This window comes from Coregonus lavaretus (assembly GCF_964263955.1).
Source record: "Coregonus lavaretus genome assembly, chromosome: 14".
NCBI classification, from domain to species: Eukaryota; Metazoa; Chordata; class Actinopteri; order Salmoniformes; family Salmonidae; genus Coregonus; species Coregonus lavaretus.
In genome coordinates this window covers 35,452,436-35,596,614 of record NC_140001.1, presented here as the reverse complement: position 1 = coordinate 35,596,614, position 144,179 = coordinate 35,452,436, and the positions used below count along the sequence as shown (strand labels likewise).

At 44.6% G+C, this 144,179-nt stretch overlaps 2 protein-coding genes and 1 long non-coding RNA gene across 4 annotated transcripts; 2 read left to right on the top strand and 1 right to left on the bottom strand.

Annotated features, from left to right (window-relative positions):
* Nucleotides 1–33,163: 33,163 nt before the first annotated feature.
* Nucleotides 33,164–61,366, bottom strand: LOC311141185 (tetraspanin-15-like). The gene is made up of 8 exons (XM_084176445.1): nucleotides 61,013–61,366; nucleotides 41,959–42,144; nucleotides 41,067–41,141; nucleotides 40,863–40,958; nucleotides 38,650–38,766; nucleotides 37,385–37,435; nucleotides 36,588–36,704; nucleotides 33,164–34,640 (listed from the first exon to the last, which is right to left on the bottom strand). The coding sequence occupies exons 1-8, from the start codon at nucleotides 61,097–61,099 to the stop codon at nucleotides 34,275–34,277; spliced, it is 1,095 nt and encodes a 364-aa protein (XP_084032571.1). The 5' UTR covers nucleotides 61,100–61,366; the 3' UTR covers nucleotides 33,164–34,274.
* Nucleotides 61,367–78,522: 17,156 nt separating this feature from the next.
* On the top strand, nucleotides 78,523–114,476 carry LOC311141184 (substance-P receptor-like; the record flags this gene model as incomplete). Of its 2 annotated transcripts, XM_084176444.1 has the most annotated exons (6): nucleotides 78,523–78,932; nucleotides 88,794–88,988; nucleotides 105,362–105,512; nucleotides 112,970–113,166; nucleotides 114,104–114,310; nucleotides 114,377–114,476. In XM_084176444.1, 6 exons carry the CDS (start codon nucleotides 78,523–78,525, stop codon nucleotides 114,474–114,476), a joined length of 1,260 nt encoding a protein of 419 aa, XP_084032570.1. The 2 variants fall into 2 exon arrangements, with proteins under 2 accessions (XP_084032570.1, XP_084032569.1); XM_084176443.1 differs by having other exon boundaries at nucleotides 114,104–114,476.
* An 18,802-nt stretch (nucleotides 114,477–133,278) lies between these two features.
* On the top strand, nucleotides 133,279–134,865 carry LOC311141210. The gene is made up of 3 exons (XR_014614205.1): nucleotides 133,279–133,351; nucleotides 133,672–133,754; nucleotides 134,145–134,865. It is a non-coding gene; the product is annotated as an uncharacterized lncRNA (long non-coding RNA).
* Nucleotides 134,866–144,179: the final 9,314 nt, after the last annotated feature.

Sequence of the window (144,179 nt, the reverse complement as noted above, 5' to 3'; positions counted from 1 at the left end):
CTGTCCTCCAGGTGAACCCTATAGGAGAAAGGAGAAAGAACTCTAGAGGTGCCTAGAAGATCCGAAAAGGAGGAGTTTCAGCTGATAGCACCGATTAGAGAAGAAGAGAAAAAGATCCAACAATTGAAGTGAAAATAAACAATGGATTATGGGAAGTGATGATGGATAGCAGAAAGGTTTTTATCTGTGTTCAGCCTGAAGAGGTTACACATCTCACTATGTCAAATCAACTAAATTAGGAGAAGGATTTGGAGGAGTGAAGATCACGATTTCTGAAAATGATGATTTTGCCTCAAGGACAAGGAGAGTCATAAGCTGTACGGATAACACACGAATCTATTTGAAGTGTGAAGATGAATTGAGAATCTATGGAAGAAGAGATGTTGCAAAAAGTTCAAGAATGTTTGAGATATCAGAGTAGGACTGATATTGGATTTGTGAAATCAGCTCAATTGAGATGAAAGTTGAGGAGGCAGACCTCCTTGGAAGAATCAGTATCCATTGAAAAAATGAAGCAATCCAAGGGATTGAACCAGAAATTGAAGGACTTTCAAAAGCAAGTGTTTTGAAGACGATAGAAAAATCGTTAGAGTAGCAATCAATTATTGTTTTGGAGAAACCATGATGATTTAGTAAGCTTTGGGATAGCTTATGTTGTAAATGGGAGATTAGGATAAAAATCACAAAGGAGTATAGTTTTTGGGAACTATATTTTCTTGAATAGATTGACTATGTCATAGGTAGGTGCATAATCTGTCTGAAAAATAATGTGTGACTGTTATTCTTGGTTACATTCATATACCAAGAGGTTCATAAGATGTTCAACTAAGCTAAAAGATGCTCAGTCGGTTGCAGAGTTCTTGTGTAAAGAAGTCATAAGCAGGTGGGAATTTCCCGATTTAATATCCTCAGAAAATGGGAAAGAGTTTTGTGAATAAATCAGTGAAATGGGTTTTCGAAAAATTAGAGAAAAATAAAAATTGGAAAAACTTACACTAAAATGTTATGAAAACTAGGGTTGAAATAACTCTAGGAAATTTGGAATATCTGATTGTGGGACGATTATATTATTGTGATGAATCAAAGGGGGGAAATGGAATGTGATTCATTTGATATATAATCTTAAATATACATTCTTATATTATTGCTGATATTGATGTTTTAATTTGCATGTGTTGTTTAGCAAAAGATACTGTTTGGTATTTTCTTTTCTTCCAGAAGCATATGGGGGAATATGTAGAGGGACTCAAATACTCAAACATGGACAATATGAATGGACTGGAGGAAGTGGAACAAGGAAGGAGTGGAAATGTTCCGATTCCATCATCAACGTCGCATTGAAAGACGACACTGTGGAGGAGATGAAGTGTAGTGGACTACATTCCAGTGTTATATTCTTTCTGTATTAATTTTTGAACAATTATGTTTTCTGTGTTGGGTACATGTGGGGACCTCAGATGTTTTTGTTTATTTCGTTGAAGTCTAGGGATATGGGGTCTAGGCAAGGACAGAGAGAATCCACAGGAGGGTCCGATGGGTCGACCAGCCTGAATGTGGACATTTTGATTGTATTTTGTTTGCTGGGGTTTTCATATGTATTCAATTGCATCATAGCTTAAAATGTATCCATGAAGATGTGTGAATTGATCTGGAGTACTTAGGTGGTCGCCTAGGGCAGAGGGGCCGTGAGAGAATTTTCCTGTCTTGACTGACTGATGGATATTTGGAATGAAAGCTGCCAGACAGGTTTTTCGCTCTTACACTCCATGACAATTCACTTACACTCCATGACAATTCACTTACACTCCATGACAATTTATTTACACTCCATTACAATTTATTTACACTCCATGACAATTTATTTACACTCCATGACAATTTATTTACACTCCATAACAATTTATTTACACTCCATAATAATGTATTTACACTACATACAAAAATGTGTCTATATAAACATGTGTTTAATCTCCATTAATTTTGGTTTATTGTTAAAGTTACTCAAGAGCAAGAATTGTTATTTGTCATAATCCTATTCTTTTTGTTTTCGAGACTTAATTAGTCTCGAAGGGGGGAATATGTAGTATCTTAAACAGTCTAGATAAAGTAGGAAACGTGGCCCTAAGATTTTGCTGATGTGGCAAAATGAGGTAACTCTATTCTACAGTGCTGGAAACATCTGGAAATCATTACTTATGGAAATATGATATGAGGAGTAAGGTAGAAAAGACCAGGGATTGGATGTTAGAATCACGCCATGCTCTGGCCATGTATGATATAAATGCCATGTCTTGAACAGAGAAGGGAGAACAGCAAAAACACTGATTGGCTGTGCTGTCTCACAGATATCTGCAGAATCTGTCAAATTCTGATGCTGGAACCTTTGTTATAATAAACCTTTGAAAACAGAGTACAGTGTCGGCGGATTCCTTATCATTACAGCATGGACCAGCAAGGGTGTGTCTTTTAGACACTACACTGCCATAGAGTTACATTAGAAGTGCCCATCCAAGAAGGCTCAAGGTCATTGGCCATAGATAAAATGATGTCAAATCACATTATATCTACAGTAGCTTTGATTGGACTGATCATGTCAACATCATACTTTCAAAATCTTAGCTAGCAGTCATCATAATGAATCAAGTCGATAATCTACTGGCAAATCCTTTTAAATCCTTGTCATATGAAGAGAAATAATAGATCAAATGTATCAGAGCTCATCGGCCATTGGACATAAACATTACACAACAAGTTGGAAATTGCAAATTCAACAATGAGTGGTTTGGAAGGAATCAGTGGCTAATGCAAGCCTTGCAAAGCAATTACTAGCCTGCTATTCAGTGGAGTGGCTGTGTGGTCCCAAGTCTGTGATTAAGGGTCTCTTTTCCAAGCTTAAAATTATAAACATTCAACATTGGCCATGCTGTCAATGAAGCATGCTTTGCATACTTTGTGCTGCGCTCAAAACAACTGTTAACTTGGAACTGTGAAATCTGACTTCAATGAGTTCAAGACAACTGGGAACTCGGGAAAAACTAGCTCAGACTGAGAAAATAAGTTTTCAACGGTCATCCAACTCGGAATTGTAAATCTGGAATGACTCTTTCTAGAGCTACGACCTGAAGATCACTGACGTCATCATGATTCAACCTTGTTTTTTTCAGAGAATTCAAGTGAGCACAGCACAACAAAGTGAGTCCAAAAATGTATTGTATGCTGCTGCATAAATTATGTAATATGCCAGGGAGATATGTATACCGTAGCTAAGAAAGTAATACTAAGTGTATGTTGTGTAGTAAGTTGGTAGTTGCCCATGTAATTTGGTCTATTTTCCCCTCTTAATTTCGCCTACTGACTTGGTGGTGCACATGTAGCCTATAACCTGTTTTAGAGAAATGTAATCATTGAATATTGTAAGAGCTTTCATTGTCTGCTTATATGCCCCCTTTATTTATTATATGGTTCTGACTTGGTGTACAGGGATAACACTGTAAGAGTGGCCCTTGTTCTGAATTCTGTCACTGTACATTTAAAAAGTGCTGAACAAATAGTTATATTGACTACGTTAGTCCTAGCTCGCTCATTAATGTCTTAATCAAAATTACGGATTGCCTCTTATACGCTTGTCATCCCCTTATGCCATAGTTTGTACATCTCAATTGTCAGTAGAATCTACATTTGTTTAAGCAAGTCAGCCATATCAGCTATGTTTTTTAAAAGGCAGTAACTGAAGCTGAATGAACTGTTTCGCTGCCAGACAAGGCTCCACTGATAGCCAAGTGTAGCAGTGGTAAGGTGTTGGGTCTGCTGTTGGGACTGCTTTATGTAGGCCCCAACAGTTTGTGGGCACCGTTTGTCACAGTCATAGTGTAATTAATGTATTGTTTAGTGTTATGTTGTGTAGTGGCTTTGCTGGCATGCATCCCACTTTGTTTGTTTGTTTGCCCTACCAAGATTTACATGCTAAAATCGCCACTGGTTATAGCGTATTAATATGTTTTATGGAAAAAGGGTTGGAAATAGGTGTCCCCATAATAACAATCTAAATAGCCTACCTACAACTGGTAAAAGGTTGTCACAAAGTGCACACGTGCTGCTCTCTCTCCTCTCGCTCACGTGACTCAGCCAATAACTCTCAACACACACACACACACACATACACACACACACACACACACCCTCTGGCCCTCCCCACCACTGACTAACTCAGCAACAGCCTGCCTCACTGCCTGACAGTCAGCAGCAGGTCACAGTGAAATATATTTTTTGAGAAATGCCATGGCGGCCGCGGTACAACTTTGAAAAACCCGCAACCCATATATTTTCAAAGTAGACCAATTTGGCAAGAAAATCGGGGGGGGGGGGGGGGGGGGGTGTGCGGCGCAGACCGCAGCTGTGTCGCAGCAAGGCAAAAAGGGGTGCTGTGACGTCGTTACGGCAACAGCAAAACGTAATCTAGCGACAAATCAAGGAGCCAATAGCGGATCTCACTGAAAAATAGTTGGCAACAGGGGCGCAACTTTGGTTTTAGAAGTGGGGGTGACATATAATGATTGTTTTTTTCCAGTTGGATAAACACTCCAAACAGCCTACCCGACCGCTCGGAGGTGTCCGCATTGTCCTAAAGCACACCTATTTTGTATCACATTCCAATGATAAAATTGGGGGGGGACAAAAATGCAATTTCAGAATGTGGGGGGGACATGTCCCCCCGTCCCCAGTGAAAGTTGCACCCCTTGTTGGCAACAGGATGTTTTCATGAAACAAAGTTGCAATAGTACGATTTGTCAATGTGGACATGCAAGACATGATAAACTAGCTGGGTTACCCCTCCAAAATAGCATCTGGTTAGCATCATGTTAGCTACTGATTTAGCTAGTTAGCTAGCTAACTCCGGTAGTTAGCCTTATTTACTTAGTTCCCGAGTGGCGCAGCGGTCTAAGGCACTGTATCTCAGTGCTAGAGGTGTTACTACAGACCATGGTTTGATCCCGGGCTGCATCACATCCAGCCATGATCGAGAGTCCCAGTGTCCGGGTTAGGGGAGGGTTTGGCCGGCGTAGGCTGTCATTGTAAATAAGAATTTGTTCTTAAATGGCTTGCCTAGTTAAATAAAAACTTTACCACAATTGATCAATGTGGACCATTGACTGGAGGCACTAGTTGAGTTAGCTACCCCTCCAAAAATAGTACATGACTGGCATCACGTTTGCTACCGATTTTAGCTAGGCTAGCTAACTAGATAGCTGGCCCTTAGCTAATCTAGCTAACATTAGCTACAGTTGGTGACGATGTCAATCTGAAATAAGAACTATAACTGCTTTCGGGACTTACATTTTTCAATAGATAACATTAGAAGGAAAGTTTTATATAATAGCCTACACATTCTTACCTTGGAAAGCAGCACTTGCATGTGTGTTGTGGGTCTTTGTGTCTTGTGTCATTGTCTTTTGTGTGTTCCTGTTGGTCGGGAATGGGTGGTGGTGGTTGAGATTGTCTCCGTAGCCACTTGGGAACGTTTTACAATTCATCGTTTTATAAATCATGAGCATGTTTTATATCAATTCATGCACACGTTTTAGTAATTTGAGAGTATGTTTTATAATTTGTGAGTTTATTTTATCAATCATGAGCAAGTTCATATCAGTTCATGTATGTTTCAGTACTTCATAGGCACGTTTTATAATTCATGATTTTGTTTAGGGCAGCAGGTAGCCTTGTGGTTAGAGCATTGGGCCGGTAACTGAAAGCTCGCTGGTTCAAATACCTGAGCCGACAAGGTGAAAAGTCTGTTGATTAACCCTAATTTGTTCCAGGGGTGCTGTACCACTATTGCTGACCCTGTAAAACAACATATTTTGGTGTACGTAACAATAAAAACAGGGCTCTACGCTGACCTTGTGCACCTAAGTAGAAACATTTTGGTGCACACAAAGAAATTTAGGAGCACAATGAAAATGATTGTCACGGTTTCGGCCGAGGCTGCTCCTCTTCCTTGTTCGGGCGGACTTCGGCGGTCGTCGTCTCCGGAGTACTAGCTGCCACCGTTCGATGTTTCTTGTTCTTTTGGTTTTGTCTGTTCATAACACCTGTCCCTTATTTGTGTCTTGATTGTTCCCCTTATTTAGTTTGTGTGTTTGGGTCAGGTGTTATGCGTTATTGTTTTATGTCAGCCTGTGTCAGCTGTATCAGTCTCTCGTGGTTATTTTCGAGAGTTTGCACTGCGTGCGCTTCTTTCTTGTTTTCCGCACAGTGTTTCAGTGCGTATTGGTGCGCCACCCGGTTGGGGAGGCTATTTTGTCCATTTTTGGATTTACTAAAGTGTTTAACGTCATCCTGGTTCCTGCGTTTGATTCCACACACTCACACCACTCTGACAGAATAACGCATCGAAATGGAATCAGCAGGAGCGACCGCGCCGACCGCCGATATGGACGAACGTCTTCGTGGTCAGGAGGACCGAATGAACCAGGTCTGTCACGCCCTGGAGAGGGTGATGACCACTCTACACCGATGGGAGACCAGCGGGGTGCCCACACCTCCAACCACCGACCCAGCTCCAGCGGTCAGCCCTCCGGTGTCATCTCCGGAACCCAGTGGGATTCGGCTCTCGCTCCCGAGGGCGTACGACGGCTCCACCGCCGGGTGTCAAGGGTTCCTGCTGCAGGTGGAGCTCTACCTCGCCACCGTACACCCGGCGCCCTCGGGACACGAGAGCGTCTCAGCCCTCATCTCCTGTCTCACCGGCAAGGCGTTGGAGTGGGCCAACGCCGAGTGGAGGAGAATGGACGCCGCAACCACGAACTATGCGGAGTTCTCCCGCCGCTTCCGTGCTGTATTCGACCATCCACCAGAAGGGAAGGCGGCGGGGGAACGTCTGTTCTACCTCCGACAGGGGATGAGGAGCGCACAGGACTTTGCCTTAGAGTTCCGGACCCTAGCGGCTGATGCAGGGTGGAATGAGCGGGCCCATATTGACCATTTCCGCTGCAGCCTCCGAGAGGACGTCCAGCGAGAGTTGGCGTGCAGGGACACGTCGTTAACTTTCGACCAACTGGTCGACATGGCCATCCGGCTGGATACCCTGCTCGCCACCCGTGGGCGTCCCGGAGGGGGGGGTTCGCCCATTCCACTTTCCAGCGCCTCCGAGCCGAGTCCTATGGAGCTCGGGGGTGCTGGCGCTAGGGAAAGGAGGAGGAGGAGCCCACGGGGACCCGGCCCGTGCACCAACTGTGGTCGTGGAGGGCACACTGCGGCTAGGTGCTGGGGCGGGTCCTCCAGGGGAGGAGATGGCAGGTCTAGCATTGGGGGGTCCCCCCAGGTGAGTAGGCGCCCTGCTTACCCAGAGCTTTCTGTCGTGCACCTAACCTTGCCTGTTTGTTTCCCACAGGTTGCACCTCGTTCCCAGCATAAGGCGCTGGTAGATTCAGGCGCAGCTGGGAATTTTATAGATCGCCAGTTCTGTTTAGAGTTAGGGATTCCCCTTCTTCCAGTGGATAAGCCTTTCCCCGTCCATGCCCTAGATAGCCGTCCGTTAGGGTCTGGGTTGATTAGGGAGGTCACAGCACCACTTCAGATGATGGCGCAGGAGGGTCATGAGGAGAGAATTCAGCTTTATCTGATTGACTCTCCTGCGTATCCGGTGGTGCTGGGTCTTCCCTGGTTGATGACTCATGACCCTATTATTGGGTGGCGAGAGAAAGCTCTTAAAGGGTGGTCTGCTCAATGTGAGGGGCGGTGTCTGGGTGTTTCCATAGGGGCGACCTCGGTGGAGAGTCCGAATCTAATGCCAGCACTGCAGATTCCCCCCGAGTATGAGGATTTGGCATTGGCGTTCAGTAAGACTAGGGCTGCGCAGCTGCCGCCTCATAGACGGGGGGATTGTGCGATAGATCTCCAGTCAGGCGCAGCTCTCCCGCGGAGCCATGTGTATCCCTTGTCTCAGGAGGAGAAGAAATCTATGGAGACATACATCTCTGAGTCTCTTGGACAGGGATACATACGGCCCTCCGTTTCACCCGTTTCCTCAAGTTTCTTTTTTGTGAAGAAGAAGGATGGAGGTCTGCGGCCGTGTATTGATTACCGCGGTCTCAATCAGATCACAGTGAAGTACAGCTATCCACTTCCTCTGATTGCGACTATGACGGAGTCACTGCACGGTGCGCAGTTCTTTACAAAATTGGATCTTAGGAGCGCATATAACTTGGTGCGCATCCGAAAGGGCGATGAATGGAAGACAGCGTTTAGCACGACTTCCGGGCACTACGAGTATCTAGTCATGCCATATGGGTTGATGAATGCTCCCTCAGTCTTCCAATCCTTCGTTGATGAGATTTTCCGGGACATGCAGGGACAGGGAGTGGTTGTGTACATCGACGACATTCTGGTGTATAGTCCTACCCGTGCTGAGCATGTAGCCCTGGTGCGCCGAGTATTGCGGAGGCTGTTGGAGCATGACCTATATGTCAAGGCAGAGAAATGTCTGTTTTTTCAGAAGTCGGTCTCCTTTCTGGGTTACCAGTTATCTGCGTCAGGGGTGAAGATGGAGGTAGACCGGGTGTCAGCTGTGCGTAATTGGCAGACCCCAACCACTGTGAAGGAGGTGCAACGGTTCTTGGGTTTTGCGAATTACTACCGGAGGTTTATCCGGGGTTTTGGACAGGTGGCAGCTCCCATAACGTCTCTGTTAAAGGGGGGTCCGGTGCGCTTGCGGTGGTCAGCTGAGGCGGACAGGGCATTTGGGAGACTGAAGGACCTGTTTACCTCGGCGCCGGTGTTGGCGCATCCGGATCCCTCTTTACCGTTCCAAGTAGAGGTGGACGCGTCAGAGGCCGGGATAGGGGCCGTTCTTTCCCAGCGTTCTGGTACTCCACCTAAACTCCGTCCCTGTGCGTTCTACTCTAAGAAGCTCAGTCCGGCGGAGCGGAATTATGACGTAGGAGACAGGGAGCTGTTAGCCGTGGTACAGGCCCTAAAGGTGTGGCGGCATTGGCTCGAGGGGGCTCAACACCCTTTCCTCATTCAAACTGACCATCGTAACCTGGAGTACATCCGGGCAGCTAGGAGACTGAATCCTCGCCAGGCTCGTTGGACTATGTTCCTGGCCCGGTTTGTGTTTAAGATCACATACATCCCGGGGTCCCAGAACGGGAAGGCAGATGCTCTGTCCCGGCGGTATGACGCAGAGGAGAGGTCAGTTGAGTCCACGCCCATACTACCGGAGTCTTGTCTGGTTGCTCCGGTGGTGTGGGAGGTTGATGGTGAGATCGAGCGGGCGTTACGCACCGACCCGAGTCCTCCTCAGTGTCCTGTGGGTCGGACGTACGTTCCGCTCGAGATACGCGATCGCCTCATTTGTTGGGCTCATACGTCCCCCTCCTCTGGCCATCCGGGTATCGGCCGGACAGTGCACTGCCTTAGCACGAAGTACTGGTGGCCAACGTTAGCTAGGGATGTGAGGATTTATGTCTCCTCCTGTTCGGTGTGTGCCCAGTGTAAGGCGCCCAGACATTTGCCCAGGGGTAAGTTACAACCCCTGCCTATTCCACAACGACCCTGGTCCCACCTCTCGGTGGATTTTGTTACCGACCTTCCCCCCTCACAGGGGAATACTACCATCCTGGTCGTTGTGGATAGGTTCTCGAAGGCCTGTCGTCTCCTTCCCATGCCGGGTCTACCCACTGCCCTACAGACCGCTGAGGCTCTGTTCACCCATGTCTTCCGGCATTACGGGGTACCCGAGGATATAGTGTCTGACCGAGGCCCCCAGTTCACCTCTAGAGTGTGGAGGGCATTTATGGAACGGTTGGGGGTGTCGGTAAGCCTTACCTCGGGTTACCACCCGGAGAGTAATGGGCAGGTTGAACGTGTCAACCAGGATGTGGGTAGGTTTCTGAGGTCATACTGTCAGGGCCGGCCGGAGGAGTGGGCGAGATATGTGCCCTGGGCCGAGATGGCACAGAACTCTCTTCGCCACTCCTCCACCCAACTAACCCCGTTTCAGTGCGTGTTGGGGTACCAGCCGGTGCTGGCACCATGGCATGAGAGCCAGATCGAGGCCCCCGCTGTGGATGAGTGGGTAAGGCGCTCGGAGGAGACGTGGGACGCTGCACACGTCCATCTGCAGCGTGCCATACGTCGACAGAAGACGAGCGCCGACCTACACCGCAGTGAGGGGCCAGTGTACGCACCTGGAGATCGAGTCTGGCTCTCAACCAGAAACCTGCCCCTCCGCCTGCCCTGCCGGAAGCTGGGTCGGCGGTTTGTGGGGCCGTTTAAAGTCCTGAGGAGATTGAACGAGGTGAGTTATAGGTTAGAACTACCTGTTGACTACAAAAATATTAACCCCTCGTTCCATGTGTCTCTCCTCAGGCCGGTGGTAGCTGGTCCACTCCAGGACTTTGAGATTGAGGAGACTCCTCCGCCCCCGTTGGACATCGAGGGGGCTCCGGCGTACACCGTGAGGTCCATACTGGATTCTAGACGCCGGATGGGGGGTCTTCAATATCTCGTGGAGTGGGAGGGGTACGGTCCGGAGGAGCGGTGCTGGGTGCCAAGGAGGGACGTGTTAGACCAGTCCCTACTGACCGATTTCCATCGGGGTCATCCTGCGCGCCCTGCTCCGCGTCGTCCGGGTCGTCCTCGAGCTCCGGGTCGGCGCACGGCTGGAGCCGCGCGTCAAGGGGGGGGTACTGTCACGGTTTCGGCCGAGGCTGCTCCTCTTCCTTGTTCGGGCGGACTTCGGCGGTCGTCGTCTCCGGAGTACTAGCTGCCACCGTTCGATGTTTCTTGTTCTTTTGGTTTTGTCTGTTCATAACACCTGTCCCTTATTTGTGTCTTGATTGTTCCCCTTATTTAGTTTGTGTGTTTGGGTCAGGTGTTATGCGTTATTGTTTTATGTCAGCCTGTGTCAGCTGTATCAGTCTCTCGTGGTTATTTTCGAGAGTTTGCACTGCGTGCGCTTCTTTCTTGTTTTCCGCACAGTGTTTCAGTGCGTATTGGTGCGCCACCCGGTTGGGGAGGCTATTTTGTCCATTTTTGGATTTACTAAAGTGTTTAACGTCATCCTGGTTCCTGCGTTTGATTCCACACACTCACACCACTCTGACAATGATTTGAGATATTAAAGCTAGAATCCTTATTTATTCTAGATGCACTGATGCTCCTAAATAGAAATTCCAGGTCGTACAGCAAAAGATTTACGCGCATATGCGAGTATGTTTAGGCGCAAATGGTCGCACTGTAGAGCCCTGAATTTAATTACATTTTTTATCTCAGTCAATGTCACCTCCATGGCTCTGTACAGAGGCAATTAGCAATATGTATTATTAGCTAAATTAGCAAATGCATCTACTATTTGAGAAACTGCAGAGGAAATGAACTGTAGAGATGACAGTTATGGGCTGCTGTAGCACAACACCTGCTTGGAAATAGGCAACAAATATAACAAAAATGATGTGATAAAGACAAAAGCAAGCTATAGTTTCCTCAATTCACAAAGGTAGCTTCCCGAAAGTTGAAGATACATTGTCACAGTCTAGAAATCCCAAGAGAGCTGCTCTTATCTGCCTTTATGCTTGATAGTAAGAGATGGAATGGAGTTAAGGCTTGAATGATTGAATTGAATTCTCATGTCTTGTCTCAAAGGCTAATAGGGTAAAAAGTTATCTCAACAATTACCTCTGCCTTTGCGTATGCTGTAAAAAATCTGTATGGCAATGCTTCAGTAAGAAATACATTTTTGCTCTTATGGACTGATTCCCTACTTCATCATTGATGTCCACTGAAGAAAACGTTAGATAGCCTAGGCTACATAATGTATATTTCCATACCCTATATTTTGTTTGCCACCTTACAAATTGGTTTATTCTATAGGCCTATATATTATCTTGCAAATTCTGAGGCCATAATTGTCAACACAAGATGATGACAGTCTGTATGTATGCTGAATTGAATAAAAGAGCATAACTAATAATCAAGCTTTGATTATTTGAATCAGCTGTGAAGTGCTAGGGCAAAAAAAAAAGTGCACCCAGGGGCCAGGACCGAGTTTGGAAAACCCTGCTCTAGTCAACAGCTTGCAGATACAGTGTGGGTAGAATAGCCTAGATGAGGAGATTATTATGGACAAAAGAGCAAGATTATTTTTATTTGTCAAAAGGCAGCCAATCATCAAACATCATGTCTTCAGAATAAGACCCTTGATATTTATTGGAAAGGAGCATCAATCACTGTGTGCACTTTCACCACCTTGTGAAGTTCATCATAATTTATTTAATCTGTAGCCTAATAAACTGCATTCTTTCCCGATTCATAGTGGGAGGACCACACAACATATCATCGCGTGACTCCAAGTAATTATTATATTTATATTTACACATAAAGGCATTTCCATCGCCATTTCTTGTATAATTAATTTTACAGAGACAAAAAGATCCCTACGGAATTCCTAGACAAAATATGCACTGGTGGCCAGGGAGGCATTGCTTTGTTTGAATGATGGCCCACGTCAATCTTGGTACCAACCTGGCTGACTTCTTTATGGAACACTATAGTATGGGTTGTTGCCTGGCTGGTTCCTGAGAAGAAGAAAAAAAGAGCAAAAACATGAGTTAATCTGCCAAAATGAAGACCAAAGGCTATGCAGATGTATCATTATTTTTATGTCAGCAGCAGCGAAAGCGAAATCCTCTGTCTCTGATAGTTGGGTTACTGCCAGACTGAGCAAAACATAGAGAGTGTGTTAAAAGTCATTAAAGATTGACTAGGCTATTAAATCACCAATACTTACTATAAATAATTTATCACAAATAATTTAGATACATACAGTGCATTCGGAAAGTATTCAAGACCCATTTACTTTTTCCACATTTTGTTACGTTACAGCCTTCTTCTAAAATGTATCAAATTTGTCACGCCCTGGCTCTGGGGACTCTGAAATGTTGAGCCAGGGTGTGGATTTTCTATGTTTAGTTTCACGGGGTAGCTTCTATGTTGTGTTTTCTATGTTTTGTTCTAGATCATATAGATCTATGTTGGTCAGGGTGGTTCCCAATCAGAGGCAGCTGTTGCTCGTTGTCTCTGATTGGGAGCCATACTTAGGTAGGCTGTTTTCAGCTATTCTTTGTGGGATCTTGTTCTGATTTGGTTTGTGTTATACCGTAGACGTCACGTTATCGTTGTTGTTTTGATCGTGTGATCATTCTAAATAAATAATATGTTCACCTTCAACGCTGCGCCTTGGTCCGCTTCATCATGTGTCAACGATCGTGACAGAAGATCCCACCTTGACTGGATCAAGCAGCGTGACGAGGAGAGAGGATGGACGTGGGAGGAGATGAGTGCGAGTCTGGCAAGAGGGATGGAGGCCTTGGCCACGGGTAGCAGTGAAGCCCATAAATTTTTTAGGGGGGGGCTAACGCCGTGGACGACGGGGCAGCAGGAGGACGCCAGGTTACGGGAGTCACTGGTCACCAGGGGGAAGGAGGTTGTAGAGGCACGGCGAGAGGTACTGGCGTGTGTTGCCAGTCCGGTCCGGCCTGTTCCTGATCCCCACGTAGGGCCAGTGGTGTGTGTTCCCAGTACGGTCCGGCCTGTTCCTGCTCCCCGCACCAAGTCAGGGGTGCGCTTCGACAGCCCGGCTCGGCCCGCTCCTGCTCCCCACACCAAGCCAGTGGTGTGCATCGTCAGTCCGGCTCGGCCCGTTCCTGCTCCCCGCACCAAGTCAGTGGTGCGCTTCGTCAGCCCGGCTCGGCCCGCTCCTGCTCCCCACACCAAGCCAGTGGTGTGCGTCGTCAGTCCGGCTCGGCCCGTTCCTGCTCCCCGCACCAAGTCAGGGGTGCGCTTCGACAGCCCGGCTAGGCCCGCTCCTGCTCCCCACACCAAGCCAGTGGTGTGCGTCGTCAGTCCGGCTCGGCCCGTTCCTGCTCCCCGCACCAAGTCAGGGGTGCGCTTCGACAGCCCGGCTCGGCCCCCCCCCTGCTCCCCATACCAAGCCAGTGGTGTGCGTCGTCAGTCCGGCACGGCCCGTGCCTGTTCCCCGCACCAAGTCAGGGGTGCGCTTCGACAGCCCGGCTCGGCCCGCTCCTGCTCCCCACACCAAGCCAGTGGTGTGCGTCGTCAGTCCGGCACGGCCCGTGCCTGTTCCACCGGTGGCTGGTCCGGCACCGGTCAGATGCTTCACGTCGGAGCTAGAGCAATCCGCTCCACCAGTGTTCAGTCCAGCTCCGGCCAGCAGGGCCAGACCAGACCAGGGGTACTGTGGGGGGTTAGAGAGGGAGTGGGGACCATGCCCAGAGCCGGATCCGCCGCCAAGGCGGAGTGCCCACCCGGTCCCTCCCCTGTGGTGTTCTGTTGGCGCGGTCGGAGTCCGCGCCTTTGAGGGGGGGGTACTGTCACGCCCTGGCTCTGGGGACTCTGAAATGTTGAGCCAGGGTGTGGATTTTCTATGTTTAGTTTCACGGGGTAGCTGCTATGTTGTGTTTTCTATGTTTTGGGTTTTGTTCTAGATCATATAGATATATGTTGGTCAGGGTGGTTCCCAATCAGAGGCAGCTGTTGCTCGTTGTCTCTGATTGGGAGCCATACTTAGGTAGGCTGTTTTCAGCTATTCTTCGTGGGATCTTGTTCTGATTTGGTTTGTGTTATACCGTAGACGTCACGTTATCGTTGTTGTTTTGATCGTGTGATCATTCTAAATAAATAATATGTTCACCTTCAACGCTGCGCCTTGGTCCGCTTCATCATGTGTCAACGATCGTGACAAAATTGTTTTTTTCCTCATAAATCTAGACACAATACCCAATAAAGACAAAGTAAAAACAGGTTTTTGCACATTTTTGCTCCCCCCGGAAATATTACATTTACATAAGTATTCAGACCCTTTACTCAGTACTTTGTTGAAGCACCTTTGGCAGTGATTACAGCCTCAAGTCTTCTTGGGTATGACACTACAAGCTTGGCACACCTGTATTTGGGGAGTTTCTCCCATTCCTCTCTGCAGATCCTCTCAAGCTGTCATGTTGGATGGGGAGCGTTGCTGCACAGCTATTTTCAGGTCTCTCCAGAGATGTTCGATCGGGTTCAAGTCGGGGCTCTGGCTGGGCCTCTCAAGGACATTCAGAGACTTGTCCTGAAGCTATTCATGCGTTGTCTTGGCTGTGTGCTTATGGTCGTTGTCCTGTTGGAAGGTGAACCTTCGCCCCAGTCTGAGGTCCTGAGCGCTCTGGAGCAGGTTTTCATCAAGGATCTCTCTGCACTTTGCTCTGTTCATCTTTGCCTCGATCCTGACTAGTCTCCCAGTCCCTTCCGCTGGAAAACATCCCCACAGCATGATGCTGCCACCACCATACTTCACCGTAGGGATGGTGCCAGGTTTCTTCCAGACGTGACACTTGGCATTCAGGCCAAAGAGTTCAATCTTGGTTTCATTAGACCAGAGAATCTTGTTTCTCATGGTCTTAAGAGTCTTTAGGTGCCTTTTGGCGAACTCCAAGTGGGCTGTCATGTGCCTTTTACTACGGCATGGCTTCCGTCTGGCCACTCTACCATAAAGGCCTGATTGGTGCAGTGCTGCAGAGATGGTTGTTCTTCTGGAAGGTTCTCCCATCTCCACAGAGGAACTCTAGAGCTATGTCAGAGTGACCATCGGGTTCACCTTGCTAACCTCGCTGACAAAGGCCCTTCCCCCCCGATTGCTCAGTTTGGCCGGAAGCCATCTCATGCACTGTCAACTGTGGGGCTTATATAGACAGGTGTGTGCCTTTCCAAATCATGTCCAATCAATTGCATTGACCACAGGTGGACTCCAATGAAGTTGTAGAAACATCTCAAGGATGATCAATGGAAACAGGATGTACCTGAGCTCAATTTCAAGTCTCATAGCAAAGGGTCTGAATACTTATGTAAATAAGGTATTTCTACTTTTTATTTTTAATACATTTGTAAAAATTCTAAAAGACTGTTTTCGCTTTATCATTATAAGGTACTTTGTATAGATTGATTAGTAAAACAATTTATTTTATCAATTTTAGAATAAGGCTGTAAAGTTACAAAATGTTGAAAAAGTCTGAATACTTTCCGAATGCACTGTATATTTGAATTAAACAATCAACTTTGCTCACCTAATAAATTAAAAAATAACCTGCTTATTGGTAGGCTATTTGCTAGTTTAACCACCATCCTTTTGCATCATCATGCTGTAATGGCAGTTTGACCAAAAGGGTTCTATATAGAACCCCTTTTTTAATCTATAGTGTATGCTTTTATTAAGCACATTATTTCCTAGCTTCTGGCTAGCATTTAGTTTGCAACAGCACAGGTTTGTATGAACCTTGCTGTTTGCCACTCCGACCTTTGCAACAATGTTGCAAAATGCTAATTCGATCTCCCCCATGTCATAGAGAGTTAACGGTGTCGGAGGTCAGCTAGAGGTGAAATCATGCAGCAGCATCATTAACATGGATATAAATGTCAATGCAAAATAGCTAAAACAAATGAAAAAGGAGCTAGTTAGCTGTGATTTCAGAGTTTGATGTGTTAGCTTTTGTTAGCTGTTGTTTGCTAAAATCTGGGGTAGGGATAGAACCCTTGTGGAATAATTATAATGTTAAGGAAAGATTTGAATGGAGAAAGCTGATTCGAGAGAAGAGCTCCCATCGTTAAAACACTTGTAAGCCTAAGTTCCATCGCTATTGGGAAATCAGGCCCAGCATGAGGCAGAATGCCATCAATTCTTTCTCACGTTCTCTTATAGTCTTCTCTTCATAACTACCATAGACACAAAACCCTTCTTTCCACCCACCATGTGTGTCTGAACAGGCACTATCTGTACCAGCCATTGATTGTGCATCTGTGTTAATCACAAAGCTCTGTAGACAACTCTGTCCCTGCCTGCCTGTGAGTCTGAGTGGAGAGTGGGGACAGGGGGGTTTGTCCTTGAGAGGCTCCCTGTCTGCTCTTGGTAATTAACAACAACAGCATTCATGTCGATATTATCATAATCATGGCTGTTTGGATGCGTCCCGTTCCTGCACTCAGGCCACCGTGTGTTATTTTGGCGACGCAGTTAATTTCCTCCCGTTGTGCCACTCGCCTCTATGTAATTATTCCATTCCTGCTCTTGATCGCCATCGCAAAGGCAGAAGAGAGGTAAGAAGAGAGAGAGACAGAGAGAGAAAGAGAGAGAGAGAGGGGGGGGGTAGACATAGAGGCAGAGGAAGAGAGACCGTGAGAAAGAGAGATGGGGGGTGTCCAAAAGATGCTTCACCATGTTCTGTTTGTGGAAATGAATTATTGTGTACCTGTATGTGGGTCATTCCACCAATTCGGTGCCTTTTGAGAAGTGTAACTTTCACCTAATTTTAACATGAAAAAAACATGTTTTCCCATCTCAAGAGGTTAAATAAATAAAAACAATACTATAGTAAGTGCCTATTAAGTGCCAAATAAAGTAACAGGGTTGACCATAACAGGGTTGACGATTTCTTCTTAAATCAGCCAAAAATTCCCATGTGACAGGAGGAATGGAAGCTTGTCGTGTGCAACAGGGAGTGGCAATTGAAGGCAACCTTCACAAAAAAAACATCAAATTGTTAAAACATTTCTAGCCTGTCTATCTATGGGTAACAGGGTTGATGTGTTATGCTCGACCCGCTCAGTTTTCCACCAGAAAATGGCCAAAAAGAGTAGAACCAGCTCACCTGCTTTTACACTAAGATTTGACTATTAGATGTTCAATGTTTATTTTGAAAGAAATATTTTAAAATGAATAGTTTTGCATATTAAACAATAGTTCAGTTCATGTTGACCTTAAAATGAGGGACAGAAGTAAATGTATCACTAATCACGTGAAATAAATAATAATCTTCAAAAATGACTGTCAAAGCAACAAAATAACTAGGGCTTTACAATGATGGTGAAACTTGGATAAATGTTTGGATTAAGAGGGATAAACTCTTCCTGGAAATAACACAGGGTTGATGGAGGGACATGTCAAAATGCTGAATTTTGGCACTTTAGGTAGCCTTTATTCATATAAGAAAATCTGATTTATTGAATTCTCCATGTGGTCTATATTAAAGGGCACTTCATTTAATATAACAGGCTTTAAAATGCAATTTTTTTGCACAATTTCTACATAAAGTATCAAAGAAACACAAAAGGCACTCTTTTCGTGGAACGACCCATGTGCAACAGGAGTCTGTTTCTTAGAATTCTATCATGAGAGTAAAGTGTCTCCTTTGATGTGTTAAACAGCAGCTCAGGAGACATTCAGAAATGTCAAAGGGGATACCACACACTATGGCTGAGTCCCAAATGGCATCCCATTCCCAATATACAGATGTAGGATCTTAATTTGATCACTCTTCTGTTACTGAGAATTTTCCTGCACATTAGGCACATAAATAAAAATGTATCAACCCCTACAAAAATAGTATATTAATTATAATCCACATAATAATTCACATTTTCCTTCTGTAACAAACTGGCTCAAATTAAGATCCTACATCTGTAGTGCATTACTTTTGACCAGGGCCCAAAGGCTGTGGTGAAACGTAGTGCACTATGTAGGGCAGGGTTTCTCAAACTGGGGTCCAGCGTCCACGAAGTACGGCAGGCATTCCGCAGGCAGATCTCATATAAACTCAGCAAAAAAATAAACAGCCCTTTTTCAGGACCCTGTCTTTCAAAGATAATTCGTAAAAATCCAAATAACTTCACAGATCTTCATTGTAAAGGGTTTAAACACTGTTTCCCATGCTTGTTCAATGAACCATAAACAATTAATGAACATGCACCTGTGGAACGGCCGTTAAGACACTAACAGCTTACAGACGGTAGGCAATTAAGGTCACAGTTATGAAAACTTAGGACACTAAAGGGGCCTTTCTACTGAATCTGAAAAACACCAAAAGAAAGATGCCCAGGGTCCCTGCTCATCTGCATAAACGTGCCTTTGGCATGCTGCAAGGAGGCATGAGAACTGCAGATGTGGCCACGGCAATAAATTGCATTGTCCGTACTGTGAGACGCCTAAGACAGTGCTACAGGGAGACAGGACGGACAGCTGATCGTCCTCGCAGTGGCAGACCACGTGTAACAACACCTGCACAGGATCGGTACATCCGAACATCACACCTGCGGGACAGGTACAGGATGGCAACAACAACTGCCCGAGTTACACCAGGAACGAACAATCTCTCCATCAGTGCTCAGACTGTCCACAATAGGCTGAGAGAGGCTGGACTGAGGGCTTGTAGGCTTGTTGTAAGGCAGGTCCTCACCAGACATCACCGGCAACCACGTTGCCTATGGGCACAAACCCACCGTCGCTGGACCAAACAGGACTGGCAAAAAGTGCTCTTCACTGACGAGTCGCGGTTTTGTCTCACCAGGGGTGATGGTCGGATTCAAGTTTACCGTCGAATAAATGAGCGTTACACCGAGGCCTGTACTCAGGAGCGGGAACGATTTGGAGGTGGAGGGTGCGTCATGGTCTGGGGCGGTGTGTCACAGCATCATCGGACTGAGCTTGTTGTCATTGCAGGCAATCTCAACGCTGTGCGTTACAGGGAAGACATCCTCCTCCTTCATGTGGTACCCTTCCTGCAGGCTCATCCTGACATGACCCTCCAGCATGACAATGCCACAAGCCATACTGCTCGTTCTGTGTGTGATTTCCTGCAAGACAGTAATGTCAGTGTTCTGCCATGGCCAGCGAAGAGTCCGGATCTCAATCCCATTGAGCACGTCTGGGACCTGTTGGATCGGAGGGTGAGGGCTAGGGCCATTCCCCACAGAAATGTACGGGAACTTGCAGGTGCCTTGGTGGAAGAGTGGGGTAACATCTCACAGCAAGAACTGGCAAATCTGGTGTAGTCCATGAGGAGGAGATGAACTGCAGTACTTAATGCAGCTGGTGGCCACGCCAGATACTGACTGTTACTTTTGATTTTGACCCCCCCTTTTTGATTTTGACCCCCCCCCCCTTTTTGATTTTGACCCCCCCTTTGTTCAGGGACACATTATTCCATTTTTGTTAGTCACATGTCTGTGGAACTTGTCCAGTTTATGTCTCAGTTGTTGAATGTTGTTATGTTCATACAAATATTTACACATGTTAAGTTTGCTGAAAATAAACGCAGTTGACAGTGAGAGGACGTTTCTTTTTTTGCTGAGTTTATATATACACTGCTCAAAAAAATTAAGGGAACACTTAAACGACACAATGTAACTCCAAGTCAATCTGTGAAATCAAACTGTCCACTTAGGAAGCAACACTGATTGACAATACATTTCACATGCTGTTGTGCAAATGGAATAGACAACAGGTGGAAATTATAGGCAAGACACCCCCAATAAAGGACTGGTTTTGCAGGTGGTGACCACAGACCACTTCTCAGTTCCTATGCTTCCTGGCTGATGTTTTGGTCACTTTTGAATGATGGCGGTGCTTTCATTCTAGTGGTAGCATGAGACGGAGTCTACAACCAACACAAGTGGCTCAGGTAGTGCAGCTCATCCAGGGTGGCACATCAATGCGAGCTGTGGCAAGAAGGTTTGCTGTGTCTGTCAGCGTAGTGTCCAGAGCATGGAGGCGCTACCAGGAGACAGGCCAGTACAGCCTGTCAGTCAGCTGTAGGAGGGCAACAACCCAGCAGCAGGACTGCTACCTCCGCCTTTGTGCAAGGAGGAGCAGGAGGAGCACTGCCAGAGCCCTGCAAAATGACCTCCAGCAGGCCACAAATGTGCATGTGTCTACTCAAACGGTCAGAAACAGACTCCATGAGGGTGGTATGAGGGCCCGACGTCCACAGGTGGGGGTTGTGCTTACAGCCCAACACTGTGCAGGATGTTTGGCATTTGCCAGAGAACACCAAGATCGGCAAATTCGCCACTGGCGCCCTGTGCTCTTCACAGATGAAAGCAGGTTCACACTGAGCACATGTGACAGAGTCTGGAGACGCCATGGAGAACGTTCTGCTGCCTGCAACATCCTCCAGCATGACCGGTTTGGCGTGGGTCAGTCATGGTGTGGGTGGTATTTCTTTGGGAGGCCGCACAGCCCTCCATGTGCTCGCCAGAGGTAGCCTGACTGCCATTAGGTACCGAGATGAGATCCTCAGACCCCTTGTGAGATATGCTGGTGCGGTTGGCCCTGGGTTCCTCCGAATGCAAGACAATGCTAGACCTCATGTGGCTGGAGTGTGTCAGTAGTTCCTGCAAGAGGAAGGCATTGATGCTATGGACTGGCCCGCCCGTTTCCCAGACCTGAATCCAATTGAGCACATCTGGGACATCATGTCTCGCTCCATCCACCAACGCCACGTTGCACCACAGACTGTCCAGGAGTTGGCGGATGCTTTAGTCCAGGTCTGGGAGGAGAATCCTCAGGAGACCATCCGCCACCTCATCAGGAGAATGCCCAGGCGTTATAGGGAGGTCATACAGGCACGTTGAGGCCACACACACTACTGAGCCTCATTTTGACTTGTTTTAAGGACATTACATCAAAGTTGGATCAGCCTGTAGTGTGGTTTTCCACTTTAATTTTGAGGGTGACTCCAAATCCAGACCTCCATGGGTTGATAAATTTGATTTCCATTGATAATTTTTGTGTGATTTTGTTGTCAGCACATTCAACTATGTAAAGAAAAAAGTATTTAATAAGATTATTTCATTCATTCAGATCTAGGAAGTGTTATTTTAGTGTTCCCTTTATTTTTTGAGCAGTGTATATATATATACTGTATACAGTGCTGTGAAAAAGTATTTGCCCCTTTTCAAATTTTCTCTACTTTTGCATATTTGTGATACTGGATGTTATCAGATCTTCAACCAAAACCTAATATTAGATAAAGGGAACCTGAGTGAACAAATAACACAACAATTACATACTTATTTCATTTATTTCATAAACAAACGTATGCAACTCCCAATACCCCTGTGTGAAAAAGTAATTGCCCCCTTACACTCAGTAACTGGTTGTGCCATCTTTAGCTGCAATGTCTCGAACCAAACGCTTCCTGTAGTTGTTGATCAGTCTCTCACGTCGCTGTGGAGGCCTACTCTTCCATGCAGAACAGCTTTAACTCAGCGACATTTGTAGGTTTTCAAGCATGAACTGCTCGTTTCAAATCCTGCCACAAAATCTCAATTGGGATTATGTCTGGACTTTGACTAGGCCATTCCAAAACTTCAAATGTGTAGCTTTTTAGCCATTTTCATGTAGACTTGATTGTCTGTTTTGGATAATTGTCTTGCTGCATGACCGAGCTGCGCTTCAACTTTAGCTCACAGGCAGATGGCCTGACATTCTCCTGTAGAATTCTCTGATACAGCGCAGAATTCATGGTTCCTTCTATTAATGCTTGACTGTTGGTATAAGGTTCTTACTGTGGAATGCATTGTTTGGTTTTCTCCTAGCATAATGGGACCCATGTCGTATAAAAACTCAAGTTTGCCAAAAAGCACCTGTTTTAGTTTTAGTTTTTTTTAGCTAGAATCCTTAGTTGCTACATCAATTTTTGAATAACATTATATATTCATGGAAGCTTGAAAGATATCATGGATGGTCAGTCCTTGCATCAATAGCTCTATCTATGAATTTGAGAGCGGTTACATTTCTCCAGGCCCATCCCTCAGTTTTTTACCAAAACAGAGGCATGTAGAATTGCAGATAATTAGTTTGAAAACTGCTAAATGTTCTCTCCGATGGCAAGACGTTGGCTTTTAAAATGTTCCTTCCCAGTGCCCGAGATTTGGTTTGCCCGGCCATGCACTGCCGAAGTCATAGTAAAACTCCTTGTAAACCATTTCTCTCACTTGAGTTATGAGGGGATCCCTGAACCCCTGGAATACGGTGCCATTTCGAAACCTATGACTGAAAGCCTATGACTGACAATTAACACCAACAAACCAGACGCTTATAAGAAATCCCGCTATGCCCTCCGACGAACCACAAAACAGGCAAAGTATCAGTACAGGACTAAGATTGAATCGTACTACACCAGCTCCGACAGGGCTTGCAAACTATTATAGACTACAAAGGGAAGCACAGCCGCGTGCTGCCCAGTGACACGAGCCTACCAGACGAACTAAATTACTTCTATGGTCGCTTCGAGGCAAGCAACACTGAAGCATGCATGAGAGCATCAGCTGTTCCGGAAGACTGTGTGATCACGCTCTCTGTAGCCCATGTAAGTAAGAACTTTAAACAGGTCAACATTCACAAGGCCGCAGGGCCAGACGGATTACCAGGACGTGTACTACAAGCATGCGCTGAACAACTGGCAAGTGTTTTCACTGTCATTTTCAAACTGTCCCTGACTGAGTCTGTAATACCAACATGTTTCAAGCAGACCACCATAGTCCCTGTGCCCAAGAACACTAAGGTAACATGTCTAAATGACTACCGACCCGTAACACTCACGTCTGTAGCCATGAAGTGCTTTGAAAGGCTGGTCATGGCTCACATCAACACCATTATCCCAGAATCCCTAGACCCACTCCAGTTTGCATCCTGCCCCAAAATATCCACAGATTATGCAATCTTTATTGCACTCCACACTGCCCTTTCCCACCTGGACAAGAGGAACACCTATGTGAGAATGCTATTCATTGACTACAGCTCAGCGTTCAACACCATATTGCCCTCAAAGCTCATCACTAAGCTAAGGACCCTGGGACTAAATACCGACCTCTGCAACTGGATCCTGGACTTCCTGACGGGCCGCTCCCAGGTGGTAAGGGTAGGTAACAACACATCTGCCACGCTGATCCTCAACATGAGGGCCCCTCAGGGGTCCGTGCTCAGTCCCCTCCTGTACTCCCTGTTCACCCATGACTGCATGGCCAGGCACGACTCCAACACCATCATTAAGTTTGCCGACAACACAATAGTGGTAGGCCTGATCACCAACAACGATTAGACAGCCTATAGGGAGGAGGTTAGAGACCTGGCCATGTGGTGCCAGGATAACAACCTCTCCCTCAACGTGATCAAGACAAAGGAGATGATTGTATGATTGTGGACTACAGGAAAAAGAGGATCGAGCACACCCCCATTCTCATCGACGGGGCCGTAGTGGAGCAGGTTGAGAGCTTCAAGTTCCTTGGTATCCTCATCACCAACAAACTATCATGGTAAAACACACCAAGACAGTCATGAAGAGAGCACGACAAAGCCTATTCCCCCTCAGGAGATGGAAAATATTTGGCATGGGGTCCTCAAATCCTCAAAAAGTCTACAGCTGCACCATCGAGAGCATCATGACTGGTTGCATCACCGCCTGGTACGGCAACTGCTTGGCCTCCGATAGCAAGGCACTACAGAGGGTAGTAGGTACGGCCCAGTAAATCACTGGGGCCAAGCTTCCTGCCATCCAGGACCTCTATACCAGGCGGTGTCAGAGGAAGGCCCTAAAGATTGTCAAATACTCCCACCACCCTAGCAATAGACTGTTCTCTCTGCTTCCGCACGGCAAGCGGTACCGGAGCGCCAAGTCTAGGTCCAAAAGGCTTCTTAACAGCTTCTACCCCCAAGCTATAAGACTCCTGAACAGCTAATCAAATGGCTACCCGGACTATTTGCATTGTCCCCCCCCACCCCACTTTTTACGCTGCTGCTATTCTCTGTTTATTATCTATGCATAGTCACTTTAATAACGCTACCTACATGTACACTACCAGTCAAAAGTTTGGACACACCTACTCATTCAAGGGTTTATCGTTATTTTTACTATTTTCTACATTGTAGAATAATAGTGAAGACATCAAAACTATGAAATAACACATATGGAATCATGTAGTACCCAAAAAAGTGTATTTTATATTTGAGAATCTTCAAATAGCCACCCTTTGCCTTGATGACAGCTTTGCACACTCTTGGCATTCTCTCAACCAGCTTCACCTGGAATTATTTTCCAACAGTCTTAAAGGAGTTCCCACATGTGCTGAGCACTTGTTGGCTGCTTTTCCTTCACTCTGCGGTCCGACTCATCCCAGACCATCTCAATTGGGATGAGGTCGGGAGATTGTGGAGGCCAGGTCATCTAATGCAGCACTTCATCACTCTCCTTCTTGGTAAAATAGCCTTACACAGCCTGGAGGTGTGTTGGGTCATTGTCCTGTTGAAAAACAAATGATAGTCCCACTAAGCCCAAACCAGATGGGATGGCGTATCGCTGTAGAATGCTGTGGTAGCCATGCTGGTTAAGTGTGCCTTGAATTCTAAATAAATCACAGTGTCACCAGCAAAGCACTCACACACCATAACACCTCCTCCTCCATGCTTTACGGTGGGAAATTCACATGCGGAGAACATCCGTTCACCCACATTGTGTCTTACAAAGACACGGCGGTTGGAACCAAAAATCTCAAATTTGGACTCCAGACCAAAGGACAGATTTCCACCTGTCTAATGTCCATTGCTCGTGTTTCTTGGCCCAAGCAGGTCTCTTCTTCTTATTGGTGTCCTTTAGTAGTGGTTTCTTTGCAGCAATGAAGGCCTGATTCACACAGTCCCCTCTGAACAGTTGATGTTGAGATGTGTCTGTTACTTGAACTCTGTGAAGCATTTATTTGGGCTGCAATTTCTGAGGCTGGTAACTCGAATGAACGTATCCTCTGTAGCATAATTAACTCTGGGTCTTCCATTCCTGTGGCGGTACTCATGAGAGCCAGTTTCATCGTAGCGCTTGATGGTTTTTGCGACTGCACTTGAAGAAACTTTCAAAGTTCTTGAAATGTTCCGTATTGACTGACCTTCATGTCTTAAAGTAATGATGGACTATCGTTTCTCTTTGCTTATTTGAGTTGTTCTTGCCATAATATGGACTTGGTCTTTAACCACATATGGCTATCTTTTGTCACAACACAACTGATTGCCTCAAACGAATTAAGAAGGAAAGAAATCCCACAAATTAACTTTTAAGAAGGCACACCTGTTAATTGAAATGCATTCCAGGTGACTACCTCATTTTATTATTATTTTTTATTTATTTCACCTTTATTTAACCAGGTAAGCCAGTTGAGAACAAGTTCTCATTTGCAACTGCGACCTGGCCATGATAAAGCAAAGCAGTGCGATAAAAACAACAACAACACAGTTACATATGGAATAAACAAAAACGTACAGTCAATAACACAATAGAAAATCTATATACAGTGTGTGCAAATGTAGTAAGTTATGGAGGTAAGGCAATAAATAGGCCATAGTATTAAATAATTACAATTTAATAGTAACACTGGAGTGATAGATGTGCAGAAGATGATGTGCAAATAGAGATTCTGGGGTGCAAATGGGCAAAATAAATAACAATATAAATAACAATATGGGGATGAGGTAGTTGGGTGGGCTAATTACAGATGGGCTGTGTACAGGAAGCTCATGAAGCTGGTTGAGAGAATGCCAAGAGTGTGCAAAGCTGTCATCAAGGCAAAGGATGGCTATTTGAACAATCTCGAATATAAAATATATTTTGATTTGTTTAACACTTTTTTGGTTACTACATGATTCCATATGTGATATTTCATAGTTTTGATGTCATCATTATTATTCTACAATGTATAATAAAAATAAATAATAACCATTGAATGAGTAGGTGTATCCAGATTTTTGACTGGTACTGTACATATTAACTCAATTACCTTGACTAATCTGTGCCCCCGCACATTGACTCTGTACCGGTACCCCCTGTATATAGCCTCGCTACTGTTATTTTACTGCTGCTCTTTAATTATTTGTTATTTTTTAGTTATCAATTTTTTACTGAACACTTATTTTTCTTAAAACTGCATAGTTGGTTAAGGGCTTGTAAGTAAGCATTTCACTGTAAGGTCTACACCTGTTGTATTTGGCGCATGTGACAAATAACATTTGATTTGATTTATAGGATAGGCCATTGGTAGTTCCCCATTTCAGAAATGCATCAGTGAAATTAAATTTCCCTTTTTAGTGAATGCAAAGTGCATAGGCCTTATATTAGCTCAAAGCACAGGCTACTGGCTGTGGTGCTATCAAACCCAACCATGGAAGTGAGACAGAAGCAGCAGTAATCTCTGGCCTGTGCCCAAGCATCTGCTGCAATGTGCCCTGCGTGCCAACCACAAACAGAACGCTGCTTTGCAGACCCAGGGTGTCTAAAATGCCACCCTATTCCATATACAGTGGGGGAAAAAAGTATTTAGTCAGCCACCAATTGTGCAAGTTCTCCCACTTAAAAAGATGGGAGAGGCCTGTGATTTTCATCATAGGTACACGTCAACTATGACAGACAAATTGAGAAAAAGAAATCCAGAAAATCACATTGTAGGATTTTTAATGAATTTATTTGCAAATTATGGTGGAAAATAAGTATTTGGTCACCTACAAACAAGCAAGATTTCTGGCTCTCACAGACCTGTAACTTCTTCTTTAAGAGGCTCCTCTGTCCTCCACTCGTTACCTGTATTAATGGCACCTGTTTGAACTTGTTATCAGTATAAAAGACACCTGTCCACAACCTCAAACAGTCACACTCCAAACTCCACTATGGCCAAGACCAAAGAGCTGTCAAAGGACACCAGAAACAAAATTGTAGACCTGCACCAGGCTGGGAAGACTGAATCTGCAATAGGTAAGCAGCTTGGTTTGAAGAAATCAACTGTGGGAGCAATTATTAGGAAATGGAAGACATACAAGACCACTGATAATCTCCCTCGATCTGGGGCTCCACGCAAGATCTCACCCCGTGGGGTCAAAATGATCACAAGAACGGTGAGCAAAAATCCCAGAACCACACGGGGGGACCTAGTGAATGACCTGCAGAGAGCTGGGACCAAAGTAACAAAGCCTACCATCAGTAACACACTACGCCGCCAGGGACTCAAATCCTGCAGTGCTAGACGTGTCCCCCTGCTTAAGCCAGTACATGTCCAGGCCCGTCTGAAGTTTGCTAGAGTGCATTTGGATGATCCAGAAGAGGATTGGGAGAATGTCGTATGGTCAGATGAAACCAAAATATAACTTTTTGGTAAAAACTCAACTTGTCGTGTTTGGAGGACAAAGAATGCTGAGTTGCATCCAAAGAACACCATAACTACTGTGAAGCATGGGGGTGGAAATATCATGCTTTGGGGCTGTTTTTCTGCAAAAGGACCAGGACGACTGATCCGTGTAAAGGAAAGAATGAATGGGGCCATGCATCGTGAGATTTTGAGTGAAAACCTCCTTCCATCAGCAAGGGCATTGAAGATGAAACGTGGCTGGGTCTTTCAGCATGACAATGATCCCAAACACACCGCCCGGGCAACGAACGAGTGGCTTCGTAAGAAGCATTTCAAGGTCCTGGAGTGGCCTAGCCAGTCTCCAGATCTCAACCCCATAGAAAATCTTTGGAGGGAGTTGAAAGTCTGTGTTGCCCAGCGACAGCCCCAAAACATCACTGCTCTAGAGGAGATCTGCATGGAGGAATGGGCCAAAATACCAGAAACAGTGTGTGAAAACCTTGTGAAGACTTACAGAAAACATTTGACCTGTGTCATTGCCAACAAAGGGTATATAACAAAGTATTGAGAAACTTTTGTTATTGACCAAATACTTATTTTCCACCATAATTTGCAAATAAATTCATTAAAAATCCTACAATGTGTTTTTCTGGATTTTCTTTTCTCATTTTGTCTGTCATAGTTGACGTGTACCTATGATGAAAATTACAGGCCTCTCTCATCTTTTTAAGTGGGAGAACTTGCACAATTGGTGGCTGACTAAATACTTTTTTCCCCCACTGTATACAGTGGGGAGAACAACTATTTGATACACTGCCGATTTTGCAGGTTTTCCTACTTACAAAGCATGTAGAGGTCTGTAATTTTTATCATAGGTACACTTCAACTGTGAGAGACAGAATCTAAAAAAATCCAGAAAAGCACATTGTATGATTTTTAAGTAATTTATTTGCATTTTATTGCATTACATAAGTATTTGATACATCAGAAAAGCAGAACTTAATATTTGGTACAGAAACCTTTTTTTTGCAATTACAGAGATCATACGTTTCCTGTAGGTCTTGACCAGGTTTGTACACACTGCAGCAGGGATTTTGGCCCACTCCTCCATACAGACCTTCACCAGATCCTTCAGTTTTCGGGGCTGTCGCTGGGCAATACGGACTTTCAGCTCCCTCCAAAGATTTTCTATTGGGTTAAGGTCTGGAGACTGGCTAGGCCACTCCAGGACCTTGAGATGCTTCTTACGGAGCCACTCCTAAGTTGCCTTGGCTGTGTGTTTCGGGTCGTTGTCATGCGGGATGACCCAGCCACGACCCATCTTCAATGCTCTTACTGAGGGAAGGAGGTTGTTGGCCAAGATCTCGCGATACATGGCCCCATCCATCCTCCCCTCAATACGGTGCAGTCGTCCTGTCCCTTTTGCAGAAAAGCATCCCCAAAGAATTATGTTTCCACCTCCATGCTTCACGGTTGGGATGGTATTCTTGGGGTTGTACTCATCCTTATTCTTCCTCCAAACACCGCAAGTGGAGTTTAGACCAAAAAGCTCTATTTTTGTCTCCACATGACCTTCTCCCATTCCTCCTCTGGATCATCCAGATGGTCATTGGCAAACTTCAGACAGGCCTGGACATGCGCTGGCTTGAGCAGGGGGACCTTGCGTGCGTTGCAGGTTTTTAATCCATGACGGCGTAGTGTGTTACTAATGGTTTTCTTTGAGACTGTGGTCCCAGCTCTCTTCAGGTCATTGACCAGGTCCTGCCGTGTAGTTCTGGGCTGATCCCTCACCTTCCTCATGATCATTGATGCCCCACGAGGTGAGATCTGGCATGGAGCCCCAGACCGAGGGTGATTGACCGTCATCTTGAACTTCTTCAATTTTCTAATAATTGCGCCAAAAGTTGTTGCCTTCTCACCAAGCTGCTTGCCTATTGTCCTGTAGCCCATCCCAGCCTTGTGCAGGTCTACAATTTTATCCCTGATGTCCTTACACAGCTCTCTGGTCTTGGCCATTGTGGAGAGGTTGGAGTCTGTTTGATTGAGTGTGTGGACAGGTGTCTTTTATACAGGTAACAAGTTCAAACAGGTGCAGTTAATACAGGTAATGAGTGGAGAACAGGAGGGCTTCTTAAAGAAAAATTAACAGGTCTGTGAGAGACGGAATTCTTACTGGTTGGTAGGTGATCAAATACTTATGTCATGCAATAAAATGCAAATTAATTACTTCACATCATACAATGTGATTTTCTGGATTTTTGTTTTAGATTCCATCTCTCACAGTTGAAGTGTACCTATGATAAAAGTTACAGACCTCTACATGCTTTTTAAGTAGGAAAACCTACAAAATCGGCAGTGTATCAAATACTTGTTCTCCCCACTGTAGGTGATTCTACAGAAGTGGTGCAAATTGCAATCCCACTGTATTGTACTACTGTCCTCGAGTTCTCTACTTGGGTTTCTTACAATTGAAGAAACGGCCCATGGCCTCTTGATCTAGTGGTCTTGAGACCACTCAAGACTACATCAATTTGGTCTTTAAATTTGGTCACAACTCACTGGGTCCTCATCTTGGGACCAAAGTCCTAGTATAAATCTTGGTCTTTGCTCTTGGAAATGTACCTTAGCCTTTGCTTTACAAACCATAGGCAACCCAATTTGAAGAAGACTATGCTCTCTAATCATTGGCTGATCACTCCCAACAAAATGGAATCCCCACCCACTTGACTACTTTTAAATGGTGGACGCCCAGCCCTCAATGGTAATGTCTATACTTAAACGAGTTATATCCATCTAGAGTCCTCCATTTATCTCTATGATTGACACTTGACACTGAAATGCCTGGTATTTTCCCAAAATAAAGATAGGTAAAGTGATAATTTAAACATCTAACAACATAATTAATTAGATGCATAAGTAATTCAATCAATACGTTTCAGATTCATTCAATCAACCTTAAACATTTTACAGAGATCAATAGATTACATTTCTCTAAATTCAATTAAGGTTGACAATTTTATTAATTTGGTATGCAAATAAAATTTCAAAAATGTATCTGTAATAGAAGGTTAATCAAAATGATCACTACTGTGCACAGTTCTCCCTTAATTGCAACTTTTTCACTATGTTTTGGTAGTGACAGGTTTGGTGGGGTGGTAAGGACCTCAGGTAAATATTTCAAATATGAAATACAAACAAAGTGTGTGAGTAGTATATACAGTACCAGTCAAAAGTTTGGACACACCTACTCATTCAAGGGTTTTTCTATATTTTTACTATTTTCTACATTGTAGAATAATAGTGAAGACATCAATGTAAATGTAAAACTATTAAATAACACATATGGAATCATGTAGTAACCCAAAAAGATTCAAAGTAGCCACCCTTTGCCTTGATGACAGAAATTCCTTATTTACATAAGTATTCAGACCCTTTGCTATGAGCTCAGGTGCATCCTGTTTCCACTGATCATCTTGAGATGTTTCTTCAACTTGGAGTCCATCTGTGGTATATTTCAATTGATTGGACATGATTTGGAAAGGCACACACCTTTCCACAGTTGACAGTGCATGTCAGAGCAAAAACCAAGCCATGAGTTTGAAGGAATTGTTCGTAGAGCTCCTAAACAGGATTGTGTCGAGGCACAGATCTGGGGCAGGGTACCAAAAAATGTCTGCAGTATTGAAGGTCCCCAAGAACACAGTGGCCTCCATCATTCTTAAATGGAAGAAGTTTGGAACCACCAAGACACTTCCTAGAGCTGGCCTCCCAGCCAAACTGAGCAATCGGGGGAGAAGGGCCTTGGTCAGGGAGGTGACCAAGAACCCGATGGCCACTCTGACAGAGCTCCAGAGTTCCTCTGTGGAGATGGGAGAACCTTCCAAAGGACAACCATCTCAGCAGCACCCCACCAATCAGGCCTTTATGGTAGAGTGGCCAGACGGAAGCCACTCCTCAGTAAAAGGCACATGACAGCCCACTTTGCCAAAAGGCACCTAAAGACACTTAAGACCATGAGAAGGTTCTCTGGTCTGATGTAACCAAGATTGAACTCTTTGGCCGGAATGCCAAGCATCACGTCTGGATGAATCCTGACACCATCCCTACGGTGAAGCATGGTGGTGGCAACATCATGCTGTGGGGGATGTTTTTCAGTGGCAGGGACTGGGAGAATAGTCAGGATTGAGGGAAAGATGAATAGAGCAAAGTACAGAGAGATCCTTGATGAAAACCTGCTCCAGAGCGCTCAGGACCTCAGACTGGGGCAAAGGTTCACCTTCCAACAGGACAACGACCCTAAGCACACAGCCAAGACAACGCATGAATAGCTTCAGGACAAGTCTCTGAATGTCCTTGAGTGGCCCAGCCAGAGCCCCGACTTGAACCCGATCTCTGGAGAGACCTGAAAATAGCTGTGCAGCAACGCTCCCCATTCAACCTGAGAGCTTGAGAGGGAGAGGATCTGCAGAGAATGGGAGAAACCACCCAAATACAGGTGTGCCAAACTTGTAGCGTCATACCCAAGAAGACTCAATGCTGTATTCGCTGCCAAAGGTGCTTCAACTAAGTACTGAGTAAAGGGTCTGAATACTTATGTAAATGTGATATTTCTTTTTTTCTTTATTTTTTTAATTAGCAACAATTTCTAAAAACCTGTTTTTGTTTTGTCATTATGGGGTATTGTGTGTAGATTGAGGGTAAAAAACGATTGAATACATTTTAGAATAAGGCTGTAACGTAACAAAATGTGGAAAAAGTCGAGGGGTCTGAATACTTTCCGAAGGCATAGTATATATAGTATATGTCTACATGACACATGTTGGAATACGTGTGCTGAAAGTTTTGGAAGAATAGGATAGACATTTGCATATTTTTCCAACCCCCAATTTGTACCACTTCTGAGGAATAACCCATTTAGCATGATATAGGGAATAGTGTGTCATTTGGGAAGCAGACCCAGGAAATCCACCACATCAACCATGTGACCATTACAGCATCGTTAAAAGACAGGACGCGTCTGAAATGGCACCCTAATCTCCATATAGTAGTGTACTACTTTTGATCAGAGCCCATAGGGTTATAGTGCCATATCAGACGCAGCCACACTTTACATGGGAGATGTTTGCAGGCATCAAACGTTTAAAGGCAGAATATAAATGACATTACAGCAAAGAAATCAAATTCAAAACAGCTTTATTGACAATGACAGTAGTGTTTATACAAGGCCAGAGCTAAGATGAAGCTCAAAACAGTGCAATAAATCAGATTAGATATGAAAAATATCCTAGCTTAACCTGGATTTGTTGTATCCCTTATAACATTGGTTTTGTTTCAAAAAAGCTAAGTATATAAAAACAAGTCTTTAAAAAATGGAAGAGACTGAAAACCCCCTGATGAGACCCTAAAAGAGCTGTAAAGTTTCCTTTTTTAACTTCATTAAAATACAAAACACACATGCTTTCCACTTTGTTCCTCAATACATACATACATACATACATACATACATACATACATACATACATACATCAAAGAGTTCATACTAAAAAGAAACAGGCTACACATCCTTCACAGACATTGCACGAGATGCAAGACAAGATTAGCTACTCCCATTCCTCTGCTCTGACTAGAATGATCATCTCAAACTAAGAATTTCAAGTCTGTATAGTAAATAAACATCTGAATTGTCTTCTGACTACTGGGTCATTTGAATACAGCCTGAGGTATGCTTCAGCACATGAGACGCAGCTCAAAATAAAATATTTATAAAATACCTGGAACAAATTATAGGAAATTTCAAAATAATGCAGAGACCGCAGCTCCATTTGAAAGCTCTATTTTAAAAAGGTAAAAACAACACTTAAATTAGTGTCTAAAAGCCACTGCAGCACCTTGTTCTTTGAAAGACAAAACAATTATAAAAAACAGGATAACGATTGCTCCAATAATGCCTTTCCAAAGTGCCAAACCTCTGGTCGGGTTCCAGGCCAACTACATGCATTGCATCAACCAATGGTTGTGTGTCACGTCATCAACTGCACAGTCAGGCATCAGATTGCTATATCATATAATGTGGTTAGCTGATATGTTCAACACCTATGCAGGCGTTTTGAGATCTGGCATGCGTCTTCAATGTAGTCAGCTAGGAACGTGGCCATTATAACCTGTAATCCTGTCAGTGAATGACCATTGATTGGTTTGATCACCAAATAGTGCAACAGGTCTAACCTGTCCTTCAACAAACAGAGTGACCGAAACAATAACAAAACAACTCAGAGGAAATTCAAAAATCAATATTCCCTTATTTTCTGCTTATTCTGCTTACGCCCAATGTCTACCTCGTCCAGTCTAAGCCCAGATAGCTGGAGGTCTTGGAGTGATTGGGCCAGGGGCCTATGGACCTGGACGGGCAGGGGCCGCTGGACCCGGATGGGGATGGGCTTTAGGTCAGGGTCAGACAAGATGGGGTTTAAGGCTGGCAGGGGGAGGTAGCCTCCGTCTCTGGGTAGACACAGGCAGCAGCCAGCACCAGCCAGGTCCAGCTCGCTGTAGTCGAAGCCAGCCCTCTTGAGGATCTTGAAGTCCACCATGTCCATGGACTCATTCATCTCCACCAGCAGGTTCCAGAACATACAGCTCAGCACGATGCCCATCAGCTGGAGAGACACACAGCGAACACAGCAGAGAGACCAGTTACATTTAGACTCGGACACTGGGACTAGTACCCACAGCTCTGCAGGCTGGAGAGAGAGACAGGGTACACAGCAGAGATGGAAGTAGCCTTGCAGGAGCCTATCTTCTGGTTCTGTAGCGTGAGGCAGCTTGATGTACAAGTACACCTCCTGGACAGGACCCTAGGCTATCGCATGGCCTTACCCCCAATCTGTCTCCATAATGCTGAGTGCCAAGCAGAGATTCATTGGGTCCCATTTTTACAGTCTTTGGTGTGACTCGGCTGGGGATCGAACTCTGACACCCTATTCCCTATATAGTTTTGACCAGGGCCCATAGGAACTGGTACCCACAGCCAGGGGGAAATATTCCAGATGGATATTCAAGGACCACCGCATAGAAACCAGTTTAGACCATGTAACTATGTATTTAAATAGAATGCACTGTCGTGTGTGTTTAATGTGCTTGTATGTACCTGACACCACAAAAGTTGCAGAGGCATACACACATCCAACTTTTCAATTAAGTAATATCTTACTTTGGTCCCAAGGTGGGCAATGCCTGGGCAAGCCAACTTGAGTGTGCAGCTGTCCATTCCCAAGTGCTTTGAAATTAACTAGTTCCCAGCTGAGCTTGCCTGATAAGAACCCTCAGTTTCCTTTTCAGTATGAGAACGTTTTCTGCAGACAGTTTGTGGTCTAGTGAACCCTGGTGTACTGTCTGTATTGCACCTCATCCCCAAAGATTAGGCTAATCATCTAATAGTGCAGCTGCTGCAGAATCAGTATGGTGTAATTACACATCTCCAAGGGGGCTCGCATAGAAGTCTGGCTGCAAAACTTTCACAGCACAGGAGGCCAGGAATAGAGAGAGGATAAAAGTAAAAAGAAGTGCGATAGGGTGGGGGAGACAAAAGAAGTGCGATAGGGTGGGGGAGACAAAAGAAGTGCGATAGGGTGGGGGAGACAAAAGAAGTGAGATAGGGTGGGGGAGACAAAATAAGTGCGATAGGGTGGGGGAGACAAAAGAAGTGAGATAGGGTGGGGGAGACAAAAGAAGTGCGAGGCAGACAGACGAACGCTCTAAACTAGAACTAAAAATGAATCAAAGTGAATAGATAATAAGAGTAAACAAAAAAACTCTGATTTATTCAAATTGAGTTGAACACAATAAAATCATCCAGCTCCTTGTTGGTTATGAAAGCATTAACGTTAGAGGTACTGTATCATGAAGTGTAAACTGGCTAAGCTACATGTAGGCTAGGCCATGTTGCCAACAGTGCAGGGAGAGGGTTGCCTAGCTAAGCCCAAATGTACATCAGGGGGAGTGCTTACTACAGACACCATTCACATCACATTGTGCGTGTTCCAAATGGCACCCTATTCCCTATGGGCCCTGGTCAAAAGTAGTGCACTATATAGGGGATAGTGTGCCATTTGGAACGCAGACATTGTTTAGTTCTGTGTGTGAGGCAGACAAAATACTAATAAAGCAGTGGACAGAGACACAGACTGGCTAGGAGGCAATCAAAATGCAAATGGGGCTGGGAGAAACCTCCCGGGGATAGTCTCCCGAGTGGCGCAGTAGTCTAAGGCTGTGCCACTAGAGATCCTGGTTCGAATCCAGGCTCTGTCGTAGCCGGCCGCGACCGGGAGACCCATGGGGCGGCGCACAATTGGCCCAGGGTAGGGGAGGGAATGGCCGGCAGAGATGCAGCTCAGTTGGTAGAGCATGGCGTTTGCAACGCCAGGGTTGTGGGTTCGATTCCCACGGGGGGCCAGTATGAAAAATAAAAAAATAATGTAAGTTGCTCTGGATAAGAGCATCTGCTAAATGACTAAAATGTAAAAAATGAAAGACTGAGTGAATAAATACACACGCACACACACTCTCTCACCTGGCGCAAGCGAGTGTGTGAGTCTGTGACTGACCTGTGGCAGACCTATAGCACAGCATAGCCCGATAGTTGCTCCCACGTTGTCACCCATCCACAGGTTGACAGCATGGATACAGCCTCGCACATGGATCACCTCATCCAGGAGCTCACGCTGACAGAGAAAGAAAGGAGACCGGCAGAATGAATGAGAGAGGGAGGAAGAGAGAGAGACTACATGAAATGCATTTGACTGATTGTAATTCAGTTTGTATACATCGCATTAAGGCAAAAACAAAGACAGTCATTTCACAATGATGAGGCACTACAATGCTAACATTAATAGAAAAACAGTGGGAAAATACATTATATTACGACAAACTAATACTTTGCCTTTAAAAATCTGTTAAACTATTCCCCAAAAAAAACTGTATCAAAGAAAATATGTTGAAGAACAGCTCAAAGACAGAAAACAGAGACAGCTGAATCAATATTCCAATACCAGCAGCCATAATACAGTGATACCCAATTAACTTATTTACCGCATGCAGCAGCTAGAGAACAAACATTTTGGGGCCATGAAAGTCAATTCTCCTGCTGCTGCTCTTTTCCGTGTTGCATCCCAAATGGTACCCTATTCCCTATATAGTGCACAACCTATGCAGGCCCTGGTCAAAAGTAGTGCACCATATATGGAATATGGTGCCATTTGAAACATAGCTTCTGTCTCTGTGCAGAATGACAAGCTCCACAGACTAATGAAGGCCAACAAACAAGCAGCACACTGAGGGGAAATGGAGGGGGTAAAGATTTCACAGCCTATTAGGACTGGGATATCACTTATCTTCCCCTTACCTGCTGGCTGAGAGTCTTGTAACCACAAAGAGTGTTGACAACCTCTCCCACCTGGGAAAAACGTGAAAGGAAGAGAATACGATTATGAAGTCATGTGCAAAGAACGGACATTTATTCATTTTGTTTTTTTGAAGTCAAGTAAGTATGCTTGTTGTTAAAAGTACATTTATGCACGCAGGACACCGACACACACACACACGTTGTGGAGTACATGGCAGCGAGCTGGACATTCCCTAATCAGTGTTTATAGCTTGGTGGTGCTGTGGAGTTGCCCTGCGTGGGTACAGACCAGAGGAAGAGGGAAAGACGAGAGACAGAGAGAGCAGAAAGACAAACAGACAAGGCAGAGAGAGAGAGAAAGACGGAGTGAGAGAGAAACAGGGAGAGAGAGAGCAAGAGGGTGAGTTAGACAGGGAGCGAGAAAATGAATCATGAGTTCAGTAAATTGATTTAATTAGCTCCCACTCCCTCAACTGACGCCAAGGCCTCGGGGTCTCTTCCTGTGCCTGAGTGACTCTACACATTTCACTGTAACCAATTCAACCAGCGTTAATTGCCTAGTAATGCAGCATGAGGCAGGTGGAGAAGGGCTGTACTGAGAGCAGAACATGGATCCCTCCAGTCACTCACTCAACTCATGGCTAGAGGTCTGATTGGCTTTCTTTCTTACTCTGTCTCTCACAATATCTGACCTGTGCACGCAAACACCAAAGATGAACAGTAGACGTTGTTGGAGCTAGGACATGGTTAACTTACTCATCAAAGCACAAGGAAAGGTCTCCCTGATGGGTATGTGATTCTGTGTGGCAGAATGACATTCACCCCCATTTCATCTGGGTGTGAAGATCACCTTTACAAATAACAGGGTCTTAGTGTATGATTTAAAGAGTAGAGTATTGATTTGGGGTTTAGAGACTTCTTCAGTTTCCCAGAACTGATCTTCGTTTAAATGAAATGAAGATCCCTTATTGCTACAGGTCACTGATGCTTCTCACTACCCCTGCAAGGCTCAGTGTTTTGTGTGTGTCTGGAGGAGCACTAAATGAGATCCACAGAGACATGTCTCCCCAGAGATGTGAGCAGATGATAGGGAGGGCAGGTATAATATTGGCTAAGGTTGATGTGTTATCAGTTCCTACCTGACACACACACACACACGAGACGGTCTAGGTAACAGGTGACAGGCAGAGGAGCTGGAGCATGGTGCCAGCGGAGCTTTAAAAAATCAACTGAGTGTGTGCGTGCGTGTTGATGATAGCATTCACCTTGCGGCGGACACAACATGTATAAGGAACGCCACAGGCCAGTGGCCCGGTGCCATTGCAGAAATGGTATTGATTGACACCCCAGTCCTTGTACTCGTCCCCACCACAACAAGAGAACTGGGGAGGAAAAGAAACAGAGAGAAAGAGATAGATACAGAAAGAGGGGGAGAGAGAAAGAGAAACCGAGAGAGAGAATGTGAGAGAGATAGAGAGAGAGAGAGAATGTGTGAGAGAGAGAGAGAGAGAGAATGTGTGAGAGAGAGAGAGAGAGAGAGAGAGAGAGAGAGAGAGAGAGAGAGAGAGAGAGAGAGTTAGTTTAAATCAGAGGATAAAGTTAACTGGTACATCAATCTTAAAACAGCACCAAACACAGGCAGCATGTATCTTAATGAAGTCAGAGAAAACAATCCCAGTGAGTGACTGCTTCCCTGCTCAGGTCAGAACCTCCCCGTCACCTTGGACTGGATCCCTGAGGACATTATGTGCTTTCTTGAGCAGGGGGACCTTGCGGGCGCTGCAGGATATCAGTCCTTCACGGCGTAGTGTGTTACCAATTGTTTTCTTGGTGACTATGGTCCCAGCTGCCTTGAGATCATTGACAAGATCCTCCCGTGTAGTTCTGGGCTGATTCCTCACCGTTCTCATGATCATTGCAACTCCACGAGGTGAGATCTTGCATGGAGCCCCAGGCCGAGGGAGATTGACAGTTATTTTGTGTTTCTTCCATTTGCGAGAAATCGCACCAACTGTTGTCACCTTCTCACCAAGCTGCTTGGCGATGGTCTTGTAGCCCATTCCAGCCTTGTGTAGGTCTACAATCTTGTCCCTGACATCATTGGAGAGCTCTTTGGTCTTGGCCATGGTGGAGAGTTTGGAATCTGATTGATTGATTGCTTCTGTGGACAGGTGTCTTTTATACAGGTAACAAGCTGAGATTAGAAGCACTCCCTTTAAGAGTGTGCTCCTAATCTCAGCTCGTTACCTGTATAAAAGACACCTGGGAGCCAGAAATCTTTCTGATTGAGAGGGGGTCAAATACTTATTTCCCTCATTAAAATGCTAATCAATTTATAACATTTCTTACATGCGTTTTTCTGGATTTTTTTGTTGTTATTCTGTCTCTCACTGTTCAAATAAACCTACCATTAAAATTATAGACAGATAATTTCTTTGTCAGTGGGCAAACGTACAAAATCAGCAGGGGATCAAATACTTTTTTCCCCTCACTGTAGATAATAGCCATTTGGGAAGCACCCATTCTTATCCCTTCAACCCAGGGCAGGGCTGGCTTCATTCATTGACTTTAATCTCACACCCATTTCCCCCAGCAAATGGATATCGATGTGGAGATTGCCAGAGAGGGCCCAGGTAAACCAGGACTTTCTGACACTCAAATAAAAACTCCTGGCTGTAGGAAATCAGATGGATAACCTAGCATGTTGATAGCAGCCCTGGGACAACGTAGAGCAACGACAGCAGGTCAACGCTTTTGGTATATTTTGGTATCATTATAGTGGCAGCAGCAGCTTGTTATTCAGTATGAAAAATGCATGCACTCACTAACTGTAAGTCGCTCTGGATAAGAGCGTCTGCTAAATGACTAAAATGTAAATGTTATTGTATTTGTTCTCTTTGTGAAGCTCAACAGCTTGGTACTCCGCTGGTGATTGAGATAGAGGCACCCTAATAGCAGTACAAATGACAACAAATGTTCCCCAAATGGCACCCTATTCCCTATATAGAGTACTACTTTTGACCAGGCCTCATAGGGCTCTGTCAAAAGTAGCAGACTATGTAGGGAATCGTGTGTGCCATTTGTTACAAAGACGGAAATGAAAGCTTTGAGAGGTGTGAACAATGATGGAAAATGAAAGAACTGAATGCCTGCAGCAGTGAGGCTTATAATGTCGTCTGATTAATTAACCAGGATGAATGGCAGAGATAAAATACTAAATTAGCCAACCTCTCAAAAGCTAGCGTGTTTGTGTGTGTGTAGTGGGGGAGGATTTAATAATGACAGGCTTCAGTCTGTTGTTTTTTCAGTCATCAATCATACTCTATCCATCTCAGTGTATCCTACATTCAATACACACACACATCCAGACCCACGTCACTATTTCCTGTCTGTTGCTTCTGTTAATGAAAAGCGAGTCCTCTCTTACATGTACGTCATTTAGCAGACGCTCTTATCCAGAGCGACTTACAAATCTTACCTTCTGTTGCACAAAGTCCAAGATGTTTTTGAAGTCCAGATCATCGTAATAGTGTTTAATTCCCTCTCGTATGCTGCTTTGGAACAAGGCTGATGTCTACAGGGAGAGAGAGAGAGAGGAGGAAGAGTAGAGAGAGAGGGTGTTACATATGAAGTATGTGTGTGTGCATGCATGTGTGTAGGTGCCAGAGATTAGAGAACTGACCTTCTTCTCAAAGATGAGTGCAACGATGAGAGCCACAGTCTGCAGGAACAGTAGGACACACAGAACACACAAGAACTGGTGGAGAGGAGAGAGAGAAAAAGAGATGTTCATTTCCCTTCTTTCATTCCCTTTTGGTTATTGTCTATTCCATTTGCTTTGGCATGTTTCCCATGCCAATAAAGCCCTTTGAATTGAATAGTGAGCGAGAGAGGACGTGAGGGGAAGGGGGGAGAGAGAGCGGAAGAGAGAGGGGGGGGGGGGTACTTAGAATGAACTTAGCATGACACAAACCAGAGAGTATATCCCAGTTTGGAGGGAGAGATAATTGATTGAGAACAAACTGGCCTGCAGGTGGCTTGCTGGGCTGAGATAGGCAACCGTCCTCAGGCTTACTGACGGCTTACTGACATACCCCCAGTCAGTCCCCTCCTCCCTCCCTACCCCCTCAACTTCTCCATCCCTTTCTCCCACCCCGCTCTATGTGAGGGGGTTCTTCTCCTCCCTATGTCTCTATCCCTACTCTTCTCCACCATTTCCTCCCCCTCTCGCCCTCCTTTCCTCCCTTCTCTACCCCTCCATCCCCATCCCTTTACTCTCTCACCATGTGCTTCCTCCTCCATACCTTCCCCCTGCCTCCTTTCCTCCCTCTCTCATCTCCCTCTCCATTCCTCCTCCCGCCCCCCTCTCACCATGTGTAGCAGGGTCTCCTCTCCCCACCGCTCCATCCCTCCCCTCTCTCACCATGTGTAGCAGGGTCTCCTCTCCCCACCGCTCCATCCCTCCCCTCTCTCACCATGTGTAGCAGGGTCTCCTCTCCCCACCGCTCCATCCCTCCCCTCTCTCACCATGTGTAGCAGGGTCTCCCCACCGCTCCATCCCTCCCCACTCTCACCATGTGTAGCAGGGTCTTGTTGTCCCTGAGGGACCCCACCATGCCCACCAGGGAGACGGTGAACATCACCAGGCCCAGCAGGATGAGCACCACAGCAGGGGCCAGGAACACCCCCGCCAGGGTACGGTTATTCTGGCGTTCCACCTCCGCGTACACCCCCACGCACAGCACACACAGGCCCAGGAGCTGGGGGAGAGGGGGTAGGGGAGGCAGGGAGAGAGGGGAAGGAAGAGAGAGAGGGAGGCAGGGAGAGAGGGTGGAGGTAGAAGCGGCGAGACAGTGAGAGGGGAGAGTCAAAAGAGAGGTGGGGGTGGGGTGAAGAGGGGGAGGAAAGAGTAGAGAAGAGAGGAGGAAGACAAGGAGAGAGAGGGAAGTAGGGGAGAGAGGGAGAGTGGGTTGGGGTGAGACGGTCAGAACCCTGCAGCGTGCCATCTTTCTGAATTAGCATCACTGCAAATAACAGGATTTTATGACAGCAGTGTGCATAGAAAGCATAGCCTAACCAAGCGAGCAACGTTAAAAGCTATTGCCATTAGTGCTGAGCGATTAACCGAAATGTCAGTTATTTTTCGTTTTTTAAACAACTCATTGACCGACGTCAGTTCAATTATTTGAATTCCATTTTGTTATTTTTGTTTCTGTGAGCTTGATGAGCAGTTTCTGTAGAGATAAATCAGATCAAGCCCGAACTGTGCGATGTAGTAGTTTCCAACAGGCCAATATTCTACATAGTTTAGCGCCGAAAACATGGTTATCAACTACAATGACCATAATCCATTGTGCGTCTGCCTACTTGTCCGTTCTGTGTGGAGCAGACACGGATACGAAAAGAATAGAGAAGGCACGATGGAGAGGGATAGAGAGCAGTTGCTTCGCGAGGTATCCCTCCCTGAAAATACATAATCTAAGTGATTGATAGTTGTTATTCTGCAGTCATAAAAGTATGCCTTATTTACTTTGAAGAACTACTATATTTTGATTTTGTCAGACAGCATAGCATAGAGATGAGATGATGACTTGTAATGAAATAATAAAGTAATGTGAATAAATCATGGTTAATAAGCAGTAATGGGTAGTCACTACCTTCATGGGACTTTGATTCATTGTTTTATTCTGTTGTTACATCATTCAACCCACATAATGTATGCACTCACTAACTGTAAGTCACTGGATAAGAGCGTGTGCTAAATGATTAAAATGTAAAAATGTAAATGTAAATAATCCATAGTGCATTTAATGTCCCAAAAAAAATTATACTGAAATTGAAAACCGTGATTACTTTTTTTATAATCGAACCAACCTCAAAAAGCACTAATCGCTCAGCACTAACTGCCATGTTCAAAGCTACCGTTTGCCTTGAATGTCAATAAAAAAGCATTTGCCTTGGATATCTTTAAAAGAGTATTGATGAGTCCCAAATGGTACACTATTCCCTATAGTGCACTACTTTTGACCAGATAGGGAATAGGGTACCATTTGGGACTCAACCAATGTCTTCGTCTCTAGTGGTAGCGTAATGCGTAATTTCCCTGTTCCTTGTAGTCAATTAGGAAACACAAAGACAGGCTTTATTGCTAGTGCTCCTGCTCACACCCTGCTGTTGGCAAATAGGGAACAGAAGATGAGGGAGACAGGAGAGGACAGTAAATGGTGGTAAGAGAACTGGGCCTAGATCCTGTCTTGCTGCGACATCACCCTTGTTAGTATAAACGAAACCCACTTGACTAGCTCTTAGTGTGCTATTTGAGAGCTTTCAAAACCAGGGCAGGGTGGGCTGCCAGTTCACTTTGGCTACATCCCAAATGGCACCCTATTCCCTTTATAGTGAATTAAAGGGACCATAAAGGCAACATATAGGGAATAGGGTGCCATTTGGAACACAAGCTTTGACCCAATGAAAAGAAGAGAAAAACAACCAACAATTGCCACCACCTAGGCTTACCTATTGATTCTCAATTAGGGAGAGAACAAGCCTCATCGCTCTTTAACTACTTTCGTCCATTCACTACTGCCAGCCACCACCACCCCGTCCACCATCGGAAAATGTATTAAGGCTCTATTTTCAAAGACGTAGGCCTACTTTAAGTCTCTTACAGCGGAACCTTTGCTCCTTTCTTATTTATTCGGTCACCCACTGTAGTGTAGCCTAAGTGGACTGAAAAGTAGGCTGAATGCACTGAGACAAACATCATCCTAAAATGACCAAACCTAATAAGAAGCAATTCAAATAGGGTACACACTCTTAAATGATTAATTGCCTGACTCTCTCCTTCCCAAAGGAAAACATACACACACTTATGCATGCACGTCATACGGATTCCCGCAAAACTGTGTGTGAAATTACATTAAGCAGATTGAAGAGACAAGGGGAAGAAATAGCATTCATTAACTATGAAAGCTCCTGCATGGCTGGCTGTGGGCCAGGGAACCTCTGGGTACAACACAAGCCAAGGTACTACATCTCAACACGGAAGAGGGGGAGCTGAAAGGAAAGAGAGAGGAAGAAGTGAGAAAGACTGGAAAGAAGGAGAGAAAATAAAAATCCAAGCAAATGAAGTGACTGATGTTGCTTTTCCATTGAGACTTACCCCGACACCAGTGGGCCGCCAGTGTTTTATGTTAATGTCAGCTCTAGTGTTATTGTGTTTCCATCAGGAGTGTGACACTAAAGACTTGTGGCGAGCAGAATCAACAACCTCTGCATCATTCAAGACTGTTGCTTTGTGATAAGGTGTTAAAGTTAGCCATTGGCTCATTACTGTAATGTAACTTGCGCATTTCTCACGTCTTGAACGCTACCTCCTGACTTCCATGTTAAGAATGTCACGTTGTCAGCCACAACGAAAGGTAAAGCAAGGATGTAATGTAAATTGAAAAGTTTATGTACATATTATGTAAATTGCAATCTCGTCACGCTGCCTCTCCTTAAATGTTTGTCAATGAGAATAGCATCCAAGTCAGAGCAGGTCCGCTGGAGCCATGGCCCAGTGAGACATGGGTGCCGGCCTGCGTAGATGGAAACAGAAAAGCCTGAGCCTTTTGGGTAAAACACCTGGGTAAATCCTCAGTGGAAATGCGGCATTACAGTTTCTTGTAGGTCATACTCAGCAGCACTATGGCTGATGTAGAGAGTGAGAGAAAGAGAGAGAACGAGGGTGCAAATTTAACATGAAAATGACTGCAATTTCCTGTGAGGTTAGAGGGAGAGTCATGGAGTGAGAGAGAGCGTGAAAAAGCAGAGAGGGAGAGAGAGAGGGATTCATTATACCCGCTGATTGATTCCAGGAAGACGGACACAAAAAATGGTGGTGGAAAGAGAGAGTGATGGCGGGGCAGGGTTACATTTAACTGATAAAGTAACTGGATGAGTAAAATACTCACTATCAAAATTGGCTGACTCATCCATTAGCGTAGGATAGGGCTTGCAATTCAAATATGACAAATAAAATAAAAAAGTGGCAGAGAGCACTAGCCTATACTAGACATTCTATTCTCAAAACTTTCCAGGCAGCGCAACAACACCTAGGTTAACTATATGAGAACACACAACATTTTTTTTTTTTTTATGGCAGTCAAAGGTTGTCTATGGTGAGACAGATATTGGCGATTTTCCAATAGGCACACATTTAAATGTATAAAGACATCACTACTCAAGGTTAGGCTAAATTTTATTACATAAACGCTGATGTATAGCCAAGAAAACCACTTGAAAGTCATGGCCAAAGTCACCCATCCATCAATATGGCATACTAACTCCCCTAGTTCCCTTCCTCCTCTCTTTCAGCTGCATGCTGGGGAAAACGACTACCCAGGGCCTTGGGTAGACATTGAAGCCATGGAAGTTGAAGGCCGACTGTTGTACTGCAGACATTGTTAGCAGAAAACATGACCCCGCCCCCCCATTATAGTGAATGGAAAAATGGCAATCTTCATGGTCAATTTGAGTAAAGAAATCAACATAAAAATAGACAATCATGTTACCAATAACTTCTTACTTCTAATTACACCAGATGTACAGTGGCTTGCTAAAGTATTCACCCCCTTGGCATTTTTCCTATTTTGTTGCCTTAAACCTGGAATTAAAATAGATTTTGGGGGGGGTTGTATCATTTGATTTACACAACATGCCTACCACTTTGAAGATATAAAATAAGAAAAAATAAGAAATAAGACAAAAAAACAGAAAACTTGAGCGTGCATAATCACCCCCCCCCCCCCAAGCTGTGATGCGTGTGGGTGGGTGGGTTACATGCCCTTCTTGGAATGTCTTAGGACACTGAAAAGGCTTGTGTAAAAACAACACTGGGAGACAGTGACCTTTATAAGAAAGAGGTTTTAAAAATAGGTTATATTTGACAAATTCCATGACGTATAAGGCATTTTTGGCTGAATAGATGGATGCAGTTCAATGCATGATTAATATAATTCACCAATATACAGTATGTCTTGGTAGTTCAACAAATATTGCTATCACGTTGCAGATCCCAGCTGGCCTGGTACATTGTTTTCTTCCTCCAGCCATTCAGGATGCACTGTTTCAGTTTCAATTACTCAATATTTTGGACAAAAACAATTTTGAGATGTGTCTGTTACTTGAACTCTGAAGCATTTATTTGGGCTGCAATTTCTGAGGTGCAGTTAACTCTAATTAACTTATCCTCTGCAGCAGAGGTAACTCTGGGTCTTCCTTTCCTGTGGCGGTCCTCATGAGAGCCAGTTTCATCATAGCACTTGATGGTTTTTGCGACTGCACTTGATTCTTGACATTTTCCGTATTGACGGACCTTCATGTCTTAAAGTAATGATGGACTGTCGTTTCTCTTTCCTTATTTGAGCTGTTCTTGCCATAATATGGACTATCTTCTGTATACCCCCCCTACCTTGTCACAACACAACTGATTGGCTCAAACGCATTAAGTAGGAAAGAAATTCCACAAATTAACTTTTATCAAAGCACACCTGTTAATTTAAATGCATTCCAGGTGATTACCTCATGAAGCTGGTTGAGAGAATGCAAAGAGTGTGCAAAGCTGTCATCAAGGCAAAGGGTGGCTACATTGAAGAATCTAAAATATATTTTGATTTGTTTAACACATTTTTGGTTACTACACGATTCCATGTGTGTTATTTCATAGTCTTGATTTCTTCACTATTATTCTACAATGTAGAAAATAGTAAAAATAAAGAAAAAACCTTGAATGAGTAGGTGTGTCCAAACTTTTGACTGGTACTGTATATATACACACTACCGGTCAAACGTTTTAGAACACCTACTCATTTCAATGAACTAATCAATTGTTGAGGCCTAGACTAAAAGCCAATTAATGCTTGATCCGAAAATGTTGTCGGAGGCTCCATATGGAGGGTGTGTTGCAATTGCGGAGCCTCCAGAGGCATGCAGAGGCCAAATCGAGTTCTGTACCGCATCGCCATGCGCCTCCCAAATGTTGTAACAATGCGAAGGGCTCTGTGTAGCTCCGCATTTACATGATTGGTTGATGGTAGGTGGGGGTGGTACATCGTGTATAAACACAAACTCACTTCCTTAACAACAGCTCTGTGAAGCGCAAGAAGTATGAATGCCCTGACTTCTGCTGAGGCCATGTCCCCATAAATGCTGCATGGCCAATGCAGACATCGGATTGACCATGCGCCCAGATGCACTTCTCTGTCCAGGATGTGCTCTCTACCTCCAATTTGTGCACATTCATTGATTCATAACTAGGGCTGTTACGGTGACCATATTACCGCCACACACCGGTCATGAAGGCAGTCAAATTCCACCTGACTGTTTAGTCGAGGTAATTGGGCTTCTCCAAGCTCTGATGCTGCTGATGGTCATTAGTAGCCTTCCAACCTTGCTAACTGCCTGGTACTCCGCACTCTATTGTCCCTCTAATCACTCTGACATCAATGCAAATATGATCGAAAATCTAATCAAACACTTCATGAGAGCACATGTGCTCATGTTGCGCAACATTTCTACAGGCTATGCATTTGCTTGAGAAAACAGTGGTGGCCTCTATTAAAAGGCTAGGCCTACTATATTTATTTCTTAACTTTCCTAATATTAAGCACATTGCTTCTCTTTACAACAGGAGTATAGCCTACCTGGCTGGCATAAAACAATTAACCACGGGAAAAGCGTCCTCCATTCGTTATTTAAGTGCATAGATGACATGTATTTCTTCCCCTGCCCCTTTTCGAGACAGGTGAATGATAATGGTCCATTTTAAATCAAAACAAATTTCACACATACACTGCTCAAAAAAATAAAAGGGAACACTTAAACAATTTCACATGCTGTTGTGCAAATGGAATAGACAACAGGTGGAAATTATAGGCAACTAGCAAGACACCCCCAATAAAGGACTGGTTTTGCAGGTGGTGACCACAGACCACTTCTCAGTTCCTATGCTTCCTGGCTGATGTTTTGGTCACTTTTGAATGCTGGCGGTGCTTTCACTCTAGTGGTAGCATGAGACGGAGTCTACAACCCACACAAGTGGCTCAGGTAGTGCAGCTCATCCAGGATGGCACATCAATGCGAGCTGTAGCAAGAAGGTTTGCTGTGTCTGTCAGCGTAGTGTCCAGAGCATGGAGGCGCTACCAGGAGACAGGCCAGTACATCAGGAGACGTGGAGGAGGCCGTAGGAGGGCAACAACCCAGCAGCAGGACTGCTACCTCCGCCTTTGTGCAAGGAGGAGCAGGAGGAGCACTGCCAGAGCCCTGCAAAATGACCTCCAGCAGGAAACAAATGTGCATGTGTCTGCGCAAACGGTCAGAAGCAGACTCCATGAGGGTGGTATGAGGGCCCGACGTCCACAGGTGGGGGTTGTACTTACAGCCCAACACCGTGCAGGACGTTTGGAATTTGCCAGAGAACACCAAGATTGGCAAATTCGCCACTGGCACCCTGTGCTCTTCACAGATGAAAGCAGGTTCACACTGAGCACATGTGACAGACGTGACAGAGTCTGGAGATGCCATGGAGAACGTTCTGCTGCCTGCAACATCCTCCAGCATGACCGGTTTGGCGGTGGGTCAGTCATGGTGTGGGGTGGCATTTCTTTGGGGGGCCGCACAGCCCTCCATGTGCTCGCCAGAGGTAGCCTGACTGCCATTAGGTACCGAGATGAGATCCTCAGACCCCTTGTGAGACCATATGCTGGTGCAGTTGGCCCTGGGTTCCTCCTAATGCAAGACAATGCTAGACCTCATGTGGCTGGAGTGTTTCAGCAGTTCCTGCAAGAGGAAGGCATTGATGCTATGGACTGGCCCGCCCGTTCCCCAGACCTGAATCCAATTGAGCACATCTGGGACATCATGTCTCGCTCCATCCACCAACGTCACGTTGCACCACAGACTGTCCAGGAGTTGGCGGATGCTTTAGTCCAGGTCTGGGAGGAGATCCCTCAGGAGACCATCCGCCACCTCATCAGGAGCATGCCCAGGCGTTGTAGGGAGGTCATACAGGCACATGGAGGCCACACACACTACTGAGCCTCATTTTGACTTGTTTTAAGGACATTACATCAAAGTTGGATCAGCCTGTAGTGTGGTTTTCCACTTTAATTTTGAGTGTGACTCCAAATCCAGACCTCCATGGGTTGATACATTTGATTTCCATTGATAATTTTTGTGCGATTTTGTTGTCAGCACATTCAACTATGTAAAGAAAAAAAGTATTTAATAAGATTATTTCATTCATTCAGATCTAGGATGTGTTATTTTAGTGTTCCCTTTATTTTTTTGAGCAGTGTATATTTTTTAGTATATGTAAAGACAAGATTAAATCAAGAATAGTCAGATGGGTGACAATTTTAGCCTATCACTTGTGAATTATATATTATCACTTGTGAATGATGCCCAGCGTAAGGCAAGAAACAATGCCTTTTTTTGCGACTTTTTCTAACCATATTCGCACACCTCATGTAGCCTAGCCCATTGGCCTATATGTTTTGATAAGGTTTGTATCACAACTACAGTTGCCAAATAACTTATTAAAATTAAGCACATTAATCCGCTTTACAAGGGATGTAGAGCCTAACTGGCATACATAAGCAGCGCGTGAGTTTCAAGTTTGGGGAAGATAATTTATCATAAAAATGCACCTTTATAATAAAAGCATTACATGCATAATCGCATTTGCGGTCACTTTTGATAATGGTGTTTTCCCACTAATGGACATTCACGTTTATAGCCTACTGCTGTGTGCGCATTGCTATGCTTATAATTTGAAGAAATAGCCTAATAGTTTATCAACATTTTAAGCTAAACGTTCTGATCTGTTGCGTCAGCCTCATTGCGTAAACAGGTTTTTTGATGCTAGTGGTTGTATTAATTTGAGATCTATCGCATCCCACAACTGTCCCAGACTATGTTTGAAATATTTATTTCTCGCACAGAATAGGTCAACATTTGTACTATGGGGGATAGTAGATTGACATAGGCTAGTGCTTTTGCTGTTTGTTAGGCATACTCATCTTGTTGGCTGACGAAAAGTAAATATGGACAGTTCTTCCAAAATCTTCAATATGCACCTCGGAATTGGATAAGGATGCGCGCAGTTGCTTCCCCGATGTGTTAGTCTTCACTTGTAGCCTGTGAGAATGACCCAATCACGTGATGGAGAGCCATGTGAGTGAGAGGTGCTTCGGAGCACGCAGCACTCAGGGAGAAGGGAATCATAATTATTATATTCAGCCCAAAGGCACAACGGTTACTGACCGCAAAAGGCATGGAATTTTTTTAGGGGGCATTACAGCCACATAAAGGAGATGCCGCCCGGGAAATTTCGAGGCATTATCAAGTGCTTGTCAAATTGTGAATGAGAGACTGATGAAGTGTGTACAGCCTGCGCAAGAAACCAAGCAGAGCTCATGCCTTTCATGCAACTTTTTTCAAAATCATTAGAGTTGCATCACGTTTGTAGAACAACTAAAGTTACATTAACTCTAAATTATGTCATGAGCCCTCTCACTCCACCGGGTTACCACCTTTATTTGTTTCCACTATCTTCCACTCTCTCTACTCAGCCTAACTAGCTCCACCTGTCCCTGCTCTGCTCTGCTCTAATTACTCTGCCAGCTGCGCTGCATTACCCACTAACCTCTCCCAGTATTTAAAGCCCTGTCTTTCAGCTCTCCTTTGTCAGATCGTCTGCAAAGCTCACACCCGGAACCTGTTTGCTCACGCTTCTGGCTCACCCTTGTTTTGTGACCCCGGACCTGCCTGATTCTTGGATACTCTTCTGCCCCAGGAAAACCAGACCTGCTTTCTGCCATAACGACTCCTGACTACTCTTCAATCCCGGTAACTCTGACCAGCCTTCTGCCTTGCTACAACGTATTTGGATTTCCCTTGAACTGTACTGCTGCCTTGTTTCATCCGCCCCGTTGTGTCTGTGTTTCCCCCCCCCAGGACTTCTGGACCACCCACCACCGGCGTCATAGGACGCATCGCTGCCACTGGGGGGGGCACAGACCCAGCACATTGGACGGGATCCCTGTTACCCCTGGAGCCTTCACTCACTCCCTACTTCCCTTTTCCCTTAAGTTTTAATAAACTTTCTGGTGTGACGCAATTGTGGTCCTCTGGTCGTCTGTCTGAAACGTGACAGTACGATCTGACCATCATGGACTCAGCGCACACTTCCCCCGACATGGAAACCGACGAACCTGAGCAACCCACTGCCATGCTACGCCTGGAACACACTGAGAGAGGGCTAGCCCGCATGAGCGGCGACATCACCTCTCTGCTTCAGGTCGGCCACCAACAGCATCAGCAGTTCCAGCAGCACCAGCAGCAGTTCCAGCAGCAGCAACAACAACTCGCCATGGTCATCCAACTCCTCACCAACCTTACCCCAGCCACTCCGCCCACCGGCCCGGTTCCAGGCAGTCTGCCCACCAGCCCTGCCTCCGAGTTACCTGCCCCGGTCATTGCAGCCGCTGCTCCGGAACCCAAGATTGGAAACCCCGAGCGGTTCAACGGCGATTCTACCCAGGTCCGGCCATTCCTGACTAGCTGCCGACTTCAGTTCTCCTTGCAGCCAAGGACCTTCGCCACGGAGGGGGCTAAAGTTGGGTATGCCATCACTCACCTGACGGGCCGAGCTCGACTCTGGGGAACAGCAGAGTTCGAACGTCAAACCCCCGCATGTGCAACCTTCGACCTGTTTGCTGAGGAGATGCTGAAGGTGTTTGACCTGGATTCACCAACCGCAGAGGCGTCTCGTGAACTGTTCAGTATTCGACAAGGCAGACGTACAGTCGCAGACCATTCCATCGACTTCCGAACCCTGGCAAGACGAAGTTCTTGGAACACACCATCGTTGGTGGACGCGTTCTTCCATAGCTTGGCTGACTATATCAAGGACGAGTTGGTCTCCCATGAACTGCCTTCCACTCTTGATGAAGCCATCGCACTGACTGTCCGGATCGACAGAAGGATACAGACCCGTCGTCGTGAGAGGGGGCGCCAAGGTCCACCAACTACCGGCATTCGGAGAGATCCGACTGGGCTCCTGTCATCTACTGCCACTCACCCAAGTCAGCTTGATCAGTCTGAGCCTATGGAGATTGGGCGAGCCTCTCTCACTCCTGCAGAGCGCCAGCGCCGCTTCACCTCAAACCTCTGCCTCTATTGTGGAGGTGATGGACATCGTGTGGTAACCTGCCCTTTAAAAGCCGAAGCTCACCGGGCATAGGGGGAGTCCGGTTGAGCTCAATGACCATCCAGTCCTCCGACCGCAAACCCCTGCTGCAAGTTCACCTCCGCCTCTCTGACTCAACTCACACCCTGGCTGCTCTGGTGGATTCTGGCGCCGAAGCCAACATAATGGACATCAAGCTGGCACGCCAACTGGGACTGGAGAACCTCCGTTTGACACCTCCTATTCCTGCCCGGGCACTGGACGGACACTTACTCGGGTCGGTCACTCATGTCACGGCCCCGGTCTCGATGGGTCTGTCCGGAAACCATCAAGAAACTATCCAGTTTCACCTGCTCCCCTCTCCAGGCCAACCCCTCATCCTGGGTTACCCATGGCTCCGCCGGCACAACCCTCAGCTCGACTGGGTGACCGGGGTGATCAGGGAGTGGGGAGAGGACTGCCACCGAACCTGCCTGCTTGCTGCCGCACTACCCCCTCGGCCAGTACCTACTAACTCCGCTCCTGACCTCTCCAATGTCCCAGAATGCTACCATGGTCTCAGAGAAGTGTTTAACAAAGCAAGAGCCACATCTCTGCCCCCTCATCGACCGTACGACTGTGCCATCGACCTCCTCCCTGGAACAGCCCCTCCAAAGGGCCGTCTTTATTCGTTGTCTGCTCCTGAAAGAAAGTCCATGGAGGACTACATCAATGACTCTCTGTCCGCAGGATTAATCCGTTCATCTTCATCTCCTGCTGGTGCTGGCTTCTTCTTTGTGGGGAAGAGGGACGGATCTCTTCGCCCCTGCATCGACTACAGGGGACTCAACGACATCACAGTGAAAAACCGTTACCCTCTGCCTCTGCTCACCTCTGCTTTTGAGTTGCTCCAGGGAGCCACTGTTTTTACCAAGTTGGATCTCAGAAACGCTTACCACCTAGTGCGGATCCGGGAGGGAGATGAATGGAAAACCGCATTCAATACACCCACAGGCCACTACGAGTATCTGGTTATGCCTTTTGGCCTCACCAATGCTCCTGCTGTGTTCCAGGCTCTAGTGAATGATGTACTGCGGGACATGTTAAACAAGTTTGTCTTCATTTACCTGGATGACATCTTAATCTACTCCAGAAACCTGTCTGAACACACCCGCCATGTCCAGCAAGTCCTTCATCGTCTTCTGGAGAATTCCCTCTACGCCAAGGCAGAGAAATGTGAGTTTCACGTCAAGACAGTGGCCTTCCTGGGGTACATAGTGGCAGAGGGAAGTATCCAAATGGATCCTGCCAAAGTATCAGCAGTCACTTCATGGCCAGTTCCGGAGAACAGAAAGAAGCTGCAACAGTTTCTGGGGTTTGCTAACTTCTATAGAAAGTTTATCCGGAACTACAGTACCGTTGCTGCCCCTCTCACTGCTCTAACCAGCACCAAGCAACCCTTCACCTGGACCCCAGCAGCCGACAAAGCCTTCAGTACCCTCAAGGTAAGGTTCACCTCCGCTCCCATCCTCCAGATGCCTGATGTGGACCGGCAATTCATTGTGGAGGTGGACGCCTCGGATGTGGGAGTTGGTGCTGTGATTTCTCAGTGGGCTGCGGAGGATAGGAAGCTCCATCCTTGTGCCTTTTTCTCACGTCGGTTGTCCCCCTCTGAGTGCAATTACGACATAGGGAACCGAGAGCTGCTGGCTGTGAAGCTTGCCTTGGAGGAGTGGCGTCACTGGCTGGAGGGGTCCACCATTCCATTTCTCGTTTGGACCGATCATAAGAACTTGGAGTACATCCGCACGGCCAAACGGTTGAACTCCAGGCAGTCCCGCTGGGCCCTGTTCTTCACCAGGTTTAATTTCACTCTGTCATACCGGCCTGGATCACGCAACACCAAGCCAGACGCCCTCTCCCGTCAATTCCAGAAGGATGACACCCCCTCCAAGGATCCTGTGTCGATTCTGCCAAGTCCCTGCATCGTAGCAGCTCTGACCTGGGATGTTGAGGAACAGGTGCTGGAAGCTCTCCGTAACCAGCCAGGTCCCAGCACTTGCCCAGCTGACCGCCTTTTTGTCCCCGAAAACCTGAGGTCCCAGGTCGTTCAGTGGGGACATGACTCCCGCCTAGCTTGTCACCCTGGCTCCACCCGCACTTACAACCTGCTCGCCCAGAGGTTCTGGTGGCCCTCTCTGAGAAAGGATGTACGGGAATTCGTCCAAGCCTGCCCCATCTGCAACCAACACAAGTCGTCCTGCCAGCCCCCAGCCGGATTGCTGCAGCCCCTGCCTGTGCCCAGACGTCCCTGGTCTCACATCGCCCTTGACTTTGTCACGGGGCTGCCCCCTTCAAGTGGCATGACCGTCATTCTCACCATAGTTGACCGATTCAGCAAGATGGCACACTTCATTCCCCTCCCCAAGCTCCCAACCGCCAAGGAGACCGCCCAGGTGGTCCTGGAACACGTCTTCCGGATCCACGGACTGCCAAAGGATGTAGTTTCTGACCGTGGTCCACAATTCTACTCCGCTTTTTGGAAGGAGTTCTGTCACCTGCTGGGAGCCACAGTCAGTCTGACTTCCGGATTCCATCCCCAATCCAATGGGCAGTCAGAGCGGGCAAATCAGGAGCTCGAGAAGGCACTGCGATGCATGACTTCACGCAACCCCCACTCCTGGTCGCAGCAATTGACATGGGTGGAGTACGCACACAATTCTCTGACCTGCTCTGCCATCGGTATGTCCCCTTTCCAATGTGTTTATGGATACCAGCCTCCTCTATTTGCCAGCCAGGAAGGGGAGGTTACTTGCCCATCTGCACTTGCTTTTGCCCGTCGATGTCGCCGCACCTGGTCACAAGCCCGAGCCACACTCCTCAGATCCGTTGCCAGCTACACTACCGGGGCCAACCGTCGGAGAATTCCTGCTCCCACCTACCATGTTGGTCAAAGGGTGTGGTTGTCATCGAAGAACCTGCCACTCAGGGTGGAGTCGCAAAAGCTGGCACCTCGGTTCATTGGCCCATTCCCTATTATAAGAGTGATCAGCCCAACTGCTGTCCGGCTCCAACTGCCTAATTCCATGAGGGTGCACCCCACTTTCCATGTGTCTAAGATTAAGCCCATTCATGAGAGTCCGCTGGTCCCTGCTGCGCCTTGTCCTCCTCCTCCACGGCTCGTCGATGGCGGTCTGGTTTACACCGTCCGCCGCCTGCTTCGGTCCAGACGGAGGGGTAGGGGTCTCCAGTACCTCATTGACTGGGAGGGTTATGGACCTGAGGAAAGGACCTGGGTGCCAGCTAGTCGGATTGTGGATAGGACTCTCATCACCGCCTTCCACCAACGGCATCCTGATCAACCTGCAATCCGTAGGGGCCGCCCCAGAGGGGTCCCTAACCGTCCTGCCCGCTCGGCTTCCTGTCCTGTGCCTGATCCTGTCTCGGGACCTGTCCCATCTCCCGACCACGGCCCTCCGGCTTCCTCCGAGGATGAGGACGTTCACTCGGACCGTTCGGAGGAGTTCTAGCCCTCCTCCGGCTCCCCTCCTCCCGCCCGGCGTGGTGTTGCTCTTGGGACTTCTGGGGCCGTCCCTTGGGGGGGGGGGTTCTGTCATGAGCCCTCTCACTCCACCGGGTTACCACCTTTATTTGTTTCCACTATCTTCCACTCTCTCTACTCAGCCTAACTAGCTCCACCTGTCCCTGCTCTGCTCTGCTCTAATTACTCTGCCAGCTGCGCTGCATTACCCACTAACCTCTCCCAGTATTTAAAGCCCTGTCTTTCAGCTCTCCTTTGTCAGATCGTCTGCAAAGCTCACACCCGGAACCTGTTTGCTCACGCTTCTGGCTCACCCTTGTTTTGTGACCCCGGACCTGCCTGATTCTTGGATACTCTTCTGCCCCAGGAAAACCAGACCTGCTTTCTGCCATAACGACTCCTGACTACTCTTCAATCCCGGTAACTCTGACCAGCCTTCTGCCTTGCTACAACGTATTTGGATTTCCCTTGAACTGTACTGCTGCCTTGTTTCATCCGCCCCGTTGTGTCTGTGTTTCCCCCCCCCAGGACTTCTGGACCACCCACCACCGGCGTCATAGGACGCATCGCTGCCACTGGGGGGGGCACAGACCCAGCACATTGGACGGGATCCCTGTTACCCCTGGAGCCTTCACTCACTCCCTACTTCCCTTTTCCCTTAAGTTTTAATAAACTTTCTGGTGTGACGCAATTGTGGTCCTCTGGTCGTCTGTCTGAAACGTGACAAATTAAGCATATAGGAGTACCTATTTCTTTGTTAACCGCTCAACACAGAATAGCCGCGTGTGCGCACTCCCTCAAATGTTTGGAGAAAATATCCTTTCTACTTTATTCAGCTTTGTTCAATTGCATATCTTGTCTGCTAAATGAACTAGTGTAGCCCACAGCCACATGGCACAGCCAGATGAGGACCTAACATGAGGACAACTCAGAGTATGCTATTCTGTTCTTCTGAAATAGACTACATTTTCTTCATATTATGTTTCTTTAGACCGGTCTAAAATAAATAATGGATTTATTAATAGTTAATACAATGTTTCAACTTTGTTGCAGACAGGCCATGTGTAGCCAATTTATTTTTATCAGGATATTTTCTACCTGCAGGCTGCCATGTTTATTTGTTGGCTTTATGTAGGCTATTTTTACATAGATGGCAATGGAAGTTACTTTTTAGGTTTGAGTCATATTAATTTAGATTTGGATAGAATTTTGATTAACTACATGACAATGATTTTGAGATATGAAGATGTTATTATAAATAAAATGAAACAGTTTCACGAAAATGTGCATATGAAAACCATAACTGGCACACAGATCAGTAGAACTGGTAAGATAAATTGGCATTCCACATGAGAAAGGTTGCAGACTCCTCATATAGCCTATTACCGGCAACTTCAGGAGAGTAATGGCAGAATCTGCGAAAGCCAGCAGGAGCGGGAGGAGAATAGTTGGGTCAGGTTAATTTTTTTCTTCTTCTGGTTATCTAGATCTCTGGCACCCTCGAGGCATTTGTCTTATTTCATCAAACCGTAAACTTAAAGCATCAGACAAGCTCAATGTATATAGTTGATTTTGTTAAAACACATAGGGTGAGCCTATATATGGAAAAATACACGTTTAAAAATGTCGACCAACCGATTGGTCGAAAGAACAGACGACTTTCGGTCTACTAAGATTATTATTTTGTCGGGGACAGCCCTACTTGACACAGTTGAAACAAAGTATATTTGTGGTGGCCGCAACCAGACTAGATTGTTAAACATTGCTTGACTGCCGAGTGATACGCACAATATCGTTTGCGAATTGTAGTCCCCCTACATTTACATTTACATTTTAGTCATTTAGCAGACGCTCTTATCCAGAGCGACTTACAGTTAGTGAATACATATTTTTTTTATACTGGCCCCCCGTGGGAATCGAACCCACAACCCTGGCGTTGCAAACGCCATGCTCTATCAACTGAGCTACATCCCTGCCGGCCATTCCCTCCCCTACCCTGGACAACGGTGGGCCAATTGTGCGTCGCCCATGAGTCTCCCGGTCGCGGCCGGCTGCGACAGAGCCTGGATTCGAACCAGGATCTCTAGTGGCACAGTTAGCACTGCGATGCAGTGCCTTAGACCACTGCGCCACTCAGGAGCCCCCAGTTACCTGGCTCTGGGGACTTTTATATGTTGAGCCAGGGTGTTAGTTTCTATGTGTTCGTTTCTGGGTGTTAGGTTTTATGTTCTTGTTCTAGTTTATGTGTTTCTATGTTGGCCGGGGTGGTTCCCAATTAGAGACAGCTGTGGCTCGTTGTCTCTGATTGGGAACCATACTTAGGCAGCCTGTTGTGCACTTGTCTTTTGTGGGATCTTGTTCCGTGTAGGTTTGTGTTTATGACCGAGGACTTCACATTTCGTTTTGTTGTTTTGTTATTGTTAATAGTACTCAATAAAAGATGTACGCATTTCACGCTGCGCCTTGGTCCACTCATTACGACGATCGTGACACCCCCAAATTATTTGTTCTCGAGTTCAAGTTTGTTGAGCAGAGGCTGTGTATGTTTTGGTTCTACAAAGCTTTGTCCATCATAACATTCAATAATCAATTAATAGCATTCATTCTTGCGCCATGTGATCAATGATCAGTTCCAAATATGTATTTTTCTTCTCTATGCTGCCTGCAGCATGATCCATTTTCCCTCGCGCACATGACAGACAGTTGCTGGTCGGAGCACATCTCCGGAGTCGTTGATCCGGAGGAGCGCGTATTAAAGGCTCTGCATGGTCAATCTGGTGTCTGCATTGGCCATTCCTCATTTAAAGCGATACGACCTCTGCAGAAGTCAGGGCATTCATACTTCTTGCGCTTCGCGGAACAGAGCTGTTGTGAAGGAAGTTGTCAAGGGAGTTTGTGTTTATACAGGACCTCCCGCCCCAACCTACCGTCAACCAATGATGTAAATGCGGAGCTATACGGCGCTATACGGAGCCCTCCGCATTGTTACACAATTTGGGAGGGGCACGGCGATACAGAGCTTGATTTGGCCACCACAAGCCTCCACAATTGCATCACACCCTCCGTACTGAGCCTCCGGATCGCATGCGCGGAGCAAGCATAAATTGGCTTTTAATCCGTATGTAGAATTCATTGCGGCCAGTAGGTCAATCAAACGACAAAAATGAACGAGTCACTCTGAAAAAACAAATCATGACTCTCGAGTCAGTAAAAAGGATCGTTCAAAAAGAACGAATCATTTGCAAACTTCACATCACTAGCGGGAAGGCAGGCAGGCAAGTTCCCATTCAGTTGTCAAAACGCGGGTTGGGACAAGCAGGCTACTATTCCCCATCGTTTATCAGTGCAATTTTGCGGACAACCCGAAAAAGTTTGAGAGGGTTTATCTACTGTTCCCTCGATAGATTTTACCTAATCTCGCTCTGGTTAACATTAGTTGTTGATCTTGTTGTTGTTGATGTGCATTGGGAACGGAGGGTGAGAGAGCCTACCTTTTCAGGGTTGTTTGATCAATAGGACTGTAAAGTTCCCAAATGTAAAAGGACTCCCATGGTATTTACATATTTTACAGAAATCCATTCAGGTGTATTTTGTGGCTTTTGGCTAATCTTTCTAATGATCTAAAGTCACGCTGTTGCTACTGCCTGTAAACACACAGTCCAGTTCAAAGTAATTGATGGCAGGCCCGTGTGCCAAATGGCTTATTTGCGTATAGGCCTACTGTAGCTCTGATTGGCTATGGCACACCGGTCTATGTAGACTCCTGTCCTGGACAAGACTGATGTTTTTATTAGGTTTTATTTGCTGCAGTGTCTAATAGTCCAAAGGCACGGCTACTTTCCAACTCTATAGTGCTACAGAATTCCCAAACATTCTATGAATGTATGAAAACGTGAAAATGACCATATCTATGTTCTCATTTGTCAGAACATGTAAAGAAAAAAAGAAAGGTGTCATATTCTTCCTGGGATGTATATGAACAGATTTGAATAAGATTTAATGTTGATAAAACGCTGTCAGTTCCACTTTAAAGCCTACATGACACAGATGTGTAGGTGTGTCATATATGTTAACATGTTATGGATTTTAAGTGAATTAGACTTACCTGTGTAACCCACTCCTGCCCTGAAAAGCTGTAATTACAATGTAATAAATGTCCCACGTCTCAGAACACCTAGAAGAGGCATTAACACCTGGCTGCATTAAATTGTAATTTGAGTTTAATACTGGGACAGAAAACTGATTAGACTCATTAGGCTTAAATCAAATGTAGAGTGATAGGTAGGCTTATGCCTATAGCTAGCTACTCTTTCCCAACATTGCAATATGAAGGCCCTAGAATAGTCTGAAACAATAAAATGTGTTCATGGAATACAGCTATCATCCCATTTCCTTTCGGCAAAAAGAAAATCTCCCAATTCACCCCTTTTAACTGTATTTACATTTACATTTTAGTCATTTAGCAGACGCTCTTAACCAGAGCGACTTACAGGAGCAATTAGGGTTAAGTGCCTTGCTCAAGGGCACAGTATCACAGTAGTCTCACGCCCTACACTATATAGCAGAAAAAGCAGTGTAGCCTTAGTGTAGTAAATTAACGACAATATCAGACGAAGTGTGCACAGCAGTATTTTCATTATTTGTTATTCTTGCAAGCAATTTGACACCCGAGTTAGCTAGCGAGCTAATGTAGCTAGCCAACTAGGAAGATACCGGCAACTACAAGCTAACGTTAGCTGTTACACACTGGCTAGCTAGATAGCTGTAGCAAACAAAGGTGATGATGGTTTTCTGACAGTCACACAAGCCAACATGTATGTGGTCCGGTCCCCAACCCTGTCCCTGAAACCAACAAGTCTATATTAAAAACACTTACCGAGAACAGCATTGAGTAGATATTTAAGGTGAATTTTATGAAATAATAGAAGCGATTGCTGTTTCTCACTTCTTTGTACGAAGGCATGTTGCTTGGCAGCTGAAGTGAAGAAACTAGCTAGCTGAGAACGAAATTTAACTAAGGTTAGATATCTATGCTAGTAGACGCATATCAACACTGACCTGATTAGCTATTTCAGCTAACCACAGTTAGCAAATTATATTATCGGATTGAATTTTCAAAACATCTCGATTTTGCACAAGGATGTCAATGCCTTCATTTAGTTTATTTACTCCCGTTAAATTTACCCTCACAAAAAATAACAATTTCCGGGCCGCGTTCCATGCACCCTGTGTTTTGGCGACGTCATTTAAAGGGCCAGAGAGGTAAAATACGTTCATCGTCTCTTAGAAATATAGCTAGTTTGCAATTGCATAGTGTTGAGCTATTTCATTTATAATTATCGAAGAAAACTCGATTACAGCATCATCGTGTGCGATAGCTGAGACAGTAGACAAATGAGGTCGCTCTCATCATCCAGACTACTGCTTGCTTTCCTTTACCTCTTAAAGGAAATGGGTCACATCTCAGCCCACTGAATAGTGTGTCACTACCCTACAAGTGTCACTATTACTGGACAAAGTGCATTAATGCCTGCTATTGCTCCTCATTGCATTAGTTGTTGGTTGGCTGTTGTTGGTGTATTTTTGGCACACGTGATGTGGATGCTGGATACTAGGCTATTACTAGGTCACTAATCTTTGTTGTAACTTAAACTGTAGAAGCCATGAGGTGTAATTGCTGCCTGCAATTCGGGGCATTCCAGCATGTGGGCATTCCTGAATCTGCAGGAACCCCTCTTTATACTTATATTTGAGCACGCACCCTTGTGGGGCCCCAGTGTTGAGGATCATCAAAGTGGAGATGTTGTTTCCTACCTTCACCACCTGGGGGTGGCCCGTCAGGAAGTCCAGGACCCAGTTCCACAGGGCGGGGTTCAGACCTAGGGCCTCAAGCTTAATGATGAGCTTGGAGGGTACTATGGTGTTGAATGCTGAGCTATAGTCAATGAACAGCATTCTTACATAGGTATTCCTCTTGTCCAAATGGGATAGGGCAGTGTGCAGTGTGATGGCGATTGCATCGTCTGTGGATCTATTGGGGCGGTATGCAAATTGGAGTGGGTCTAGGGTGACAGGTAAGGTAGAGGTGATATGATCCTTGACTAGTCTCTCAAAGAACTTCATGATGACAGAGGTGAGTGCTACAGGGCGATAGTCATTTAGTTCAGTTACCTTTGCTTTCTTGGGTACAGGAACAATGGTGGCCATCTTGAAGCCTATGGGAACAGCAGACTGGGAAAGGGAGAGATTGAATATGTCCGTAAACACACCAGCCAACTGGTCTGCGCATGCTCTGAGGACGCAGCTAGGGATGCCGTCTGGGCCAGCAGCCTTGCGGGGGTTAACATGCTTAAATGTCTTCATCACTATCTATCATGGGTTGCTAATATGACTAGGATAATGCCTTTGGCTGCTAGACAATGAAAGAAAGTTGCTTTGGAAACCAATAGAATATGAGAGCGAATATGAGGAAGTCTATAATAAAAAAAGTAAAAATTGCCTCCACGTTTCTATGGTGGGATTTTGGCTAGGCTAGTTTGAAGCAAGGTAAGAAATGCCGCATAATATGAAGTAAAATGTCCAGGTTTCAAACGATTAAGGAGCAGGAAAAATATAGTGATGCGAATGATAGGTCTAACCGTCTTCTGGTAGATGGAAAGGCTTTGCCAAAAACGAACTACAAAGTAACCTATGCCTACCTGGCAGAATGATAACATGATTATTTGCATCAATCCAGTGGCCATTTGTTATGCAAACTTCATCTAATGTGTGCTACAGAAATATTTACATTACATTTACGTCATTTAGCAGACGCTCTTATCCAGAGCGACTTACAAATTGGGGCATTCACCCTATAGCCAGTGGGATAACCACTTTACACATTTTATGTTTTATTTTATTTTTCTATATATATATTTTTTTATATACATATATATATTATTTTTTTATTTTATTTTATTGGGGGGGGGGGTAGAAGGATTACTTTATCCTATCCCAGGTATTCCTTAAAGAATGGTAGGTGCCTGCTCAATTGAATTAAAGGGTAACCACACAAATAAATATAATCTATCTACGATTTTTCCCAGACCTCAAAAGTGGTCTCCTGGTTTAAGCATTGTTGTGGACTTAGAACATCCAATTTTGTTGTTTTTCTATTCCAAAAGTTTGACTTTGAGAGTGAAGACCTGATCATTTTGGGAAAAATCTGAAACCTGTGAATTTCTGACTCAGTTGACAGTGTCATTTATCTATTTCAATAGCAGTCCTACTATTAGCCTACTTGCACAGTACAGCTTGGAATGGCCTGACTGAAAGACCAATATGGGATCTATCATTTTAGATCATTCAGAGTGTATGTCACTGTTTGTCATAGACCTTTTCAGACAGGGCGCCTTTCATTCCTGTTCAGGAAGGTTTTGGCAAAATTAGAGTATACCCACTTCTCCAGGCACCACTACACCACTGTTTGTTGTGTGTCTTTGTTGTCTGTAATCTAAGAAAATCTTATGATTAATTGACATCCAATTTGACTCAACATTGTAAAACACAACAGGTGTCATTAAAGAACATTTAATTTGCCTCGAAGAGAATTGCACTGCTGGCATCGGAGACCACAGCTCACTTAAAATAATGATGCTGTAACAATTACTGAGTGGAAGATCAACATGGCTTACATCCGAAATGGCACCCTATTCCCTAGTGCATTCCTTATGACCAGGGCCCTAGCGCACCATATAGTGAATAGAGTGCCATTTTGGTCGCAAATATACTCTTTTTGGAATGCAGGTCAGCACCCTCTCCTCCATCGCCTCACCATATTTTAAAAACCCTAGAGTCGATGTCCGCGCCCTCGCGGAAATCTAATTAACATAATACACAAACCCCAATCAAAATCTGTCTGTTTAAACTAGAGATACGTTTTTTTTTTGCATGGGTTGCATCTCAATCCACCACATCCGCCAATGTCGGACTTCCACATCTGGGGTGGAAGGTGGCAGAGTTACAGTGTTTGTCAGACCAGGAGACATCCTGAAAATCGGTTATCTCGCGAAAATGTCTGCAGAGTCCGAACGGTTTGGGCTATATGACCACAACAATTCGTCTCGTCTGAAGAACCTACCGCCGATGTGCCAACTTCTGTCTGTAACATTCGGTCGGTTTGGGCTACAAACGAAAGCTGGGACTTTCACTAACACGTACATGTCTGTTGTTTTGCTCTACTACGCCCACAAGCCTCAAAATACTTGTCTGGAGGCAATCCAGTACCGGGATGAAAAATGAATGGAAGTGAATTGGGCATTTCCATGTCAAACGTATACAGGTCATTCCCCGGTAAAAAACAAATGAACAAATACTAAACAATCCTTAGGTTTCTTATATCTCTCAGATATAGGACAGATACTTCAAAACATACTTCCTTTTGATACATTTTTTGACTATCTCTTTTGCCATGTTTGAATATGTTTGTTATTCAATGCGTTTCTATAGGCTAATAGCGAATTCAATGTTTCATCAAATATTTTTTTATATAAGAAATTTGACTCTAGAGGGATTTATCTCCTCGCTGATACAGGGCCTGACCACCAAACACAGTTCACATTTATTTATTTGAATATTCACTGATATTCATAATTAATTTCCCCCTGTATAGTGAGGCAGTGGCTTGAGAAAGGAGTCAAGTTATCAACTGAGATAAATGGGCTCGTTGTAGAAATAGGATATCCTGTCTTGTGGCATCCTATTCCCTAACGTTATATAGTGCACTACTTCTGACCAGAGCCCTGGTCAAAATTAGTGCACTATAAAGGGAATAGAGTGCAATAGGACGCAATTTAGCTCTTTCCCTCAGGGTAGATATTATTCTTACCATGATTTGGATGGTAGTTGGTGCATGGAATGGATGAGGTTGGAGCTGATTGCAGGATATAGAGGTTTGCCTCGGATTGTACTGTATAGGCCTGACCATGATGAAACAAGAGAGCTGAATATCTATGAGGAATCTAACCTGTCGGTGTCTCACTTAGTTTTTTACTTTTCCAAATGCTCATACTGATTCATTTCAGGATTCAAATTGAGTTTGAAGAATAGGCAAGTAAATCATGGAGCTGACAAGTCTTCACAGGTTGAATATAGCTTCAGGTTGAATAGGTTTTATTTTCTTCTAGAATTACTTTTGGACTACACCCTTGTTGGCTGACCTTCCTGCCTTGTTTCTTACCTGCTCTTACCAATGTTATTCTTCCACTTCTTTCGCCTGCTACATTCTACATTCTACACAAGATAGCAGGAGTTTCATTCTGTTTCAGGAAACTGCTACATTAAACCTTGATTTCCTTCCTCATCCCTAAAACAACAGGATAATCTAGCCTTTTACATTTTTCAGCTTGCCAGTAACATGCCTGTACTGTGCCAAAATGGAATGCCACAGAATCCATGTGAAACAATGTTCTATATGATTCAATCTTCTACCTCCTATAGGAGAAACTAGTAAGAATATTGAATTGCTTACATGTTTTAAGCAGTCACGACCTTGGAGCACAGATTGCTTTTTTTTTTTCATGGAAAAGAGATGTATGCCAAAAATTGAAAGATTAGCCTAATAACTCAAATCAAAATGTATTTGTCACATGCACTGAATACAACAGGTGTAGACCTTACCGTGAAATGCTTACTTACAAGCACTTAACCAACAATGCAGTTTTAAGAATAAAAAGTGTTGAGAAAATATTTACTAAATTAACAAAAGTTTTAAAAAATCAAAGAGTAACAATAAAAGAACAATAACAAGGCTATATACAGGGGTTACCGGTACAGAGTCAATGTGCGGGGGTACAGGTTAGTCAAGGTAATTGAGGTAATATGTACATGTAGATAGGAGTAAAATGACTATGCATCGATAATAAACAGCGAGGAGCAGCAGCGTAAAAAGGGGGGGGTCAATGCAAATAGTCCGGGTAGCCATTTGATTAGCTGTTCAGCAGCTAATGGCTTGGGGGTAGAAGCTGTTAAGAAGCCTTTTGTGTCATGGTTCCACCTGTCACCAGAGGGCGGCAGAGACCATCCTAGAGACTATAATGACACTCAGGTGTGTTCTGTCACTAATTATGAATTCCCTTTTAAGAGAGGTGTGTTTTCTGTTTCCCTTTGCAGAAGCTTGATTCGTTTGCCATGTGCATTTGTCGCCTGAGTGAGTATTCTAGCCCTAGTGTTTGTTGTTTTCCCAGTATTACGTTGATCCTTCCTTCTGTTACCAATTCTCAGTGAAGTATTTACGTTTATCCTAAACCACTGATTCCTCCTCTGGTCTCTTCTCTGCTCCTGGGTCCAACTTCATCATGTCACAGCAAGCTTCTGCCCCTCAAAATGGACCCAGCAGAGATCAACCAGATCAAGAATGTTAGAACCCACCAAGGAGCACTACTGGGGCGGCAGCAAGAACAACTCTCCTAAATATCAGAGACCCTCCGGGCACTTACCGATTCCCTCCAACCACGATCCAACCCCAACCCAGGAGGAGCCAATGCCCAAGTCTCATTGGCCAGTGCTACAGGCGTCGCCGTAGTTATGAGGAGGACTGTAGCTCAAACACCAGAGAGCACTGAGTGAGGAACCCCTTGCATCCTCTCGGGTGGCCATCATACCGCTCGGGGGCGGTCCCGGTCCACACCAATCGGGCCATGATCACATACATCATCTCTCTACCCTCGGGCAAGGCCCTGGCATGGGCAACGGCGGTGTGGAAACAGCAGCCACCATCCTGCAGCTCCATATTAGCATTCACTACCGAGTTGCGACAAGTCTTTGACCACCCAATCGGCGGACGAGAAGCGGCAAGCCGACTGTTCAGACTCCGCCAAGGGGCCAGACCAGTGGCTGACTTCGCCATTGAGTTCTGCACCCTCGCCACCGAGAGCGGGTGGTATACTGAGGCACTGGTTACCGCTTTCCACCAGGGTCGGTCTAACTCCATCAAGGATGAGTTGGCCGCTCGGGAACTGGGAGAGGACCACGAGTCACTGATAATGCTGGCAATCAGGATTGACAACCGCATCCGAGAATGTGTGAGACAGCACATTTTTGACACCATCCCGGTTTCCTGAGCACCCCAAGCCCCCCGAGCCCAGCATTGAAGAGCCCATGCTGCTGGGACGTACACGTCTGAGCCCACAGGAAAGTGACATACTACTGCGGAGGTCTCGGCCATCTCCGTGCTACATGCCCAGAGTTGATGGAAAATGCCGGGACTCGCCAGGAAAAGGGGAGACCCTGACGAGCTGTGCAGTTACACCCCAGCTACCCAGTCACCGTCTGTCACTACCCGCAACCCTCCACTGGGACAACCGTCAGCGCCACATTCAAATCCCCTGTGTGAAGTGTCCCATCCCTCTGCAGATTCAAGTTCTCGATGGACACCCCATCGGCTTCGGCCAGGTGGAGTATTAGACCAAGCCCATTCTACTGCAGGTTGGGGTGAACCACTCAGAGACTCTTAGTTAGCTTTTGATCACTGCTCCCGAGAATCCCTTGATCCTAGGGTACCCTGGCTAGTGTTACATAACCCACTATTCTCCTGGTCCACGGGACACCTGCTAGACTGGGGTAAGAACTGCCAGACTAAATGCCTAATACCCCCACCAAGAGCCTTGCCGCATTCACTGGCATCCCTTGAAGACCAATACTTCTCTGCTCTTCTCCCGAATACTTCGACCTCCGGGAGGCCTTCAGTAAGAGGCAAGCCGCCACCCTCCCCCCTCATCGTCCATACCACTGTGCCATAGAACTCCTACCCGGCTCCACAACTCCCCAGGGCCGTCTTTACTCCCTCTCGACCCCTGAAGCAGCAGTCGTGGACAATTACATCCGGGAGTTGCTGGAGGCAGGTTTCATTCGCTCCTCTTAATCCCCAGCTGGTGCAGGCTTCTTCTTTGTGGGAAAGAAGGATGGAGGTCTGCTTCCCATCAACAATTACATAGGGCTGAACAGTAATACGATTAAGAATCATTACCCCCTACCCCTGATGTCCGCCGCCTTGGAGTTGGCCAAAGGGGCCCAATTTTTCACCAAACTGGACCTCCGCAACGCTTACAATCTTGTGAGAATCAGGGAGGGAGATGAATGGAAAACTGCCTTTAACACCCCTAGTGGCCACTATGAGTATTTAGTTATGCCCTTAGGATTATTGAACTCACCGGCAGTCTTCCAAGCATTGGTCAATGACACTCTTAGGGATATGTTGAATCGGTTCGTCTTTGTTTACCTCAACGACATCCTGATCTTCTCCAAGACCCCTCCGGAACACATCCTGCACATCTGCCAAGTCCTGAGACGCCTCCTGCAGAGTCAACTATACGTCAAGATAGAGAAATGCGAGTTCCACGTATCCCAAGTTTCTTTCCTGGGTCACATTACCTCTACCGCTGGCATCCAAATGGACCCCGTAAAGGTTAAGGCGGTCACCAACTGGCGCCGTCCCGCCTCACTCAAAAAGTCCAGCGGTTCCTCTGGTTTTCCCATTTTTACAGAGGTTTTATATGCAACTTTGGTGCAGTGGCAGCGCCTCTCACGGTCCTAACCCGCAAGACCCAGACCCGTTTTTGCTGGGCCCCCGAGGCTGACAGGGCATTCGTGGAGCTCAAGGGATATTTCACCTCCGGACCCATCCTCATTCATCCTGATCCTACTCGTCCCTTCATAGTAGAGGTGGATGCCTCGGACACCGCAGCAGGGGCAGTCCTTTCACAGCGGAACGAGGAGGACAAGAAACTGCACCCATGCGCCTTTCTCTCCAAGCAGTTCTCGCCAGCGGAACGCAACTACGATGTAAGCAACCGGGAGCTCTTGGTAGTGAAGTGGGCCCTTGAGGGGGCACCTCATCCTTTCGTGAGCTGGACAGATCATAAGAACTTAGTCTCCATTCAAGAAGCCAAGAAGTTGAACGCTCTGTTTTTTAACAGGTTCAAGAATCAGAAAGCAGATGCCCTGTCCCGCCAACACAATGTCTCTAACGAGGAGAGGGTCTCCGAGCCCATCATCTCCAGCTCCCGCATTGTGTCCCCTGTGATATGGAGTATTGAGACCATGGTCCTACAAGCCCAGACCCGAAAACCTGACCCCGGCGTGGGCCCCCACTAACAGACTTTATGTTCCGCGATCAGCCCGTTCCCGAGTACTACAAATGGGACACTCCTCTAAATTAACTGGGCATCCAGGGGTTAGTCGGACACGAGTTCCTGAGGCGGAGATTCTAGTGGCCCAACATGACTGAGGATGTGAGCTCCTTCGTGATGGCCTGCTCCATCTGTGCCCAAAGCAAGTTCTCACAACATCGACTGGCTGGGTTGCTTCAACCTCTGCCCATCCCCAGCCAGCCCTGGTCCCACCTGTCCGTATACTTTATCACAGGGTTATCTCCATCCCAAGGGCTTACCACTTTCTTGGTGGTCATCAATCGGTTCTCCAAGGCAGCCCATTTCATCGTCTTACCCAAGTTGCCATCGGCGAGGAAGACCACGAATCTCATGAATACCCATGTCTTTCGACTACACAGACTTCCCGAGGACATTGTCTCGCATCGTGGGCCCGGATCAGTATTGGAAAGCCTTCTGCTCCCTGTTGGGGTCGTCAGTGAGTCTCTCCTCAGGGTTCCACCCACAGTCTAATGGGCAGACTGAACGCATCAACCAGGAGCTGGAGAAGTTCCTCCTCTGTTTTGTCTCCACTCAGGCCATCAACTGGAGCAAGTTCCTCGTCTGGGCGGAATATTCTCACAACACACTGCCGAACTCGTCCACTAGACTGTCGCCGTTCGAGTGTCAGTTCGGGTTCGCCCCTCGCCTGTTTCCTGAACAAGAGGCCGAAGCGGGGGTGCCATCAGCCGAGGCGTTCATTCGATGATGTCGCCACACCTGGATCAGAGCACGATCCTCCTTGCTCCGCTCCTCTGTCTGACAACAACACCAGGCAAACCGACATCGAAGGCCTCTTCGGCTCTTCCGACCAGGTCAGAGGCTGTCCACCCGTGATCTTCCCTTAAAGGTGGACTCGCGGAAGCTCGCTCCACACTACGTAGGACCATTCAAGATCCTGAGTCGCATCAACCAGGTCACCTATCGTCTCCAGTTTCCCAGGTCTATGAGGGTCTGTCCATCCTTCCATGTCTCCCGTCTCAAGCTGGTAAGGACCAGTCCCTTCTCTCCCCCCACACCAACCCCTCCGCCCCCTCGACTTGTTGATGGCCGCCCGGCCTACATTGTCCAGTGTCTGTTGGAGACTCGTCGGGTCCGAGGTACCCTGCAGTACCTGGTGAACTGGGAGGGTTAAGGTCCCGAGGAGCGGGCGTGTGTGCCTGCCTGTGACATCCTGGATCCAGGACTTGTTCGGGACTTCAACCATCTACGTGGTGGTCGCCCTGGCTCTGCGGCTGGACCGCTTCTAGAAGGGGCGGGGTACTGTCATGGTTCCACCTGTCACCAAAGGGTGGCAGACACCATCATAGAGACAATAATGACACTCAGGTGTGTTCTGTCACTAATTATGATTTCCCTTTTAAGAGAGGTGTGTTTTCTGTTTCACTTTGCAGAAGCTTGATTCGTTTGCCATTTGTCTCCTGAGTGAGTTTTCTAGTCCTAGTGTGTTGTTGTTTTCCCAGTATTACTGTGATCCTTCTGTTACCAATTCTCAGTAAAGTATTTATGTTTATCCTAAACCACTGATTTCTCGTCTGGTCTCTTCTCTGCTCCTGGGTCCAACCTCATCACGTCACATTTTGGACCTAGACTTGGCGCTCCTGTACTGCTTGCCGTGCGGTAGCAGAGAGAACAGTCTATGACTAGGGTGGCTGGAGTCTTTGGCAATTTCTAGGGCCTTCCTCTGACACCGCCTGTTATAGAGGTCCTGGATGGCAGGAAGCTTGGCCCCAGTGATGTACTGGGCCGTACGCACTACCCTCTGTAGGGCCTTGTGGGTCGGAGGCCGAGCAGTTGCCATACCAGGCGATGATGCAACCAGTCAGGATGCTCTCGATGGTGCAGCTGTAGAACGTTTTGAGGATCTGAGGACCCATGCCAAATCTTTTCAGTCTCCTGAGGGGGAATAGGCTTTGTCGTGCCCTCTTCATGACTGTCTTGGTGTGTTTGGACCATTATAGTTTGTTGGTGATGTGGAAACCAAGGAACTTGAAGCTCTCAACCTGCTCTCACTACAGCCCTATTGGTGAGAATGGGGGCTTGTTCGGCCCTCCTTTTCCTGTAGTCCACGATCATCTCCTTTGTCTTTGTCACGTTGAGGAAGAGGTTGTTGTCCTGGCACCACACTGCCAGGTCTCTGACCTCCTCCCTATAGGCTGTCTCATCATTGTCGGTGATCAGGCCTACCACTGTCGTGTCGTTGGCAAACTTAATGATGGTGGTGGAGTCGTGCTTGGCAACACAGTCATGGGTGAACAGGGAGTACAGGAGTGGTCTAAAGCACCCACCCCTGAGGGGCCCCCGTGTTGAGGATCCGCGTGGCAGATGTGTTGTTACCTACCCTTACCACCTGGGGGCAGCCCGTCAGGAAGTCCAGGATCCAGTTACAGAGGGAGGTGTTTAGTCCCAGGGTCCTTCGCTTAGTGATGAGCTTTTAGGGCACTATGGTGTTGAACGTTGAGCTGTAGTCAATGAACAGCATTCTCACGTAGGTGTTCCTTTTGTCCAGGTGGGAAAGGGCAGTGTGGAGTGCAATAAAGATTGCATCATCTGTGGATCTGTTGGGGCGGTATGCAAATTGGAGTGGGTTTAGGGTTTCTGGGATGATGGTGTTGATATGAGCCATGACCAGCCTTTCAAAGCACTTCATGGCTACAGACGTGAGTGCTACGGGTCGGTAGTCATTTAAGTAGTCAATAACTATGTTTGTTTGAGAGTGAATGGAATTCAGGATTGGCATCTTCTAAAAGAGGATGAGGGAGAGTAGAGAGAACAGTGATCAGAAAATAAAGGCTGTGTGTGACTCACAAGACACGGAGCATGGAGAGGGCAGCCAGGCATAGAACTCTCTACTAATGGCTAGGCAATATTCTGTACCATACATTTCATGACCACCATTATGTCCCCACGACTATACATAGTAGTTAGATGAATTCAATATTTTCTCTCAAATGATAAATTAGTCTGTAGCTCTTAGAGGTAAAGTAATAGTTCACATTATCATGAAACCTACTGTGATCCAAGATAATGACATACTGTACTGTATGGCGGTACAGTAGTTACACAGCAGCATCCTCTGCGTTTGTGAGATTTTAAGCAATCCTATTGATGAAAATCAATAGACAGGCCATTGTAAGGCCTTCCAACTGCGTAGTGATGTATAACTTCATTTGAACTACTGTCCTGTATGGGTGCACACATAATGATGTTACCACCATGCTGACAGGGATGTCAATGGTTGCTCTTTGTGGAATCATATTTTAAATTCTTCTTCTCTAATGTTATAGGTACATAAAGGCACGTGAATCAAGCTCCATTTTCAGTGACGAGATTACTACAGTATATACGATACTAGTTGTACTACAACAGGCTACCATTGTGTGGTCTTTTCTCAATTCCCCAGAAGATTTTCCAAGAACTGCAAAGCCCTAGCCTCCCAGGCTTCACTCACAATCGGTGAAAGCCTGTAATAGAGGCTAGCAATGCCCTTATGCTGCGTTCATAACCAAGTGGGACCAGGGGGGATTTACCACATACGACTGGGAATGATACACTTGAACGCCTCTCCAACTGGTAATTACTAGTGGGAAACTCATCTATCATCCCTGAGCTCCGAATTCTCCCACATGCTGACCTCTGATCACCAACTAAGGAAATAACCTTGATAACAGCATTTATGGCAGTTAAATGCAACAACAAAACATTATTTATGAAAAGAAATCTATTTGCGTGGTTTTCTAACACGAATTGATTTGCAATCATGATAGCTGTACTTTTAGTTTATGGTTGACGCAGCTTGTTGGTCATTAGCCAATCAACGATTCTCAACGAGTTCAAAGCATGTGAATGCATCCAACTGGTAATTACCCCCTTCCAACTTGGTTATGAACCCAGCATTATAACATTTAAAAACTAAAAATGTGTTTCTCATTTGTGGCTCAGTTGGTAGAGCATGGCGCTTGTAACACCAGGGTCGTGGGTTTGATTCACTCTGGGGCCACACAAAAATTTTATGAATGCATGACTGATTGTAAGTCGCTTTGGATAAAAGCATCAGCTAAAAGGCATATACTGAATTATATTATGATGCACTCAGACACAGAAAATGACACAGAAAAATTAATCTCTGGGCCTGACCTAGTTAATTACCGGTTCTCCCTCATAAAGTGGATGATAGATGAAAAGCTGTTGATGATTAAACTACTTAAATGTGGTGGTTGTATACCTGGACTATACTCAATCAGGGTGTCACGATTTAAACTGAATATGAACCCAAATGCAGACAACTACACCGAGCCAGAGAAGGTTTAACAGGTTTATTTCAAAGTTAAATTGTCCAGGTTTCCAAAAATAGGGGAAGAGCAAGTCCAGGTCTACAGGGAGGGTAACAGATCCAGGGTTCTGAGCAGGAGTGGTACCGTAACGTCCTAGTGTCCGTGGTCCAAATGTGAGGTCCAGTAGTGGAAAGCAGGATGGTGGTGGCAGGAGTGAAGCGGAGGCAGGAGTCAGGTTCCAATAATCTGTGGCACAGGAGAAATATAAATAGAACAGGCCAAAAACACAAAGAGCGAAAACAAGCAGGTTGAGTCAGCAGCGAGACTAACATGGTCGTCTTGACTATGATCTGACGATGAGTGGCAAGTTTGACCGGGTCTTTAAGGCTGAGGTGATTATGGTGAATGAGCTGCAGATGGAACCCTGACTCCCGCACACCAGACTTCACTCCTGCAATTAAGAACAGACAGAGGGGAGGGGGAGAGCAGAGAGAGAGAGCTACCTAGCAGCAGTAGGCCTAACACAGGGTCATCCTGAGGTTGTTTGTGTGGTTTGTAATGACGGTGACTCTTACAGTGGGGGAAAAAAAGTATTTAGTCAGCCACCAATTGTGCAAGTTCTCCCACTTAAAAAGATGAGAGAGGCCTGTAATTTTCATCATAGGTGCACGTCAACTATGACAGACAAATTGAGGAATAAAAATCCAGAAAATCAAATTGTAGGATTTTTAATGAATTTATTTGCAAATTATGGTGGAAAATAAGTATTTGGTCACCTACAAACAAGCAAGATTTCTGGCTCTCACAGACCTGTAACTTCTTCTTTAAGAGGCTCCTCTGTCCTCCACTCGTTACCTGTATTAATGGCACCTGTTTGAACTTGTTATCAGTATAAAAGACACCTGTCCACAACCTCAAACAGTCACACTCCAAACTCCACTATGGCCAAGACCAAAGAGCTGTCAAAGGACACCAGAAACAAAATTGTAGACCTGCACCAGGCTGGGAAGACTGAATCTGCAATAGGTAAGCAGCTTGGTTTGAAGAAATCAACTGTGGGAGCAATTATTAGGAAATGGAAGACATACAAGACCACTGATAATCTCCCTCGATCTGGGGCTCCACGCAAGATCTCACCCCGTGGGGTCAAAATGATCACAAGAACGGTGAGCAAAAATCCCAGAACCACACGGGGGGACCTAGTGAATGACCTGCAGAGAGCTGGGACCAAAGTAACAAAGCCTACCATCAGTAACACACTACGCCGCCAGGGACTCAAATCCTGCAGTGCCAGACGTGTCCCCCTGCTTAAGCCAGTACATGTCCAGGCCCGTCTGAAGTTTGCTAGAGTGCATTTGGATGATCCAGAAGAGGATTGGGAGAATGTCATATGGTCAGATGAAACCAAAATATAACTTTTTGGTAAAAACTCAACTCGTCGTGTTTGGAGGACAAATGCTGAGTTGCATCCAAAGAACACCATACCTAATGTGAAGCATGGGGGTGGAAACATCATGCTTTGGGGCTGTTTTTCTGCAAAGGGACCAGGACGACTGATCCGTGTAAAGGAAAGAATGAATGGGGCCATGTATCGTGAGATTTTGAGTGAAAACCTTCCATCAGCAAGGGCATTGAAGATGAAACGTGGCTGGGTCTTTCAGCATGACAATGATCCCAAACACACCGCCCGGGCAACGAAGGAGTGGCTTCGTAAGAAGCATTTCAAGGTCCTGGAGTGGCCTAGCCAGTCTCCAGATCTCAACCCCATAGAAAATCTTTGGAGGGAGTTGAAAGTCCGTGTTGCCCAGCGACAGCCCCAAAACATCACTGCTCTAGAGGAGATCTGCATGGAGGAATGGGCCAAAATACCAGCAACAGTGTGTGAAAACCTTGTGAAGACTTACAGAAAACGTTTGACCTGTGTCATTGCCAGCAAAGGGTATATAACAAAGTATTGAGAAACTTTTGTTATTGACCAAATACTTATTTTCCACCATAATTTGCAAATAAATTCATTAAAAATCCTACAATGTGATTTTCTGGATTTTTTTTCATTTTGTCTGTCATAGTTGACGTGTACCTATGATGAAAATTACAGGCCTCTCTCATCTTTTTAAGTGGGAGAACTTGCACAATTGGTGGCTGACTGAATACTTTTTTTCCCCACTGTATGTCAGATTTATTTATAATTCTTGCAACCTCTTCCAGCTTTTATGCACATTCCCTTAGGTAATATGACCTTTCCTACCAGCCACATTGACACTGTGCTTCCTCCCTTATCTCCTGGCTGCTCTCTCTGACAGTAAATAAATCATTAATTGAACTGTGAATTACTGTCAATATTAGCTCTGCAAAGGGCAGCACTCACACTTCATTTTCAGTCAGAAAATACTCCTTGGCACAGAACATCCTAACACATTTAATCTCAATACACAGAGCACGGAAAAATGTGTTTTGTTTCAGCACCCAGGAAAATGCAGATGCCTCTGAGAAAAACATATTGTGGTATGAGTCATGGCACTAAACTAGTGAACATAAAAGATAATGGAAGTATGTCAGATGCTGATGGTTGACTTTGTCAGCTCTTTGCACAGATCATTAAGTGGCCACCAACACTGGTAAACAACAACGTTCCTTTCTTCTGTTTTCTGTGAGGTACTGCTCTGGCCAAGGCAGCACTGAGCTATTGGGAGCGCTATCCTGGTATGGCAGACAGTGGGGAAAGCATCACATGACCAACTCTTGGCCTCCAGTCCAAAAGCCTGGGTGTCATCCTGAAAACACTCACTGATGGAGCAAAAATGAGCCAGCAAGATGGCATTCAAGCCTCTACTTCTGCCACCCAACATTAGTCATCCAAATGATACCTGGCTGTCTTGTTACAAAAGGGTGCAGTGGCTTCAATTGAATTACTGTAATACAAAGGAGAGATGTAAACAGCGTGAAGAGTCATTTGCAACTCATACTGCGACCTCTCATTTTCCAGCTTTTACCTCTCTGTGTGTGTGGGCCAGAAACTGTATGCCTGTGGCCAGGGTTGGGGAGTAACTGATTACATGTAATCGGTTACATGTAATCGCATTACAAAAAAATGTTACCTGTAGTCAGTTACGTTACCAGCAAAAATATTGTAATCAGATTAAAGATACTTGAAAAACGTTGATTATTTTTAAATTCAGAAAGGATGTTTGCGAAAAAATACATTATGACACCTGTTTTCTCAATGACATCAATTCAGCATTGAAAAAAGGCACAAGGTTACATTTGTTCCACCTGAGCGACAAGTCAGAGACCACTATGATGACACACCAATTGCGTTTGATGGATCCTTTCTGTCTTCTTCTAATGCCTCTTAAAGGGAAAGTACTCCAAAAGTAACTGAAAGTAATCAGATTAAGTTACTGAGTTTGGGTAATCCAAAAGTTACCATACTGATTATAACTTTGGACAGGTAACTAGTAACTGTAAAGGATTACATTTAGAAAATGTACCTACCCAACCCTGCCTGTGGCCAGCAGGTAATATGACCTCTCATGTCAGCCACATGGACACTGTGAAAGGAATACAAATGTCCAGTGTCGCACCAGACAAGGGCTTCCTCAGTTATCTCCTATAGCTGCTCTCGCTAACAGTCAATAATGTGTCCCTGGCAGTCTATATTCAGCAGTCTTGCATTCAGCGGTCTCTCTCTCTCTCCGTCCCCTATTCCTTGGCTTCAACATTCATTCGATATTTAGCTATGGCCATTTAGAGCAGAGTTCACCACAGAGCATTGGGTGGCTGTGGCAGAAAGTACCACTAGATGGGGACAGTGAGCAGAAACATGTAGCAGACAGTCAGTTGTGAAAATGATCGAAGAAAGTCATACAACTTCTCGTTAAATTGTGTTTCTCTGCTGTCTTTCAGTTCTTAGGAAATGAATGCACATGTTTTACTTTGACATATCCCTTTATGGCTTATGATACAGAAGCCCATCAGGTCAGTTTCCAGAGGCCTCTAAAACGACCAAAATGTGAGCTTTCACGAAGCTGTCCACCTCAGTATAAATATTTAGCTTTTTAGCTTTTTACACCAATTTGGGGGAAACTGAGGAAAACAGAGCAGCATTCATTTGAGTCTCCCTCTAAAATGCCCCTTCCCCTTTCCCATTTTTGTCCCCATATAATGTTTCTCCAATGCTGTCAGAATATGTGAGCTACTGGAAATAGTGAGGTAGAAAGCCTATAATAAAATACACTCCATATTGAAATACACCACCCATTCACTACAGGAGTCCCTATCTGCTACAGCAGCAACCGACCAGTCCTTTTATTCGTCGGCTAAATACTTCTCTATTGTCTACGTTTAGACAGTTATGTGAATTAGTTTAAGTATGCTAGGCTTCCTGAACAAGTTGTCCAGTCCATGGACGTTTCCAGTTACCACACACTATTGCAGAACATCTATGACATTCGCGTATGTGCGCTCTTGGCTGCGCTCCGGTTGGCGCACGTCGATTGTGTGAGAGGAGAGAGAGCACCTCAATGAGTCAAGAGTACAGGGTACAGAGTAGAGAGTACAGCGCTGGAGACAAGTGTTTTTGCTGCGGTGGAGAAGAGCCATACACCAAGGACCACCTATATTTTACTCGGAGTGGAGTCAACTTAAATACACATCAATTTTCTTATCCAAATTCCATTTTTAATAACTGCGACTATTCTCAATTTTCTGTGTGTGAGCTGCGTCTTCAGTGATCATTCCATTATTTTACCATTCTAATGTAGGTGTGCCAAATTAATCAGAAGAATGGCAATGATGAAGAAAGTTTAAATTGAAAGACATCAACACACATCAAGATTATTTCTAACCATTTACTCAATCAGTTGTTAGTGGTTGAGTGTACATTTCATAGGTATTGCATGGACCAACATTATTATTGTCAAAGAAAAATGGATCCCTTGTTCACCACGACTGATTTGCCATTGCTATTCAATTGGACAAACGCGTCAGGGGTCAATGGAACTGAGCAAGACGGGAACCAGTTTGTGCAACCAGTTTGGAGAATTGTTCTATGGGCATTCGCCTACAGTTGCATGGTTACTGTGTCTCTGGTGGGGAACGTCGTAGTAATATGGATCATTATGGCGCACAAACGAATGAGAACTGTGACCAACTATTTTCTGTTGAACCTGGCGTTTGCAGAAGCGTCTATGTCAGCCTTCAACACCGTTATCAACTTCGTCTATTCCGTCCACAATGAGTGGTACTTCGGGCTGATGTACTGCCGCTTTCACAACTTCTTCCCCGTCGCTGCTGTCTTCGCTAGTATCTACTCTATGACTGCGATAGCGGTGGACAGGTGAGTTCAGTTTGGGGGGACGTTTCAATGGCTATAGGCTAGAATGTTTGCCTGTGGTCACAATAAGCAAAACAGAACAATAATGCACTTTAATACTGTCACTAATGTATTAGTAATATCTATGTAATATCAATGAAATTAAAATTCAATCACATTTATTTATAAAGCCCTTTTTACATCAGCAGATGTCACAAAGTGATAATACAGAAACCCAACCTAAACCCCCAAAGAGCAAGCAATGCAGATGTATAAGCATGGTGGCTAGGAAAAACTCACTAAAAAGGCAGGAACCTAGGAAGAAACCTAGAGAGGAACCAGGCTCTGAGGGGTGGTCAGTCCTCTTCTAGCTGTGCAGGTGGAGATTATAAGTGTACACGTTCAAAGTGGCAATCAGCGATTGATACATCAATTGTTTTACTTTTAATTAATTATATATACCTTGAAGAATATAGCTTACTGTCATGCTCCATCAGAACCCAAAATATATGTTTTTTTTACTCCATTGTTTGTAAACAATGTAGTTGTAAACAAACATTGTATAGCCTCAAAACATTGTTAAAACTTTACCCTAATGTTGATATCATGGATAGTCAGTCCTTGAATCCATAGCTCTGTCTATGAATTTAAGAGTGGTTACATTTCTCCAGCCCTATCCCTCAGCTATTTACCAAAACACTGGCGGGGCACCCGCTTTGTTGTTCTTTGAAATGCAGATTGCCCATTTAAGATAATAACATATCTGTCCCTCCTATAGTTCAGTTGGTAGAGCGTGGCGCTTGTAACACCAGGGTTGTGGGTTCGATTCCCACGGGGGGCCAGTATGAAAAATGTATGCACTCTGGATAAGAGCGTCTGCAAAATGACTAAAATGTAAATGTAAAATCTGCACAGGCTACATAGACATGTTATATAGCTAATGTATTCATTCAACTTAATTGGTTCTGGGGTGATGCTACAGTTGCTGCTCCATCATCAAATCAATCAATAATGCGTGTGTGTGACTTCACTTGTGTGTTTATATCCAGGCTGTTGCTTTAAACAGACTCACCCCCACAATGCTATTCTTATTAACCTCAGTTTCTGTTTGTGAGATGAAGCCATTCTCGTGTGAAAGCTGCTGTCTGATTTCTCCCATTACCCTCTGACTTGGTGCTCCAGAGGTAATAGTCTGTAATGCCTGCATATCTCTGCTTTTCTCCCAGCAGAGTGTGCATGTACTTGACCTTTGCAGTGTTTTAAAATTCAATTACCCTTGAGAGGACCTGGAGCAGGGAGAGCAGGGAGAGCAGGCACCATGTGAGGCGGTAAAAGGCCACAGAGAGACACTCCAAACAACACACACTGATCTGATTAAACCCCATTCTTATCAAGGGGTTAAGCTTGTAGTCATGTCTCCATTCATCATTATCCAACCACTCTTATGAACATGCCTAATGAATCCTGTCTCGTCATGATCACATTCTCTTAACATACTCAATGAGCCAGTGATCATGTATGCACTCATGTATGCAAGGTGTAATTGGTAAGGTCTATCGTTTTCATTCAACATTTCCAGGAAACAGAGGGAGTGAAGTGATCATGGCGCAGAGACCCTAATGTGGACAATACAGTGCCTTGCAAAAATATTAATCCCCCTTGGCATTTTACCTATTTTGTTGCATTACAACCTGTAATTTAAATGGATTTTTATTTGGATTTCATGTAATGAACATACGCTAAATAGTCCAAATTGGTGAAGTGAAATGAAAAAAATAACTTGTTTCAGAAAATTCAAAACAATCAATAATGGAAAACTGGTGCGTGCATATGTATTCACCTCCTTTGCTATGAAGCCCCTAAACAAGATCTGGTGCAACCAATTACCTTCAGAAGTCACATAATTAGTTAAATAAAGTCCACCTGTGTGCAATCTAAGTGTCATATAATATGTCACATGATCTCAGTATATATACACCTGTTCTGAAAGGCCCCAGAGTCTGCAACATCACTAAGCAAGGGGCACCACCAAGCAAGCGGCACCATGAAGACCAAGGAGCTCTCCAAACAGGTCAGGGACAAAGTTGTGGAGAAGTACAGATCAGGGTTGGGTTATAAAAAAATATCAGAAACTTTGAACATCCCACGAAGCACCATTAAATCCATTATAAAAAAATGGAAAGAATATGGCACCACAACAAACCTGCCAAGAGAGGGCCGCCCACCAAACCTCACGGACCAGGCAAGGAGGGCATTCATCAGAGAGACAGCAAAGAGACCCCTGAAGGAGCTGCAAAGCTCCACAGTGGAGATTGGAGTATCTGTCCATAGGACCACTTTAAGCCGTACACTCCACAGAGCTGGGCTTTACGGAAGAGTGGCCAGAAAAATACATTGCTTAAAAAAATAAGCAAACACGTTTGGTGTTCGCCAAAAGGCATGTGAGAGACTCCCCAAACATATGGAAGAAGGTACTCTGGTCTGGTTCTTGTTTGTTTCACCCAAAAAAATATTTCGCATCTTCAAAGTGGTAGGCATGTTGTGTAAATCAAATGATACAAACCCCCAAAAAATCAATTTTAATTCCAAGTTGTAAGGCAATAAAATAGGAAAAATGCCAAGGGGGGTGAATACTTTCGCAAGCCATTGTATGGGGGAAAAACACCACAAACAACTAGTGTTTTGCCTTCAATTATGTAGATCAAATGATGTGTCCTTCCGTGTATTCCCGTTGTATAGGAAATGTCTCTCTAATGCCCTATAAAAAAGCAGTAGAGGGTAATACGTGCCAGGTGATTGTGTTGAGCATCTCTGCTAACCCGGTTAATTCCCTCTCTCATAGTCCCAGCATCTGCTGCCTTGAGTCATCACCTCCATGTTGCTCCCAAGCTATGCTGTACACATATTTACAGCAAGGCAGACAAAGAACCAAGCCTGTAGAGTCTCTGTCACCCCCTCCCTCCTTGTGTCAGTGTGTGTGTGTGTGTTTGCGGGGTGACGCTGTGTGTGTGTGTGTGTGTGTGTGTGTGCTTGGCAGCGTTGTGCTGCTGCAGTGCAGAGCATCTTAATGCAGCCATGCCGTCCTTTCCCACCTGTGGCACCCAGACTACTGTGTCTGTCTTTGTTCATTCAATTTCTCTAATTTCTTCCTGACTCTCAAGGGATGTCACAGCGATTCAGCAAATCTCTGTATATTTCTCTCCAATCTTCATCTGATTGCTTTTTATAAAAAATCAGAACAAAATTCTGTATTTAGTTGTGAAGGAATAAAAGAGTGAGTTAGTGTAAGGTTCTGTATTTATTTTCTTAGTCAACCTTGTGTTCTTGAACGTAGCTCTGTTTCTTTGTGTTCTTGAACGTAGCCCTGTCTTTCATTTTTGTTCATTGATTTCACCTGTGTCAGTTACTCACCTGGTCTCATCAGCTCCTTATTTAGTTCAGTTCATTCTGTTTGTGCCTTGTGAGGTATTGTTTGTTTTGACTCTACTAAGCCTTTCCTAGCTCGTTTGTGAGAACCAGTTATAGCCTTCAGTCCTAGCTTTGATTATCCTGCCTGTTTGCCTACCGGTGTATGACCATTGCCTGCCTGTGAACACGATTCCTGCCTTCTGCGAAGGCGAAATAAACTCCTGCCGCGCTCTGCGTGTGAATCTACACCTTTTTCTCCCTGGGTATTCATTACAGTTAGAGGGAAGTGAAGAAAGAGATGTAAGGAGTATGCAGGAAATGAACCCCCACTGCTGGGGGCCAAACGTATATAGTCTGGGGTCAACACGGCAGCGCTACCTCCAGACTAGACTCTGGCACACCGTCTAGTCACTTTGGATTTATTTGCACTGTGTCATGTTAGGCCATCATACCATGTCTCCCACCTTTCACCTATAATAGGACTGCACACACACACAGCCACACACATCAATACAGAGTCAATAAATAAAGCCTACATTTACTGTAGGTCTACAGCTGATCTGTCCAGAGACACGCTCACATAACACACACACACACACACACCATCCCCACTATCCCACCCCTGCTACACAGAACAGATTAAGTAGATTTTGATGGTGGTTTGCATACGTCCATGCTGAAGATTCAATATTGAGTTTAGATTTATAGAGGAGTGATGAGACGACTCGAGGAATCTCTGACAGGGTTTCCAGGTCCAATATTCTTTCAATACATTGCGATGAAATGCAATGGAAGGGGTCGCTTCAACGATCACCTTGGAAGTCTAAGTTTTACATGGCTTATATACTGTCTACTTACACATAACACACTTGTGATTGGTTGGCACATAACTTCACATACTTCAAATATGGCATTGACATGAGGTTAACAGAAAGCCGACTGACATGTAGTTAAAAATAAATAGCTCAAACTGGTCAACAACTCAGGTTTCCCCTTCAGGGGAATGTCTCTTGGCCAGCGACTTCACTGCCCAAAATAAGCATTCTCTTCCACAAGAATTCCTCAGCGGAGTGGCCCTTTCTAAAGATAGCACAGACACCTAAGCAGAAGTGAAGGGTTAAAACGCACACAATATCTGACACACACAGTACTTGAAATCACTATATGGATATATATATATATATTGGATTATAATAATTAAGGATATATTGCTTCAAATCTCGGTCTTCAGTGGTTTAGGCTGTGGGCTTTGGGCTGTGGGGAGCATTAGATTTAGATCGTCTATGGCTGGTGTCCAGCGGGAAGTGCTGACTGCTGGAGTAATGAATGCAGGGCACAAAAACACACACACGCACGCACGCACGTGCGCATACACACACACACACAAAGACACACACAGACACACACACACAATGCTTGGCAACGTTGGGCTGCTGCATATATATATATATATATATATATATATATATATATATATGTACGTCTCCGGCAGGAATAGAAATATTCTCTATCAATCAGCATTACCTCTCTCTGCCCCCAGCCTCTCACCACCCGGCAGACCTGGGTTCAAATAGTATTTGAAATAATTTAAATTACTTTATCTGCGCTTGATTGACCATGCCGCTTAATTGACCAAAGAATAGTCCCAAAACTGTAAACCCCACCCATTTGGAACTCCAGACAGTCAACAGCAAACACTCCAAATATTTGAAAGATTTCAAATAGTATTTAAACCCAGGTCTGCCATCGGGCCCATTTCCTCCCATCTGTTGATGGGGATTTTATGTAATCTTCAGCAAAACAACAGCACCCCCTGAGAGCACAATGAGCCAGGAAACAGATTCCTGATCAAATTACAGCCTTTAAACCAAAACAATTCAAAACAGAAAAAACACTGTAAGCGTGAAGGTTGAATATTGTGTTGGCACCTCTGTAGATGGAGCCTATACCTTAAAGGCTTATAGCTCTCCATGAGAGCAAGAGAGCACCCAGACAGAGCATTTTCCTGTTGTCTTTATTGGATTATTCCTTATGTTATAAGTTACTTTGGTGGTTTAGATGTTATTGTTGGATCATTAGATCTGTGCCTCTCTCATTCATTTATACCAGGGATGTGAAACTTTGATGGGGGTGTGGGCCACAAAAAATCTGAACTCATCATGAGGGGCCGCAGTTGCAATTCTATACATTTTGCCATAAGGTGGAGAGAAATGTTTGCAGTTTTTAATATGATATCTGAGTGAGAGTGACTAACAAAATCAATGGGTGCCCCAGGCGGTAATTCGACCATGATTACTACGAGTTTAGATAGCTAGCCGCTAGACTAACTTACCAATCTAAAACATGTTAGCTGACATGGGCTTATTGAGTGACTATCAGTGACTGACATAACACGAAAAACTGCTGATGCACAACCACATTTAGAAATTGCACCTTGGGTATTCTACTATTCTAACTTGCAACAGTAAATTGAGACCCCGACTGAGTTTATTTGGGGGGAGGGGGAAATTGAGCCGAGGTCCTTCAAAAGGGGAGCCGCGGGCCCCAGTTGCCCATCCCTGATTTATACCATCTTCCAGTGTTGTCTGCTATTGCCCAGAGACATTCACAACAAAGCCAGGTAGAAATCCGAGAAAGAAAGTGAGGAGTAAATTTACTAAAGGATTCCCAAAACCGTGATTCCATGCTGTTGTTGTAAGGTTATACAAAATATAGAGAAAGACAGGGGTTGTGTGTTTGCTGTGTGTTCATGTGAACATACAGTATTTAAATCTATGCATTTGTATACAAGTGGTGAAAAGCAAACAAGCTGGCATCAAATCAAATCAAATTTTATTTGTCACATGCGCTGAATACAACAGGTGTAGACCTTACAGTGAAATACTTACTTACAAGCCCTTAACCAACAATGCAGTTTTAAGAAAGAATAGCAACAACAACAAAAATCACACAAAAAATACAATATAAAATAATACTAAATAAAAGTAAAAAATAATTAAAGAGCAGCAGTAAAAATAACAATAGCGAGGCTATATACAGGGGGTACCGGTACCGAGTCAATGTGCGGTAATTGAGGTAATATGTACATGTAGCGAGTATCTAATCCATACTAGCCTCATAAACCAGGCCTCTATATGCTTTTCAGAGAGTGTTGTCAGGAACACAGCTAAACTAAACCCATACCATGGAGAAGCAGCATTGTAAGTCTCTCTTGAAACAAGATAGAAGATTCCAAGAGCCGTGTGGTAATGGAATGAGCCAGGTATAGCAGATAGTCAAGATGTGACAGATAGTTGTGTTGGACTACAGAGAGCGTTTGAAATCAAAGATTATTGGGAGAATGTCCAATTAGAAGATTAAATGGGGCTATTAAGTGGATTAAGATGTTGATTAAATTTGTTTAACACTTTTTTGTTTACTACATGATTCTATATGTGTTATTTCATAGTTTTGATGTCTTCACTATTATCCTACAATGTAGAAAATAGTAAAAATAAAGAAAAACCCTTGAATGAGTAGGTGTTTCCAAACTTTTGACTGGTAGTGTACATCACAGAAGACTGAAATATAACAAAATATATATAATGTTGATTAATTATGAAATTATGAAAAATATTTATAACATTCCACCCATGAGGCCACTTGGTCATTTGACTGCAGGAAAGGGCTTTTTCAAGTATAGTTATCACGTTTCACGTCAGACATATTTTTAATTCTAGTGCTGCTCTGCACACACAAGCTTGTTAGCTAGCTAACGTTTGCTCTGGTCCAACGTTAAACCAACTCAGAAGTTCAAAGACATTAAAAGTTCCTTCATTGAAGCTGCTCCTCCTTAGGTATAATTCTGTGGGCCTAATTCAGATAATGCATATCATAACAAAATGACCAGCGCTTCAAGGCAAGCTTCCTCCATCCTCTCTCGCTCTCTCCTCACCCTCAGAATGTCAGTTGCATCTCGCACCCTACACTGTGACTGGCAGCACAGTGTGTGTGTTTGTCTTTCATTATGATTAAACCATGTAGTTAACGACTTTTCTATACAGATTAAATCGCTTACCCACTCCACAGCAAGCTGCTCTATCTGCACTGATTGGTGAAGTAATTTAATGTCGAGCTAAATGTAAAAAAATATATTTCAGAGGTTTAAAAAGGAACAGAAAGGAATTATATAAACCGTTACTTTGTTTTTGTTCGAACCAGTTCAGAACTTTAATTTTCTGGTCGGAACAGTCGAACAGCATCGAACAAAATGAATGAAACGATTAGAAAATAATTCAGTTCCAACCCCTGGTAGAAGTTGTGCACAAATATTGCATTTTAAGTGCCCTTTAATATAGACCACATGGAAAATTCTATAAATCTGATATGAATAAAGACTTGCTAAAGTGCCAAAATTAAGCATTTTGACATGTCCCTCTGTGCATCCTCAATGACTTCTAGGAAGATTATAGCCCATTGTAAAGCCCTAGTTATTTTGTTGCAAAAAAACAATCCGTCCCTCACTTTAAGGTCAACCCCGTTAGCTGAACTGAACTCTCATTTTTATATTGTGAAACTGTTCCTTTTAAAATATTTTTTTCAAAATACAAATTGGAACATCTAATAGTCAAATCATAGTTTAAAATCAGGTGAGCTGGTTCTACTCTTAATGGCCATTTTCTGTTTTTTTGTGGTGGAAAACTGAGCGGATCATGCAAAACATACCCAGGATTTTAAAAAACAATTTCAATATTTTAGTGAAGCTTGCATTCAATTTTCCCCTACCTGGGGCACATATAGTAACAAGCTTCCATTCCCCCTGTGGAAGGGGATTTATGAATGATATAAGATGAAGTCGTCAACCCTTGTCACGCCCTGACTTATGGGACTCTAGTATGTTGAGTAAGGGTGTGGAGTTCTATGTTGTATTTTCTATGTTCTCGTTCTAGGTGTTGTATTTCTATGTTTGGCCGGGTGTGATTCCCAATCAGAGACAGCTGTCGCTCGTTGTCTCTGATTGGGGATCATACTTAGGCAGCCTATTGGCAATCATTAGTTGTGGGATTTTGTTCCGTGTTAGAGGCTTGTATTGTGTTTTAGCCTGAGGACTTCACGTTACGTTGTTTTGTTGGTGTGTTTATCGTTGAAATAAACATGTATGCATTTCACGCTGCGCCTTGGTCTGACCCGTCCTTAAACAAGTGTGACAACCCTGTTAAGGTCAACTCTGTTACTTTATTTGGAACTCAAAAGGCACTACTATAGTCATTTTTGTATTTAACCTCTTGAAATGGGAAAACATGTTTTTTATTAAGTTGAACATGTGTTCTTTATGAGGGAATGTTACAATTAGGTGAAATATTTCTTTTACCAAGTTATACTACTCAAAAAAGGCATCGAATTGGTGGAACGACCCTAACATATTAATGCTCCTACTGAAATGATGTGCTGAATGATTATCAATCTGAGAGATAATGATCCTAAGGTAGTGATGGATGGGAATAAATACTTTAACTTGAATGCATTCTAAAGAGCCTCTTTTCTTTTCAGGTGTCTGATACTGTCTGGTTTAATTATTCTGTTGGTACAAGTCAAAGGACACCAATTCACAGTACACTCTTAGAAGTAAAGGAGCCTTGAATAACCTTTTGGGGTTCAAAAGATTGCCACTCTTGGGGAACCTTTTCAGGTTAAAAAGGTCAACATCATTCCTGTTCATCATATTAAGTTTAAACACTATACATTTCAAATTTCCTTGGATATTTATGCATATTATATATTCTAATTAACGTGAACATTGTCATGATCGTTGAGAGACGGGTCAGACCAAGGTGCAGCGTGGTATGCGAACATGTTTATTAAACTAAATACACACCGACAAAACAAAAGTCAACGAAACGTGACGTCAGAAGGCTATACACAAACAAGCCAAACTCACCGAAACACAGATCCCACAACCCAGGCAGGAAAACTGGCTGCCTAAGTATGATCCCCAATCAGAGACAACGAGCGACAGCTGCCTCTGATTGGGAATCACACCCTGACCCAACCAACAAGAGTTCTCTCGATCAGGGCGTGACAGTACTCCGGCCGCACCAACCTGACTCATTAGGGGAGGGTCCGGGTGGGCATTCAGAAAGGTTCCTCCAAGAACCCCTCAATTAACCAAACGTTCAAATATGAACCCATTGACTGCAATGGTTCCTCGAGTCACACCTAATTCTAAGAAGATGAAGATAAGCTTTTACTCTGTCAAAAGCAGACATAGTCTATGACTCAAACTAAATTGAGACAGGGGAGGATTGTAACATGCACATTGCATTGAAGAATAAAACATTTTAGTTTTAGTTTGATTAATAGTGTCATTTTGTGTGTGTGTGCGTACGTGCGTGTGTTTGTGTGTGTGTGTGTGTGTATGTGTGTGTGTAGATTTTCACCTTGTATCTTTCCCCAAGACTGAATATGTGTTTGACCCTCCTGTCTCTCCTCTTTTCCTAGGTACATGGCCATCATCCACCCTTTGCAGCTGCGCATGTCGTCCACAGAGACCAAGGTGATCGTGGGGGTGATCTGGGTGCTGGCTCTGCTCCTGGCCTTCCCTCAGTACTACTACTCAGTGACAGAAGAGCTGCCTGGACGAATCATCTGCTACATCGAGTGGCCCGAATACACCGGCTGCGACTACAGAATTATGTGAGTTTCCTTTATAAGTGTGTGTGTGTGTGTGTGTGTGTGTGAGAGGGAGAGAGAGAGTGTGTGTGTGCGCGCGGGCGTTTCCACTAATCACTAAACTAAACACTCCTGATTACAAATGCATGAGGCGGTTGTTGGTATACACTAGCCAGTAAATTATAGCAGCATGGAACAAAGATGCTTTGTTCCTTTTATGTTTCTTGATTAAAGAAAACACACCAAAAGTTTCTTATCGAATACACCTGTGTAGGGAAAATATAATTTCAGATGCAAACAGTAGAATACATAACATTGTACAGTTCACTCTTCTCTCACTATTTATTAAAGCCAATGTAATGTTTACCCTTCCCGCACTGCTTATTAAAGCAACAGTTTGCCTCTGTTTTAAATACAATGCTAATGATGACTGTTATAGAAAGCAGCGGAGAGTTAAGACCCCCCTGGGTCGACTTCTGCATGTCTTCAGCAGAGCATATAAAAGATAGACCAAGACATTCTGCTGTTTACAATTCTGTTGCCTAACAGATCAAATATTTTATTTACCTTCACTATCGATTCCAAATTACTCTAATTGTGTCTCCACTCAAGAACAGCTTGTGTTAAATATAAAAAGCTCAATTCCATTATCTTCTAGCTGTCCAAACACAGGGCTGATTTCATATTATCCTCTTATGTCCATCCATCAGAAGCAATAAACACACTGAGAGTACTGAGGTACATCCCAAATGACACTCTTTTCACTTTATAGTCCACTGCTTTTGACTAGGGCCCATATGGCTCTGGTCGAAAGTTGTGCACCATAAAGGGAATGAGGGTGCCATTTGAGACGCAGACTGAGAGTGCATGCAGACTTCATACCCTGTGTCTAACCTTAACAAAACATTGTTGGAAGGAAACAGAGTATTATTTATTGGTGTGATTGCGAAGCCAGTAGACACATTCTGAGCTGCAGAATCAGGTGAATATGGCTAGCCAGATATTGAACAGATTATTATTTGTATTGTAGGGGGCTTTGGCAGTTTAGATGTTATTGCTGAATAATCATTGGATCTGAGCCTCTCTGATTCATTCTTCCATTTGCCCCTCTCTCACCTCTCATCTTTCACACTGTTTTGCTGTGCTTCACAGTTGAACATGAAGCAGGAAAGTGACACCATCAGACACGTGTCTGAGTGATATTCTGCCCAACCTTTCCTCTACATTGCTTCCTTCCTTACGTTACCAAAATAGAATGGAAAGGATTACGGTTGTCATACCCTGATTCAGAGGGTTGGGTTAAATGGGGAAGACACATTTCGGTTTAATGCATTCAGTTGTGCAACTGACTAGGTATCCCCCTTTCCCTTTCCCAATGAACTATATATATACATATAGATACTACTGCACTGTTGGAGCTAGGAACACAATAATTTTGCCACACCCGCAATAATATCTGCTAAATATGTGTATGTGACCAATAAGATTTGATTTGAATTGATTTGATATAAACTACCAGTCAAAGGTTTGGACACACCTACTCATTCAAGGGTTTTTCTTTATTTTTACTATTTTCTACATTGTACAATAGTAGTGAAGACATCAACACTATGAAATAACACATATGGAATCATGTAGTAACCAAAAAAGTGTTAAACAAATCAAAATAGATTTTATATTTGAGTTTCTTCAAAGTAGCCACCTTTGCCTTGATGATAGCTTTGCACACTCTTGGCATTCACTCAACCAGCTCCATGAGGTAGTCACCTGGAATGCATTTCAATTAACAGGTGTGCCTTCTTAAAAGTTAATTTGTGGAATTTCTTTCCTTCTTAATGCGTTTGAGCCAATCAGTTGTGTTGTGACAAGGTAGGGATGGTATACAGAAGATAGCCCTATTTGGTAAAAGACCAAGTCCATATTATGGCAAGAACAGCTCAAATAAGCAAAGAGAAATGACAGTCCATCATTAATTTAAGACATGAAGGTCAGTCAATACTGAAAATTGCAAGAACTTTGAAAGTTTCTTCAAGTGCAGTTGCAAAAACCATCAAGTGCTATGATGAAACTGGCTCACATGAGGACCGCCACAGGAATGGAAGACCCAGAGTTACCTCTACTGCAGAGGATAAGTTCATTAGAATTACCAGCCTCAGAAATTGCAGCCCAAATAAATGCTTCACAGAGTTCAAGGAACAGACACATCTCAACATCAACTGTTCAGAGGAGACTGTGTGAATCAGGCCTTCATGGTCGAATTGCTGAAAATAAACCACTACTAAAGGATACCAATAATAAGAAGAGACTTGCTTGGGCCAAGAAACACAAGCAATGGACATTAGACCGGTGGAAAGGTGTCCTTTGGTCTGGAGTCCAAATTTGAGGTTTTTGGTTCCAACCGCTGTGTCTTTGTGAGACGCAGTGTGTGTAGTTCCCACTGTGAAGCATGGAGGAGGTGGTGTTATGGTGTGGGGGTGCTTTGCTGGTGACACTGTCTGTGATTTATTTAGAATTCAAGGCACACTTAACCAGCATGGCTACCACAGCATTCTGCAGCGATACGCCATCCCATCTGGTTTGGGCTTAGTGGGACTATCATTTGTTTTTCAACAGGACAATTTCCCAACACACCTCCAGGCTGGGTAAGGGTTATTTGACCAAAAAGGAGAGTGATGGAGTGCTGCATCAGATGACCTGGCCTCCACAATCACCCGACATCAACCCAATTGAGATGGTTTGGGATGAGTCGGACTGCAGAGTGAAGGAAAAGCAGCCAACAAGTGCTCAGCATATGTACAAACTCCTTCAAGACTGTTGGAAAAGCATGCCAGGTGAAGCTGGTTGAGAGAATGGCAAGAGTGTGCAAAGCTGTCATCAAGGCAAAGGGTGGCTACTTTGAAGAATCTCAAATATAAATTATATTTTGATTTGTTTAACACTTTTTTGGTTACTACATGATTCCATATGTGTTATTTCATAGTTTTGATGTCTTCACTATTATTCTACAATGTAGAAAATAGTAAAAAATAAAGAAAAACCCTTGAATGAGTAGGTGTGTCCAAACTTTTGACTGGTACTGTATATCGGGAGATAATGTTAGCGCTTCACACCTATAACTTCCGGAGGACGTCCTCTAACCAATCAGAGCTCTTGCAGCATGAACTGACATATTGTCCATCCAATCAAAGGATCAGAGAATGAATCTAGTACTGAATGCATAAGCTACAGCTAGCTAGCACTGCAGAGCATAAAATGTGGTGTAGTAGTTGAGTAGTTGACTCAAAGAGAGAGAAAGACAATAGTTGAACAGTTTTGAACAATTTAATTTCTTAAAAAATGAAGGAGAAGCAAGAGAGAGAGATAAAGAGAGATATTTCGTAGCATTTCTTTTTTCACTTACACTTTCACTTAGCTACCAAATGCAGCTAGCTAGTTTAGCCTACTCAAACACCCGGCTCAAACAGAGAGGGATGCTATGTTAGCTAGCAGGCTATGGCTATCCAACACTGGAACTCTTTGAAGTTGTCACGATCGTCTAAAACAGGAGACCAAGGCGCAGCGTTGCGAGTGAACATGATGACTTTAATTAGACAAGCACGTCAAAACAAAACAAAAGACGAAAGTGAAGTCCAACAGTGACAAAATACTGAACCTGGAACAAAAACCCACAACCCTCATGAGAACACAAACAGTTTAAATATGGCTCCCAATCAGAGATAACGAGCCGACAGCTGACACTCGTTACCTCCGATTGGGAGTCAATGACCAAACCTAGAAATAAACGTGACAGAAATGCAACCATAGAAAATCACCCAAAACACAACAAAACACAATACACCCTGGCTCAAATACAAAAGTCCTGGAGCCAGAGTGTCACAGTACCCCCCCCTAAAGGTGCGAACTCCGGGCGCACCAGCATACAGTCTAGGGGAGGGTCTGGGTGGGCGTCTGTCCACGGTGGCGGTTCTGGCCCTGGTCGTGGTCCCCACCCCACCTTAGTCACTACCCGCCTCCGTAGCCTCCTCCACATGACCACCCCCCAACTAAACCCCACTGGATTAAGGGGCGGCACCGGACTAAAGGGCAGCACCGGACTAAGGGGCAGCACCGGACTAAGGGGCAGTACCGGACTAAGGGGCAGCACCAGGATAAGGGGCAGCACCGGGCTAAGGGACAGCACCGGACTCAATGGCGGATCCTGGCTGGCTGGCTCTGGCGGATCCTGGCTGGACGGCTCTGGCGGATCCTGGCTGGACGGCTCATGGCTGGCTGAAGGATCTGGCTGCTCATGGCTGGCTGACGGATCTGGCTGCTCATGGATGGCTGACGGATCTGGCTGCTCATGGCTGGCCGACGGATCTGGCTGCTCATGGCTGGCCGACGGATCTGGCTGCTCATGGCTGGCTGAAGGATCTGGCTGCTCATGGCTGGCTGACGGATCTGGCTGCTCATGGCCGGCTGACGGATCTGGCTGCTCATGGCTGGCGGAAGGCTCTGGCTGATCCTGTCTGGCGGAAGGCTCTGGCTGATCCTGTCTGGCAGAAGGCTCTGGCTGATCCTGTCTGGCAGAAGGCTCTGGCTGATCCTGTCTGGCGGAAGGCTCTGGCTGATCCTGTCTGGCAGAAGGCTCTGGCTGATCCTGTCTGGCGGAAGGCTCTGGCTGATCCTGTCTGGCGGAAGGCTCTGGCTGATCCTGTCTGGCAGAAGGCTCTGGCTGATCCTGTCTGGCAGAAGGCTCTGGCTGATCCTGTCTGGCGGAAGGCTCTGACGGCTCATGGCAGACGGGCGGCTTAAGCGCCTTTGGGCAGACGGGCAGTTCAGGCCCCGTTGGGCAGACGGCAGACTCTGGCCGTCTGAGGCGCACCGTAGGCCTGAAGCGTGGTGCCGGAACTGGAGGTACCGGGCTGAGGACGCGCATCTCAGGGCTAGTGCGGGGAGAAGCAACAGGGCATGCTGGACCCTGGGAACGCACATAACGCCTAGTGCGGAGAGCCGGAACAGGGCATGCTGGACCCTGGGGACTCACATAACGCCTAGTGCGGAGAGCCGGAACAGGGCATGCTGGACCCTGGGGACTCACATAACGCCTAGTGCGGGGAGAAGGAACAGGGCATCCTGGACCCTGGGGACGCACATAAGGCCTAGTGCGGAGAGCCGGAACAGGGCATGCTGGACCCTGGGGACTCACATAACGCCTAGTGCGGAGAGCCGGAACAGGGCATGCTGGACCCTGGGGACTCACATAACGCCTAGTGCGGAGAGCAGCAACAGGACGCACAGGACTCGGGGAACACACAGGAGGCTTGGTGCGTGGTGTAGGCACTGGTGGTACTGGGCTGGAGCGGGGAGGTGGCGCCGGAAATACCGGACCGTGCAGGCTTACTGGCCCCCTTGAGCACTGAGCCTGCCCAACCTTACCCGGGTTGATGCTCCCCGTCGCCCGACCAGTACGGGGAGGTGGAATAACCCGCACCGGCCTATGTGGGCGAACCGGGAACACCATGCGTAAGGCTGGTGCCATGTACGCCGGCCCGAGCAGACGCACTGGTAGCCGGATGCGTTGGGCCGGCTTCATGACATCTGGCTCAATGCTCACTCTAACCCGGCCGATACGTGGAGCTGGAATGTGTCGAACCGGGCTATGCCTGCGTACAGGAGACACCATGCGCTCTACTGCGTAACACGGTGTCTGCCCGTACTCTCGCTCTCCACGGTAAGTCCAGGGAGTAGGCGCAGGTCTCCTACCTGACTTCGCCACACTCCCTTTTAGCCCCCCCCCAAGAAATTTTTGGGTAGTACCCACGGGCTTCCAGCCTCGACTCCGTGCTGCCTCCTCATACCACCTCCTCTCGGCTTTAGCTGCCTCCAGCTCTTCACGAGGGCGGCGATATTCTCCCGGTTGTGCCCAAGGACCCCTTCCATCCAGTATCTCCTCCCATGTCCATGAATCCTTGATAGGCGTCCATGAATCCTGTTGCCGCTTGACACGCTGCTTGGTCCTTTTATGGTGGGTTTTTCTGTCACGATCGTCTAAAACAGGAGACCAAGGCGCAGCGTTGCGAGTGAACATGATGACTTTAATTAGACAAGCACGTCAAAACAAAAGACGAAAGTGAAGTCCAACAGTGACAAAATACTGAACATGGAACAAAAACCCACAACCCTCATGAGAACACAAACAGTTTAAATATGGCTCCCAATCAGAGATAACGAGCCGACAGCTGACACTCGTTACCTCCGATTGGGAGTCAATGACCAAACCTAGAAATAAACGTGACAGAAATGCAACCATAGAAAATCACCCAAAACCCAACAAAACACAATACACCCTGGCTCAAATACAAAAGTCCTGGAGCCAGAGTGTCACAGAAGTCAAGGTAAGCTTTTGGTTTTAACTGCTAAACTGCTTGCTGACTGTACACTGTACTGCATGATTGTAGCGGGTTTACTAATGCGTTAGTTCTAGTAGTTATGTTGTTTATGACGTTAGCTAATATGGTGACAATGATATAGGCTGTGTGTAGCGTTTAGCAGTTATGATATGAAGGTTTGGCTTGTAAAGATTTTTTTGCCTGGTCACATTCAGCTGATGTGAAACTCCATCATGCGAAATATCTCTGCACTGAAGTCCACAAGCGGAGGTAAAAAGTGAGAGGAGGAGAGCGAGTAGATGAGATAATTTCTTAAACGGAATCAAACTGAATAAAACGGGGATAAACATATCTGAATTTGTCCAATATAAACTTTTCTTTGCAACTGTTGGACTAATGATTAAACCCTAGATCAACTAGATGCAGGTAAGAGTGTGCAAGGCGGTGTTGAATGTATCACTGTCTGTCGCCTTAATTACATTAAAAAAACTCACAACCTGTGCACCTACGTTGTAAACTTACATTCATAGGCAAGGTTGTAGCAACCTCATGATGGGTATAGGGAAAATTAGAGTATCATGTAGTAGCCTAAACCTATTGATGTAACATTGAGCTGGGTGAATGGAATATGAATGACAGTCATCCAATATACTGTAATATAAAGAAGGCCATGCTCATAAAAAAACGAATCGCCCTCCCTCATCTTAAATGTCACAGACCGCCACTGCTGTGAAAATGTATTACAGTGTGTGTGTGTGTGTGTTTGTGTTTTTGTGTGTGTGTATGTGTGTGTATGTGCGTGTTTGCATGTGTGTGTGCGTATAAAAGCCGTAAAGATGTATGGCAGCTTCAGCTGAAGGTTTAAATCCTCCGATGGCCACACTGTAGATGGTCTGAGAGAGGCAGAGAGACTTGGAGATGTAACTCAGGGTTACAAAAGCAAGGGATCATTCTAGCACGCATAAGGTCCATTTAGTCTGACAGCGGGAAAGTGCTCCCCACCCCTGTGGCCCTTAATGTATTTGTTTGTCTGCAGTCGTTACCTTCCGCCATCCAGCGAGCTGATAAACACACAGCCTCCAGCTTTGCTCTGATCACAGCAGCCCCTCCACTCTTCACATCAACACCACAGCATTTTAGGGCTGTTTTCTTTGTCTCCAAATGCCATTGTCATTCAGCCTGGCTGTCCGGGCTCCCACCCTCCCACATTGTAACCATTTATTATGAACAGCACGATGACAATTACAATGTTCATGTAGGAATCGCTGTGGCACTTATTACTTTTTTAATGAAACTGTAATCACTGACACATCAGAGCTAAGTGAGCGGAGCTTTGGTGTGGTTGTAATTCAACCAGCCCGTCCGCTGCTGTAATTGACACATCTGATTATGGCTGACCCTCCAGTCCAAGCGCTGTGTGGGATAGTGTGTTTGTGTGTGTGTGTGTGTGTGTGTGTGTGTGTGTGTGTGGTTGTGTGTTTATGTAGTTGTGTGTATGTGTGGTTGTTTGTGTGTGTGTGTGTGTGTGTATAGTTGTGTGCATGTGTGTGGTGGTGTATATGTGTGTGTGTGTGTGTAGATGTGTGCATGTGTGTGGTTATGTGTATGTGTGTAGTTGTGTGTATGTGTGTGGTTGTGTGTGTGTGTGTGTGTGTGTGTGTGTGTGTAGTTGTGTGTGGCTGTGTGTATGTGTGGTTATGTGTAGTTGTGTGTGTGTGTGTGTAGTTGTGTGTATGTGTGTAGTTGTGGTTATGTGTGTGATTGTGTGTGTGTGTGTGCTGCCCCTCTGCCACCGCCACTATGGCCACCTCTCAGCTCAGCCAGCAGGAATTAGGGAGTAAGGCCACATCGGAGGGTATAAATAGCAACGTCACAAACTTACCGAAGCTTCAGTTTCCAACAGTATGATCACACACTCAGACATGTACGCTAGACCGTCACACACACACCCGTGTGCGGGTGTGAGCACAGCCACACACACAGCTGTGCACAGACCTTTTCTATACACACACACACACACACACACACACACACACACACACACACACACACACACACACACACACACACACACACACACACACACATACACAGTGAGAGAGAAAGAGAAAAAGTGTCACACAGAGACCATGCTGTGCAAGCACACCCCGTACTCTCTGTCCCCCATCCCCTAAATTGGGTACCTAAAGAGCTTGTCTTTGACCTATGCCAGTAAGCCAGCAGCGTTGTGCAGGGTGTCATGTTACCTCAGCCACTACATTCATCTCCCTCTGCAGACACCCAGGCTTCATTCTCTTCTCCCAGCAAAGTCAAAAGAACAACAACAGCAGCCCACACCTGGCGCTATAGAACACAGACAGACATTGAGATCCAGGCTAGAGCTCGGCTGGACAGTCAGGCAGGAAGAGAAGCCAGAAAATTCATGAGCAGCAAGTACTGTACATGGTGAATATTACTGGATGGGCTATTGGAATTTGATGTGCTGGGTGTAACTGTAAACTGTAAAGTTTATGTATCATTCATCCCCAGTGTGACTTTATTTGACAGGATTTGTATTGATAACAGTCCTGTGACAGTTAGGTGACAGACACTCACTTCTCTTTTCTGCCAGCCCAGCCCAGCGAGCAGGAGGCAGGGGCCAGGAGGCTGGAGGGAGAGGAGACAAGAGGAGAAAAGGGGAGAGGAGAAGAGGGGAGAGGAGAAGAGGGGAGAGGCAGGAGGCAGGCAGCCACCCGGCTCATTATGTAATCCACACCAGGCTCTGCTGGAAGTACTGACAGTTCTTTAGACGGACACTAGTTTTTAAAACAGAATGTATATTTTTCTACGAGCTCCCACCAGACTGTGCGTGTGTGTGAGCATCTTAATTTGTAAGATCTTAATTTGATCACCTTGTTGCAGGAGAACTTCTGAAGTTTCTAATTTCCACTTTGAAATTTCAGACTTCATTTTCCCTTATGAAATATGTATCAACCCCTACAAAGATGTCCATTAATTATAATCCACATAATAATTCACATTTCCTGTTTCTGCAGGATTCTTTTCCTGCTGTAGCAAACTGGCTCAAATATCTTAAATCTATACACTTCCAGGTAGAACCCAGGTAGAACCCTTTTGGGATCCATGTAGAAAGGGTTCTTGGAGGCTGCTGAGGGGAGGACGGCTCATAATAATGGCTGGAACGGAGCAAATGGAATGGCATCGAACACGTTGAAACCATGTGTTTAATGTTTTTGATACCATTCCACCTATTTTGCTTAAACCATTACCACAAGCCCGCCAATTAAGGTGCCACCAACCTCCTGTGTTCTACATTGAACCCAAAAGGGTTCTACCTGGAACCAAAATGGTTCTACCTGGAACCAAAAATGGTTCTTCAAAGTGTTCTCCTATTGGGACAGCTGAAGAAACCTTTTAGGTTCTAGATAGCACCTTTTTTTCTAATAGTGTATGTGTGTGACTGTACGTGTTTGCCAGTTTGTGTGCATGCATTTTTGTGAGTTTCTGTGTATGTCTATGGCATGTCGGTGTGTCAATGCATGTGTCTGCCTGGTGAGTGTGTCTGCATGAGTGCGTTAACGACATATGATATCCTCAGCTCCTTGTGATGGGTGTTGCAAAATGCTGAAATGCTGTCTTACTCACAGTCTCCAATTGAAGCAACCCTGATAAAGACCTGCAAACAGTCAAATCCTCAGCCTGCCAAACCAAAACACACTGACAAGCCCTGCTACCTTTTTAAGTGTTCCCCTGAAGAAAATAGTTCTTCAAGTGACAACAACAACCCTAAAAACTGTCAGAGAAATTAAACACATGCTTTGCTGACAGAGTCATAGGGAGGTAAGAATGGAAAAGCTGGGGCTGATATACACATTCTTTCTACGAGTCCGTATTTGGAAGGCCTTCAGAATGCATCCCAAATGGCACCCTATTCCCTATGTAGTGCACCATATAGGGAATAGGGTGCGATTTGAGACGTAACATTCTTTCATGTTGAGAGAGAGAGAGGGATGAAAATTAAACACTGTTGTTATTGGTTTCTCTGTTGTTACAAATACACTGAACAAAAATATAAACGCAACATGCAACAATTTCAAAGATTTTACTGAATTACAGTTCATATAATGAAATCAGTCAATTTAAATAAATTCATTAGGACCTAATCTATGGATCAGCGTGACATGCATAGAGTCTCCTTCGCAAAGAGTTGATCAGGCTGTTGATTGTGGCCTGTGGAATGTTGTCCCACTCCTCTTTAATGGCTGTGTGAAGTTGCTGGATATTGGCGGGAACTGGAACACACTGTTGTACACGTCGATCCAGAGCATCCCAAACATGCTCAATGGGTGACATGTCTGGTGAGTATGCAGGCCATGGAAGAACTAGGATGTTTTCAGCTTCCAGGAATTGTGTACAGATCCTTGCGACATGGGGCTGTGCATTTTCATGCTGAAACATGAGGTGATGGTGGCGGATGAATGGCACGACAATGGGCCTCAGGATCTCGTCATGGTATCTCTGTGCATTCAAATTGCCATTGAGAAAATGCAGTTGTGTTCGTAGCTTATGCCTGCCCATACCATAAACCCACCTCCGCCATTGGGGCACTCTGTTCACAATGTTGACATCAGCAAACCGCTCGCCCACACGACGCCATACATGCTGTCTGCCATCTGACCGGTACGGTTCAAACCGAAGTCGGTTACGATGCCGAACTGCAGTCAGGTCAAGACCCTGGTCAGTACAAAGAGCACGCAGATGAGCATCCCTGAGACGGTTTCTGCAAAAATGATTCGGTTGTGCAAACCCACAGTTTCATCAGCTGTCTGGGTGGCTCGTCTCAGACCGTCCCGCTTGGGAAGAACACGGATGTGGAGGTCCTGGGCTGGAGTGGTTACACATGGTCTGTGGTTGTGAGGCCGGTTGGACGTGCTGCCAAAGTCTCTAAAACAACATTGGAGGCAGCTTATAGTAGACAAATAAACATTTAATTCTTTGGCAATAGCTCTGGTGTACATTCCTGCAGTCAGCATGCCAATTGCACACTCCCTCAAAACTTGAGGCATCTGTGGCTTTGTGTTATGTGACAAAACTGCACATTTTAGAGTGACTTTTTATTGTCCCTAGCACAAGGGGCAACTGTGTAATGATCATGCTGTTTAATCAGCTTCTTGATATGTTACACCTGTCAGGTGGATGGATTATCTTGGCAAAGCAGAAATTCTCACTAACAGGGAAGTAAACAAATGTGTTCACAAAATTTGAGCGAAATAAGCTTTTTGTGCGTATGGACAATTTCTGGGATCTTTTATTTCAGCTCATGAAACATGGGACCACTAATTTACATATTTTTGTTCACTATAAAACAAGACTTTATCAGAGGAAGTGCTACCTACCTGTTCTCCAAAGACAGTACAGTATGAAGATAGGCAGAAACTGCTTCTCCAATAGAAATCCCCGATCACACTTGTCACACGAATCAAGGGCAGTATGAAAAAAAAAATAATAATAATAATAATAATAAAAAACATAATAATAATGTATGCACTCACTACCTGTAAGTCACTCTGGATAAGAGCGTCTGCTAAATGACTAAAATGTAAATGTAAATGTAATATCATGGCGACGTTGGCTGGCTAAGCTCATGTGCAGAAACACATCTTCTGGTCTAACGTTCTTCTCGTGCCGAACTGCGCATGTGCAGGCCGTCAAATCAAATCAAATCAAATCAAATCAAATTTTATTGGTCACATGCGCCGAATACAACAGGTGCAGACATTACAGTGAAATGCTTACTTACAGCCCTTAACCAACAGTGCATTTATTTTAAACAAAAAAGTAAGAATAAAACAACAACAAAAAAGTGTTGAGAAAAAAAGAGCAGAAGTAAAAAATAAAGTGACAGTAGGGAGGCTATATATACAATAGAATAAAGTGACAGTAGGGAGGCTATATATACAGGGGGGTACCGTTGCATAGTCAATGTGCGGGGGCACCGGCTAGTTGAGGTAATATGTACATGTGGGTAGAGTTAAAGTGACTATGCATAAATACTTAACAGAGTAGCAGCAGCGTAAAAAGGATGGGGTGGGGGGGCAGTGCAAATAGTCCGGGTAGCCATGATTAGCTGTTCAGGAGTCTTATGGCTTGGGGGTAGAAGCTGTTGAGAAGTCTTTTGGACCTAGACTTGGCACTCCGGTACCGCTTGCCGTGCGGTAGCAGAGAGAACAGTCTATGACTAGGGTGACTGGAGTCTTTGACAATTTTGAGGGCCTTCCTCTGACACCGCCTGGTATAGAGGTCCTGGATGGCAGGGAGCTTTGCCCCAGTGATGTACTGGGCCGTACGCACTACCCTCTGTAGTGCCTTGCGGTCAGAGGCCAAGCAGTTGCCATACCAGGCGGTGATGCAACCAGTCAGGATGCTCTCGATGGTGCAGCTGTAGAATTTTTTGAGGATCTGAGGACCCATGCCAAATCTTTTTAGTCTCCTGAGGGGGAATAGGCTTTGTCGTGCCCTCTTCACGACTGTCTTGGTGTGTTTGGACCATGATAGTTCGTTGGTGATGTGGACACCAAGGAACTTGAAGCTCTCAACCTGTTCCACTACAGCCCCGTCGATGAGAATGGGGGCGTGCTCAGTCCTCTTTTTTTTCCTGTAGTCCACAATCATCTCCTTTGTCTTGGTCACGTTGAGGGAGAGGTTGTTGTCCTGGCACCACACGGCCAGATCTCTGACCTCCTCCCTATAGGCTGTCTCATCGTTGTCGGTGATCAGGCCTACCACTGTTGTGTCGTCGGCAAACTTAATGATGGTGTTGGAGTCGTGCCTGGCCATGCAGTCATGGGTGAACAGAGAGTACAGGAGGGGACTGAGCACGCACCCCTGAGGGGCCCCCGTGTTGAGGATCAGTGTGGCAGATGTGTTGTTACCTACCCTTACCACCTGGGGGCGGCCCGTCAGGAAGTCCAGGATCCAGTTGCAGAGGGAGGTGTTTAGTCCCAGGATCCTTAGCTTAGTGATGAGCTTTGAGGGCACTATGGTGTTGAATGCTGAGCTGTAGTCAATGAATAGCATTCTCACGTAGGTGTTCCTCTTGTCCAGGTGGGAAAGGGCAGTGTGGAGTGCGATAGAGATTGCATCATCTGTAGATCTGTTGGGGCGGTATGCAAATTGGAGTGGGTCTAGGGTTTCTGGGATTATGCTGTTGATGTGAGCCATGACCAGTCTTTCAAAGCACTTCATGGCTACAGACGTCAGTGCCACGGGTCGGTAGTCATTTAGGCAGGTTATCTTAGAGTTCTTGGGCACGGGGACTATGGTGGTCTGCTTGAAACATGTTGGTATTACAGACTCAGTCAGGGACATGTTGAAAATGTCAGTGAAGACACTTGCCAGTTGGTCAGCACATGCTCGGAGTACACGTCCTGGTAATCCGTCTGGCCCTGCGGCCTTGTGAATGTTGACCTGCTTAAAAGTCTTACTCACATCGGCTACGGAGAGCGTGATCACATAGTCGTCCGGAACAGCTGGTGCTCTCATGCATGCTTCAGTGTTGCTTGCCTCGAAGCGAGCATAGAAGTGGTTTAGCTCGTCTGGTAGGCTTGTGTCACTGGGCAGCTCGCGGCTGTGCTTCCCTTTGTAGTCTGTAATAGTTTTCAAGCCCTGCCACATCCGACGAGCGTCAGAGCCAGTGTAGTATGATTCAATCTTAGACCTGTATTGACTCAAAGGCACTCCTTCGATATAAAGTTGTTTTTGACTAAAATGAAAACATCAGTTTATTTCTTTTACAAGGTTGTTTTATAAGACATTGGCTCGAATCAAGAAAATTAACAACTAAGGAAGAATGTTTAACTTCTCTCATTTACTTCTGAAACCCCAGTGTGTTCTCCTTTGAATTTAACTAATTTCCCCGTTCCTGTCATATTATTTACAAAAAGCAAGTATTAGGGAGCTGTGACAGTTAATTTCACACATCTCAGACAAGAAAGTAAGTGGAAGTCTGTACAGGAGCCCACCCATTACCAATTTGCTGCCTGTACTCTCTCATTCGGTTCCTAAACATTTCACTGTTATAATCACTGGTAACAGACTGTGAATGCCATTAAATGGATATTTCAGGATGTTGGCAATGCCCTTTATCTACTTCCCCAGAGTCAGATGAACTCTTGGATACCATGTCTATGTCTCTCTCTGTGGAAGTTGCTATGTTGCGTTAGCGCAATTGCTAACTAGTTTTAGCGCAATGACTGGAAGTCTATGGGAACAGCTAGCATGCTAGCTGTTCCTGTAGACTTCCAGCTGTTCCCATAGACTTCCAGTCATTGAGCTAATGCTAGTTAGCATTGGCTCGCAAAACTACCTCTAACTTCTTTCATACTGGACATAGAGACAAAAAAAATGTTGCCTTACCTTTTATATCCCAAAAAACAAAAACACTGCATGCATCACTAGAGAACAAAAAGGTACAACAGAGATTTTGGGGAGGAAAACCATCGGTGCATAAAAAAGGTAAGCCTTCAAGTCAATTGGTTGAATTGCAGCTTCTCTCTCTTTGGGCTCATTTCATATGCCTTGTGTGCTGTGTGTGCCAGGTTTGATCCTCTAGTGCACCTGCATTTGGCTCAGTAGGCCTGAAGGCTGATGTTGTGTCTCTGTCCTGGGCGTTCTATCTGATTATAATAATTGTCTTAATGCTCCTTGTTTTACTATCCTTGTGAGGACTTCTGGTCCCCACAAGGAGGAGGACTTCTGGTCCCCACAAGGAGGAGGACTTCTGGTCCCCACAAGGATAGTAAAACCAAAAACACACACTCTTCCATGGAAGGGTCTGGGGAGGAGAGACCGACTACTGTGTCTGATAACCAAGCCATTAACTAAAATGAACTGAATCTGAGCTGTCTTAATGTTCTTCATTTTTTATTTATTAATGGACAGTTAATTATGGGGGGGAGTTAGTTCCTTTGCCATGCAAATATAGAAAAATGATCTCAGAATAGTTGTATTAGATATGTTTGCTAGATAAAGGAGGTCCTTATTCATACCCTATTACTGTTGCACCTGGCATAAAGATACAGCTACCCTATCTGTATCCCATCCAAACCCACACACCTACCTGATCCCTGTTTTTGACTGGATGTCATAATTCACTGATGTCCTCCCTGTCTGCACTTTTCTTCCCACTCCCTGTTGTTTACCAGTAACTTCCAAAATAAAGGAAACACTAACACAAAGTGTATTAATATGGCATTGGGCCACCATGACTCAGAACAGCTTGAATGCACCTTGGCATAGATCAGTGTTTCCCAAACTCGGTCCTAGGGACCCCAAGGGGTGCATGTTTTGGTTTTTGCCCTAGCACTACACAGCTGATTCAAATAATCAAAGCTTAATGATTAGTTGATTATTTGAATCAGCTGTGTAGTGATAGGGCAAAAACCAAAACGTGCACCCCTTGGGGTCCCCAGGACCGACTTTGGGAAACGCTGGCATAGATGCTACAAGTGTCAGGAACTCTATTGGAGGGATGTGACACCATTCTTCCACAAGAAATTCTATAATTTAGTGTTTTGTTGATAGTGGTGGAAAACGCTGTCTCAGGCGCCAGTCCAAAATCTCCCATAAGTGTTAAATTGGGTTGAGATCTGGTGACTGAGACTGCCATGGCATATGATTTACAACGTTTTCATGCTCATCAAACCATTCAGTGACCACTTGTGCCCTGTGGATGGGGGCATTGTCATCCAATGGGGGCATAGCCATGGTAGCCAAAATAATGCCCAGCATTTCTATACATGACCCTAAGCATGATGGGATGTTAATTGCTTAATTAACTCAGGAACCACACCTGTGTGGAAGCACCTGCTTTCAATATATTTTATATTCTTCATTTACTCAAGTGTTTCTATTATTTTGGCAGTTACCTGTATGTGTGTGTGACTATGCAGATCTTCTTCCCCTGTCCTGTAGGTACAATGTAGCAGTGCTGCATGCTGATCTTGTCTCCCCCTCCCTGTCCTGTAGGTACTACGTGTGCGTGACAGTGCTGATCTACTTCCTGCCTCTACTGGTGATGGGCTGCGCCTATCTGGTGGTGGGCCTCACTCTCTGGGCCAGTAACATACCTGGAGACTCCTCTGACCGCTACAAGGAGCAGCTCACTGCCAAACGCAAGGTACAGCACACTATAATAAAAGGTACAGTACAGTAACCCTGGGTTACACCAGCCCAGCTCACAGCCAAACACAAGGTACCATACACTAACACTGGGTTTAAAGAAATAGCATTGACCATAGTATTATATAATGTACTTTGTCTCTGTTGTTTACATGCTCTACAGTAGCCCAGCTCACAGCCAAATGCAAGGTACAGGTGTACAGTAGGATCTTCATTGATCACCCTGTTGCAGGATAACTTTCTTGCAATGCAGGACATTTTAAACTTGTAGTGTATTTGAGGTTTATATATTTTTTAAAGTCCATTATAATCCACATAACAATTCAAAATTTCTGTTGCTGCAGGATTATTTCCCTGCTATTACACACTGGCTGAAATTAAGATCACAAATCCATACACTTACAAATCAGGGGTGTTGTATGGTAAATATTTACTGTGGGGCTCTGGGAAGCAGCAGATGATTCCAGAATTGAGTACAGTAACTCTGCATGGGTTCACACCATAGTAAGCTATGGTTTACATGCTCTGCTAGCTACAGCCCCGTCGATGAGAAAGGGGGTGTGCTCGGTCGTCTTTTTCCTGTAGTTCACAATCATCTCCTTTGACTTGATCAAGTAGAGGGAGAGGTTGTTATCCTGGTACCACACGGCCAGGTCTCTGACCTCCTCCCTATAGGCTGTCTCATCGTTGTCGGTGATCAGGCCTACCACTGTTGTGTAATTGGCTAAATTAATGATGGTGTTGGACTCATGCCTGGCCATGCATTCATGGGTGAACAGGGAGTACAGGTGGGGACTGAGATCGCACCCCTGAGGGGCCCCCGTGTTGAGGATCAGCGTGGCAGATGTGTTGTTACCTACCCTTACCACCTGGAAGTCCAGGATTCAGTTGCAGAGGGAGGTGTTTAGTCCCAGGGTCCTTAGCTTAGTGATGAGCTTTGAGGGCACTATGGTGTTGAACGCTGAGCTGTAGTCAATGAACAGCATTCACACGTACAGTACCAGTCCAAAGTTTGGACACACCTACTCATTCAAGGGCTTTTCTTAATTTTTTACTATTTTCTACATTGCAGAATAATAGTAAAGACATCAAAACTATGAAATAAGTAACTCTGGGTCTTCCATTCCAGTTTCATCATAGAGCTTGATGGTTTTTGCGACTGCACTTGAAGAAACTTTCAAAGTTCTTGAAATGTTCCGTATTGACTGACCTTCTGTGGTGTCGAGACAACGATGCTGATATGCTGTGTTGACAAGAAATCCGAGGACACTGAACTCTGATTATAATGGTTTATTATATCAAAGATTTTCAGCATCAATTTACAGACTTCTGCAGAAATCCGGAGAACAACTAACCCAATCTAAAAATGATTATTCTCCCCGTCCTTTGTTCAAAACCTGGTATATATCCTATGTAACATAATATCGCGTGATTTGAATAGACCAATCCCTGACCTTCACATAGCAGACTCTCCTCTGTTTTAGGGGGCCCCTATATTAATGCTTTCCAGATGTTTCCGCAAGCAGAGCCAAGTTCTGGGATGTTCAGATACTACACTTCATTTCTTAAAGTAATGATGGACTGTTGTTTCTCTTTGCTTATTTGAGCTGTTCTTGCCATAATATGGACTTGGTCTTTTACCAAATAGGGCTACTTTCTGTATACCCCCCTACCTTGTCACAACACAATTGATTGGCTCAAACGCATGAAGAAGGAAATAAATTCCACAAATTAACTTTAAAGAAGGCACAGCTGTTAATTGAAATGCATTCCAGGTGACTACATCATGAAGCTGTTTGAGAGAATGCCAAGAGTGTTCAAAGCTGTCATCAAGGCAAAGGGTGGCTATTTGAAGAATCTCAAATATAAAATATATTTTGATTTGTTTAACACTTTTTTGGATACTACATGATTCCATATGTGTTATTTCATAGTTTTGATGTCTTCACTATTATTCTACAATGTAATTTTTTTTACAAATAAACAAAAACACTTGAATGAGTAGGTGTGTCCAAACTTTTCACTGGTAATGTAGGTGTTCCTTTTGTCCAGGTGGGAAAGGGCAATGTGGAGTGCAATAGAGATCGCATCATCTGTGGATCTGTTGGGGCGGTATGCAAATTGGAGTGGGTCTAGGGTTTCTGGGATAATGGTGTTGATGTGAGCCATGACCAGCCTTTCAAAGCACTTCATGGCTACAGACGTGAGCGCTATGGGTCGGTAGTCATTTAGGCAGGTTACCTTAGTGTTCTTGGGGACAGGGACTATGGTGGTCTGCTTGAAACATGTTGGTATTACAGACTCAGTCAGGGACAGGTGTAAAATGTCAGTGAAGACACTTGCCAGTTGGTCTGCGCATGCTCGGAGTACACGTCCTGGTAATCAGTCTGGCCCTTCGGCCTTGTGAATGTTGACCTGTTTAAAGGTCTTACTCATACCGGCTACGGAGAGCGTGATCACACAGTCGTCCGGAACAGCTGATGCTCTCATGCATTCTTCAGTGTTGCTTGCCTCGAAGCGAGCATAGATGTAATTTAGATCGTCTGGTAAGCTTGTGTCACTGGGCAGCCCGCGGCTGTGCTTCCCTTTCTAGTCTGTAATAGTTTGCAAGCCCTGCCACATCCGACAAGCGTCGGAGCCGGTGTAGTACGATTCAATCTTAGTCCTGAATTGATGCTTTGCCTGTTTGATGGTTCATCGGAGGGCATAGCGGGATTTCTTATAAGTGTCTGGGTTAGAGTCTCGCTCCTTGAAAGCGGCTGCTCTACCATTTAGCTCAGTGCGGATGTTGCCTGTAATCCATGGCTTCTGGTTAGGGTATGTACGTACGGTCACTGTGGGGACGACGTCATCGATGCACTTATTGATGAAGCCAGTGACTGATGTGGTGTACTCCTCAATGCCATCGGAAGAATCCTGGAACATATTCCAGTCTGTGCTAGCAAAACAGTCCTGTAGCTTAGCATCTGCGTCATCTGACCACTTCTTTATTGACCGAGTCACTGGTGCTTCCTGCTTTAGTTTTTGCTTGTAAGCAGGAATCAGGAGGATAGAGTTATAGTCAGATTTGCCTAATGGAGGGCGAGGGAGAGCTTTGTATGCATCTCTGTGTGTAGAGTAAAGGTGGTCTAGAGTTTTTTTCCTCTGGTTGCACATTTACCATGCCGGTAGAAATGAGGTAGAATGGATTTAAGTTTCCCTGCATTAAAGTCCCAGGCCACTAGGAGCGATGCCTCTGGATTAGCGTTTTCCTGTTTACTTATGGCCTTATACAGCTCATTGAGTGTAGTCTTAGTGCCAGCATTGGTTTGTGGTGGTATATAGACAGCTACAAAAAATATAGATGAAAACTCTCTTGGTAAATAGTGTGGTCTACAGCAAAAAAAAGAGGACTGAGCAAGCCCCCATTCTCATCGACGGGGCTGAAGTGGAACAGGTTGAGAGCTTCAAGTTCCTTGGTCTCCACATAACCAACAAACAATCATGGTCCAAACAAACCAAGACAGTCGTGAAGAGGGCACAACACAGCCTATTCCCCCTCAGGAGACTGAAAAGATTTGGCATGGGTCCTCAGATCCTCAAAAAGTTATACAGCTGCACCATTGAGAGCATCCTGACTGGTTGCATCACCGCCTGGTATGGCAACTGCTCGGCCTCCGACCGCAAGGCACTACAGAGGGTAGTGCGTACGGCCCAGTACATCACTGGGGCCAAGCTTCCTGCCATCCAGGACCTTCATAGCAGGCGGTGTCAGAAGAAGGCCCTAAACATTTTCAAAATCTCCAGCCACCCTAGTCATAGACTGTTCTCTCAGCTACCGCACGGCAAGCGGTATCGGAGCGCCAAGTCTAGGTCCAAAAGGCTTCTTAACAGCTTCTACTACCCCCAAGCCATAAGACTCATGAACAGCTAATCATGGCTACCCAGACTATTTTCATTGCCCCCCCACCCCACCCCATCCCATCCCCCTCTTTTACGCTGCTGCTACTCTGTTTATTATTTATGCATAGTCACTTTAACTCTACCCACATGTATATATTACCTCAATTACCTCGACTAACCAGTGCCCCCTTCAACATTGACTCTGTAATGGTAACCCATCAATAATGTTTTACTTAAAACTTTTTTTTATTTTCTTAAAACTGCATTGTTGGTTAAGGGCTTGTAAGTAAGCATTTCACTGTAAGGTCTACACCTGTTGAATTCAGCGCATGTGGCAAATACAATTTGATTTGATTTGATGTCTCTATCATTTTTAGTGAGGTTGATCAGGCCTCACCAGAAAGTCAGGAAAAAGGTCATTCAACACTATTAAGTGTTTGTTAGTATTCACTATGCTAATCTTAATCAGCAACACAAACGTTTTAATTACATACAAAACATGATATGATAAGACCACTGTCCTGCCTTGCCCTTCATGTTCATGAACAAATACAAATAACGGCCATTTTAGGTTTGGTAACCCCCAATGCTGTCACTTGAGGGTTTGGTAACCCCAATGCTGTCGTTTGACAGAATTTATTTTTCAAAACTCTGCTAACAATTACTCACAATATGAACTCCACTCTAATTTCTCGTGACCCCTCCTCACTTTCGTAAATTCTATAAATCTATTTCGGAATAAGATGTAATAAAACGTCTCACGAGATTAAAAACCCACCAAGGTTTTCTGAGTTTTCAAAGTGTTTGGCCTGGTAATTGTAATTTGTTACCTTTTAGAATCCATTCCCCTGGCATTTCGCATAGATTCTTCCAACCCCAAAATTGGTTCCACACCCGTCGCCATGTAACATTATCCGGGTATTGTTACTGGTCCTATGGTCAGAGACATGGGTAGTAGTCGTATCGCTTTCGATTCTGCCCCTGTTACCTTGCTGAATATAATACTTTTTCCTGTCTTAAATTTAGCCTATTTCTCATCTAAGGAATCAGTGATATTTGAGCACCGGTATCTATTCGAAAGTTGTGTGAGAAGTGTCCTCCTACATCTCCCTACACATAGAAACCGTCATCTCTATGAACCACTATCGATCAAACCGAGGCCATACACCGCTATGTGAAAGTTTCCTGCCCCGCTGCTTTCAAGAGTGTTTGCTGCTGTTCTTTTGTCAAAGTTGCAAACGCTTGCATCGCAGTATTCAAATGCAGCGGGTGCCGTAGGCTCTAGTACTACCCTACACTCATTCTTCCAATGACCAACGACCCCACATCTAAAACAGGGATCTGTCGCATTACGCTTTGATGTTTTTTTGCTACTTTTCCCTCCCTGTTTCTTTGTCTTACCTTGGCCATTGAAACCACTGTTAGTGACTCTCACTGTGGCTAAATTAACCACACGCACGGCTGCAAAGTAATCAGAATTAGATCCCAATGAAAATGTTGGTCCACTACCCCTGCAATAGCCGTTTTGATAACAGGTTTCAAACCTGCCGTCAAAGCATTCGTACACATTCTATCAATGTACTCACTTGTTCTCAACTGGCTTATCTTGTTAAATAAAGGTGAAATAAAATTAAAACATTAAAACGTACCCAGTCTTTTTGCAGCTGAGTACATCTACTAATTTTGTTTTTATCGGTTTTTATTTTTTGTTGATAGAATTCTGACATCAAAACACTGGTGTATTTAGCTTTAGATTTTTATTCTATGTCATTGTGCCAAGTCACAATTGCATCTCTGAATTCTTTATTAGATTGGAATTTTCCATCAATAGGAAAATGCTGAGCAATTTTATCAAATTTGCTAAATTTTTCCCATATTCGAGACGAATTAGTAGAATGCTTGTGCGCCTCTTTCAGCGCCTCTATGGCTTTATTAAACTTTTCTTCCTCTAGCCCCCCTTCACAGGGAGAATCGGGGTCGCCAGTCGCCATTTCAATAGTTATTATTCCGACGCCTCTCCCGACGGTGTCCAGAGTGTTTAGATTTCTTCACCCATGGCTCTAATACTCGCCAATTTTAACTATAAATATTTTGTTATTGTATTTAGTTATCCCACTTCCCGGAGAGTAGTTACGGTATTGGTACCAAATAATTTGGTGACTGGACCTGATACCTTGAATTAGAAACAATACTGAAGCTTCTGCCAATTTACTAATGGAGAATACGGATGACCTAATGTCTTATTCAAATATCATTGTTGTTGACAACACATGTAACCAAAATTATTCACAGTTGTCTTCTTATTTCCACACAATCTGTCACGGTTCCCCGCCCCGATCTAAATCGTGGTGAATCCTGTTCACAGCGCCAACTGTTCTAAATGAACAGAGAAAAACTCACGGACAACTAGTAATGTTCAAACCAAGTTTATTCACCCACTGGGTCACACAGCTGCATAAGACAAAGACATGTTTACACAAGCACATATATTTATACCTTCCTCCTATGACGAGTCTCCTCCTTGCACATCTAGACAGCCAATACATCTCTGTTGCTAGACAGGACTTTAGTGATGCCTGTTCTTTCTCACTTCATTTGACCTGACCTCGGCCCAAATTCCTCACTCCTCCCCAACTCACGGCTGTCCTACCTTATCTGTTGACTGAAACCAGACTGTGGCCCTTCTCCTCTCCATAGGATACCTGATGTCTAACAATAACATGTTCTGACAGAATGTACCATTTCAGTAACATGAATAAGGATATTTCATATTTCAAGTTTATAAGTCAGTACCAATCAACACCATAGTAAGCTAATTTGGGAGAAAACAAGAACAACTTGGCTGCATTACAGAATGTACCATTTCAGTAACATGAATAAGGATATTTCATATTTCAAGTTTATAAGTCAGTACCAATCAACACCATAGTAAGCTATGGTTTACATGCTCTGCTAGCTATTGTTCATCAAAATTTCAGTAAGAATATCTGGGGTTTATGGGGCTAGCTGTATACCGCTATGGCTGCATTTACACAGGCATCCCACTTCTGATATTCTGCCCAATGTTTGGAAAAAGCCCAATTGTATGAGCCCTGGTCAAAATCACTGCACGTTATAGGAAATTATGGTGTAATTTGGGAGAAAACAAGAACAACTTGGCTGCATTACCTCCAGGTCCAGCCAGGGAGAAGTTGAACTTTCCTTCTTTCTTCACTGACACACGTAAGACACACTACTTTCTTATTTCTCTCACACATACCGTCTTCCACTTTCTTTCCGCTGTCTTGTTCCCTTTCACCTTCTTTTCTTCAGTTGACTTCTCTCCCTGTTTATACAGTTTCACTGTATCAGGGTTAGGGTCAATTCAATATGAATTGAGGCGAAGCCAATTCACAAGATTAATTTACATTTTGATTCAACAATTGCGAAGTCCCATTTATATCAATGAAACGCCTCCTGAAATGACTGAGTCGAACTCAGAATTACATATAGAACTAATTTAATACGATCTCTGTGATTAGAATTTGAATGAACCCCAATCCTGTGGTGTATCTGTATCTCTATCTGTGTTAGGTGGTGAAGATGATGATCGTGGTGGTGTGTACGTTTGCTATCTGCTGGCTGCCCTACCACGTGTACTTCCTGCTCCACCTGTTCTCCCCCCTCCTGTTTGAGACGCTCTACATCCAACAAGTCTACCTGGCTGTTATGTGGCTGGCCATGAGCTCCACCATGTACAACCCTATCATCTACTGCTGTCTCAACGACAGGTAGGTACACTACACTACGCAGGAACACACACACAGGTGTGCGCACATGGCACACACACACACAGGCACATATGCACGCATGCAAATCCTCTTACCTGTTTTTTATTAGGTAGATTGTTTATTCAGTGCATTATTTATATGTTGAGGACCATTCATCACATATTATTCTTAACCTTTACCGTTGTGGTGAAGGCAAAATTGGAGAAAAAAACGTAGGAATTATTGCATGAACAACAACTAGTTTCTCTAATATGACTTGTTACAGTTTTTGTTTATTGCTTTGGTGCAATTTTCACAAGTATGTGGTACAAAACTCAAAACAGATCATCAAAATGGTAGTTGTTTCAAAACTCTAAGAACATTTTCAATTGACTAAGTACAACACACAAAATCATAGTCATTTTTTCACCAAACTGTTTCATCTAGAAATACGTTTCACATTGCAATACATTTTCATATAAAGTAATTGCCTTTCACAATGCAATGCTCACATTACTTTTGATATGATTCTCTTCTCTTTTTAAGACATTTTACTATTACTTAATCTGACTGATGATCACTTAAACATTTGGTAAACCTATAGATTTGGTTGGTTTTCCTAACAACCACCTGTCGGCTGTCTAGTGTCTCTGAAAGATGCCTATTTCACACTAGGTTATGACTGAGTGTCATTATAGTACAAAACAGAAATGTGAGAGTTAGTTACAGTGCTAGAGAACTGCGTCATGAACTAAGTCATGAAACATTCTGCAGTGCCCCTCTCCTCTCCACATCTGCCTCCACTCATTTTTCATCAAACACTTTCCTCTTCTTCTTACTCTGTCCTCAGCTTTTTCACATTCCCCTTTTTTAAAATATCTCCTCCTGGCCTCTCTTCTGGTCCCTGTCTGTCTGTCTGTGTCTGTCCTGTGCTATCTGTCTCTCTGTCCTTCCCTAGGTTCCGAGCTGGCTTCAAGCAGGCGTTCCGATGCTGTCCCTGTGTCCCCGCTGGCTCTTACGAGGGTCTGGAGCTCAAGTCCACACGTTATCTACAGACCCAGACCAGCATGTACAAGGCCAGCCGTATGGAGACCACTGTGTCCACCGTGCCGCACGTGGCCGACGACTTGGAGCCTCCCAGGTTTGGGGCCCTATCTGGGGCCGGGTGTGAGGCCGGGGCGCGGGGGGTTGGCGGAGGGGGAGTGGGGTTGTGTGCGGTGGCGGCACCCAGGCGCTCCTCTCTGGACCTGACTTCCAACGGCTCTTCGTCCCGCAGCGTCTCCAAGACCGTTTCGGAGACCTCCAGCTTCTACAACAACCTGCCTGAGTAGGGAGGGGAGAGGAGAGTCAGGCGCGACTAAACACTCTCTATCTCACAATATCTGCCTATGGGGACCGTGTGTGTTTGTATGCGTGTGTGTGTGTGGCCTTGAGCGTGTTTGTGTGTGTGTGTACATTTGTGTTGGTGTGTGGGTTCCATCCATGTGTGTCTTTGCCTATTTACATAATGTCCTTTCATTGAATGTTGGGCATCAAGTCTACCGCCTGTGACTAAGGCTTGGTTGGTTCCCCTTCAGAGGGCAATGCGCTTTCCACTGTGCCCTGATTCAAACGAAACAGGAGTCAGTAGACACTAAGGCCATAAGTCATACCTAGCCCACATTGCCTGATACCTACTATAGACGAGTTAGTTGAGAACGTTGCGAAAACGATGAGCACGCTTTAATGGGGCAGAAGGCTGTGTGTTGTTGTGATTCTGAATGGCCAGATAGCTAGCAACAATGACAAGTGGGGAATCGTAAGTGGCTCGTTTCAGCTAGTTTTACATTGTTTTTTTAGTTTTTTTACTGCTGTCATGTCTATGCTAATATGGCTAAAATTCGCTAGCTAGCTAACCAACAAATGTAACAATGTATTTGAGAGAAAACAAGTGCTCATTGTGCAACTTTATTTATGTTTTCAATGAACATTGGAGACTAAATATAGTTTACATGTTGTCAGCAATCTAAGCCAACCCCGTCTGTTTTGCCCCGTAGTTGCGCACGCATCGGTTTTGTTGCTAAACAACCAACCTGTCTATAGCCCAGAGAGACAAAGGCTGGGTTCAAGGCTGGGTCACAAGACTGGGTCAATACATGAAAACAAGGTTAATACAGGACCCAGCCCTAACTGAACCCTATAACCTTCACACTATCCACAAACCTTCAACTATCAGAATGTACCCAGTACTTATCTAGCATATTCACAGACCCACTCACTACACACACACAGTGTTCATATTACCACCAGTACTTCTGACTGGTGCATTAGTGTGTGATTGGTGCTTGCATGCTGGGAGCACAGTCAGTTCTCAAAAACCTTGGTATTCCAGTAGCATAGCCTCAGACCCTACAACGAAGCACAGGGTTAACAAGCCAGCACTCCATGGGACACAGTTTAAATTAGACTACTGGGGCTGAGGTGCGTTTAGCTGGTGGCCTGTCAGCATTGCTTCAGGGGAATCATGTGGGATAGAGCCAAAGAAACAGACCTGAACAGTGCTTGTCAGCTGTGTACTTCACAGGACATAAGACAGTGGAGAGACGTGGTGTGATTACATAAACAGAGAGAAACTGCACTGTGAGGCTTTTGTTAGTTCTTGTAACTAGCGATTTGAAGATGTGTCTGGATACTTAGCATAATGCCGGTGAGGGAGGGAGGAAGGGAGGGAGGCAGCTTTGAGGCAATTCTCTCTGTATACAACTTCTGGGTCTCAAATAGAACCCTATGCCTATATAGTGCACTGCTTTTGACCAGAGGGTGCCATTTGGTATGCATCCTCTGTGTGACTGTGAGTTCAGCTGTTATAGCGGTGTCTACTGATCCTTGTTGTGACACAGCAGCTCCTGTCTACCCCACCATCTGGTATTATCTGAAACCTAACAAATAATATGTACAGTTGAAGTCGGAAGTTTACATACACCTTAGCCAAATACATTTAAACTCAGGTTTTCACAATTCCTGACATTTAATCCTAGTAGAAATTCCCTGTTTTAGGTCAGTTAGGATCACCACTTTATTTTAAGAATGTGACATGTCAGAATTATTGTAGAGAAAATGATTTATTTCAGCTTTTATTTCTTTCATCACATTCCCAGTGGGTCAGAAGTTTGCATACACTCAATTAGTATTTGGTAGCATTGCCTTTAAATTGTTTAACTAGGGTCAAACGTTTAGGGTAGCCTTCCACAAGCTTCCCACAATACGTTGGGTGAATTTTGGCCCATTCCTACTGACAGAGCTGGTGTAACTGAGTCAGGTTTGTAGAACTCCTTGCTCACACATGCTTTTTCAGTTCTGCTCACAAATTTTCTATAGGATTGAGGTCAGGGCTTTGTGATGGCCACTCCAATACCTTGACTTTGTTGTCCTTAAGCCATTTTGCCACAACTTTGGAAGTATGCTTGGGGTCATTGTCCATTTGGAAGACCCATTTGCGACCAAGCTTTAACATCCTTACTGATGTCTTGAGATGTTTCTTCAATATATCCACATAATTTTCCTTCCTCATGATGCCATCTATTTTGTGAAGTGCACCAGTCCCTCCTGCAGCAAAGCACCCCCACAGCATGATGCTGCCACCCCCTTGCTTCACGGTTGGGATGGTGTTTTTCGGCTTGCAAGCAACCCCCCAGAGGACATTTCTCCAAAAAGTACGATCTTTGTCCACATGTGCAGTTGCAAACCGTAGTCTGGCTTTTTTTATGGCGGGATGTTAAGCTTGAATGGGCTAGTGACAGTGACAGCATGGAATTCAAATGCGGATATAGACAGATGGGTCAGGGGGAAAAGAGAGAATGTCCACTTGGGAGAGATGAGGATTCCTGTGCCACCGCCGCGCTGACCAGATGCTCTCAGGGTATGCGAGATCACATGATCAGACGAGGAAAGAGCAGTAGGAGTATCAGTGTTTTCTGTGGTAATCCATGTTTCCGTCAGCGCCAAGAAGTCGAGGGACTGGAGGGTAGCATAGGCTGAGATGAACTCTGCCTTGTTGGCCGCAGAACAGCAGTTCCAGAGGCTGCCGGAGACCTGGAACTCCACGTGGGTCGTGCGTGCAGGGACCACCAGATTAGAGTGGCAGCAGCCATGCGGTGTGAAGCATTTGTATGGCCTGTGCAGAGAGGAGAGAACAGGGATAGACAGACACATAGTGGACAGGCTACAGAAAAGGCTACAATAATGCAAAAGAGATCGGAATAAAATTAACTAAACATCTGGGGAAGCGAGCGAGCGGGGCCTCCCTCACTTACCTTTCACTGAAACACTAAAATATAACTCTCCCAACTTTCACTTTAGAAATTATTATAAGTAAACTACAGCGGTTCAATGTTTTCTAGGAATAGACTAACTTAGTTTATTCAGCTAGCTAACTTGGTACAGTATTCTTCCGTGAAAACCGCCCAGGGCACCGTATCCTATGACGCCATAGCTAACTAGCATGTTAGCATCCAATAACACACGGTTTTGCACCAATACTTGGTTACAACAAACTACCAATAGTGTGTTAACACACTAAACAGATCATTTGTGTCCGTGTCTAGTTCCTTACATAACGCAGAAATAATTAAACGTTGGCTAGCTAGCACAAAGTCAGTCATGCTAGCTACACAAGTGGACTACATATCTCGAATGTTCAGAAAGTGAAGCTTTACGTTGCAAAATTCTCATTGACTAAAATTATATTGTATTTAGTTGCTACAGTAATGCTAGCTGATAGTGTTGGCTAGCTAGCAATGGCTGCGGTGTTGACTTTGTTTTAAAAACGGCGTCGCTGCGAACGAATGTAGCTGGCTAGCTAACCTTGATAGTTTCTCTATACTACACCTTTATCTTTGATACAAAGACAACTATGTAGCTAGCTAACATTACACTAATCAAATCGTTCCATTGTAATGTAATGTGTGTCATATTACCTGCGGAGCGAAGTACAGCATGACTACTCGTTAGTGTTGAGACACCTTAGTTTGATTTCTTTTGATTTTCCCATGATGTCAAGCAAAGAGGCACTGAGTTTGAAGGTATGCCTTGAAATACATCCACAGGTACAAATCAAATCAAATCAAATCAAATTTTATTGGCCACATGCGCCGAATACAACAGGTGCAGACATTACAGTGAAATGCTTACTTACAGCCCTCAACCAACAGTGCATTTCTTTTTTAACAAAAATAAAACAACAACAAAAAAAGTGTTGAGAAAAAAAGTGCAGAAGTAAAATAAAATAACAGTAGGGAGGCAGGGGGGTCAATGTGCAGAGGGGGTCAATGTGCAGAGTCAATGTGCGGGGGCACCGGCTAGTTGAGTTAGTTGAAGTAATATGTACATGTGGGTAGAGTTAAAGTGACTATGCATAAATAATTAACAGAGTAGCAGCAGCGTAAAAGGATGGGGTGGGGGGGCAGTGCAAATAGTCCGGGTAGCCATGATTAGCTGTTCAGGAGTCTTATGGCTTGGGGGTAGAAGCTGTTGAGAAGTATTTTGGACCTAGACTTGGCACTCCGGTACCGCTTGCCGTGCGGTAGCAGAGAGAACAGTCTATGACTAGGGTGGCTGGAGTCTTTGACAATTTTGAGGGCCTTCCTCTGACACCGCCTGGTATAGAGGTCCTGGATGGCAGGAAGCTTGGCCCCAGTGATGTACTGGGCCGTACGCACTACCCTCTGTAGTGCCTTGCGGTCGGAGGCCAAGCAGTTGCCATACCAGGCGGTGATGCAACCAGTCAGGATGCTCTCGATGGTGCAGCTGTATAATTTTTTGAGGATCTGAGGACCCATGCCAAATCTTTTCAGTCTCCTGAGGGGGAATAGGCTTTGTCGTGCCCTCTTCACGACTGTCTTGGTGTGTTTGGACCATGATAGTTCGTTGGTGATGTGGACACCAAGGAACTTGAAGCTCTCAACCTGTTCCACTACAGCCCCGTCGATGAGAATGAGGGCGTGCTCAGTCCTCTTTTTTTTCCTGTAGTCCACAATCATCTCCTTTGTCTTGGTCACGTTGAGGGAGAGGTTGTTGTCCTGGCACCACACGGCCAGGTCTCTGACCTCCTCCCTATAGGCTGTCTCATCGTTGTCGGTGATCAGGCCTACCACTGTTGTGTCGTCGGCAAACTTAATGATGGTGTTGGAGTTGTGCCTGGCCATGCAGTCATGGGTGAACAGGGAGTACAGGAGGGGACTGAGCACGCACCCCTGAGGGGCCCCCGTGTTGAGGATCAGTGTGGCAGATGTGTTGTTACCTACCCTTACCACCTGGGGGCGGCCCGTCAGGAAGTCCAGGATCCAGTTGCAGAGGGAGGTGTTTAGTCCCAGGATCCTTAGCTTAGTGATGAGCTTAGAGGGCACTATGGTGTTGAATGCTGAGCTGTAGTCAATGAATAGCATTCTCACGTAGGTGTTCCTCTTGTCCAGGTGGGAAAGGGCAGTGTGGAGTGCAATAGAGATTGCATCATCTGTGGATCTGTTGGGGCGGTATGCAAATTGGAGTGGGTCTAGGGTTTCTGGGATAATGCTGTTGATGTGAGCCATGACCAGCCTTTCAAAGCACTTCATGGCTACAGACGTCAGTGCTACGAGTCGGTAGTCATTTAGGCAGGTTACCTTAGAGTCCTTGGGCACGGGGACTATGGTGGTCTGCTTGAAACATGTTAGTATTACAGACTCAGTCAGGGACATGTTGAAAATGTCAGTGAAGACACTTGCCAGTTGGTCAGCACATGCTCGGAGTACACGTCCTGGTAATCCGTCTGGCCCTGCGGCCTTGCGAATGTTGACCTGCTTAAAAGTCTTACTCACATCGGCTACGGAGAGCGTGATCACATAGTCATCCGGAACAGCTGATGCTCTCATGCATGCTTCAGTGTTGCTTGCTTCGAAGCGAGCATAGAAGTGGTTTAGCTCGTCTGGTAGGCTTGTGTCACTGGGCAGCTCGCGGCTGTGCTTCCCTTTGTAGTCTGTAATAGTTTTCAAGCCCTGCCACATCCGACGAGCGTCAGAGCCAGTGTAGTACGATTCAATCTTAGTCCTGTATTGACTCTTTGCCTGTTTGATGGTTCGTCGGAGGGCATAGCGGGATTTCTTATAAGCGTCCGGGTTAGAGTCCCGCTCCTTGAAAGCGGCAGCTCTACCCTTTAGCTCAGTGCGGATGTTTCCTGTAATCCATGGCTTCTGGTTGGGGTATGTACGTACGGTCACTGTGGGGACGACATCATCGATGCACTTATTGATGAAGCCAGTGACTGATGTGGTGTACTCCTCAATGCTGTCTGAAGAATCCCGGAACATGTTCCAGTCTGTGCTAGCAAAACAGTCCTGTAGCTTAGCATCTGCGTCATCTGACCACTTTTTTATTAACCGAGTCACTGGTGCTTCCTGCTTTAGTTTTTGCTTATAAGCAGGAATCAGGAGGATAGAGTTATGGTCAGATTTGCCAAATGGAGGGTGAGGGAGAGCTTTGTATGCGTCTCTGTGTGTGGAGTAAAGGTGGTCCAGAGTTTTTTTTCCTCTGGTTGCACATTTAACATGCTGGTAGAAATTAGGTAAGTTTCCCTGCATTAAAGTCCCCGGCCACTAGGAGCGCTGCATCTGGATGAGCGTTTTCCTGTTGATTTATGGCCTTATACAACTCATTCAGTGCAATCTTAATGCCAGCATTGGTTTGTGGTGGTAAATAGACAGCTATGAAAAATATAGATGAAAACTCTCTTGGTAAATAGTGTGGTCTACAGCTTATCATAAGATACTCCACCTCAGGCGAGCAAAACCTCAAGACTTCCTTAGTATTTGATTTTGTGCACCAGCTGTTGTTTACAAATATACACAGACCGCCACCCCTTGTCTTACCGGAGTCAGCCGTTCTATCTTGCCGATGTAGCGTATAGCCCACTAGCTGTATGTTATCCATGCCGTCGTTCAGCCACGACTCGGTGAAACATAATATATTACAGTTTTTAATGTCCCGTTGGTAGGATAACCGTAATCTTAAGTCATCCAATTTGTTCTCCAATGATTGAAGATTGGCTAATAGGATTGATGGGAGCGGCAGTTTACTCGCTCGCCGTCGGATCCTTACAAGGCACCCCGACCTACGTCCACGATATCTCCGTCTCTTCCTCATGCGAATGACGGGGATTTGGGCCTTGTCGGGTGTCTGTATGATATCCTTCGCGGTCGCCTCGTTGAAGAAAAAATCTTCGTCCAATACGAGGTGAGTAATCGCTGTCCTGATATCCAGAAGCTCTTTTTGGTTATAAGAGACGATGGCAGAAACATTATGTACAAAATAAATTACAAATAACGCGGAAAAACACACATAATAGTACAATTGGTTAGAGGGCTGTAAAACGGCAGCCATCTTCTCCGGTGCTGTTCTGTTCAACCTCCAATTGACTCAAATTATGTCAATTAGCCTATCAGAAGCTTCTAAAGCCATAACATCATTTTCTGGAATTTTCCATGCTGTTTAAATGCACATTCAATTTAGTGTATGTAAACTTCTGACCCACTGGAATTGTGATACAGTGAATTATAAGTGAAATAATCTGTCTGTCATGCACAAAGTAGATGTCCTAACCGACTTGCCAAAACTATAGTTTGTTTACAAGAAATTTGTGGAGTGGTTGAAAAATGAGTTTTAATGACTCCAACCTAAGTGTATGTAAACTTCCGACTTCAACTGTATGTATGTATGTATGTATGATGTTCAGCACACACATTCTCAAACAGACCCACAGACACCCACAGTTGTTCACACACCAGACAGAGGCACACATGCCACCACACACGGATGTATGGAGTTATTTCAGTGCCAACAGAAATTGTATTTGAATTCCCCAATTTTGCGTTTGTATTAACATTTTACATCAATATTTTTGCATTTGTAATGCACTAATTGAATTATTGAATTCATCAATTCAAATTGTATTTCATGATTTGAAACTGAATTTTATGAATATTTCATTCAGTTTAAAAATTATATTTCAATTTAATTCAATATTCAAATTCTATATTTATATTCAGTGTCAAAATGGTAGATACAGTATTGCATTTATCCTTTACATTAACTTCCTGAACGTATCCCTATGGGCTTCAGATAAGCGGGCTAACACAGTCTTGTGTCATGCATGTACATGTTCCGGAGAGTCTTAGCTTTCAGGAATGGGCTAAGCTTATTGCCCAAACGGTTAAAACGCTAGAGACAAATTCCTAGGAAGACAATAAATTAAACATACCACAATGGCTTTAGAAACCTACAGAAACTGCTCCTTTGGTGCCGCTAGCTTCTGTTCACCACAGAGAGAGTTTGATTTTATCGGTTGTCCTCTACCGTTCCTGGCTGGCAAAGTACCAGGATGTTTTGTTTTGAATCTGAATTAAAAAATGTAAATCATTAGGAGTGTAGAATATATACTTATCTCGTTGTAATTAGATAACTATTATTTCTGCCCTGCCATTCCTCTGTTACTGTCTCTGGTAGATACTGTATATTCAACTTCTAAGATTCATTCAGATTTAATTTTAATGGGATGGGTTGGAGTGTGTGTGTGTGTGTGTGTGTGTGTGTGTGTGTGTGTGTGTGTGTGTGTGTGTGTGTGTGTGTGTGTGTGTGTGTGTGTGTGTGTGTGTGTGTGTGTGGGTGTGTGAGACACGTCTCCGTGGGCACAGTCAGTAAGAAGGAGGACAGGATTCACCCAGACATTCCATTTCTCCTCAAGACAGCCACTAACTGAAACACGCCTTGCAACTGATTCATTTAACATGGGGAACCAGGTAGCCTGTTTTTCTCTCCAAAAAAACCCTCTCAGCCAGACACTAGTTTAGCTAAAAAGGCATCCCTCCTAAACCGAAAGGTAGGTAGCTCCCATACAGTTGAACTGAATACTGAAACCAAAAATAGACCAAACACTCAATTTCTAAATTCAGTAGAATGTTTTTACATTTCAGATGGTAGGTTCAAGAGAAGATTATACCAAAGACAGGCAGCTGAATATGTACTCAACCTCATTCAAAACAGATCTGTTAGTTGACAATGTTGCAGGATGTATGGTAGCTCATTTCAGAAAGCAGTGTTGGTTTTGATAACTGTAGTGATGGAGACAATAGGCTGGCCTTGTTACAGTGGGCTGGGAGAGAGCTGGCGCCAGGCTGTCTACTCAACTGGGTGAATGTCCTCATCAACGCCATCTCTCTCCAATCACACTAATTACCCACAAGGGGAGAGAGAGACGGAATGGATAAAGACAGAACAGCTGTACACACACATATAGAGAGAAGCACACACGCAAAGACACAAACGTACATAGGCACATACAGACACACCCATGCACACGAATGCACGCACACACACACATGGTAAAAATAACAGATCTCTCCTTTGCCTTAATGATGTGATGTGTTTTTCACTTACCTGTATGAGTGTACCATCTACATGATGGACTCTGGCTGGTGCAACGCACCATGAGATGTGCTTATCTCTGCTACAGTGATCTGAGTGGCTACTGCTTTGATGCGTTTAGATCGAGAGAGTCTGCCAGGACTGAATAGGATGGGTGAGAGGCGAGCAGCATTAGTTCCAGTTTTTCGTCACTGGTCATTTGGACGTATCAGGATTGGGCAAATTTACTTCTGGGTTAGCAGAGATTACAGCAGTACTGCTGGACAGCAGCTCACACACTGCTTATAGTTTACCACAGCCTCAGTTGTGTCCCAAATGGCACCCTATTCCCGATATAGTGCATTTATTTTGACTGGGGCCCATAGGGAATAGGGTGCCATGGGACACACACACAATGCTCTCTGGTACAGTGCTGAAAGATCAGTTCATCTCTTGTGATGACCTCTTTGTACATAGTACAGTTATGTTTGGTTGGTTCTCTGTATAACTTTGTTGTTTCTTTGAAATGTCATTGTCAAGCATACCAGTTGAACTCATACTGCAGGGGTCGACAACAGGTGGCCCAGGGGCGAAAACCGGCCCGCAAGTGATTTCCCCCCACAATTAAGGTATGAAATTATTGTTATTTTCAAAAACAACCTTTTTTTGGGCTTAGTTGTGGTCAATTTGCAGTGTACAGATTATTATAATTAGGTTCCGGCCCTCCGACCATCTGCTCCGACAGAAATCGTCCCACGGCTGAATCTAGTTGCCCACCCCTGCCATACTCATTTACTGCTACTACACATGGCATGGCTTGTGTGGTCTGTGATGGTCTCTGTTGTACATTTTGTTTTGAATATAACTGTCAAGCTAACCATCACATGAACGCGATTGAAAATATCCAACTATTGCAGCTGATGTGGTGGGGTTTACAAGCTGCTGGAGGGAGAAAAGCTGCAACCTGGTCTCAGAGCATTTCGTATTATTCTATACAAGACACTCCATTTAGTACGATATGTTACTTTTCGTATGTATGTATTAATTTGTGGATTTCCATCATCCATTTTGTATGATATGTTACGAATTACAATTGTTATGATATGTTACGCATTGCAATTCGTATGATATGTCACGAATTGCAATTTGTACAATATATTAAGAATTTGCAATATGTATGATATGTTACGAATTCCAATTTGTTGTGTCTAAGTGGCTAATTAGCTAGGTAGCTAAGTGGTTAATGCAAACGTTAGCTAGGTGGCTAACGTTTGCTAGGCGACGGGTTAGGGGTTAAGGTTAAGGTTAGGGTTAGGAGTTAGGTTAAAGGGTTAAGGTTAGGGTTAGGGTTAGGGGAAGGGTTAGCCAACATGCTAAGTAGTTAAAAGTAGTAAGTAGTTGCAAAGTTGCTAAAATGCTTACGTTGTCCATGATGAGATTTGTATACGCAAACTTTGGGTTGCTAGACGTTTGCGTTATTTTTGCCTTAAGTAACCATACCAGTGGAGTCTGGTGGGAGGAGCTATAGGAGGACAGGCTGATTGTAATGGCTGAAATTGAATAAATGGAACGGTATCAAACATATGGAAACAACATGTTCGACTACGTTCCATTGATACACTTCCAGCCATTGCAATGAGCCCATCATCCTATAGTTCATCCGACCAGCCTCCACTGAACCATACCAAACGTAACATATTATACTAATTTGAGTGTCCCAGATTTACATGTACTATGTTACATCTAGTCTATGAGACCAGACTGGGAGAAATTGTAAGATGAACCATTGAACAAAACAACGTTGTTCTATGTATTGCACTGATCTATCAAATGGACTTCACTTGGCATGCTGCTGACTTCTCTGAGGCATTGTTGAACATTTCTGAACACTCTGTCAGACAATTACCCTGAATGACTGAACTATTAGCCCTGGAGGAAGATCTCTGTTGCAACAGAAAAACATGTATTACAGTCCAGTTCCATTTATAGCCTCTACCTGACTGAGTCCCCTGGATTGGATATTATCAGCAACTATCCCAAACCACCTCTGTTACACCACTTACTCTCTTGGGTTATGCTTTCATATGTGTAATTATGTGTTATTTCAGACATGTATTTCATATGTATATGTTATCCTTGTTGTGAGATTTATATCAACATTGTGAACGCACTTATTACATTATTATCAATATATATTTTCAGCAGGATTCATCAGTAAAAAAAAAAAAGGTCAAAGGTATTTACAATGTTAGTATTACTTTACACTAACCCACTTTCTCTGATGTACACTACCGGTCAAAAGTTTTAGAACAGCTACTCATTCAAGGGTTTTTCTTTATTTGTACTATATTCTACATTGTAGAATAATAGTGAAGACATCAAAAATATGAAATAACACATATGGAATCATGTAGTAACCAAAAAAATGTTCAACAAATCAAAATATATTTTATATTTGAGACTCTTCAAATAGCCACCCTTTGCCTTGATGACAGCTTTGCACACTCTTGGCATTCTCTCAACCAGCTTCAACTGGATTGCTTTTCCAACAGTCTTCAAGGAGTTCCCACATATGCTGAGCACTAGTTGGCTGCTTTTCCTTCAGTCTGTGGTCCGACTCATCCCAAACCATCTCAATTTGGTTGAGGTTGGGGGATTGTGGAGGCCAGGTCATCTGATGCAGCACTCCATCACTCTCCTTGGTAAAGTAGCCCTTACACAGCCTGGAGGTGTGTTGGGTCATTGTCCTGTCGAAAAACAAATGATAGTCCCACTAAGCCCAAACCAGATGGGATGGCATATCGCTGCAGAATGCTGTGGTAGCCATGCTGGTTAAGTGTGCCTTGAATTCTAAATAAATCACAGACAGTGTCACCAGCAAAGCACCCCCACACAATAACACCTCCTCCTCCATGCTTTACGGTGGGAAATATACATGCAGAGATAATCCGTTCACCCACACCGCGTCTCACAAAGACACGGCGGTTGGAACCAAAAATCTCAAATTTGGACAGCAATTCAACCATGAAGGCCTGATTCACACAGTCTCCTCTGAACAGTTGTCTGTTACTTGAACTCTGTGAAGCACTTATTTGGGCTGCAATTTCTGAGGCTGGTAACTCTAATGCACTTATCCTCTGCAGCAGAGGTAACTCTGGGTCTTCCATTCCTGTGGCGGTCCTCATGAGAGCCAGTTTCATCGTAGTCGCAATTCATGGTTTTTGCGACTGCACTTGAAGAAATGTTCCGTATTGACTGACCTTCATGTCTTAAAGTAATGATGGACTGTCGTTTCTCTTTGATTATTTGAGCTGTTCTTGCCATAATATGAACTTGGTCTTTTGCCAAATGGGGCTATCTTCTGTATACCACCCCTACCTTGTCACAACACAACTGATTGGCTCAAACGCATTAAGAAGGAAAGAAATTCCACAAATTAACTTTTAAGAAGGCACACCTGTTAATTGAAATGCATTCCAGGTGACTACCTCATGAAGCTGGTTGAGAGAATGCCAAGAGTGTGCAAAGCTGTCATCAAGTCAAAGGGTGGCAATTTGAAGAATCTCAAATATAAAATCTATTTAACACTTTTTTGGTTACTATATGATTTAACACTTTTTTTGGTTACTACACGATTCCATATGTGTTATTACATAGTTTTGATGTCTTCACTATTATTCTACAATGTAGAAAATAGTAAAAATAAAGAAAAACCCTTGAATGAGTAGCTGTTCTAAAACATTTGACCGGTAGTGTACATTATCAGATGTTTTGTGGGGTTTCTTTTGCCTTTTAACGTGTAACTATGTTGTTCGTTGTTTTCAGGCAAATCTCAATATTGTGTTAATGTTATGAATACGGTTGCTCATATTATAGCTACTTTTTTAATCCAACATCAGTTTGTCGAGAATAGTGTAGCTTATAGTATTTATTATGACTTCAAACAAAGAATCTAAACAATGTTTAAGTGTAGAGAAAGTTTAAATATCCCCCAAAAAATATATTGAGTGAATCGAGGAGCACCCCTGCAGACCTCAGCAGAGAAATAGTGCTAAATAATGTTGGGGAATGACTAAAACAACACAGACAACTGTTAGCTCTGGGATTGGCATGGTCTCATTGTAATTCCTGACCTTCAGTGGAGTCCTCACCAGACATACGAGAGGAGAGAAGAGGGAGAGGAGAGGGATCGGCGAGCAGAGCGCCCTGTGTCAGATGAAGTGAAGTTGACAGATGAACAGAATAGGCAATGAGGAGATACAAAATGATATTGACAGCATGAAGAGATTGAAAGAGAAGAGGGAGACAGAGAGACTGAGAGGAGAGGAGGCGACGGGGGAGTATAGAGGAGCCCGTGCTGAGACTGATTATCACGTCTGGCCTCACTCTCTGTTTTAAAGCCCGACAGATCTGCAGCTCATGTAAATAAATCCTGCTTTCCTCATTCACTCATCTCACTTCTTCTCAGAAGCCTATCGCTCCACTCACAGAGAAATGTGAGAGTGAGGGAGGGAGGGATAGAGAGATTGGCAACAGACAAACTAGAAGCTAGATTCTTCCCCAGAGAAGGAGTGTGTGTCGCTCTAGTGGCTGTGTGGTTAGTGTCGGTTGCACTTAACATTTAATTTGGAAAGTTTTATGGGGAAGCCTTCAGAAATGACTGTTTCGGCATCGCTAACTGGTAGACATGCCGTTACGTCTTCAGAAAGTTGCAACAAATACAAATCACTGATGCATTCTTTAATATTCTTTACATGTAGGCTTTGGATTGAACTAATATTCACTCGCTTTTTTCTCGTGGTCGCACTGGTGCTCCCAATCTAAATGTCAGGTCGCACAGCAAAATATCTAGGAGCATATGCGACCAAATTGGTTGCACTTTAGAGCCCTGGGTGTGAGTGGCAGGTGGTGAAGAGCAGTAGGGGGATTGTGAGAAGCTGCTCTACACTGAGATCGTCGGTGGAGGACTCTTGTTTCTCTCCACTACATGACTGGTGGAAGACTCTTGTTTCTCTCCACTACATGACTGGTGGAGACTCTTGTTTCTCTCCACTACATGACTGGTGGAGACTCTTGTTTCTCTCCACTACATGACTGGTGGAGGACTCTTGTTTCTCTCCACTACATGACTGGTGGAGGACTCTTGTTTCTCTCCACTACATGACTGGTGGAGACTCTTGTTTCTCTCCACTACATGACTGGTGGAGGACTCTTGTTTCTCTCCACTACATGACTGGTGGAGGACTCTTGTTTCTCTCCACTACATGACTGGTGGAGGACTCTTGTTTCTCTCCACTACATGACTGGTGGACACTCTTGGTTTCTCTCCACTACATGACTGGTGGAGACTCTTGTTTCTCTCCACTACATGACTGGTGGAGGACTCTTGTTTCTCTCCACTACATGACTGGTGGAGGACTCTTGGTTTCTCTCCACTACATGACTGGTGGAAGACTCTTGTTTCTCTCCACTACATGACTGGTGGAGACTCTTGTTTCTCTCCACTACATGACTGGTGGAGGACTCTTGTTTCTCTCCACTACATGACTGGTGGAGGACTCTTGTTTCTCTCCACTACATGACTGGTGGAGGACTCTTGTTTCTCTCCACTACATGACTGGTGGAGACTCTTGTTTCTCTCCACTACATGACTGGTGGACACTCTTGGTTTCTCTCCACTACATGACTGGTGGAGACTCTTGGTTTCTCTCCACTACATGACTGGTGGAGACTCTTGTTTCTCTCCCCTACATGACTGGTGGAGGACTCTTGTTTCTCTCCACTACATGACTGGTGGACACTCTTGTTTCTCTCCACTACATGACTGGTGGAGACTCTTGTTTCTCTCCACTACATGACTGGTGGAGGACTCTTGTTTCTCTCCACTACATGACTGGTGGAGGACTCTTGTTTCTCCACTACATGACTGGTGGAGGACTCTTGTTTCTCCACTACATGACTGGTGGAGGACTCTTGTTTCTCCACTACATGACTGGTGGAGGACTCTTGTTTCTCCACTACATGACTGGTGGAGGACTCTTGTTTCTCCACTACATGACTGGTGGAGGACTCTTGTTTCTCCACTACATGACTGGTGGAGACTCTTGTTTCTCCACTACATGACTGGTGGAGACTCTTGTTTCTCTCCACTACATGACTGGTGGAGGACTCTTGTTTCTCTCCACTACATGACTGGTGGAGGACTCTTGTTTCTCTCCACTACATGACTGGTGGAGACTCTTGGTTTCTCTCCACTACATGACTGGTGGAGACTCTTGGTTTCTCTCCACTACATGACTGGTGGAGGACTCTTGTTTCTCTTCACTACATGACTGGTGGAGGACTCTTGTTTCTCCACTACATGACTGGTGGAGGACTCTTGTTTCTCCACTACATGACTGCCAACCTGCTAGGCTGCTAGTGCTGCTTTCCCTCTTTCCCTTATCAAGCACATCATCTTTCATTATCATACATTATCGTGCAATCACGCAGTGTAAGTGGATCTATGTTGGTACCTGTGTTCTTCCTTTCTTTCTCTGTCTCATCTTGATGTGCATAAGAAGGGCCCTTAAGTGGTACTGTATGTCTCTCTTCAGATGTTCTGATCTGATTGTTGTAAGGGTTTATGCTGTTGTGATTCACTCAAACAATGTACAAACTGTATTTAAATTAAACAACCACCAATAAAGGCTCCTTTTGTTGAGACAAACTGTGTCTGTTGTTAAGTATGACTATTGACCTTATTATCTTATTGAGGATTTATGAATACTCCATGTATTTTGTTTTCTCCTTTCATTAGCATTTTTTCTTCCTCTCTCACTATTACTGAAATGGCCATAGCATTCTAACATGGCCTCTCCAGGAGAACTTGTTTTTTTTCTGCCTCTTCTCAGGTAAAAAATACTTACTGAAAAAGATGTGAGTAGTAGTAGAATTGCATCTGTACATTTCACCCTTCCTTAGCGGGCAGTGCAGTTTTGGATAGTAGGAAGTTAGGCTAGAGAAGGCTAAAGGGAGGGTGAGTCACACCATGCAGATGTCTGAGAAGGTCCAACTCACATGTCCATCTGTCCTAAGGGCAGACATAGGAAGCAGATACAAGGACTCTCGATCTCCCTCTCTCACACAAACACGCAGAGACATATATTAATTCACTACTACCATAATAATACACTTCATTTATATAACATTCACTACGACCATAATAATACACTTTATTTATATAACATTCACTACTACCATAATAATACACTTTATTTATATAACATTCACTACTACCATAATAATACACTTTATTTATATAACATTCACTACATTTTACATTTACATTTTAGTCATTTAGCAGACGCTCTTATCCAGAGCGACATACAGTTAGTGCATACATTATTTTTATTTTTCATACTGGCCCCCCGTGGGAATTGAACCCACAACCCTGGCGTTGCAAACGCCATGCTCTACCAACTGAGTTATATCCCTGCCACTACTACCATAATAATACACTTTATCTATATAACATTCACTACTACCATAACAATACAATTTATTTATATAACATTCACTACCACTGAGTGGCGCAGTGGTCTAAGGCACTGCATCGCAGTGCTAACTGTGCCACTAGAGATCCTGGTTCAAATCCAGGCTCTGTCGCAGCCGGCCGCGACCGGGAGACTCATGGGCGGCGCACAATTGGCCCAGCGTCGTCCAGGGTAGGGGAGGGAATGGCCGGCAGGGATGTAGCTCAGTTGATAGAGCATGGCGTTTGTAACGCCAGGGTTGCGGGTTCGATTCCCACGGGGGGCCAGTATAAAAATATATATATTCACTAACTGTAAGTCGCTCTGGATAAGAGCGTCTGCTAAATGACTAAAATGTAAATGTAATGCACTTTATTTATATAACATTCACTACTACCATAATAATAAACTTTATTTATATAACATTCACTACTACCATAATAATACTCTTCATTTATATAACATTCACTACTACCATAATAATACACTTTATCTATATAACATTCACTACTACCATAATAATACACTTTATCTATATAACATTCACTACTACCATAACAATACAATGTATTTATATAACATTCACTACTACCATAATAATACACTTTATTTATATAACATTCACTACTACCATAATAATACACTTTATTTATATAACATTCACTACTACCATAATAATACACTTTATTTATATAACATTCACTACTACCATAATAATACACTTTATTTATATAACATTCACTACTACCATAATAATGCACTTTATTTATATAACATTCACTACTACCATAATAATACACTTTATTTATATAACATTCACTAATACCATAATAATACACTTTATGTATTTGTCAACTGCCTCTGAATGGGTAAAGGACTGACAAACTTAACATTCCCTACGCTGTCAGATTCTTCTCACATCCAATCAAAAAATGACTATGTGCTTACATAGAGGTGTTGGGTCACATATACTATGCAGTGGAGACAATTAGCTACTGCAGTGCAAAGAGAAAGAGGAATGCTGAGTTGTCATCAGCAGAAGTAAGTTGGGAGGAAGTAACCTCCTGAGTGGCACTGGGAGAGAGAGAGAGTGACTGTTTTTGAATGTCTATTTGGGAACTGTCCTCCAAACTCTGCTCTAGGGAGAGTGGATGTCAGAAACAAAGATGGGGCCAAGTGGGAAGAGGCATGGGAAGCGAAGCCTCCCAATGCTCTTTTTTAACTGAGTGTGCATCCCCTGCTCCTCCACTCACACACACACACAGTCACACGCACACACACGGCCACACACACATGCACAGTCACACACACACATGCATGCACACACACACACACTCCTCCACCAGCAGCAGCAGCTCTGCAGACCTGATTAAATAATAACAACAATGATGCATTCTTCTCTGCCAACAGCGAACATGCTCAACATGACAGACTAAATTGCCTCTTGTAGGCAAAGCCCGCAGAATAATAAAGTGTAGTCTCCTCTCTCTCTGGTGCTTCTCTGTCTGTCTCTTTGTCCCTTCAACCATTATTTGTTTCACTCCACTCCCTCTCTCTCCTTCCTTTGCTCTCTCTACAGATGTCGGCTCTTAACTTGATCACTCGTCATTTTATATAGCTTAATAACACAAGATAGATATTGGTCTGCACTAGGCTAGGACATACAAGTGTCTAGTGTATCCTAAGGTTACGAATTAACTAAAAATGTAGTTCAATCATGGCCTGGGGAGGTCTAGCAGTTAGGGCCGCTGCCTTCAGTGTGCACATATAGATCTACTGTGTTGACAAGAGTTCGATTCTGGCCCATGCCCTTTTGGCACAAATAACTAAATCCTCTGATTGTCGGGTAAATTGCCAGAGTAGATTTGCCGTGGTAAACAAGGAAATAATGTATTTATTTTGTAGGGAATGCTTGCCAAATAGATAAATCGCCCTTAGTCTGTTCAAAAACATATCTTGAAAGACTTTGGTTGCAATCATCTTTTAGGGAGCGGTAATGAGGTGACCAATAATGGTTGCAATTGAGATCCAATGTGCGGGTGAATTTAGCGCGTATTGATGGTTTAACGAGACATCAGTTGGTGATAATGCTGCCTTTTGAGGAAGACTTTCTAGGCAAGGCGTAAAAATTGGAATGTCCCAATCCCATGTATCCTTTGCTGGAGAGACTATACCATAACACCTTGCGGCGCATAAAAATAATAAATATCTGAATTAATGGTGGACAGAAGTCCCCGCTTCGGAGAAAATGCTCCAGAAGAATGAGGAATAACTTCACTAAAGTATAACCTTTAGTTATTCACTAAATGACGTTAACATTTTCAACAAATTACTTTCATATGAATTGTGAATTCAAATGTTGAGTAACTTGTGTTTATCAGCCAGTTGCCAAGCTAGCTAGCAAACACATCGGACGAGATAGCTAGCTAGCAGGCAATCTCATCCTGTTTATCGGCTGTTTAGAGATGAACAACTAAACTAAATACTCGTAGATTCAGCAATGTGCCAATTGTGAAGACCTGGACAGTTTTAAAATCATGAATTGGTGAACTTGCTAGTCAGCTAAAGACATGTAGCAAATCGTTTTTTCCCATGTTTCCAGGGACTAAAGTGGGAATCTGATCGCGTTTTACTCCATTGCATTGGCGTGGCAGGAGTAAACAGTCCTGCCCGACTCATTTGGAGGTAAGACGTTTTCACAACATCTGATGAAAATGCAGCCAGCTGTGTTCTGTTCAATCTAGGATTGCTAGCAGCCAAGTTATTTGTGCATTCTGTTGATGAGTCTGTTTTGCTAGCTAGCTACATGCAGTGTCTGTTTACCTAGCTAACTTTGTCTTGCCACTTTCCCTTCCCCTATTGTGTTGCACCATTGGGGTCGGTGTTACTAGTTAAAATTAGAGGCTATGTTATTCTACTCTTACTGTAAACAACTTGACCAAGCCTAAACATATGCAAAACTGTTAACAAAACAATTGCACATTAATAAAGGTAGTTGTGGCTTCAGTAACTTGAACCAGCAATGAAATTTGAGCATGAGGTTTATTTCTCTCCCCTTGTCTCTGCTTGTTCCAGGTTGAAGGACATCCAACTCTGACATCCTGCAGATGTAAAGAACTTGTTGTGAACCTCCCAGAAACCAGGATACTGACCATATCCCAGGATATTTTTCAGGAGTGTGCAACATCACAATGTTAGATAAATAGATTCACCTATATTGTTTATCATGCAGATTTGTCAGGACATTGAAATGTATTAACCTCATTCTAAAATACAACCTTGATTTCTGTCCTAGGGGATTGCACTGTGTTTAGACCACAATTAGTTGAATTAGGTGTTAGTGAAGGGCTGGAACAAAAACCTGTAAACTCCTGTCCTGTGTATAAAAATCACCTGTGGCTGGCATGACTAAATTTGCCATCATGTACTGAACACGTTTATGAATGTTGGAGGTTAATCTCCTTGAGATGTTCCTCACTTGGGAATGTTTTATTTTGCACAATGGACTTTGTTTTAAGGACTCATGCACAGATACAGGAAAACCAAAAAAAGGTTAACAATTATTCAATATTACATGTATCCACATGTTTCTGGTTTTGAGGCTTGGGCATCTGGTGACAGCAGTTCATCTGTCTAATCCCCTGCAAGGAGAGGGAATGGCATCAATCATATTACAAAGCTGCATTATATTTCTGTTTGATATGCATTTATATAATTATATTGGACATGTTATTCTTTATCACATGCCAGCATGTTTTGTATCCAATGCATTTAGCTTACATTAGGATGAAGTAGCCTAGGCCTTCTAATCTTGCTAGATTGCATCATATCACCTTTCAATATTAGTTATCAACAAATATAAAACCATGTTATCTTGAACATTAGTGTCATTTAATAAAATGCACAGGTGTAATAGTTGTATGAATTAATCACAATGCAAGCCTACTTATTATTTTAAAAAATCAGCTCTAATGCAATATTAGCTTAACAGTGAAACACCACTATTCTGGCTATTAATCGTTCTTAAACAGTTAGTAAACTAGCTTATTTAGCTATCTAAAGAAATCGTTGACTATATGATATCATGCATGCAAGCTTTTCTGTCATGTGCACAACGATGGAGCAGCAGACCAGGCAAGGACTCTACACAGTAGGATAATTTTTCTGGTCGGTGTCAAATTAATTCATTAACAGGTACTGAGGAGATCGATTCTGTTACTTGTTTACTTGTTATTCGTGTCAGATATTTCCATTTTGGGACACTGAATTGCTAGCACTAGTTGCTCAGGTTGCCACAAGTGGCTACAAACGTCACGTGCTCGGTGGAATGTCAATGCGTTATCACATGATGCTGCCTACAAATCCCATCCCAGTATTAGAAAAGTGCTACCAACTAAGGTAGGCTCCTTTGCAGGCAGGCAGCAGGCTTTGGATTGGTTAAATAATAACAGTATGCTACACCAACATTAGTTTCCATTCATACAAAACGACTGCCCAACAAACTCATGATGCTCAGAGTGAAAGTGTGCTGCTCAGACCACCGCGCTAAGGCAGTTCACAATGCTCTCACAAGCCATGAGAATACTTGATACTTGATGGTATGAGGTCGGTTGGTTTGCAGAGCCTTCCCCAAACCATAGCTCCCTAGGTATGGGTACTGCATTGTATTGCCTACAAACACTCCCTGCTGCCCCCTGGTGGCGATTGTACATGTTAAATGTTTATTCAAATCCTCCTGCTGCAGGATTATTTTCCTCCTGCAACGAAATAGGTCATATTAAGATTCGACATCTGTACTTCCTCCTTGATCTACTCTTCTTGAATTTCTCATTTTGTCCTCTTCTCTCTTAGAGGGGTTCTGTCTGTCTGTGTCTGTTGCTATTGTGTGACCCCTTCATCTCTGCCTCCCCCATATTCAGATTCCAACAGAGTTGCAGTGTTTTAGACAGACATCTTGAAGCAGAATGAGTCTTAGGTCATGAGGGATGTTTGTCAGGAAAAAAAGAGTTTTATTGCGGTCCCGGATTGTGATGTGTGTTCTCTCTGCCATCGATTTCTCTGGCACCAAAGGAATGCAGTTTGAAATACAATGCCATTTTCCTTTTAAAAACAATAAGATGCACAACGCTCTAGAGCAGGGGTGTCAAACATACGGCCCGCGGGCCGGATCCGTACCGCAAGCCCCTTCAATCCAGTGTTGGGTTCTATTTTTCTCATAATTGGATCTGTATGTGATGAATAGCTTGGAAGGAATGCATTAATGAGGAGCACTGTACTGATATGGATTGTTTCACATAACAGCCTGTGATTCATGTGGGGAACGTTAGGGGCTAGGATGAGATAAGACTTGTATTTCTCACAGATACGAACACTCTCTCTTTGTTGTCTGTGAAACCGTCCTTGAACGTGGGTACATGGAGTACAGTGGAATGGTGTCTTTTGGTTGCTGACTCCGCAGGTTATTATGATAGCAACTTATGCCAAGGGGTGGAGCGCCAAGGGGTGGGACTAACCCGTGCACCAACAGATTGGCTGAGTAAAGTCTAAACCACACTCAGTCCTTTACTCTGATTGGCCAACAGAAGAGGTGGGAACTATCTGTCAGAGTATTTTAAGAAGAACTCATAACAATGGATTAGTTCTCTGAGTGCCCTGCGTGGTATCTCAGTGGACCCGTATATACGAACCTTCATACTTATCATACATACATTTTGCATATAATAAATTAAGCTTGGATTGAAGATCTCTTGATTCTTATTCCAATACCAGATTTGAATTACGCAATTTCTAACACCAGCCAGCGAGGTGGTTTGAGTAAAAACAAATATATATATATATATATATATATATATATATATATATTTGTTTCTGGGGTTTGTTGTTAGTTATTTCGGCAAAAAACAATCTCAATCAACATTGAAATGACAAAAAAACTAATTGAAACGGTAGAAATGATAATTGACCAACATTTATAGTCTCTTCACTCTGTCCAGCTTGCTAACAGTCATCGAAACGAAAGCTAGAGCTCCCTCCTTGTGACATTCACTTGATAATTTTTTTAAAAAAAACTATGGAGAGAGAGAGGGCAAGAGAGACCAAAAGTCTGTCTTAAACTATGGGGGTGAGTGACCTCGCCAGCAGGAGTCTGGCATCTGGCAACCAGGAGTAGAGGGGTCAGAGGGACCGCCATTATACTGTGGAGTCAGCTCACAGTCCAATTACTATGGTGGTGGTTAGCTGTGACTGTCTCAGAAGGAGAGAGAGAAACAGATCAATATCGGGCATACCATGAGGGATCTCTCTCTCTCCGAGTCACAGGCAGGTGTTGATAATGGTGTCAGTTTTGCAAGGACATGAGATTGAGCTCCTGCCACAGAGGCAGGGAAGGAGGGAGGGTTAACCATGGGCTTAACACATCACACCAGGCAGAGAGCAGAACGCGGCTGGCTCCTCAATAGGGGCCTGTGGCTTGATAAATAAGACCGTATCTGAGTGTGGCCTCACATCCCATTGGATAGAGAAATAGTTCAAATGTGGGCTACTGAGTCAGACACTCAGTCAAAGTAATTACATAGTTAATAAAGACTCCATGGACAGGCAGAGATAAAGAGCTTCCTCTCTCTTTCTGTCCTATTTTCTCTCTCTCTCTCTCTCTCTCTCTCTCTCTCTCTCTCTTTCTTGCTCTCTCTCGCTCTCGCTCTCTCTCTCTCTGTCCTCCTTTCCCTCTCTGTCATCCTCTCTCTCTATCCTCTCACTTTCTGTCCTCTCCCTCTCTCTGTCATCCCCTCTCTCCCCCCCCCCTCTCTCTCTCTCTCTCTCTCTCTCTCTCTCTCTCTCTCTCTCTCTCTCTCTCTCTCTCTCTCGCTCTCTCTCTCTCTCTCTCGCTCTCTCTCTCTCTCCTCCTCTCTCTCTCTCTCCTCCTCTCTCTCTCCTCCTCCTCCTCTCTCTCTGTTCTACTCTTCCTTTCCTTTTCTAATGAAATTAGAGATCTATTCTCGTAGCTTGACCAGCACAGAGTGGGAGTAAAATACATGAGAAGGGCCCCCAATGTTCACAACGACCATCACTGGTGAAATTAAGAATTGTATTTAGTGCTTCTATAATACATTTTGATACTTGCTTCTCTGCAAGGCTGTGGGACTATTTTATCAACTTTAATGCTCTGCCTCATACATCTGACAGTGTAGACCTACTGCATCTCAAATTTGACAGATTACATACTTTAAAGATAGGGCTTGAGTACATTTCCAGGAGAACTTGCCTACATTATGTTAGAAGAGAAAGTGTTTTCAAGCAACTCTATTTAAATGTAATTCATATTAGAGTTAATTAAACCTAATCATATTAGTTAATGATATTTCCTGCCTCTCTGGTACTTCTACGGTTTGAGTTACAAAGAAACCGAGACACCTGGCAGTAATAGTGTTGAGTAAGAGTGAAAGCTAAGCTGAGGTAAAGTGGAGTCTAATAATTGATTGTGCTTCCCTCTTCATCTCCGCCGCCCTCTGTCAATTTAGTCTGATGAGATCAGAAAGAACACAAACAAGGCTGTGAAGCTGGGAGCTCCCTTTGAAACAATTGTATTTAGACAATCAATCCTTTTCTCTCTGTGGATTGGAATTGAGTGTAGGCGTCCTTCACCCTTCAGCTATTCTTTATTTTCTTCTACCAATTCAAAACAGAAGCATTCAATTAAGATGTGGAAAATGAACTATTCCTGCCCACCAGCTCCTGCAAGTTAAATGGGAGTGAGAGTTCAAACACTGCCAGCCAAGGTAATTTACTATATTTATACTGAACAAAAATATAAACGCAACATGTAAATTGTTGGTCCCATGTTTCATGAGCTGAAATAAAAGAGGCCAGAAATTTTCCATATGCACAAAAAGCTTATTTCTCTCAAATGTTGTGCACAAATGTGTTTACATCCCTGTTTGTGAGCATTTCTCCTTTGCCAAAATAATCCATCCACCTGACAGGTCTGGCATATCAAGAAGCTGATTAAACAGCATGATCATTACACAGGTGTACCTTGTCCTGGGGACAATAAAGGGCCACTCTAAAATGTGCAGTTTTGTCACACAACACAATGCCACAGATGTCTCAAGTTTTGAGGGAGCACGCAATTGGCATGCTGACTGTAGTTATGTCCACCAGAGCTGTTGCCAGATAATTTTATGTTAATTTAAATCGGTTCAACATGTACAGCAAGCTCTACAGGTAGATCTGGGAAATATCAGGGAGTGGGTTTGCCAGAACAAACTTGTTTTGAACACCAAGAAAACCATGGTTATGTTGGTCTGTTCCACCAGGAAAAGGCCAACACAGCATGGGATACAATTAAGTATGGAGGGAATACAAATTGAGGAAGTGTCAGAAACCAAACTACTAGGGGTGCAGCTAGACAACTGCTTATCATGGCTGTCTCAAATAACTCATCTATGTAAAAAAAATAATAATAATACAACTGCATGCATGATCAGAAGGATAGCTAAATATTTTTGTTTTGTTTTGTTTTAACCTTTATTTAACTAGGCAAGTCAGTTAAGAACAAATTCTTATTTACAATGACGGCCTACCAAAAGGCAAAAGGCCTCCTGCGGGGATGGGGGCTGGGATTCAAAAATAAAAAAATATATATATATAAATATAGGACGAAACACACATCACAACAAGAGAGACAACACAACACTACATAAAGAGAGACCTAAGACAACAACATAGCATGGCAGCAACACAAGACAACACAGCAAGGTAGCAACCCAACATGAAAACAACATGGCAGCAGCACAACATGGTAGCAGCACATGACATGGTACAAACAGTATTGGGCACAGACAACAGCACAAAGGGCAAGAAGGTAGAGACAACAATACATCACACGAAGCAGCCACAACTGTCAGTAAGAGTGTCCATGATTAAGTCTTTAAATGAAGAGATGGAGATAAAACTGTCCAGTTTGAGTGTTTTACCGGGAAAGATTCTTAAGCAAACAACCCAAGCATTAATTGGGAGTCAGCTGAACTACTGTTCAGTGGTCTGGGGAAATGCATCAGCAAGTGAAATTAGGAGGCTGCAGATTGCACAGAACAAAGCAGCAAGGATTGTTTTAAGGTGGAGATATGGTTCTTCTGTTGTAGTCATGCACAATGCTCTTGGTTGGTCATCAATCAACAAGATAATTGAAAAAAAACATGCTTATTTTATTTCACAATGTACACCATTTAAAACGGCCAAACTCCATTCACAACAGTATTCAGTTGCTAAGAGACAGACAGTCAGTAAATACTAGGAATAGATTGTCCACCATCTATGTGTTATCCTGACAGAAAAGAGAAATAGGCAAAAGAACATTCCGATATAGAGCAATAAAGAAATTGAATGATTTATCTGAACAAATAGAACTAGTTTTCCTTATTACATATATTACAACCATTTTATTCTCTGTTTGAAGTAATTTCTCCAGTACTCCCGATACTGTCTCCCGATAACTTACCTCAAGGACCTAGATAGATAGCTACTAGGTGACTTGGCCCACGCTACAGAGCACAGCAGCCATGCTCAGCAGATCTGTTCCCTTCTTTGCACTCCCTCCCAATAAAGACCTATTGATTTATGAATCAGAATAAATTCCCTATACAGTGCTATATAGGCCCTGGACAAAAGTATTACACTAAATAGGGATTAGGATGCCATTTGGGACGCATCCATTAAGTCACAAAAGCACGGTGGGCTACTATATGTCTGTCTGTCCGAGTGAGCAACCTGAAAGCGACAGAGCTTGGTGCTGCTGTGCTGTGTGTTCATGGCTGCAGCTGCAGGCTCTATCCAAGACGTTTATCTCTGCCCTGCAAAGCACTGACACAGCATCAGCAGGGCAGCACTAAGCCAATGTCATGTTTTGTATGTGTTTTCTCATGGTGCTGACTCATCTAAATGTAATGGATAGTGACATGTCATTTCAGCAAGCCATGACACTCACCATCTCAGATTGTTATGAAATCATTTCTGTAGTTAGAAACAGATAAGATAAGCATTCTGGAAACATTATCTTAGAAATGTGTATGCACTCACTAACTGCTAAATGACTAAAATGTAATGTAAATGTAAATGATTGCACCTAAATTGGCCTTTTCAATGTATAGGATTCATATAATATGCAATAATTATAGTACCTAACATTCGATTTGGACCAAACTTTTTTCTAACAATGAGTAAGACATAAGGAATCCAAAGAAGTGGTCAAAATCCATCCACGAATCCCCCACACCCCACAACAATCCAAACCCAACAGCGAGTATATAGTATCAGTTCTCTATGTTTGAAAAATAGTATGGAGCAGCGGCTCAGAGTGTTGTTTCTTTATCCTATGTAATGTATTCTCCTTGAATTTGGTGATGATTTTTTTCCCTGTTCAGAGAAATTAGTAATTGAAGTTGTTAGGTTTATGTCCCATCCTGCATCCTGATATTACCAGGTTCTGACCAGTAGATGGTGCTGTTCCTGCTATTAGGTGATTCTTTTTATAGAATTCCCAAATCAGATGTTAGGTGCTATATTTATTGAATATTATATGAATCCTATAAATTAAAATGGCCAATTTGGGTGCAATCAATTGGCTTCATTTCTCAGAGATCAAATTATAGTTAAACAAAATAATGTTGCAGGACTACTAATCTTATCTGTTTTTGAAAAACAGAAACGATTTCAAAACAATCTGAGACAGTGGGTGTCAAAATCCTATTTCTTGTGCTTTTGATTTGGAACAACACATTACCTAAATTAAATAGACCTCCTATGACTAAGAAAACTCTGCAAACCACACAAACTGCCATCCCCACATCTCCAATGCCAACTAACTACAGGTCAGAGCATACTGTATAAACTCACGCAGAAACGCATACACACACACATATACACACAGTGTTGTATAAATAGAGGAACTGTAAGTCTGTGAGCAAAGCTATTTCCCATCACTATATCAACATGGCGTATGGGTTCCGGGATGGCAGCTAAATGGATATAGGCTATGCCCCATGCAGTGACAATAACTATATATAATTAATATAATCATTTTGTTGGCGGATTATTTGCTGTTGTGTCTTGCAGTAATCAGTACTTTTCCCAATTAGAGGCTTGTGGTTATTGTGAGGTGGTAGAGAAATAAGTGTTGCCAATCTACGCCACCTCAGGTTTAATCAAGAGCATGGGGAGCTCTGCCTAACATACATTTAAAACATTTTTTAATTTTTTTTAGTCATTTAGCAGACGCTCTTATCCAGAGCGACTTACAGTTAGTGAGTGCATTCATTTTTTTTCTCCATAGGGAATCAAACCCACAACCCTGGCGTTGCAAACGCCATGCTCTACCAACTGAGCTACATCCCTGCCGGCCATTCCCTCCCCTACCCTGGACGATGCTGGGCCAATTGTGCGCCGCCCCATGGGTCTCCCGGTCGCGGCCGGCTACGACAGAGCCTGGATTCAAAGTGGCACAGCTAGCACTGCGATGCAGTGCCTTAGACCACTGTGCCACTCGGGAGATCATACAGTGCCTTCGGAAAGTACTCAGACCCCTTGACTTTTTACACATTTTGTGTGGAGAGAGAAGGGGGAGAGAGTGAGTGGGGTGGAGAGAGAAGGGAGAGAGAGTGTGTGGGGGGAGAAGGGAGAGAGCGTGTGTGGGGTAGAGAGAGAAGGGAGAGAATGTGTGTGGGGTGGAGAGAGAAGGGAGAGAGAGTGTGTGGGGTGAAGAGAGAAGGGATAAAGAGTGTGTGGGGTAGAGAGAGAAGGGAGAGAGTGTGTGGGGTAGAGAGAGAAGGGAGAGAGAGTGTGTGGGGTGGAGAGAGAAGGGACAGAGTGTGTGTGGGGTGGAGAGAGAAGGGAGAGAGTGTGTGTTGGGTGGAGAGAGAAGGGAGAGAGTGTGTGTTGGGTGGAGAGAGAAGGGAGAGAGAGTGTGTGGGATGGAGAGGGAAGGGAGAGAGAGTGTGTGGGGTGGAGAGAGAAGGGAGAGAGAGTGTGTGGGGTGGAGAGAGAAGGGAGAGAGAGTGTGTGGGGTGGAGAGAGAAGGGAGAGAGAGTGTGTGGGGTGGAGAGGGAAGGAAGAGAGAGTGTGTAGGGTAGAGAGAGAAGGGAGAGAGTGTGTGTGGGGTGGAGAGGGAAGGGAGAGAGAGTGTGTGGGGTGGAGATAGAAGGGAGAGAGAGTGTGTGGGGTGGAGAGGGAAGGAAGAGAGAGTGTGTGGGGTAGAGAGAGAAGGGAGAGAGTGTGTGTGGGTTGGAGAGGGAAGGGAGAGAGAGTGTGTGGGGTGGAGATAGAAGGGAGAGAGAGTGTGTGGGGGGAGAAGGGAGGGAGAGTGTGTGGGGTAGAGAGAGAAGGGAGATAATGTGTGTGGGGTGGAGAGGGAAGGAAGAGAGAGTGTGTAGGGTAGAGAGAGAAGGGAGAGAGAGTGTGTGGGGTGGAGAGAGAAGGGAGAGAGAGTGTGTGGGGTGGAGAGAGAAGGGAGAGATAGTGTGTGGGGTGGAGAGGGAAGGAAGAGAGAGTGTGTAGGGTAGAGAGAGAAGGGAGAGAGTGTGTGTGGGGTGGAGAGGGAAGGGAGAGAGAGTGTGTGGGGTGGAGATAGAAGGGAGAGAGAGTGTGTGGGGTGGAGAGGGAAGGAAGAGAGAGTGTGTGGGGTAGAGAGAGAAGGGAGAGAGTGTGTGTGGGTTGGAGAGGGAAGGGAGAGAGAGTGTGTGGGGTGGAGATAGAAGGGAGAGAGAGTGTGTGGGGGGAGAAGGGAGGGAGAGTGTGTGGGGTAGAGAGAGAAGGGAGATAATGTGTGTGGGGGGAAGAGAGAAGGGAGAGAGAGTGTGTGGGGTGAAGAGAGAAGGGAGAGAGAGTGTGTGGGGTAGAGAGAGAAGGGTGAGAGTGTGTGGGGTAGAGAGAGAAGGGAGAGAGGGTGTGTGGGATGGAGAGAGAAGGGAGAGAAAGTGTGTGGGGTAGAGAGAGAAGGGAGAAAGAGTGTGTGGGATGGAGAGGGAAGGGAGAGAGTTTTGGGGGGAGAAGGGAGAGAGTGTGTGTGTGGTGGAGAGAGAAGGGAGAGAGAGTGTGTGGGGTGGAGAGAGAAGGGAGAGA

Excerpts from the sequence above, each read along its gene's own strand:
- LOC311141185 (XM_084176445.1), bottom strand. The coding sequence starts at position 61,099 with ATGCCTTCGTACAAAGAAGTGAGAAACAGCAATCGCTTCTATTATTTC. Across the intron at positions 38,767-40,862 it reads TGGACTTTGTGCAACAGAAG|TTCTCTTGTTGTGGTGGGGA; the intron begins GTAAGATTTGTA and ends TTTCCTCCCCAG. Across the intron at positions 37,436-38,649 it reads CATGTTGTGTCCGCCGCAAG|GTGGGAGAGGTTGTCAACAC; the intron begins GTGAATGCTATC and ends CGTTTTTCCCAG.